The 144,179-nt window shown below is 46.8% G+C and overlaps 2 protein-coding genes across 2 annotated transcripts; one reads left to right on the plus strand and one right to left on the minus strand.

The window, feature by feature from the left end:
• Positions 1-19,051: 19,051 nt before the first annotated feature.
• On the minus strand, positions 19,052-96,429 carry LOC146194023 (neprilysin-1-like). Its single transcript, XM_084600674.1, has 11 exons — positions 96,408-96,429; positions 94,898-95,065; positions 93,425-93,656; positions 81,327-81,468; positions 67,822-67,971; positions 57,388-57,648; positions 49,335-49,466; positions 47,072-47,353; positions 36,702-36,989; positions 33,218-33,526; positions 19,052-19,264 (listed from the first exon to the last, which is right to left on the minus strand). Exons 1-11 carry the CDS (start codon positions 96,427-96,429, stop codon positions 19,052-19,054), a joined length of 2,199 nt encoding a protein of 732 aa, XP_084456800.1.
• Positions 96,430-106,885: 10,456 nt separating this feature from the next.
• Positions 106,886-109,818, plus strand: LOC146194024 (uncharacterized). Its single transcript, XM_084600675.1, has 4 exons — positions 106,886-107,878; positions 108,443-108,478; positions 109,226-109,318; positions 109,714-109,818. The coding sequence occupies exons 1-4, from the start codon at positions 106,886-106,888 to the stop codon at positions 109,816-109,818; spliced, it is 1,227 nt and encodes a 408-aa protein (XP_084456801.1).
• The last annotated feature ends 34,361 nt before the right edge of the window (positions 109,819-144,179 follow it).

Consider the following 144,179-nt stretch of genomic DNA (forward strand, 5'->3'; position numbering starts at 1 on the left):
TTGTAGTGAACCTGGCGGTGCCGGAGGCTGTAGCGGTCCGCGTCAGAGGTCTGCTGCCGCCCGATGTGCATACGGGCAAGCTGGCGGGCTTCCTCAGCGCGGATGGCGTACTGCTGGGCATCTGGCGGAAGCTGGTCATCATCTAGGCATGGGAGCATGGAATCGAGCATGCTCTGAACTTCACGCCCGTACACAAGTCGAAATGGTGTGAAGCGCGTTGTTTCCTGTTGGGCTGTATTATACGCAAATGTGACGTACGGCAGCACCTCGTCCCAGGTCTTGTGCTGGACATCGACGTACATTGATAACATGTCCGCAATCGTCTTATTTAACCTTTCGGTAAGACCATTGCTCTGCGGATGGTACGCTGTGGTCTTGCGATGCGTCGTGTAACTCAACTCAAATATGTGGTCGATGAGCTGCGAAGTGAAAGCTGTCCCTCTGTCGGTAATGACATACGAAGGGGCGCCATGCCGCAAGACTATGTTATGCATGAAAAACTCGGCTACTTCGGAAGCTATGGCATGAGGGATTGCCTTTGTCTCAGCGTATCGGGTCAGGTAGTCAGTAGCGACTACTATCCATTTGTTTCCCGCCTGCGACAAAGGGAAAGGACCAAGGAGGTCCATGCCGATTTGGTCGAACGGAATACGTGGTGCTTCAACGGGCTTGAGAAATCCGGCAGGCTTCAGGGGCGGTGTTTTACGGCGCTGGCATTCGCGACAGCTTCTTACATAGCGTTTCACAGTTGCGGAGAGTCCTGGCCAGTAATACATGTTGCGGACTCGAGCAAGCGTCCGTGAGTAACCCAAATGACCAGACGTCGGTTCGTCGTGGCAAGCAAGTAGAATATCCGCACGGAGCTCGCATGGTGCTACCAGGAGGAAAGCTCTTTCTTGGCCTTGGGAGTTTCTTTTATACAAGACGCCTTGCTGCATACAGAATGAACCAATGTGCCGAGATAGGCGTCGAGGGAGCGTCGTATCACGCCCTTCCAGATAATCGATGAATGGAAGGATGTCTGGATCAGCTCTTTGTCGATCCCTGAGCTCAGATGCACTGAGAGCTCCTAGAAAGCCGTTGTCGCCATCGGTTGCAGCATCGTCAGTGTCAACGGGGGCTCGTGACAGCGCGTCAGCGTCTTCGTGTTTGCGGCCTGACTTATAAACAATAGTTATGTCAAATTCCTGAAGTCGTAAACTCCAGCGTGCAAGTCGTCCCGATGGATCTCGCAGATTTGCCAACCAGCATAAACAATGATGGTCCGTGACGACTTTAAATGGTCGGCCGTAAATATAGGGGCGAAACTTCATAGTGGCCCACACGACCGCCAGGCATTCCTTTTTCGAGGTGGAGTAGTTGGTTTCGGCGCGAGAGAGTGTGCGGCTAGCATAGGCTATTACTCGCTCAATCCCGTCTTGATGCTGAACAAGGACCGCGCCAAGACCGATACTACTGGCGTCAGTGTGCACCTCTGTGTCAGCCGCTTCATCGAAGTGCGCCAGAAAAGGGGATGTTTGAAGGCGCTCGCGAAGCAAAGAAAAGGCCATGTACTGCTCAGAGTTCCACACAAAGGCGGTGTCCTTCCTTGTGAGGCGCGTTAGAGGTTCCGCTATTTGAGAGAAGTCCGCAATGAACCGCCGATAATATGCGCACAGGCCGAGAAAGCGCTGAACAGCCCTCTTGTTAGCTGGAACGGGAAACCGTGCGACGGCAGCAGTCTTTTCGGGATCCGGGCGCACCCCATCGGCGCTCACAACATGGCCAAGGAACTTGAGTTGTGTATACCCAAAGTGGCATTTCTCGGGCTTCAGCGTGAGATCAGCAGAACGGAGCGCTTCCAGTACAGCTCGAAGGCGTTCGAGGTGTTGGTCAAATGTTTCGGAAAAAACAACTACGTCGTCCAAGTACACAAGACAGATCTGCCACTTGAGGCCAGTGAGGACGGTGTCCATCATCCTTTGGAATGTAGCTGGGGAAGAGCACAATCCAAATGGGAGTACTTTGAATTCATATAGGCCATCTGGAGTTACAAATGCGGTTTTTTCTCGGTCTCTTTCGTCTACTTCGATTTGCCAATAGCCGCTTTTCAAATCAATAGATGAAAAATACTTCGCACGTCGCAATCTGTCCAGTGAGTCATCGATGCGCGGCAACGGCTATACATCTTTCTTTGTCACATTATTCAATTTCCGATAGTCGACGCAAAATCGAAGAGTGCCGTCTTTCTTCTTGACCAGGACTATTGGTGAGGACCACGGGCTTTGTGAAGGCTGCACAACACCATCATCCAGCATCTCCTGAACCTGCGTCTGGATCACTTCTCGTTCTTTGGCAGACACACGATAAGGCTGCTGTCGTATAGGGCGAGCGTCTTCGTAAGTAATGATGCGATGTTGCGTGATGGGCGTTTGACGAACCTTCGAGGAAGAAGCAAAACAGTGCTTGAAGTCCAGCAACAGTAGCTCTAAGGCCCGCCGTTTCTCCTTCGACAAAAGGCAGTTAATGTCGATGTTGTCAAGAGATGGCTCATTAGTTTCGACTGCCGTGGATGTAAAACAGACCGGATCGTGCGTAACAGGGTCAGCGAAAGCAATAGCAGTTCCCGGAAACAAGTGCCGGGGCTCATTAGAAAAATTTGTGACAAGGAGTGCAGCCCGGCCATTGTGAAGCGACAATAAACTTCGAGCAGCGCAGATGCCTTGAGCAAGCAGGAGTGAATGGTTCGCTTCCGCTACAACATCGCCGGCACGGAAATCGTCACAGGTGACTTCCACAAGAACACTGCTTCGCGGCGGCAGCGAGACGCTCTCGGCGGAAACGCGAAGTGCGGCACTGCAAGGACTGTTACTATCTCGTTCGGCAGATTGTCCCATCGAAAATGTGACACGTCTGTTTCGCAGGTCGATAACTGCTCCGTATTCTCGCAGAAAGTCAATGCCGAGGATAAGGTCACGGGAACAGTCACTCAAAACGACGCAACTAACGATGAACGTATATCTGTTAATCTGAATACGAGCCGTGCACATCCCCATTGGGGTAACTATATGACCGCCGGCGGTTCGAAGGTACACACCTGGCCAAGCAGTGAGCACCTTCCTCAAAACAGTCACCATGCGACCACTCAGAATCGAATAATCCGCACCGGTGTCCACTAATGCATTGACTGGAGTTCGACCGTCTAAAATAACAGTAATGTCCAGAGAAACGCTTTTGGCTTCCCTAGGGGACGGTACCAGCAGCTCGCGGTCGGATCGAAGCGGCGACGACGGGAGGTCTTCAACGCAGCGACTACAAGCGGCCTCGCCCCCGAAGGTCGCTGTTTTGTTTTCCAGACCAGGGCTAGACGAGCGGCCTTGCCCCTCTCGCGAGGAGCCTTGGGTGGACGTCGATGAGCGCCTTGGTGAAGGGGAGCGGGACTGACGCTGCGAACGAGATGAACGCTGTTCCGCCAGGTACTCTTCAATAACGCGGGGTCGTTGACCAAACCGGGGAGGAGGCGAGTCGATGCGGAAGCCTTGAAGACCGAGGCGTCGATAAGGACAATCCCGGTAGAGATAGCCTGGTTCACCGCAGTGGAAGCAGAGTGGACGGCGGTCAGGCGTGCGCCAAATGTCGGCTTTGCGTCGGGGCAGGGGACGTTCGTTGAAGTACTGCACTGGTTGCACCGAGGGCAGCGGAACTGTAGGCGGCGAGGGAATGGGTGGCGGTGAAGGAGGAGCCTGACTCTGCAGAACTTCCGCATATGTGGGACGGTTTTCGGTCCCCGACAGCAATGGCGGGCTCGTAACTAGAGGCGAAAGAGGGCTCTTGAGCGCCTGTCGTACTTCCTCTTGCACTATAGCAGAAACGGAAGCTGGCGATTGCTGCAGGGGGTTCCAGAATTTTCTCAGTTCTTCGCGCACGACACTGCGAATTAGTTCGCGCAAAGCATCAGGATGCCGCTCGGAAGATGCAAATGACTCCGCAGTTGTGCCAGTATGGAGAGGTCGGTTATAAGCCGCGGCACGTTGTTGGAGCACCCTTTCCATTGTGGCGGCCTCCGCAAGAAATTCATTTACAGTCGACGGTGGGTTGCGCACAAGTCCTGCGAACAGTTGCTCTTTCAAACCATGCATTAAGTGCCTGACCTTTTTGTCCTCGGACATGGCGGGATCGGCTCGCCTGAAGAGGCGCGTCATGTCCTCGACGTATGCTTGGACACTCTCATTCGGCATCTGGATGCGGGAGTGAATGGCACGTTCTGCATGTTCGCGACGATCCGCGCTAGTGTAGGCCTCGAGCAGTTGACGACGGAATTCCTGCCACGATGTTAACATTTGCTCTCGGTTCTCGAACCAGATCCGGGCGCCATCCTCAAGGCTGAAGTAGACGTTCCTTAGTTTGGCAGTATCGTCCCACTGGTTCAAAGCAGCGACACGCTCAAACTGAAGGAACCAGTCCTCCACATCCTCAAAGAGGTCACCATGAAAAGGCTTCGGTACTCGAGGGGCCTGCAAGGTGTAGTTACAGGCCGGTGCGACGCCCGTTACCTGCTGAGCAGAAACACTAGATGTCATGGCGGCGGGTGATGGCTGAAACTCCGGAGACAGTCCCTGGAGCCGTCGACTGCAGCGATGCACGGGGGTGTCCAATGGCACAGGGCTGGCGCGACGTCTTTCAGATGGAGACTCTTGCATAGGTGATCTTACCCAGCAGCTCCCCCAGAATGTTACGTGCAAGGTGATTGAGGATATAGAGAATAGCAAAGGGGTTAGCTCCGATACAACAGCGGTGAGCAGCACAGACGCAAAACCCGCAAGCGACACTTCTTCGTTCTTCACTCAGTCATGCGCCACCTGGCAACGCTAGGTGGCAATATATGCGATGACTAGTCTAGATATGACACTTTTGTCTACTCTAGTAATAGCTGTATATCCCTTACTGAAATGCCATATCTGGACTTATAAAAAAAATCCAGATCAGGTATATCAGGAATTGGGCAGATATGGTATATTAAGACAGATCTAGGCCAGATAAGGCATATCTGCCCAATTCCTGATTTCGAGTACCAGATAAGGCATATCTGGTTGTATATGCCTGATCTGCCCAATTCCTGATTTCGAGTACCAGATAAGGCATATCTGGTCAGATATGCCTTATCTACCCAATTCCTGATTTAAAGATCTAGCCCGCATGCAGGTAGGTTTTGAAGTATAGATCTATATATCTGCATATCAACATAACACTTTATTACAACACACACGAAATTTCAGTATTCCAGCTAAACGCACACTCAATCAAGTTTGCCTAGGGAAACCTGAATTTCTGCTTTTATTTCGAACCTTACAGGAAAATAGCTTTGAAACCACAGGTTTTCTTTTTCCCTGCCTATATGGAATCGCTCAAAGACGGTCCTGAATTACGTGTGTATACCGAGGGTCAAAGACATGCTCATCCGTTAGTAAATATTAAGATTCTACTCATTTACGCGCGATACTATAACAAAGTAATGAGATATCTGACAGAATAATGTCTACACGAGAAGCTAAAGTGAAATACATTAACTTATTAGGTTAGATACCACATTTTTATTCTACTCTTTTACACACACAGCTTTAACCAGTAAATGCTTTTAGTTTGAGCTGGTTTACTTGCGAAGCTAAATAAAATAAACGGCTAATAATCGAACTAGACTATTGAAAGGGAATTTAAAGGTTCGTCGATACCCGGAAAGGGTACCGCTAAACCGCAGGGCGATAAAACACACACTGCTGGGACTGCTGATAATACCCAAACCTTAGCTAAGTGCATATAGGCTGTGAGGAAGTACTGGTGTTACCTTAAGCAGAGACTGCAGTGTAAAATAAGTGAACGCGCCTAACTCGTGGTTGCTTTTCAAATTAGGAGAGAAAACAAAAAAAAGCTTGTCCGATGGCATATGACAGCGACAGCTCTGTCCCTAAACCAAATCAAGCATGAAGCTACTTAGGTAGTGCAAATAGTAATATGAATAAATAACGAAGGACCCTATCCGCCCACTGAAATTTATCAAAATTGCTCGAGCGAAAGACAAATAAGCAACTAAATGTACAAAAACTATCACATACTGGCAATTACCATCCAATTTACAATTGGAAAATTAATTTTCCATCAAAATAATAATGTGAACAATATCCTGAGGCTCGCAAGTGCTAGTTCCCGACAAGAAGTCTCACGCTCACGGTTTTGGTGATCGGGCGTGAAGATGAGGCGGCATGATGAGGGTGCGATCCGACACAATGGTGAAGATTTGGCCGGGCCACCCAGGGCAGAAGCCCCGAAAAATTCAATCGTCCATCAGGTTTGCTGCCAAGGCTGGGGAGGCAGCTTCCACCCGCAGTGGGACACAGTAATTTCCTTTGTGCCGACAGTCAGACTGAAGCTCTTGTAGGTTTGCTGTCGCATTTTTGTTACATGCACGCAGCTAATAGCGAAGAGGCGCTGGCACACACACACACCAGCATACACAACATGCAGCACGCCCGCCAGCCGCACCGAACTCCGATGTCGCCACCGAAAAGGAACGAGATACCAAGTGCTTAGGCGCACGGAGTTGAAAGGCGGAGGGCAAAGAAGTAAGCACACACAAAACGGAGAGCTCGCGGCCTACGCGATACAGAGCGTGGCAGCGAGGAGGAGAGATGAAATGCGAGCCAGCGACGCGGGGGCCGCCGCTGTCTGAGAGGGAAGAGGGGAACACAGGAGAGGAGGAGTCACTGCATAGCCACTGCGGCCTTCGACAAAGCAACTGCCAGCTGTCGCTGAGGGTGAGTCACCGTCTGGAAGCGCGGAGGGGGCCGTATACTGAACTGCCATCATTTTCTTGATATTTTGAATCGCTCAACTTAACCGACCATGCTTTTGTACGCCGGACTGCGGCCGCATATTAAATGAAAATACGACTTAGTAGGCGGAAAGAGGAGCATGTAGCTATAACCCAGCACCCTCCTGGATTAAGGAACACATGGTGTAATAATTATAGTGCAGCGAAATCTGCAGAATATTTGAAATATTAGGAGTCGTAGCTATTATCTAAATTGGATACAATTAACGTACACTAAGCATGCAGGCCATGCTGAGTGTAGAAAAATTGAAGCTCTACCACATGATGCCAATATTGGATATTTTCAGAAGGTAGACGAAGGCCATATATTGCTAATATACAATAACTATGGCACCTACAGAATTAAGGCCCCGGTGAGGTTATATAAAGTCCTGTTGACGCCAGGCATATATGGCCCTGGTCTGTCTATATAAGGTCATGACGATGCCATATATGCCCTTTATCAGGCCAAATAAGGTCGCGAGGATACCATATATGCCCCTAATCAAGCCATATAAGGTCCCGCTACCCATTCAGATTTGGATTATATGTTGCATGATATGGCCAAATCTGAGCCATATAAGGGCAACATTTTCCACATATATGACCTTATCTGGCCCAGATAAGGTCTTATTTGCTGCCTCATATATTTGTATCTGGCAGCATATGTTCCATATCTGGAGCAGATATGGGATTTCCGTAAGGGTATACCCGGCTGGCTGCTATTATTTATATAGGGCACTGTATACCGCACTGCGGTGCCCTAAGTATAGCCAAAGCATCGTGCAGAAGAGACTCTTCGTCCCAGTTCTCATGCAATAATAGGACTACGTTCATAATTTGCGTGGAAATAAGGACCAAGAAAATTTACAGTCATGACACCTTCAGCTGAAAAAAAGAGAAAGAATGAAAGAAGAGAAAGGAAGGAGCAAAGAGAATTAAATCAATTGAAGTAATAAGTTGATACCTGGAAAGGGAAATAGAGGATGAAAGAGGGAGAGAAAAAAACGAGTATATGTTAACACTGCTGTTCGCGATAACGGTCATTTACTCTGCGACGGACGCATACCTACTTCCGTGTGTATACGCGCTTCCATACATGACTTAATTGGTCTTCATAGTGCCGCGGCATTGTTCCTTTTAATTTGCTGCCTTAAATTTAAATTCTAATTTCATGCGCTCGTCAACAGAATGTTTTCCCCACTGTTTTTATTTTCCGACTTCTATCTGTAGTATTTCCTTCATACGATTTATATTGCCGCGAAGCATTGAAACCCTGATTCCTGTTTTCAGTCGCCTACCGCACGCGGCCTTAACTATGAGATTGTAAACGCACAGAACGTTCTTGTTCCAAGCTCAGTACCACCGAGACGCTGCTTTTACACTTTCTTTGCAGTGTGAAATGCGCCGAGATTCTCTCCTGATGTTCGAATCAATGCACAACTGTTTCCGAAATAGTGACATACGTTTTTAGTTAATTTGTCCAGTTATCTAGATAGTTCTCCGTACACTTCCAATTGAGCGCTCGAGAATGCAACAGGCATTCGTAACCCAGGTAGCACAAAGTGGGCTATGAAGGGGGGCCCCTGGTGGGTCCGATGTAGGTAATGGAGGACAGCCCCGGTGGGCTCAATGTGGGTACTGCAAGAGGGGCCGACGTAGGCCTGAAGGGAGCTGTCGACAAAGCCCCGATGGGCCCCACTAGGGACCGATGCAGGCAGCCCTGGCGGGGCTGCCCACATTTTTTCCGCATTACCAAAAGGGCACATCCCGCCAACTCCCCACGAAGGTCCTTCGTTGGACAGAATCGGGCAGCCGCTCTGGCCCGATCATTTATTTATTTCGGTTAGCCCATCAGTTAATGACATAGGACCGATGCGGGCTCTATAGCACAAGCAGCACTCGGGCTTGCCCAGATTATTCTCATAGAGGTCCGACGCAGGAAATTGATGGGAAGCCCTTGTCCAAGTTTTCCCAATCATTATTTATGCACGTAATTAAGAAAATATTTGATGCATGTCTGCCCTTTCTAAACAGCCACAATATTAAATTTTACAATAAATCATAACATAATGACTTCGTGTACATGGAGAATTTATTGGGTACATATGTACATACGAAAACACACATTACTCACAAAACAAAGCAGTACACAAAACACTATAGGGTACATATGCATAATGAACTAAACGTGCACCTTGTTCAGGCTATTGAGATGTGTGTTCTGAACAGTAATATTGTGCCGAGTGTTGTAGGCTATCCCGCGCAACCACATTAGGAGCAACAGTTAGCAAGCAATCAGTATGTTTTAATATTTTAGCGCAATTTCCATGAGCGCGAAAACTAAAGGCATGTAATATTTCTAACCGACTAAACATAGCAACAACTGTTATACAAATCATCTATAATAGTAGTATAGGGCAACATCTAATACAAATACATGTTGGAAAGAATCATTACAGAATCGCACGCACGCCTTCTAGCCTCATTGCGGTCGATGTGGGACCTACAACGGTTTTGTGTGGGCAGCCCCAATTGGGTTGGGTGTTGTTTTTGAACTGAAAGCCAACTTGCTGTAGCACATGCCTTCAAATTTTCCACAAGGGACCGATTTTGGTATCATGCGGGCCTGCCCGCCATCTAGCCCCATTACGGTCCATGTGGGCTATAAAGCCGTTTTGTGCGGGCAGCCCCAATTCGGCTTGGTGTTGTTTTTGAACCTAGAGCCCACCTGCGGTTTCACGTGCCTTCAAATTTCCTCCACAGGACCAATTTTGCTACCATGCGAGCACGCCCGCCTTCCAGCCTCATTACAGCCTATGCGAGACCTAAAGCGGTTTAGCTAAGGCTGCCTCATTTGGGCTTCACGAGGGCTTGCCCAAATTGAGCCCTTATTCATATTTCACCTGCCCCCATGTAACTTACAAGGGGCCGATTGGGGCAGCATGTAGGCATGTCCTTTTATTTTTTTTTTGCCCCACTAAGGCTGATATAGGTCACACACAGATTTTATGAGGGCGGCCTCATTTCGGATCTATGAGGGCTTTCTCTTAAAGAGCCCACATTTAGGTTGGATTGCATTAAATTAGCAATTAGAATTAGCAGTGAGGGAAGGGCAGAAGAATTCAGGATCTCGCTACAGAATAGATATTCAGCTCTAACCAAGGATGGCGACATTACCCTAGAAGGAATGAACAATAATTTCAGAGATATCATTACTGAGTGGGCGGTAGAAGTAGGCGGTAGGTTACTTAGAGGATACCGGTACGCTGTCTAAAGAGACGAAAGATTCGATTAAGAAACACCAGAGTATGAAAGCTTCCAATCGAACAGACCAGATCAAATTGGCCGAGATATCAAAGCTAATCAATAAGCGCAAGGTGGCTGATATAAGGAAGTATAACATGGAGAAAATTGAACATGCTGTAAAGAACGGGGGAGGCCTTAAAGCTGTAAAGAAGAAATTAGGCATAGGCAAAAAACAGATGTATGCGATAAGGGACAAGGCGGGCAACGTCATCACGAATATGGACAAGATACTCAAAGTAGCCGAGGATTTCTATACAGATCTCTACAGCAGCCAAAGTAGTCAGGATCGTAACGAGATTGGCGGCAGGAAAAAACAGTCAGACGTTCCACCGAGTGACGAAGGACGAGGTCAAGAAAGCATTAGCAACTATCAAAAGGGGGAAATCAGCTGGAGAGGATCAGATAACTACAGATTTGCTAAAGGACGGGGGGGGGGGTTATCGTGCTAGAGAAATTGGCCACCCTGTATACGCAGTGCCTGGTGTCATCGACGGTACCGGAACCATGGAAGAATGCTAACATTATCCTCATACATAAGAAAGGGGACTCTAAGGACCTTAAACATTACAGACCAATCAGCTTACTGTCTGTTACGTATAAGATATTTACTAAGGTAATCGCTAATAGAATCAGGAAAACCTTAGACTGCAATCAAGCAAAGGATCAAGCAGATTTTCGGAAACGGTACTCTACTATCGATCATATCCATACCATCAATCAGGTGATAGAAAAATGCTCGGAACATAATCAGCCTTTATACATAGCACTCATTGATTACGAAAAAGCATTTGACTCAGTTGAAACATCGGCGGTGATGCAGGAATTGCCAAATCAGGGGGTAGACGAGCCATACATGAAATTGCTTGAAGATGTATATTGGCTGCACAGCAACCATAGTTCTGCATAAAGAAACAAAATTCCCATAAAGATAGGTGTTAGGCAAGGAGACACAATCTCCCCAGTACTATTCACAGCTTGTTTAGAGGAAGTATTCAGAGACTTGGAATGGGAGCAGTTAGGGATAAGGGTAGATGGAGAATACCTCAGTAATCTGCGATTTGCTGATGACATTGCCTTGCTAAGCAACTCGGGGGATGAACTGCAAATAATGATTGATGACCTAGACAGGAAAAGTAGAAAGTAGGCTTGAAAATAAATATGCATAAGACTGAGGTATTGTTCCCCCTTCATGGATCACTGCCTTGTCGTGGCGGAGGGGCTTGCGAAACTCGATGAAGTCGTGAGCTCTGCTGTGTAGGGCCACCCAAGATAGACAGGTCACGGCAGACAGTTCTGACAAAATGTGATTCACTGGAGAAGGTAATGGCAACCCACTCCAGTATTTCCTGCCAAGAAAACCCTATGGCCAGTCACAATACCATTATCGATATGGTGCCGGAAGATGAGCCCCCCAGGTTGGAAGGTGTCCCACATGTTACTGGGGATGAACGAAGGGCGATTCCTAGTAGCTCCAGGACGGATGTAGCGGCTGGACTAAAGCCAAAAGGACGCTCAGTTGTGGATGTGTCTGGAAGCGACCGGAAAGTCCGATGTTGCAAGGACATATATCACATAGCAACATGGAATGTAGGATCTATGTCGCAAGGTAAACTGGATATCGTCAAGCGAGAAATGGACAGATTGAACATTGATATCTTGGTTATCAGCGAGCTCAAGTGGACCGGAATGGGAGAATTTAACTCCGGTGAACATTATGTCTTTTATTGTGGGCACGAATCCAAGGGAAGGAATGGGGTCGCTCTCATAGTAAACAGAAGAATGGGCAAAGCAGTGCTAGGGTACAACCCCAAAAACGACCGAATGATTTCACTTCGGATCCAAGGTCACCCTTTCAACATAACAGTTATCCAAGTCTATGCACCGACCACTGCTGCTCAAGAAGCTGACGTGGAGAGATTTTATGCGGACCTACAATGCCTTTTAGACCGCACCCCATCATCAGACGTCGTTTTTATCATAGGAGACTGGAATGCTAAGGTCGGGAGTGAAGAAATATCCGGAATTACAGGCAAGTTCGGTCTTGGTGAGCCAAATGAAGCTGGGCAGAGACTAGTAGAGTTCTGTCAAGAAAACAACCTAACCATAGCGAATACTCATTTTCAACAGCACAAGAGGCGCCTGTACACATTTATTTCACCGGACGGTCTGTACAGGAGTCAGATCGATTATATTATTTGCCGGCAGAGATGGAGAAGCGCTATACAAGCAGTAAAAACAAGGCCTGGGACCGATTGTGGCACCGATCATCAGCTTCTTGTTGCCAAAATTAAGCTTCAATTGAGGAAAACGCAGAAAACTAGATGGCCTTTCAGGTATGATCTGGATCAGATTCCATTAGAATATGCTGTGGAAGTGAGGAATCGATTTCAAGAATTAGATCTAGAAGACAAAGAGCCCGAAGAGACGTGGACTGATGTTCGTGATATAATACAAGAAGTTGCTACTAAGGTAGTTCCAAAGCAAAAGAAATGTAAAAAAGCAAACTGGTTATCTGAAGAGGCTTTGCAAATAGCTGAGGACAGGAGGATGGCAAAAGGTATGGGGGAAAGAGAAAGATACAAGGTTCTCAATGCGGATTCTCAGAAAATATCAAGGCGAGATAAGAATGCCATCCTGAACACACAGTGTCAAGCAGTTGAGGACAGCATCCAATTAAGGAACACAAGAGCTCTGTATAAGACAATCAAAGGTATCAAAGGAAGCTTCTGTGCTAAGCTGGGCGTGATAAAGGACAGACGAGGCAAGGACCTCACTGAAGCCTCAGAGATAAAGAGGTGGCAGGAATACACAGAAGAACTGTACAAGAAGGACCCGGATGTGCAAACCCAACATAGGACGGTTGTGATTACTGATCTCGAGCCGGGCATCCTGAAGAGTGAAGTTGAATGGGCCTTAGCCAGCCTTGCTAAGAAGAAAGCTAGCGGAATTGATGGTATTCCAGCTGAGTTGCTTCAAAACCTAAACCACGACGCTGTTAACACACTGCATACATTATGTCAAAAGATTTGGACAACCCTGCAGTGGCCACAGGACTGAAGGAGGTCAGTTTACATCCCCATTCCAAAGAAAGGCAGTGCCAAAGATTGTTCCAACTACCGCACGATCGCGCTTATTTCGCATGCTAGCACGGTGACGTTGAAAATCCTGCAAGGTAGGCTGCAGCAGTATGTGGATCGGGAGCTTCCGGACGTGCAAGCTGGGTTTCGCAAGGGCAGAGGAACTAGAGACCAAATTGCCAACCTTCGCTGGATCATGGAAAAAGCAAGAGAGTTCCAGAAACCCATTTACTTCTGCTTTATTGATTATGCGAAAGCGTTTGACTGCGTAGATCACAGCAGATTGTGGCAAGCTCTCCAAGAGATGGGAGTTCCAAATCACCTCATCTGTCTCCTCAGGAACCTTTATGAAGGGCAAGAGGCCACAGTCAGAACTGGGCATGGTCTTACTGTTTGGTTTCCTATTGAGAAAGGGGTGAGGCAAGGCTGCATACTGTCGCCCTGCCTATTTAACCTATAGGCAGAGTGCATCATGAGAAAGGCCGGTCTGGACGAGTCTTCAGCTTGAGTGAAGATTGCTGGAAAACGTATCAACAACCTTAGATATGCCGATGATACCACTTTAATGGCAGAAAGTGAAGTGGAACTCAAGAGACTTCTGTTGCGCGTACAAGAAGAGAGTGAGAAGTTTGGGCTTAAACTGAACATTAAAAAGACGAAGATCATGGCGTCTTGCCCTATCAAGTCCTGGAGCATCAATGGACAAGAAGTGGAAGCTGTGACAGATTTTCTGTTCTTGGGCGCCAAGATTACCGCGGAAGGAGACTGCAGACATGAAATTAGGAGACGCCTGCTTCTGGGAAAGAGAGCAATGGTTAGCCTTGGCCGCCTAGTAAAGAGCAGAGACATTAGTCTGCCAACCAAGGTCCGTATAACCCGTGCTATGGTCTTTCCAGTTGTGATGTATGGATGCGAGAGTTGAACTGTGAAAAAGGCTGACCACCGAAGAATTCACGCGTTTGACTTGTGTTGCTGGCGAAGTCTCTTAAGAGTTCCTTGGACTGCCAGAAGATCAAATCAGTCGATATTGTCGACCATAAACCCTGACTGCTCATTGGAGGGTCAAATTCTAAAGTTAAAGCTCAGCTACTTTGGTCATCTGATGAGAAGAGAGGAGTCGCTGGAGAAAGATTTGATGTTGGGAAAGGTTGAGGGTCGCCTGAGAAGGGGTAGGCAGTGAACGCGATGGTTAGATGGCATTCTCGAGGCATTGCAGATGAAGCTATGTGATGTTAAGAAGATAGTGAGAGACCGGAAAGCGTGGCGTGACATGGTCCATAGGGTCACGAATAGTCGGACACGACTGAACGCCTGAACTGACTAACTGAAGGTATTGTTCAACAGCCTCGAGAAGGAACAGCAGTTTACATTAGGTAGCGTAGTACTGGAAGTAGTAGGCGATTATGTCTACTGAGGACAGGTATTAACCGCAGATCCGGACCATGAAAAGGAAATAACAAGAAGAATAAGATTGGGATGGGGCACTTTTGGCAAGCACTCGCAGATTATGACTAGCAGCTTACCGGTATCACTCAAGAGGAAAGTATACAACAGTTGCATCTTACCTGTACTCACCTATGGGGCTGAGACGTGGAGGCTAACCAAGAGAGTTATACTTAAGTTGAGGCCAACCCAGAGTGCTATGGAACGAAAAATGGTAGGGGTAACATTAATGGACAGGAAGCGTGCGGAGTGGGTCAGAGAAATAACTCAAGTTACCGACATTCTAGTGGAAATTAAGAGGAAATGGGCATGGGCAGGACATGTAGTGCAAAGAGAGAATAACCGATGGTCGCTTAGGGTAACAAACTGGATTCCAAGAGAAGGAAAGCGTAGCAGGGGGCGGCAGAAAGTTAGGTGGGTGGATGAGGTTAAGAAGTTCGCGGGGGTCAAGTGGATGCAGCTAGTACATAACTGGATTAAGTGGAGAAATATGGGAGAGGCCTTCGCCCTGCAGTGGGTATAGTTAGTCTGATGATGATGATGCCCTTAAATATCCGACAAAGGACCCTCGCGGTGTGGATGCAGAAATGGTATCTGCATTATCCCGAGCAACGCCGCTATGCGACCCATGCAGAAGGAACAGGGGAAAGCCTAGATGGGGCTTGCACACATTTGCCCCATCGGGGGCTAATGCAGGTTTTATGATGGTTGCCCCAGCCCCACTTGCCTATATCGGACCTACTGGGGCCCCGCATTCTGTGCTACCTGAGAATTCACGATCGCACGATATCTGCTATCACTACCGCTGCCCGACGCGCCCGATGTGGGTACCGGGAGGCTGTTACGTGCAAGGAAGGTCCTCTAGCCCCTGTATATGAGACTGCAGACAGCAACCTTTAGATGTAAGGCTGCTCAACAGCGAGAAAACGAAGATCCTCAGTCGCCGACGACGAGTAATAGCGCCGCAGTCACTACCCTGCTATTCCACAGGACCACATACACTAGTACCCGACCAAACTTCACACTGTTACCGTACTGGATCGTTGACAGGGAATCACAATGGGGCTTTGCCCATTTTCATTATGGACAGGCTCACGTCCTCGTCACGAACTTTACCGAAGAATACCGGTGTCTCAGTAAGGTCATGGCAATTGCTTTTCTCGACGACCCCGTAGACATCCGAGACATCTTCCCCTCCCCGAAATACCCGACGATGATGTACCTAACCAGTGCTACCAGTCCCCGTCCAACATCAGCACAACGCTATGTAGAGCTAAGGAAAATCAGATAAATCATGCGTGCATCCAAGGGATTCACGCATGAGTCAGACTATGCCTACTAGGTCGAGGAGGCCCAGCGCGGTGGCCGAGATTGCACAATCGGTCGCGTCGCTGTCTCGAAACTGCTCGATTATTCCATCACCGCTTTCTGCGATGCTCTCGTCGAACATTTCAAAACAGGCCACCACGGCCTTACAGATAATGAGCAGTTAATCTCTAATTCTGACCCTCCGCTATTGGTTTGGATAAAAGGGGAAATATAAAAGCTGTATATCAGTTCATACAAGTTTCCTGGAAGGTTATGATAACCGAATCGGTTTATGATTGTGCGGCTGAATTTTCGTTCTAAGCAATGGCTTTGAAATTTACCAGCTCCTTCAAAACATCCGCTAAGGCATAGCAGAAAGGTGAATTCATTAGCAGAAGTGGCGGTTAGAGTCGTTGCTGGTGGGATCCTTAGTCCAGGTCCTGGTTTTGCTCTAATCTTGGCGATGGTGGGCAGCGCCTCCTACGCATCCAGGGAGATGCTGGCTAGCTTGCCCCCCCCCCCCCTTCCCCCGGCCCTATTATGCGGTTAATGCGGTTGGGTTTGTGTAGATATGAGCCCTCTATATGGATGAAAGCACTAGTGTCGCCACATCCTGTGGTTGTATAGCCTCGGATGCAGGTGAAGGAGGCGGAGAAATCAGTATATTTGACGGTCTGCTAATTTTCTGAGGGCTCCAGTACACTTTTACTCAGAGACGATCACTGCGGCAATAGGACCTGTCACCCGGACGGAGCATTGCGGTATTTTCTGCATCCGAAAGCACTTGAAGTGTAATGTGGGATAAAGGCGTGTCACCATCTAGTGACAATGCTACCGATACTGACATGGGGTGGGAATAATGTCAAAAGCAACAAACGAAGAGACCAGGTATGCACTGAAAAGAACTGGTTATAAGGCTGATTTCTGCCCGCAAACAAATTAAACAAATTTGCGGTGCCGCTACCAGCCAGAATGCTCCTCGGTTGTTTAACGGCCAATGCCCATTTCACTCGTCAGCCGAAGTCGCCGAAGAAATATGTAGATTATGACCGCCGAAGGTGACGGGAACAATGGAGCACAATATAGAAGCGGACTGTAGTGGCTGCTTGTTCTAGATAGATCTCGGCGACTCTTCCGCTATAAATACACTGATAAGCTTCTTTAATTATTGGGAACACTTTATGTATTTTCATTCAAATGCATTTTGTAGATACATCAGATTTTCTGCGTAATTATGAATATCAAATTTTCTTATGCAAAGGCGATTAGTAGGTATTATGTAGAATAAAAATTTTCATTCTTCGTTTAATTATAGCTGCATTTCTATATATATATGCCTGTTTTGCTGTTAAGCATGATTTGAGATAGTGTTGTATTTTGTGCTCTGCTTGCAAAAATTCCACCGGGTTTGACAGTAGCTGCAAATAAATGAACAAATAAAGTGGCCTCACAGCGATACTGAACTTGAACCAGCAGTTAGAACAAGATTCTTCTGAGTGTCGCAAGCAAAATGATAAGGGCGCATAAGCGGAAAGACAGAAAGAGGAGCCGTAGTGGAGGGCTACGGAGTAATTTCGACCATCTGGGGATCTTTAACGTGCGCCGACATCGCACAGCACACGGACGCCACTTCATTTCGCCTCCATCGAAACGCAGCCGCCGAGGTCGGGTTCGAACAACGCAATCATGAGCAGTAAATGCACACTGCTCAACGTTGAGGTATCCTTTATTTTATTCTAGTTGCATGACCAGCGCCCCAGTATCATCAGTATCAATCATAAGGAGCAGATAATGCATACAATTCGCCCTCTACCATAGCTGAACGCAGCCCCACCTTTATGCATCGTTAACAAGGTACTAGCGTTACGGCAGATTGAATGGTGCGCAGAAACAACAGCAAAGCAGCTTTCTCCAGAACACCTATTTTTAAAGGGCAGGTATAAATATAAGAGTCTTCTATCCCGGTACACGCGTGGGGCACACCTGGAACAATTCGTGAACATCCGTGAGATTCCTATGACTAGGAGCGAACAGAGCCGGTGGTGGCGCTCCAGCCGAAGGCGACGTTCCCCACGATGCAGAGATGTGAACTTAGAGAAAGCACTAAAAACTAAGGGTCAGGTTGAAGCCCACTTACTGAAACGACGGTAAAGTACGGCTTAGAAGGCTCGTGAATGGTGTTCATGCTTAGCAGCCAAGTCGACCACTTCCATTCCTTGCCTAAAGCATTGACCGGTTTTCGAAGATGTCCCGCTACGGGTTTTCGCATAGTTCGCACAGAAAGAATGTGTAGCGATAGCTGCTCGAATATTTGTCCTCACAGTACGTGACAGTCAATTAAAAGTTCACCTAATAGAGCCTGGTATTATATTTTGATGGCCGGCCCTTTGAAACGCACGAAACAGCATAGCAGTCCTGAGCAAGCGTATACAGTAAACGTTCAGTATGAAAAGAAGACGTCTTTAATTACAAGGCTGCGGCAAGCGTATAGCACAGGTTGCTGTTTATAATATATGGTGAAAATTTTTGGCTGCCTTTAACTAAGCTCTACTTCCAGTAACTATGTAACTGTCGTTGCCGCTATAAACCAAGCAAATGTAAATAAGCTTCTATAAAATTATTCAAAGAGCAAAAAGTACATATTGTGGTACATTGATCCCTCTGTATTGATGCGAATGCAGGCTTAGGTGTTCTGCATGTGATGCCTATCTTCATTTGGGAGAGCAATACGTGGTATGTTGCAATGAAGCGTACCCTTGTCTACTTCTGTGGTTCCTCTAATTACATGTGATGTGGTAAATAGAGCGCTGTAAAGTGATGTGTGCAGCAGCCTCGCATATAGCGATTGCAGTATAGCGTTGTAAGTTATTGTAGTGTAATATGGTGCAGTACAAGCTAATGTATTGGTTGATGCCTGTGGAAGTACACTGCAAACAACCTCATCATGTGGTGTAGTGTTCTGTGTTGAACCGCTGCATAGTGCTCAGTGTAGCCAAGAATATGACGTGATCTATAAAGTAAAGTGTCCACCGGTGCGGTGCCAAACCACTGGAGCCCAGCGATCGCAGGACTAGGTGGGGCAGACGCTACCGCCCGTGGAGTTGACATCGCAGTGGTAGAGCTCGCTGAACTCCTCCATGTTGTAGAGCGGCAGGAGGCACTTTTCGCGCGGGGTGAGAGGGTCGGCCGCTTGGCTGCCGCTGCACCAGAGCAGGCAGAAGCGGGCAAAGAACACGTGCATTGCTTCGGGCCAGTAGTCGTTGAACACCTTCAGCGTGCGGGACTGCGGGTAAGTGTAGAAGAAGCAGTTGGAGGTCACTGTAGAAGCGCAACGCGTTTTGTTGAACTGACAAGCATGATATGATATGAGCCTAGTCATCGGAATGGCGGGGTGACTTTGGCACCATAATTCGGGGAGAGAACTGAATGGTGAAAACAAAGCCGAACTTAAACAGGTTTTCATACAATAGACATATAGAAACGACACATATGCGATACATATGAAGAATGCCAACAGCCACTGCTACCAACGAAAGCAAAGGAATACCGTTTTATTCTCAATAAACTAGGTACTATCCTTCGGCACGGTGCTGACCCGCTAGTAGGCAGTTAGGTGCGGTTAGAGGCTGCAGTCTGTCTACTCAGCATGAGAGTGTGGACGTTGCACTCTGCCACCCCTGCAACGCTACGGACGATACTTGACCCAGATGGTACCTTGTAACGATATTCACTCTATAGATCGTTTTACCGAGAGCAAGCAGGAGAGGAGGAAAATACTTTCTAACCAGATTCCTTGCGTCGGCCCATTGTTGGCAGTACCGAGTGGGTTGTGAATTCGCACGCTTCATGCATAGCAGAGCGGCCTTGCACCTCGGTATATTGTCGTTTGAGAGACTTAAATACATTTATTAGCGCCCGTTTTAGTGGCAGTGTCATCGGGACAGCATTGCGTGATCGTGGACTGCACAAACAATCAAAGAAATTGCAAGATAACTGCAAAGTGCGTATGCGAGAAGCATGCATCTACAGTCCATGTTCGGCTGTGATATGTTTCTGCTTCACCGCTTTCTAGTCTATCCTGATTTATTTCGCCCATAAATGTTTTATGTAAGCCAGGTAGACTTAGTACCCATGACGGACTCACGAATATGATGCCCATTTCACTTCCTCTGCCGTAGTAACCACGCGCGCCGGGTAGGCCGTGCCTCCCGCAAGCCCTCCGCGCCAACGATATACGGTGGATTTCTTCCACCTACGCAAGAAGAGCGTGCTAAAATCTGTTCTTCACTTCAACAATAAGCCGAAGCAAAAAAAAGAAGAAAATCTATCTTGCGGATTTCTGACCCATGCCGTGGTATTGATAACTGCAATGCGAATGAGTTACGCAACACATTGCCGTATGGTGCGGCGCGCGGCACATCGTTTGCACGCTGGATCCGCTGATAATGCGTTACCGAAATTTGCATCTTTCTTTTACTGATACAATGGGATTGGCAGTTAGAGAGACCATTTACTCTAGCGCTGAGCAAATGGCGCCTTCGGATGTGCCTTCGATGCGAAACAATTTAGACTAGGGAGTAGCGCTCGACGAGAGTGCCGTCGTCCGCCGCGCCAGCGGGCGGCGCCGCTTTCGTAAGCGTTGCTGTATGTGCGCGAATTTGTTTCTAACTTTCTGCTGCCCCATTCTACTCTTTCCTTCCATTGAAAACCAAATTGTTCAACTAAGCGACCATCGATTGTCGTCGCAACGTACTACATATATGCGCTGACCGTGCCCATTTCTTATTCTTGATTTCCGCAAGAATGTCATTAACTCGAGTTATTTATCTGACCCACTATGCGCGCTTCCTAACTCTAACGTTGCACCTATCATTTTTCGTTCCATAGCCGTCTGCATTGTCCTCAACGTGAACAGAACCCTTTTCGTTAGCACCCACGTTTTACTCCCCATAGATGAGCACAGGTAAGTTGCAACTGTGGTATTACTTTCCTCTTGAGCGATACCGGTAAGCTGCTAGTGATAATATGCGAATACCGGGCAAATGCGCTTCATCGCAATCTTCATAACATAGTTATTTCCCTTTCATGGTCTAGATCAGCGGTTACTACCTGTCTCAAATAGACATATTCGCCTACCACTTTCAGTGCTTTGCTACCTATTGGGAACTGCTGTTCTTTCCCGAGGCTTTTGAACAATATCTCAGTCATCTTTTTTCAAGCCTACTTTTTTGCTATTCCTGTCTAAGTCATCAGTAATTATTTTCAGTTCATTTCCCGAGCTACTTAGCCAGACAATGTCATCAGCAAATCGCAGATTACTGAGGTATTCTTCAACAACCATTTTCCCTAACTGCCTCATTTGAAGTGTTTGAATACTTCCTCTAAGTCGTCTATAGTTAGCTGTAAACTAAGGAGTTACTCGTGTGTCCTAGCGGCTGAGTTACTAGAACTCGTTCGGCACTGCTGGGAAGAATGTGAGTTATTTCAGACAACACGCAGTGCAAATCGGTAGAAGAGGAGGATAACGATTCCAGGTGCACATGTTGCGTGCTGTGCGAACGCCTTGAAAGAATAGATGAGAAGAAAAGCCGCACTGGTTTCACGTTTGGTTGCTGTAAAAGACAACTGGAGCTGGAAAGAGCGGAAAATGATAGGCTGAGAAGGAGAGAAAAGTTATAGGCCGATATGGACAGAAAAATGGCGGACCTTTTTAGAGCGCAGCTCTTTGGCGTCCGTTCCTGGGTTTCGCGTCGGCGTCGGCGTCGTCGTCGGCCTCGTAACCAGCTCCGCCCCCATTTCATCCCCCCAGCGCTAGCAGCGACCGACTGATACCGCTGGATGCTGCTGACGCCGCTAGAGAGTCAAGATAACGTGACTGCATTGAACATCGTCGCCGCCATGCAGAAAAAGGAGGGTCCCCCCCCCCCCCCCTGTTCCTGTGTGGCGGATAGGGTGCTCTTCAGTTGCCGACGCGCCGGTTATTTCACGTATGCCCCGGCACGTCGAGGAATACGTGACCACCTTCCCACGGTTAGATCTGGTTCTTGGCGCTGCGGAAGCAAGGGTATCATATTGTTTGCGTCGGCATCGGGGGCGTTGTCCCTGAAACCAACTCCGCAGCTGGGGTTGACTCACTATCGGCGTCAGCAGCATCAGTCAGTCGCTGCTATCTCTTCCCTCCTCCTTTATCGCGTTGTCCGCTTGCTGCGCGCGCTTCTGCCCCCATCGTTTGCCGCTGGGTGTACACGCCGCCCCCCTCCCCCCTCTTCCTGCGAGTCTCCGGTTGTCAAAGCGCCGGCTCGAACTTAATTCCTTTCTTCGCTCCTCCTCCAATGCAACCCCTGTGCGGTGGCAATCAGAGAGCCAGATCGGTGGCGGCGGATCTGTATATGTGCACCGCCCCGAGAAGACCCTGCCGTTCGCGCCGCCGAAGCGGAGGCGCATCGCCGCCGTCGAGAGCAACCAGCAGTAAGCGAGGCTGAAGCAGAAGCTCATCGCCGCCGTCGAGAAGACCCTGCCGTTCGCACCGCCGAAGCGGAGGCTCATCGCCACCGTCGAGAGCAACCAGGTGTAAGCGATGCTGAAGCAGAAGCTCATCGCCGCCGCCGAGAAGACCCTGCCGTTCTATTTCTCCGACCACAAAGCTTCCTTCATGACAGTCAAGAACTGTTAGTAGAGTCTTTGTTAAATGAATACGTGTGAAAAATAAAAAAAAAATCTGTGATAGCGCATACATGTGTTGCTCGATTTCTTTGCCACAATCTATCGAAAAGGTGAAACAGCTTATTTGCTGCGCTCAATTTTCGCATTAGGAAGTAACGTAATCGTCGGTAATTTTTTCTTCGAAAACAAAAATCGCGCTCCACTTGGTGAGGAGCGCTTCGCGATGGTTGAGGTCCTAGGGAGGGAGCGGGATAAGGACACAGTGCACAAAGGCATAGAATAGGAGAATTTATCTGTGTGCGACATGCACAATACCAGGGCGCATCCCTGGAAATGTGTCTTGGGGGAGTTAGTGAGGGCCGTGTAAACAGCGCCAGAACGGGGTGCGAGAACAGGTTCTGGAAGAAGAGAGGAAGAGAAAACGTAGCCAGCTGGTCTTAATCGGCGGTGACTTGAACATGAAAAGATGCAGCCCAAATACCAGGGACGTGTGAAAGAAGGTAGCTGAATTGGGATCGTGGTGTTTCCTGGAAAGACGTTAAGCAATATGCTACAGAAAATGATAGACGAACTGTATGACAAATTTGCAAAGCATATATCATAGTAAGGGTAGCCGCATATAAATGATTTGAACACTGATGGGGCAAGAGTTGCAGAGAGGTTGGCACAGGGAGTGAAAGGTTTGTGGGCAGTATACTCCAAGGATGCAGATTTTAGTATTCACAGTTCCAGAGATTCTTGAAAGGAACCCAGAGATTCAAATGGAAGTTGCCCGGAGCAACCAGAAAATTAGAAAATTTAGCCGAGAAAAGCATTTCGAGGTAACATTGTTACGGCCCGCACTCACGGAGACGATGACGAAGTGCTGGGCTAGTGAATACCGACGACGCTGATGCTAAGCTCTGGTTATCCTGCGAGTGTGTCCTTGACGGCGAACTGTTGCGGCTACGATGGAGTGTGCCGCGTAATATCTTTGTGGAGGTGCAGGGTACGACACCAATACCACCATCTGGATCTCCGAAGTGGCCGCCAGCTTGGTGCTAGCACTCTGCAGTCTGACGCAGGCCATTAAAGCGGCACAACCAGCGCCCACTGTCGCCGTGTCGCAGCCTCATGATACGGGCACCTTTTGCGGCACTGATGACGTCGACATGAAGACTGGCTCACTATGTACGAGTGATGCACTAAGCACAACCGATGGGACGCAACACTAATGCTTGTGAACACCATTTTCAACCTGGCTGGTACGGCGCACGTCTGGTTTGAGACGCACGAAGATCTGACATCATAGAAAATATGCGAAGAAAACATCAGGATCTCTTTTGCAAGCCGATCGGGCGCAAGCTCGGCGCTAAAAAGGATCTAGCGTCGCGAGCACAATCGTCGGCCGAATCATATCTGTCGTACATACAAGACGTACTAGCTCTATGCTGCGAAGTGAACAGCGCCGTGCCCGAGTGTGAAACGGTGGACCACATCTTGAAGGGAATTGCTGACAACGCTTTTAACATTCTCTTTTGCAAGGACTGTACAACGGTCGACTCCGTCCTCGAGGTATGTCGGCGGTTTGAGCAAGCTAAACATCGTCGTATTGCTCCCCGCTTCGACCGCTTGCCAAACACAGTTGCTATGTCTTCGTGCCAGGGATTGCCAACAATGCAGCAGCCGTCCCATTAGCCAAGCTTGACCAGGATCGTTCGCAGACAGCTGGAGGCAATCGCCCCGTCGCATTGACACCTCAGCTGGCGAACTCTACTATAGCACTGATCCAAGCTATCGTTCGCCAAGAATTCGCGAATGTGGACCTTAATGCGAACGTAAGCCTCAGCTCAGTCCAGCCGTCCGCACAGCCATCTGTCCAGCCCACCGTACCGGAGATAGCTGCTGCGGCGCCGACGGCGCCCTTCCCGATGCGATACCGCTACCGCAACCCGGAAGAATGACGGACATTGGACACCCGACCCATCTGCCTCAACTGTCACGTTCCGGCCACATTTCTCGTCATTGCCGTAACCGTTGGGTTCCGCCACCACGCCGTCGCTACTATCATGATCGCAGCTCCGCCTACGGACCACACCCAAACTCTCTCCGTGATACGTCCTCTCGTACCTTTAACTCGCCATCCCCGAGCATGTCCAGTCGCTCGCCGTCTCCCCAGACCCGCCGTTCCCGCTCTCCCCAACTTCGCCGTTCATTGTCCCCTCACTTCTCTGGCCCTCTCCCGGAAAACTGATCAATGCAGCTCCCGGAGGTGAATCTGCATTGACAATCCGGAAAGAAAACCTTTTCCTGACCCTCGCTCATCGCCGCAATCTTCAAGATATCTGTGTAGATGGTGTCCCTGTTACCGCCCTCATTGAAACTGGTGCCCAAATTTCCGTCCTCAGGTCTTCGTTTCGCCGCCGGCTGAAATAATTATTTAAATTAAGTTCCCTACACTATGTAATACCAGTGATGTGCGAAGTTTTCAAGGCTCTGCTCCGAATTCCGTCGCTTCATTCAGAATTTTGCTAACCTAACACGTCCCCTTGCCTCCCTTCTGTAGAAAAACGTGAATTTCTCGTGGTGCCGTGAGCAAGCTCAGGGCTTCACAACGCTCATTTTCGCCCTCACCGCTCTTCCTGTCCTGGCGCACTCGACCCCTCTGCACCTTCAGAACTGCGCACCACCGCTAACGGGCATGGTTTTGGCGCGATCCTTGCCCAGTACCAGCACGGCCACTCTCGTATGACTGCCTATGCCAGCCATCCTATCTCAGTCCGAGCGCAATTATTCAATTACGAAGCGCGAATGCCTCAACTTGTTTGGGTGTTGACCAAATTCCGCCCTTATTTGTTTGGGCGATCCTTCAGCGTAGTGACGGACCATCATGCCTTATGTTGGCGGTCCTCACTTAAGGACACTACCAGCCGCTTAGGTCGCTGAGCCTTGCGATTAAGAAGAATACATCTTTACTGCTGTGTACAACTCAGGCCGCCTACATCAAGACTCCGACTGCTTGTCCCGCCACCCTGTTGGCCCTCCTGAACTTCCTGACAATACTGCTGACGACTGCGTTTTGTCCATCTCGGACTTTCTCCACACTGGCGTCGAATAGAGTCGTGACCCTTCCCTACGCTCCATTATTTATCACCTGCGCAACGACAGCTCCGATTCGTCCATCACTATGTTTGTGCTGCTTAATGACACATTATAACGACGCAATGTGCTCCAGATGGTGTAGACCTTTTGCTTGATGTCCCTACTTTTCTACGCTCTGCTGTTCTTGCGCACCTTCACGATGCTCCTACAGCAAGACACCTGAGATTGTCGCGCACATACAACCATGTTCACGGCGATCCTACTGGCCTGGCTTTTGCCGCTCTGTTCGGCGCTACGTCGCCACCTGTGAGCTGTTTTAGCTCAGGAAGACACCGTCCCTTCACCCTAGTGGGCCCCTGCAATCACTCGCAGTTAGGATTGAGCCCTTTTCTCGAGTTTGTCTCGACCTCCTTGGGCCATTTCCCACATCGACTTCATGGAACAAATCGATTGCCATAGCAACCGATTACGCCACCCGGTATGCCATCACCAGAGCTATCCCCACCTGCTGTACGTCCGAAATTGCAGACTGACTTTCTTTTGCATGACGTCATCTTACTTCATGGCGCTCCTCGTCAACTGCTCACCGATCGCAGTCGCTGCTTCCTTTCTAAAGTTGTTCGCGACCTTCTCCAGTCATGCGCTACCCGCCACAACTCACAACGGCCTACCTTCCACAAACGAGCGGTCTTACTGAGCGCCTTAATCGTACACTGACCGACATGATGTCAATGTATATTTCTGACCATCACCGTGACTGGGACGTCTCTTTACCGTTAATAAAATTCGCCTATAACTCCTCACGGCGTGATACCGCCGGACACTCTTCCATTTATCCACTCTTCGGCCGCGGCCCTCTACTTCCTTCGACACCTTACTTCCTCTTGACGATTCATCCTGCAGTTACGCTTCTGATGCCATCTCCCGCGCTGATGCCGCCCGTCATATTGCTCGAGACCGGCTTCGTGCGTCTCAGCGTTCTCAAAAGCAATGTTACGATCTCCAGCACCGTGGCTCCTACTACCCTTCTGGCTCCTTGTACTCCTTTGGCTGCCAGCCCAACGTGTAGGCATGTGCGAGAAACTTCTGCTATGCTACGTGGGCCCTTACCGCGTGTTGCGGCAACTTACCGATGTTACGTACGAGATTGTGCCTGTAAACCGTAAGTCTCCTACAAAACCGTCATCCAGAAGTCGTGCATGTCGCCCGTCTCAAAGCTTATATTTCGCGCTCACCTATGTAGTCTACGCACAGGGGCTGTACTTCTTCCGCGAGGGGGTATTGTTACGGTACGCAGTCGCGGAGATGATGACGAAGTGCTGATCTAGTGAACAATGACGACGCTGAAGCTACATAGGCTCTGGTTGTACTGCGAGTGTGTCCCTGATGGCTGTGAAGAACATATGATAATTTGAGAAAAGACGAAGAAAGAAAATCACGTTTGGAGAAAGAAGAAGAGAAAAACGTGGAGGTTGGCTCGAGGAGCGCGAGGCACGAGCACGAGAGAACAGGCGAGCAACGGAGCAGAACGGCTGTCCAAGGAGCTCGAAACGGTGGTCGGGCCCGGGAGTGCCACAGCGCCAGCTCTTCACTGGCACGAGCGTTCGGCGCCGTGCTGAGCCCAGGCACGTCGGGGAGGCCTGACGCATCGGCCGTGGAAAGGCAACTCGAGGCCTCTTGCCTCTACTGGGCGCCGTTCGGTGGGCTAGCCTTCTGCTGGGCTTACCGAGACCCTACTGCACCGACCCTGCAAAACTCTGACTACCCGGAGCGTCTGCACCGGCTTCTCCATCCAACAACTTGGTGACGTTTTGACAATTTGTGTTTTGTCATCGTCCCACTGGCTCGTCCTACTCTCGTCCCGTCCATATGTGTACATAAATTACTCGTTGCTGACTTGGTCAGTCTGGTCGACTATTTAGATTGCTGTCTCTGAATAAGCCACAGAATAAGGTGGCCAGAAGACTTAAAGAAAAGAACCTCACAATGGCCAACTGTTGCGGCTACGACGGAGAGTGCCTCGTAACAATATATCAAAATGGAAGTACATAGAGCAGGTTCGGGTAAGGGATTTCAGCGAGACGAAATCTATTTCAGGGAAAAAGTGGGCGCTAAGTTCGGCTGGCGCCTTGTAGGTCGCGCGGTAGCTTTTTAAGGGGTCCGCGAGAGTTCAGAGCAGGGTTTCGCAGTGAAGCAGAAAATGTCATGCTGGAGAACAACTCGAACGAACCGACGAGAAGACGTCGGAAGTTACTCCACTATCCATTACATAAACTTGAAAAGCGGCAGTTGAGGAACAAAGCGGTTAGAAATAGAACAGCTGTTAAGAAAGCATGAAGTCGTGCATGGTATGTGAGAGACACACATCAAGAACCTGAAAGAAACACAGGTTATCGAAGGCTATGTTTGGGAAGGGTGCAACCGAACAACAACGAAGAACAATGGTGGTGGCGTTGGAACGATGATACACCAAAGGACGAATCAGAAAAGGGTGAAACCAGCTTGCAAAAAAACATGTTTTGGCTTCAGGAAACAGGCTTTGGAACAAAATACCACAAAAAAACAAGTGCATATGATTTAAGAAAAAACTTCATAGTAAAGCCCCGAGCCCGGACCAACTACGGATATCAAAGATTGAGCTACCAAATACCGGATTTATTGAACTGCTATCCAATCATTCTGATCTATTGACAGACTCCCGTTCATTAAAAAATTTTAAGAAAAAGGTGAAATCATTATTTTTAAAGGAATAATACCGTTTTATAAGTGACAAATCTGCTCTCAATGTGACGTAATTTTTTTTCCTACTTTATATAATGTATGTTTTTTCTTTAGTGTGTTTTCATATGCATGTAGGTTGGCTGTAAACTTGTTTACTCAACATTTTTTGTATGTAGAAACTTCTGTCCTGTAAAAGAACAAATTTTATCTGTCTTTGACCTGTGCTTGAGTGTCGACCGCTGCTTGCCTCAGGGTGGCGTGACCTTGTCAGGCAGTTTTTTCCCTGCCTTTAGTCACGTCCCCCTAAGACAATAGTTCTGCATTATTGTCTTGAATAAAAAATAAAAAAGCAGGTAAAAAGGTATGGCTAGGGGTAGCCTATTTATTTTTCTACTGGGGAGAAATGCAAACAGGAAATGCTCGGAGTAGCCTATTTATGTACAGGGGACAAATGCAAGCAGGAAAACGAGGATCTAGTAAATGTCTCGGTGGATATATCACACAGTTAGAGGCGGGGCCGAGAAAATGTTATTGCCTGATATGAATGGACATATTGCGGATCTGGATGGAATCACTGACGGCAACTGTAATTTAATTAATGCTGGAAATATGTAAGCAGTTGTGAATAGACGAAGGAAATGTGAAGGCTAGATTACGTGAGAATTCCAGAATAGGCAAACGACCATTGGTTACTGCTTGATGTCTCCAGAAATCTGCAATAAGCTCTCGAGGATGGAAATAGATGAGGAAGGCGAGTACAGCCTGGGGAGTGACCATAAACGTTTTAGCGTACAGATGGGACATCTGGTCAAAAGGAAAATTGAGGAAGCACCAAGAACAGACGCATATTTAACCGACAAACTAAACGTAATAGCATCGGGCACTGAGGAAACGATAGAAGAGCCCCGCCCCCCTCCACCCTGAAGGAGTGGAATTATAAGTTAGCACAAATTACGCGTACGGTTATTCGGCGAGTAAAAAGAGTCAAATTGGTGGAAAGATAGGAGGACTCTTCGAGGCTGATGGAATAGCGAAATTAAACAGGAAATCGAACAAAAACGGATGGCTTCCAAACCACATAGAGAAGCTAAGAAACACCGCTATCTCAAGAGGAAATAGATAGAAAATGGGACTCCTATCGACAAATAAAAAGTGGAAGTGCAGATAATGGTGCGCAGGAAAAATAAAACAGTTCAAAAATGGCTGACTGACCGAAGTGCGTGACTGAACTTAAGAACGGCAAAGAAATTACGGAGCCATATGCTTGGGTAAGAGAAATCGTAGGGAGCAAGAACATATTCAGGACGCCGAGGGAAAATATCCAGAGGGGTATGACGCCATGGGATATAATACACTAGTTATTGCGTAAGTTGCGATGACGGGGTAATCTTATCGAATGAAGAAACAGTATTACACAGCATGAAGGAAAGGAGCTTACAATTAGGAAATCGCAACAGGAGGAAGATGTAAAGAAATATTCCTGTTTGCAAAGCCAAAGGGATGGACGACATTCCAATCAAGCTGATTAATATCCTTAGTCCAAGAAGCAAGGACACGTCGTTAAAGGCATTGAAAATAGTCATAACAAGAAAAAAGACATTCCTGACAGCTGGCTACTAGGAGGAAGGATTTAACCTATAAAGGAAGAGGGGACAGGAAGAACATTAAACACATTTAGACCGATAGCGATAACCTTACGTACAGGCGGGCAATGGAAGCAGTGAAACTAAAATGCCGGCATTGAGTGAAAGTAATAATGTACTGGGCGAACTGCAGGGCAGGTTCAGAAGTGGTAAGTGCCTAGATGTTAGCCTTTTCGTAATAACCAAATGCACAGAAACAGCCAGGGCAGAAAACAAGCTGCTGTTAGCATTTCTGGACTCAAGCCATGCATACGTCAGTGTAAACAGGGAACTTCGGTGGAATATACTCGAATCTGAAGGCATCGGTAAAGAAGTAATTGAATTTTTAAAGCAAATATACAGAGATAACAAAGTTGAGACGGCATGGTAGGGGTTAAGAATACGTCCACTGTCGAGGTATGCAAATGCTTAAGGCAAGGATGTCCGCTATCGCCGCTGACGTTCGTGATTTACATGAAGAATATGGAAAAGAGTCTGCTAGAAAGCAACCTTGGTTTTGATCTTTCGTATAAGCTAGATGGAATGGACGTACAACAAAAGCTTCCGGGACTAATGTACGCGGAGTACATTGTTCTATTGGCCAATAGCGAGGAAGATTTACAAAACGTGAATGCGACGTAGCCGCTTTTACATTCAACGCAATTAAGCCGGGTCTGATGGGATTAAAACATTTCAGTGATAAAAATCTTATAATACACGAGAGTGAGATACGAAGACCGGCAGATATAAGTACCTCGGGGTATCGATAAGCGAAGGTCCGGTATACATGAAAAAACTGGCCTCCAGGGCCAAGGGACGAAGAGATGCCGCGATATTGATAGCACGGGGCATTGGGGGGTACAACAGATATGAAGGCCTTAGGTGTAATTGAAAAGGAATAATGGTACCATGTACGCGGTTTCGTACTTAAAGACTGAAGTACAGTCAAGGTTAGAAATAAATCAGAAATCCGAGGGAAGGTTAGAACTTAGAGCCCAGGGCAAAACTACCAACGAAGCAGTAGAGGGAGACACGAGCTGAGGGTCTTTCGATGCATGAGAGGCTCCGAGCAAAATAATGTACGAAGAACGCCTTACGAAAATGGACGAAAATAGGTGGGTAGCTAAAGTATTCAAATACCTATACTGGAAGGCATTGACTGGCTGTGGCTAAAGAGGAGCAGAAAACTATCCAGTAAGTATCTTGGAAGGTAGGACAGAGAAATAACGAACATTAAACGACAGGTAAAGAACACAAAGGCTAAAAACCGGAATTCTTCAATGTAAAAGAAGCTGACCCTAGACAAATGTAAAATATGGAAAACTCGGATTAAGAAGGAAACCTTCTATGGCAACTCAAGGGGCAGCGACCTTCTATTTGAAGTGAGATCAAGATGTCTTAGAAACCCAAGCTACACAAGGAAGTTCTATCTGCAGTAAAGTGCCATAAACAATGGAAGATATCTGCAGTAAAGCGCCAAAAACAATGGAACATAATATACTGGAGTGTGGCGGTATCCATCCAGTTGCAGATGCAGACATAGTCACTCTAGCTGAGGACCTGGGGTTTAAAAGTAACAAAGTAAGCGTGAATGAATCAGCGGTAGAGGTTAGCAAGAGAAGTTAGGAAGATTGTGGGATAAAAGGTAGGGAGGGGGAGCATGGAAGTAAAATCGAAATGAAACAAGGATATTTAAAGATAACACGTATCCAATAGTAAAGTCGTTAATGTTGAAGAGCTATTCCTATAAAAAGAATAAAATGAAAGGTTGAGCATGGTGGTGAGTGACCACGCGATTTCAAAGGGGACGCTCTTGACATCTATTCACTACCCACCCACACACTTATTCTTCTGTCCGTCCGTCCGCCCATCCGTCTATCGATATATCCATCAATGTGCGGCTGATCGAACAGCTGGCTGACCCCGCTAGTAGAGCAGATGCACTTCCCCAGTCAACTGCTCCACTAGCTGATTCCCAAAGAGACGCGACTTGATTTACAGCGGATGTCTTGTCTGTCTGTCGCACCGCACCAAGATAAGCACGCAAAGAAACCTAGCCTTTGTAGCACAGTTATTCTCTCCCCCTTCCGCCGAGACGTGCGTTGTCATTGATCAGGTGCGGCGGAAACTTCAGGAGGGTTCCAGGGGCGTCTCTGCAGGGCGGTCGCCGCCACTGATGAGGGAAGTTGATAGAGTGAGGCAGAGCACGTGCAAAGCCAGGCGCTCTTCACGCGTGAATTGTAGAGCCATTTACAAGCTGCTCGAAACGCCTACGCGACGTCGAGTGCGAGCTACCCTCACTCCCCATCGGCTCAACAAATGCGCGTGCCAATAATAGATACGCAGCTCAACGCATTTAATAGGTGCTCTTCTAACATGTCTGGTACCAACGACCATTCGGAGCCTTGTATACGTAAGTTGGCCGTGTGGCATGCAGGCGACTTGGGTTCAAGCGACCGAAGCAGCAAAATGATTGTATTGAAACACTTCTATTATCTGGAATACTCCCATTGAAGAAACGACCACGCCAATTTAAGCTTCATTTGAACCGTGCCAAAATTATTTAGCTTTATAAAAACGTTGGGCTTCGTGGGCTCATTTCTTTGTGACATCATAGCTCTTTAAACCAATTAGAAATGTTTTTCGCACGTCTGGCGGCTGCTTGTCAGGTAAAAATATCACATTCATAGAGAGAAATACGAACCCTACAAGCATGTACCAGCACAGCAAATAACACGTGCAGGTAAAGTTTAAATAAGTTTTCTGTTTGTTCGCAAAATTAATTCACCTAATAGAATCAATGCGCACTGTGACACTTTCTCAGAAAAATGTTAAAACAGATTTAAGCTGTCTTCTATTTGCAACGGCATATTTATGGCTCACTACAGCAAATCGCGTGCTGAATCAGTCAATAAACAATCAATCAATCCGCGTACCAGTCATATGATAAAAAACAGAATCAAAACAATTGATGAATGTTTTCAATACAAAGTTTAAAGATTACGATATGAAAGACCCTCCTAGCTAAACAGGCAGTAAACTCGGGAGCTATGCCGACAAGGATACATCTGCGCCATACAACCCTGGACAACTATTCGCGGCTTCAAAACCAGCACGAAGGTACACCCAAGGTCAAGCAAAGCACTGACCTTCTTGCGGAAGACCTTTCTCAGGCCAGAGTAGGCGATCCGGGCGCCGATTGAGAGGGTCATCATCTGTGTCTGCTGCTTATCTGCTGTGCTGGGATCGAAATCGGGGAATCCCAGGTGCCTGCGCCGTTCCGTGAGGCAGCGGAGGAGCTCATTGTGCTTGCTGGCCGTTGAAGGATCCCACGCAGTCTGACGCTCGTCCCTGACGCTGACGCCCACGGCCTCGACCAGCTGCATTCCGAGCAAGCCTCCAATGGTGCCGTAGTTGAAGTAGTCAGGCACTCGGTAGTTATAGAGGTACGGCTCGTGCTGGGCAGAAGAATGCCACTTCATGTATGGTTCATAGTGGCATTCTTATAAATGTCCTGGACACTACCTGGTATTTCCGGCAATGCCCTCGCGTGGTTCGTGAGCTTACATTTTAAGGTTTAACTTCGCAGAAATGTATGAATGGGGTTAGAAGTGAAAACATACCACGAATGCTCGTGTTTATTTAAGTCGTGAAATGACAAAACGAAAATTACTTATTCTAATTTCTTACGTTAATTTCTAAACGAGTTGCTCCTCCGTCATGCGCTATTCACGAATAAAGACGGCGGGTGCAAGCAGTGGCGAAACTCTTCTACGCTTCGATTACAGTCACAGAGGCTCCCAGGTAGATATATGACAGTTTGTGTAACACAGTGTGGGGCTGGCAATTTTCATTACAAAACGAGACCGCCTCAGTGGCTCAGAGGTTAGGGCATTTGATAGATATACGCAACGCCGTAAGTTCGATCCCGGTCGCGGCTGCCGCTTTTCAGTGGAGCCGAAAAGCAATGGATCTGTGTATAAAGTACCATATCAGTGCCGCTGAACGAACCTCAAGTGGTCAAAATTTCCGTAGCCCTGTGCTACGGCTTCGCCCCCCGCCTGATTTGCTTTGGACTGTTGAAGGAAACCTCTGGCGCTTTTCCCTTTCCTCAGGTATTACTGATATTCTCGTGATACTTTCCTCTCAGTTGGCTTGTCTTATGTGAAAGATATTGTAGTGGGGTAGTGTTTTGTTTGAGCTGAAATTACGTTTAAAGACTTCACATATTGTGGCCTCTGTCGAAAATATTTCTAAAGGAAATCATGCGTGGGTAACGTAATTGGACGCACCTCAATCGATACTTGTTCTGCTTTTGAAGAAGGGCAAAATTTACAGCTTCATATGATCATGTAATGCAAATAAATAATCAAACAAGCTGTAGCTGTCGCTAACAGTGGCATGTTTTGCTCAACTGGGCGCGGACAGTTCGTTTTCGGACAGTAGCGCTGACGTTATTCGACGGTCAGTCTAGACCCATTGCTTTGTGGAAATTCATTTTCGGTTTCAGGCCCATGGTCCTACTCTCTTAGAACACTTTTGTACGCATTTTCTAGAGACTTCGCGTTAACCTGACAGAGAGGAGCCTAAATAAAGGGATTTGATCATCAACTAAAAAGGAACAACTTTCCTTACTTCGAACCACTATAAACTAAGTTAAATCATTCGCAACGAGGTTACAAAGCATTGAAAAACCCTCTTGCTGCAGCTTTGCCCGCATAGACTGACCAAGGGCTTTTCAAGCCCAGGAAATTAGGACAATATCTAGAAATGAACTTTGCTCACATAGTAATCAACACCATGATATCATCAATATATGTTCAGATCTTCCTGCTGCAGCATTTTGAATCTTTTGTTATCAATTTTAAAACACGCTTCAGTGATTTTCTGTGGCAGTCTATATATATCTTGTTAGCGCAAGGAAAAATTCACGAAGGAACGTTTTGTATGCACCAGAAATTTAGACCCCTTAAATCATTAATTTATTTAACTATATGTTACCCTTTTCTGCAGTTGTGTCAATATTATCTTCAAAGCAGTAGGCTATTCCAAAACCCTAGCACTGGCTAGCTGCAGGAATGAGCATTAAAAGTAAATTTTCTCGACGCATCGGAATCTAAGCTCAGTGCCATAAACATGTGCATAAGAGCATTAAAGCGATAGCGCGTTAAAGTTTCCGTTACCCAGAAGATCCGGCGTCTGCGTTGAGAGCGAGAAATCACGGCCATGGTACTTGCACGAAATAAACATAGCGCGAAGAAACAGGACACAGGAAAAAGACACATACAAGACAGCACTGGCGCCGTCTTGTATGTGTCTTCTTCCTGTGTCCTATTTCTTCGCGCTGTGTTTATTTCGTGATAGTTATGAACCAACTAGCCCAGACCAAAATCCTAATGATACTTGCAGGTGGCTGCTGGCAGCTGAAATTACCGAGCACTGAATCTTCGGTTGTTTGTGCGACTTATCGAGATCGCATATGATGTTAGGAAGTTGGGCGGAGCTGCCAACTCCGGTTGCTCACTTTTGAATTGTGAAGGTGGAGTAAGGAACTAATCGGCTACTGTATTATTTATACGTGCTCTCTGAGTTCGTGGTGATAGTCCAGTCTGCGTCGGTAGCCATAGTAGCCTTCTAAAGCCGTCAGTGCGCAGAAATGGAATGACACATTCAGAAGAATGCTTCTGCTGGCACCACTCTTTATGAGTAAACAATGTAAAATGGCTCTCGTTCTTTTTGAAGGTTGGTTGGTTGGTTGGTTTGTGGGGTTTAACGTCCCAAAGCAACTCAGGCTATGAGAGACGCCGTAGTGGAGGACTCCGGAAATTTCGACCATCTGGGGTTCTTTAACGTGCACTGACATCGCACAGCACACGGACGTCTTACTTTTCGCCTCCACCGAAAAGCTGCTACCGAGGCCAGGATTCGATCACGCGTTCTTGGGAACAGTAGTCGAGCGTCGTAACCACTGCGCCACCCCGGCGGGTTCTTTTTGAAGGGCTTGCAATAAATTTCTTTTGCATTTAATCTCTCACCAAGGGAAGATCTCGCTTTAAAACATAATTGTTGTGGCATTATAGAATATCAGGCGCTAATTGTTTCTCCTTGATATAATAATGATTTTGACTAGGCAGTCGAGCGCAAATACCAGTACCGTTCCCTTTACGAAACTAATAGTTCGGAAAAGTAGTTTTTGTCCAGGAAAAACTTACTCTCAAGAAAATAAGGTTTTGGCAATTCAGTATCCTAGCTCTGAAGAGTTCATCATCATTCATTATCAACCTGACTATATCCACTGCAGGGCGAAGGCCTCTCCCATAATTCTCCAATTAACGCGGTCCTGTTCTAGCTGCATCCATGTGACCCCTGCAAGCTTCTTAACGTCCTCCGCCCACCCGACTTTCTGCCGCCTTCCGCTATGCTTTTCTTGTCTTTGCATACAATTTGTCACTCTTTCCAACTATCGGTTATCCTATCTTCGCACCACATGCCGCACCCATGCGCACATTTCTCCTTCTTGACTTCCGCTAGAATGTTATTAACTCGAGTTGTTTCTCCTTTGATTAAGAATGCTTCTGCAAAGCACTTACTCTCGAAAAGACTGCCCTCCCAGACTGTTGCACCACAACGCACCTGGTAGATCGTGGGCACCACAATGAAGCCCAAACTAGGGACGAGTGCGATCATGCCTCTGAACTCAAGCTCCGAGATGCGCATCTCAACGCGCGTGGGTGGTGTGACAGCCAAGACGCTGTGGTGGAGCTTAAGCGCCGCCAACAGCACCTTCAGGAACCTGTCTCCCTCGTCCAGGATAATGTCCGGCTTGTTGTAGTCGACGTTGCTCGTGTTAAATGCCCTGCCCGCGATGACATGGAGAGACAGCTTCGACAGCGCTTGCACCATGCTGTTCCTATCGGACTCCTGCACACGAAACATAGTTCCCTTTTAAAGCATCCCGCATCTAGTGATTTTGTTTTCAAAATGTTTTCTTAAAACATTTTCTTCATGCGAGGAAAGTTTAAAAGGCTGTTCAAGAGAGGCACTTAAAGGTAACAAAAACCAAACCCTGCAAAGCATTCAAATTATCCTAAATATCAATGTAAATTTGACAGTCGTAACTATTGTCTGTAGCATGGTAATTGTAATTGCCTTATTAGTAACCTCGGAAAACAAAACAAAACACTCGCAATATAAAGGTATATCAGGTGTTCCTAAATATCATATAATTTATTGAAAATAAAAAGTGCAGCATAATATATTCTAATATAATATTTTTAAAAGTAAAATAATTCGCATGAAAAAAACAAAAAGGGGTGGCGGATACACTTATACCCCTGCCACACAAGAAATTTATTTTCATTTCCATCGAATGACATTCGTTCAAAATGACAATTGTTTACTACCACAAGGTAAATATAACGACATTCGATGAAAACGACATCAGGTATTGAATGAGTTTGTGGAACTCATTTAAATGCGATCAACGAAGAAATGTGTTATGTCGACACCAGAGACTCGGGAGAATACACATCCGAAATAAACTACAAACTGCCACAAGCGTAATAATACTACTCTACACATAATTTTGTAGAAGGTCCCGAAGTATATGAAAAATATCTATAAGCATCGTAAAAAGAACTATCAACGTCGCTACCAGCCAACACGTATCCATGAGCGGCCTTCGGTGTCGACATGGCGGGTACCTTTCGTCACCCCCTTAAGAGCAGGCTAAAATCGGTTGATCGTAAATAATACGCACTTGCATAAAATAATCACCGCAAATAATCTGTACTGAGGATTGGTATGTGTAACGAATTTCTGCATGAGCGATAACTGCTACATATTAGAATATTTCGGGTGCACAGCCCCCGTACCAGTCGCCGCCGGCGTGGCGCAGCGCATCCGATATCGTGTCCTAGGTCCGCAGTTAATGTGTCACCTAAATTACACTTTCCGTTGACTGTGAGTCAATTGAGTTGATGGTAATCCTGTTCCACGAATAGGCGCTTTACTGCTTCAAAACGCCGTCAGCTGCTGCTTCGATGCGAAGTCGTTTAGGCCTAGCGATGACTAAGGCGTAGCGAACGGTCCGAGTGCCGTCGTCCGCCGCTCTCTCGAACAGCGCCGTTGCTATAATCTCGTGGCATCCGGTGTAGCAAGCGTTGCGAATTCGCGAAATTGATGACATAAAACGTGACGCGAAGGTCAAACGCCCTGTTTTACAGAATTGCCGACACTGACTCTTCTGAAAGTTGGGAGAGTTCTGGGCGACTTCTGCATGATTGTTGCCGTAATCAACTTGGCACCACTGTGACTTCCATGGCTGGGGCTCATCGCGTTGGCTAATTTTTAACAACGGGGAGAAGAAACGGCCAATTATAGCGAAATTTTTCAACGAGAAAGAGATTGAAGCCACCTTAAGCAAAGGCCGCAGGATAAAAGACACAAATCTTAGTATCGGGCATGAATATTTGCAAGCTGTTTGTGATAAACGCCGCCAGGTCCTTCAGTTCCCTAAATCGATTAAGAAATAAGGTGACATATAAATAATGATACTTATATATTCGATGTCGCGGCCAGCCCAGCTGTACATGGTATTCATTCCACTACTTATTAACCGGTTTCCATAAATAGCTCATCTTCTCCTGTAGCATCATCATTTTTTGCATTATAAGGGGCTTAGTTTTGGTATAAAAATTAAATTTCTGTTCAAAAACGCCGGAGTGTTCTTCCCAAAGCTTGCCCTTTCTTCACTTGTCGACTCAACGTGCACTTCGCTTTTGATACCAACTGAAACTCTATCCCGAATGAAAATATACTTCTCAGTTAATGCGAACGTTTTTCGTTTTGACCGTGAAACATAAAAGAGGGTGGTGTCCTTTTCGCTACAAAGAAACAAACGTGCGTTCTTCCCGTCGATATTACTACTTTTCTTGAATGTGTTTGGTGTAAACTCGGTGTTCCTATTGGTGCTTTCTACAGGCCGCCCGATATATGTGGAGATTTTCTGGTTCATTTTATAGAATACTGGGTTGTGTGTTTTTCGAACTCCATTTTCCTTATTTTCGGTGACTTCAATTTTACATTGACTCCATGTTTTAACTCCGGTGACCGGGAAGCGCACTACTGCAAGTATTCGCTGTGATGCAACAAGATAGCTAGGCGGGCGAGTTGGTGATACTGTTTGAAAAAAATAACAGCGCGAACAAAGGGAACGAAGTGTAGAAAAGCTGTTTTTTCTACCCTTAATCCCCGTTGTTTGCGCTGCCATTTTTGTTTTAGAAAACTAAAGCCATCTGTGTTGATGCGCATGCACCGCAGTGTAATGATGCACTGGAATCGCTGGAATATGCGAGGTCTGCGTGGTCGTAACTTCTTCCTTCATTCCTGCTTAGATGTTTCACTTGTTGAACTCTACTGACCCTACATGGAGCACTGCCTCCACTGAAAACATCCTCGACCTCGTGGTAACAAATAATCCAGAATTTTGTGCTGACATATTACTTTAAAATGATCTAGCCGATCTCGACGTTACCACAGGGTGCATCAATAAGCCACTCAGTGAACACTACCACGGAACGAATTCAGTGAAAAAAAAATCGAGGTAATTTTGGTGAGATTAACTCCGAATTAGACATTCTTTTAAGATTTCCTGGGTCATTATTCATCCCACTTAATGGAGCAGAACTGGCTCTCTCTTAAAAACTCCAACTTCGTTGATAGGTATGTGCCTGTCATCACTATCAAATATCTTAAAAATGTTTATTGATTTACACGTCGTCTTCGTCGTCTTAACAATAAGAACGTTCTTACCGCCAAGCAGCCACGACAGACCTCCTGTCATCCTGGAACGAGCATAATCGTTGCGATAAATAATATCAGTCACGGTTTAAATCTTCTCGCCTTCATTTCTTCAGTCAGGACGTTTCTATCAGGAATAATTCACACCGATTTTGGCGCGTCATCAATCCTAGTTCTCACACTGAAATAGCACTAATTGATACTGATGAAAAATTAGTCACGGAAATATTGTGCGCAGCTTCTCAGTGACGCATTCTCATCACTCAGTTATGAATACATTACTTCCTCTCCCATTTACAGTCACTTTCCACTGCCCATAAGCCAGAAATTCACATTAGTGAACCTGGCGTCCGTGTCCTGTCCCTAAAACTACAACTAGCGCTCACCACCTAGGTATTAATAACAGGATACCTAAAAACACGTCTATTATCATCTAGCACAGTTTCTAATGAATTATAGGCAGCGAAAGTAATCCATATTTTCAAATCTGGCGATCGCACTACATACCTTTTGTCCTATCTAATTGGCCATCAACATCTACTAACTCCTTGAGCACGTCATACATACCCAAGTCATTAATTACCTTGAGAAGCAAGATATCATTTCAAATACTAGCACTTTTCCGCATGGGCTATTCATCTGACACATTCTCCGCAGTAGATGCAGTATTACAGATTGATGCTTCTTCCTCGACTTTTCTAAAGCTTTTGATCGCGTTCCTCATCACAGGCTTCTAATGAAGTTAAAATGATTAGATATTCACCTGCCTGGATAAACGAGTTTCTCTACAGAAGAGAACAATTCACATGTGCCAAGGACATTAGGCCTACTGTCCTTGTAGCACCTGGAGTCCCCCAGGACAGCGTACTTGGTCTCCTGCTCTTCTGAATAGTGATTAACGATCTTCCCAAGTCTGTCTCCTCTAGGGATTAGGTACTTGGCAGATGACTGTGTTATACATTGTAATGTTACTAATGGCGTTGACCGACTTTCCCTGCAAAGTAATCTTGATGCAGCCATTGCTTGGTGTTCCTCCTGGCTAATGTCTCTAAACATATCTTAAACACAACTAATGTCGTTTGCCAAGCGTTCCATGCGAATTCCTACAGCCTAATTCCTTAATAATGCTAGCGTAGAACTTATCACAGCTTACAAGTATCATGTAGCTCATTTTAAATGTGACTTGGCATGGCATTACCTTACAACCAACTTCTTAGAATCAGCTAACCACGTACTCGGTCTTTTTAAACGTAACCTCAAGCACCCACCCTAACTGTTAAAGATACTTGCTTATATTGCACATATCTGTCCCAAAGGTGAAACGCGTCTGCCGCATGTTTCCTGAAGAAGCATGCCTCATAAAGAACATTGCATCCCTGCAAAACCGCTCTTCACCTTTTCCGATTATCCACGCTTTAGGACTGTCCAACAACGTGCCGGGTCGACGTCATTTTTCTAGCCTAAAACATCATCATTCCACACTCCACGACGACTTTGTTTTGCAGCTCCTTTCACTTTTACCACGCCACACTCCAAATAATAAAACACAACGCACGACTTGCCACTCATTCATGTCGCACACAATAATAGACTGGAATAACCTGCCATCCCACATTGCTACTGAAGGAAACTTATCATTTCAACGTCTTTTAGAACGAAACGCTGTATAATAGCTTAATAATATAACTATTGCAAAGGTTTGTGATTTTTCGCTATATTTAGGTATCAAGCGTGTCGTGTGCATTTCAGTTATCAAATTTCATTGCTGGATTTCTGTTGTATGTGCTCGCATACATACAAGTGTTAGCCATCCCTCCCCTACGTAATGCCTTTGCAAGAGGGCCTTACGGGTACCGGATATGAATAAATAAACAAGTAACAGAAACCAAACCTCGCCAAGCATTCAAATGATTCCAGTTATCGCTGTAACTTTGACAGTCGTAACTAGTATCTGTTTCATGCTAATAGTAATTCACTTAATAGTAACCTAGGAATGAGCAACCTATGAAATTAAATAAGACTAGCGTTGCTCTGTGCCTGAAGTGAGTTATAAATGAAATTGTGCTATTTCAAGTGGGCGTATTTGTGTTGAACACTCATAATACAAAAGGTATACCATTTGTTGCTACTGCCTATTTTAGTGCTTTCGTTGACACTTGGTTTAGTCTGCATGGCCAACTCGTGTGCTTTTCTCGTCCGGGTGCCGACGCGCGCATCTTTTATAACCTTGCGCAGACAAATACTGCCCACACAGCCGATTACTTCGTAATGGATAGTCGTAATCAACATGTCGATTGCGAGGCATAAGAGACAAGAATATGAATTTAAAGCCTGCTTTCGTTCACAGCGCAGTCACGTTCGCAACATAGTAAAAGCGCATCAGCAGTTGTGTATTAATCACGTTGCGAATGGCATTAGTTTTGTCATATAGCAGCGCGTAGAAAAGATGACGTTACATAAAACAAATGTCATTTGATGGGATTGACATAAACTTTCGCGCGGCAGGGGTATCACAGGCTCTGCCATTAAGGGTATGACGCGATGGCAAGCCCTTATCGACGACGCATAATCAGTTTTAGGTTCTTTATTATTATATTTTTCGCTTTTGGCCACCCGGACGGGGATGTCCCCGGTAAGCTCGGACGCGGCCCCTTATTGAACCTTGATGCCTCTCAACGTGCATACTGGAGAAATCCACACAAAACAAATTCGACAATTAAGACGAACAGGCTTTAAGGCGAGCACTACACTGCTCGCTTTGCAGCTCGTACGTCTTATTGGTCGAATTTGTTTTTTATTACCAGTCTTGTAATGGTCCACCTGCACACGTTGACGGTTTCAGCTGACACCAGCCACTGTTGTGGTAGCCAGGTTCAACTCTCACTTGCCTTAAGGTGTCTACTGTGCACATTTTCGTCAACAAAGCCCCGTACTTCCTCAAATAATGCGAACAAGATAGCGAACAAGCTCTAATGGACATCATGAGTCCGCTCCACGAAAATTCCATTAAAACCTTTGTTGGCATTCTAGGAACTCCACTACAGGCTTCTGCTTAAAGCTGTCGTCACAATACAGTGGCTTCACTTTCTTGAGGATGCCGATTGGAAGGCTTCATCTGTTTATGCAGTGTCATCCACCTATTTTCACTCATATGAACGCATACCTACTTTCAGAACCAAGCGGACAAAGGTAGCGTCTAAAACAGGTTTCACCGGTTTCTGCAGCGAAGGAGGTTGAAGTAATACAATACGTTTTTCTTTTATCTGAACACCAGAAGATCGATATTTTACCCCGACAGCATAAAGGCTCTGCTCGCCGAAAATCCGGTGTCAGTGGCTGGCGGCTGCCGTCGGCGGCCATCCGCCGGCGTTGTGAACGAGAAAGCACGAGAATGCGGTAGCTGGCAGCTGACATGGTCGAGCAGTTAACTGGGCGTAGATTTGCCTAACATCACGTCTGGCAGCAACGCCCCTCTACTTTCATATGCAAGGGTGATATCACAATCAGCCTGCCAGTATGCTTGCATTCCGATTACCCCTACGCCCCGCAGGACACGTTCATACGGCTTGGTTAGAGCAGGGCTTTATATATAGACTGGTACACCACGCTATCGCATCATATCCTTAAAGGTGGCCCTTAAGTATCTTCCATAATTTTATTTTCCTGCAGCTTATTACTGAAGGCCATTAGATCGCTAAGGAACCAAAAAGAAAATAAAATAATCGTCACCACTTACCTAAACGCGATACTGTTTCAATACAATTTCGGTTGGGGTTAGTTGGTGCATTATTCCTAAGGTAAATTGAAGCACAAACGAGAGACGATCCATAAAGAAGAGGCAAACACAAGACGCCTGCAAAGGACATAGAGAACAAAAGAGGTCGATTTTTATCTATTTCTTACGACTAAGACGCACAAGCCGAACATTCCCTTTAGAACCATTGTAAGTAAGACTGGATGCTGACAGCACAATGGAAGCCAATTCCTGCAGAAGAGGTTGAAACTGTTACAGGTAAGCGACCCGTTCAGACCCAAGAACTCGGAAGAAGTAGTACAGTTTTTGAAATGCAATGAGCATATCGCTTATGTTTTTTCTATTGACATTGAAGATTTATTCTATTCAGTGCAGCAGGATGCACTTTTGAATTCTGTAAATTCATGCATTGAAGAAAACGGAGTGATTGTTTTCCAGAATGATGCCGGTCTTTCTGTGCGGAATTTTTTAAGTCTTTAATAGCATTACCTAAAGGTCACTTTTATCGTTTTTAAAGGCCAGCCGTATTTACAGCGGAATGACATTTTTTTTATTTGGTTACTAATTGTATTGAGCCTTGTGTCGCTCCAGTTCTGTGTGATATATTTTTAGCCATTGTTGACCGTTATTTAGACCTTGGTTTTAACGTCCGTCTTGTTAGAAAAGTTTTCAGGTACGTTGATGACTTTTTAGTGCTTTTAAACTCTGACTCGTCCTACCAGAATACCATTAATGAAGTTTTAAATGATTTCAAGCAACATGGACAAGGCCTTGTTTTTACACACGCGCTTCTCCACAAGGGTGTTTTGCAGCATTTGGACTTTAGCCTCGAGCTCCAAGAAAGTCATGCATGCTGGGAATACAAGCCTCCCCCCCCCCCCCCCCCTCTCGCTCTCCATTTTTGTTGTCCGCTCACCTAATAATTGTTTGCTGAAATGTATTTTCCTCCGTGCATGTAGATTTTTTGTTTGTTTCATCTTTTTTGTGTTGTGTGGGTGCTCATTACGGCTGCCTGATCAAGTTTATTCTATAGTGGTCCGTCTACTAGCCCCGCGGCGATTGGTACAAATATTCTTTATGTATTTTGTTGCATATAAATACTGATGGCATTGATTGATTGATAAAGAAGGAACTTCTATCTTTGAAGTCTGCACACTCTAAAATCGTTTAAAGAGGCATTGCGTCTTCATGCATGGATCGTCCCTCAGAAAGTCATGTGTGCATAAGATGCAATTAAGTTTTGATGATCAGGTGCGCCGGCTTTTGGCAGCAGATTTTCCTTTGGCGCTCTTGACAGCCGTTGCCGAGGCATTGATCCAGAAGCAAAAAACCAGAACTTCAAGGCAGTGGGCGGCTGGACGGAAACGTTCAGGCCAGTGGTAATGCCGTATCTTGATAAGGTGTCTCACCACCTCAAGAAAGTTGCCACCGGGCATTGTGTCCCTCTGGCCCGAACAAGCTGTCCAAGCTGTGCTCCCGCACGTGCGGTGATGGGAGGCATGGTTGCCAAATCAGGCACGAGACCAAACGCATCACATTCACTATAGGAGTGGTCTATGCCATCCCTCTTACATGTGGAAAGACCTACATCGGGCAGACAGGCCGCTGCATTAATGAGCGACTCAGGGAACATGCGCCAAATGTAAAAAAAACAAAGATGACGAAGGTTTGCATCTCGTGTCACACTTTCTTGATTGCAGGTGAGCACCGCGATTTTCTGATACGTCGATTCTGGGAAGAAGCAGAAATGATCGCGCTAGGTTGGAACTGGAAGCCTTTCACATAAAGAAAAAAGCAAAAGACTGCATTAGCGATACTTCACTTTACACAGCCGAATATGGTCAAATGGTGGCGGCAATATAAGTTCATGTGCTCGTAGCGCTGTTGATTTGCACTGAATGACTTGGCGTTGTGCATTGAGTGAAATATCATTTTTTGTTTATTTTGCTCTGCTCGTGCTATGGTGGCTGAGGGTACATATATATGCGTTATCATGAAGAATAAAACAGTTGTTAGTTAGCGCCTGTTCTTGTGTTTGCCTCTTTGTGGATAGTCTTTCGTTTGCGCTCCAATTTATCTTAGGAGCGATATTGTTGGACCTTTTTTCGGTTAAAGCGCTGGTGCCGGCGTTGCAGACATTGGCGCTGTGGGCACAAATTGAGGACATACAAATGCAAAGGGGTAGCTTGCACTAACATAGTTCAGCATTGACTGGTCGGACATCGAAAGCAGCTTCGAATGGCCATATTGTCTTGTCAGGATCTGCCAATCTTGCTAATTTGGCTAGGGAATCGAAACCGTGACCATTGGGTCCCGATTCAGATACGCTATTCCTAGGCCACGTAGGCTTCATTCTATTTATTTATATTTTTATTATGGTTACGCAGGCTCGTATGTATACGGATTGTTCAAAGCGGAGCTTAGTTTCCCTTTCACATAATGTGGGATCTTCGAATGCTATAGAAGCGTTAGTATTTGCGCACGTGAGAGCGTGCTCGCGTGCGTGTGTGTGTGTGTTATTGTGTGCGTGCGTGTGTTTGTGTGTCCCGTGTGGACGTGTGTAAAGTTATCAAAACATTGAAAACATTGTTTATTCAACCTGGAACCTTGTTGAATATTATATTGGTAATGTATATTAAATCATCTAAAAACATATGTCGCACCTAAACTTTCCGCAGTGTGGACTGGCTTTTTCTTTTAGTGTAGCTATGCGTTCTTAGAGAACTTACAGTGACGGGGCGTCACCAAAATTAATAAATACTTGATGCAGCCATGGGAGAACACAAAAACGAGATTAGGCACCTCCTCACAATTTTTCATATGTTTTTCCTGAGATAAAGTTTGTTTCAAGGGACGGGGTGGTGTGTCTGCAAGTATATTTTTCTGATTAAGCATACATTTACTGCCGTCAACTGCAGTGGGAGAGAAGCCTTTGAAGGCAATGAATACGTTAGTCTCTGCTACTGCAAAATATCTATCTGCTCTGCTCCGACCACGCTACTCTACTGCAATATTCACCAACGCAGCTGCATAGCAAAGTCTATGACAGTCGGTGATCGCAAGTCATTTAAGATTAGGTTGTCTAAGGCTGTGCTTACAACTGCGCCCTAACCAAATGAAACCCCACGCTTTTGGGAACTGCTATCCCGTCTGCGAGTCAGGGCATCAAATAATTCCCCGTCCATTGGGACTAACTTTTCCTAATTAACCAGCGACCATCAGAACAACAAAGTATGACCACTGTGTGCATTCGGGAATTCCACTTGTCGGTATTATACTAGGCACTTCAATGCAAGGCCCCGCACATGACGGGGTCATCACAAACTACGATTTCTCTCTTTCTAGGAGAAAAATACCTCCAGATATTATTTGACGTTAAAGAAATGTATTGTTTTCTATCTTTTTTCTCGTCCATAAAGCGATTACTGGCGGATACATGCAGACGCACCGTCATCCAGGCAAACGCGTCGCGGTACTCGCTGATTGCTTCCTGCATGGATCCAAGGATGTCATGGAGTACGCCGATACTCCGTGCCTCGGCGAGGTGCCGTGCGGCGAGAAAGGCCCACGTGAGCGTCAGGGACTTGTACGTGAAACCGAGGCAGTAGAGAGCCTTTGCCGGTTCGCTCTGAGCAATCGTGCTTCGCATGGAGAGGATGTACACAACGTCAGCCTCCAGGTTCGTGGCCATGTAGAAGGCAGCCTTCCGCAATCCGTACTTCATCACCAGCTGCGTGGGTAACCAGAGAGCAAGATATACCATGCACAGCGTGCAATCTTCATTTTGTGGGCAGTATAAGATAATCCGCACAAACGATGAAATGCGATAAGTATGGTGCATGAAAACAAGGCAGAAAGCTGGGCTAGTTGATGTCTCGTCATTAATAACAAGACTAGAGCATATACCACAGTCTCTTATGTCTGTGTCTGTGTTATATGCGCTAGTTTTATTTAATGAGTACATGGAAAGTATGTAAGTGGCAAAGTAGACTGCAAGTGCTAATGCATAAACTAACCTGTGGGTAAAACCCAAGATAAAAGTCGCTGCAGGCAGTCGAGGGCGTCATGGATCCTTGGAACAGGGTTCACGTCCTTCTTTGTTATGTTGTTTAGGTGTTGATAATCTACGCAAAACCTCCAGCTGTTGTCTTTATTTTTGACGATTACTACAGAAGACGCCCAGGGGCGGCTCGACAGCTCAATAATGTTGCTGGCCAACATTTTCGCCACTTCTTCCTGAATGATCGGGCGTTCGGTAAGAGCAACTCTGCAAGGCCATCTGTGAATAGGGTAGGTATCTCCAGTATCGATGCGATGTGTGACGACGGACGTTTAGCCCAGGGATCCGTGACCGAAATAAAAAGTGTCGCTGTATGACCGCAAGGCCGGCAAGGGCGCTGGCATATTCGGGACGCAGGTCAGAGGCAACCATGGCTGAGATGTGGTCCTCCGGACTATGTGACGGGAGGTTGTGCAGGTACCTCGGCGTGAAGGTCGAACAGCACTGCAGAAATAGTAAAGGGGACAAAGGGGACAGCTCGACAAGGAAAATGCCCTCTGGGAAAACTTGCGAAGACATGCTGAAGCTGAGTACGGGAATGTAGGTGAGGTTATTCTCTACGTGTACAATGTTATGAGGTAGGACGATGTTGCGCTGTAGAATGACGTCGGTGATGGGGCTGACAACGCAGTCGCCGTCAGGAAGGGAGGGAAAAGGTGACATGGGCACATATACTGCCGCCTCGGAAGGTAGGCGAGTAAATGTACTGGAGCGGAGGCGAGGCTAGGAATGGTCAGTACTGGGGCTGTGAACACAATTGTGTTGTGAACACAAGGCTAGCCGCAGATGGCCGTTGGAACAGCCAATGAGAGAGGAATGGGCTGTTGAAAAGTCTAGGCCTAAATCACGTCTTGAGGACAAGCAGTAAGGACGGCGAAGAGCACAAGGACGTGGCGGCCGGCAATTCTGACACGCTCAGTGCACATTTCGATGATAGCAGCAGTGTCTTCATCAGGAGCACAAACTTTAGAGGTGTTAGCTGGAGTAAGATTTTTTTTGAGGCGCTTGCGGAACGACGAACTATGGACTGAAATACGGGCTCCAGTGTCAATAAGGGCAGAAACGGAGACTCCGTCCATAAGAATGTCTATGAGGTTCCGTCTGGATGTGGGGGTCAGGTCCGAGTTGACACTCCGGGTCGGTAATGCAGCGTCACTGCCGGGCGCTGCACTCGCTAGTTTCCCGAGTAGGTGCCGGCTTATAATTGGGGGGGGGGGGGGGGGGTGCTACAACGAGGCACCGTTTAACGTGATCGACGAGCCAGTGGGGATGAAGATCAGCTGGAACAATGGGCAGTTGGGACGGTTCCGTTACGAGGCTGATCTGTTTGAGGAAGTTAATATCCAGGTTCATCAAAGGCGGGGCGGGGCTCCTCTGGTTGAGCAGGGAAGCGTCGAGGTATATTGTAGTATCGACGGCCGGCGTTGTAGTAAGAGCGAGGGGCGAAGAAGGTACTGCTACGGCAATAACGAGATGTGCGGCCGGCGCGACAGCAAATGAAGCAAATTGGCCTGCCCACTGAGGTGCGCCACTCTGTAGGATTTCGGCTAGGGTAGCGACGTGGGGAAGCCTGGCTGGCGGTAGCAGCAGCCACTACAGGAACAGGGTGCGTTGGTGACGGTGTCGGCACAGGGCTGGAGAAAATGCCGACGTTGGCAAGTTCCTCGCGAACAACGGCGTGTATCATGGCCATGGTGTCGGGCGGCGGAGACGTGAGTGGTGTAGGAGCCAATGCCTCGAGTTCTCTGCGGATGATCTGAGTGATGTTAGCTGGATAAGAAGGCTGTTGCAAAGGCGGCAGGTCAGCGCAGGATGATTTAGCTGCCGTGTTCAGAAGGCGGTCAAAGCGATGTACGAGACGGCGTTGTTTAGCCTGCTCGAATTTTCGACAGACTTGAAGCACAGAGCCGACGGTAGCGCAATCCGTAAAGAAGAGGATGTTGAACGCATCATCCGCTATGCTCTTGTGAATATGCTCTATCTCGTCACTTTCTGGCTTAGAGCTGTTCACTTTGCGACACAACGAAAGGACGCCTTGAATATAGGCAAGGTAGGACTCCGTGGGGGATTGGGTGCGAGTGGAAAGTTCTGTTTTTGCTGCGAGAACCCGCCAGATTGGCTTTCAGAACAAGCCCTGAAGCTTTTGTTTACATATTTCTCAGGTCACTAACTCTTGCTCGTAATTTTGGAACCACGTCCGAGCTGTTCCCGCCAAATAGAAGATAATGTTCGCTAGCATAATGGCCGCGTCCCAGTTGTTGTTTCTGCTGCAACGCTCGTACTCATCTAGCCAGTCGTCGCGGATCCTCGTGAGTACCTCTGGCAGAGACGATGTTGCTGCGATGGTAGGGGCTGCCTCGGAGGTCATAGTGGTTATTGCTGGCGTCGTTGTGAGCCCCGGTAGGTGGCGGCCACTGCGTAAATCCAGCTTTTTCTGTGATATTTTGCTCTGACATTCTATTCTGTGCGCACAGGGACCTTTAGTCACCTCCACCAAGATGATACGTGGCAAGGTAAGGCCAAGAGATTAGTCCAAGATGACACCGCACAAAGCACGCAGAAACACAGCAGCGTCAACCGGGCACCAACCGACACTGCTCGAACGTCGTCTTCAATAAAACTGGCTAGATTCTTCTTCTTCCGTGCTTGTGCAGATATCAGTGCATGCACCGCCTAATGTAACAATATGTACACACTAAATACGAAATACACCAAATGGCAGCACTAAAGAAGTTTCTGTCATGGGAACAAACTCCGAATAAAACGGAACACAGAACCTTGCAAGCCCCAGAGCCACTCCGTCTGGCCTTCCGTGGAGCTCCGGCGGAGGTTTGACGGCGCTCTGGCAGCCATTTAGCAACAATCTCGCCTGATCGCCGAACTGGGTGCACACATTGCTAGAACGTTTTGTTTTCAACTGATTGCTTTTTTTAAAGCTGCAGTTCCCGGGGAAAACGTGGTTCTTCTATGTGCTTACCCGAACTTCTTGTCTCGCCAGATGTCTCTGAAGCGTGTTTTTTGGTTTTCAAGTAAAACTTCCATGCACACGGATGGTCAGAAATTCAATTAGATTTTAACTCACCATGGCTCGAAATTGACGGTTTCCTGTGGAAAATTGCTTTTGTGAATTACACGTCACCGTTATGAATGAAATTTATCAATGTCTAGGTTTTCTGTCAAACAAAATTGCATTTTTGACCCTGCCCCTTCTTCACGCTCGTCCCTTTTCCGTGTTGAATGTGTTAGGGCGTTAGGCGTTGATAATTCGTTTTTCTGGAAAGCGTGTCCAAAGTACGGAGCTTAGCTAGCAGACAAGTGCCACCCCTTAAAGAAAAAAAAATTAGGAAGCACTTAAAAAATTTCTTACCTCAAGCTGCTGGTACATTTGCGCGTGAAGTTAAAGAACGTTCGTATTTTCTGTGCAGAATGCGTGAGAAAGTTTCGAACTTTTCGTGTCAGCGTGTGCTTTCAGAATCTTTTTTTTTTACTTCCTATATGCTCATTATTTTATTCTTCTGTTATGAGTGCTGTTTGGAATGGAAGGCAAATGTTTCTTTCTGGGCCCAAAAACTTTAAGCTGAGCCCGGATATATACTCATTCTATGAGGTTGTTTTTGTTTTACATTTCTTGTGATGGCATGCTCAAATAAAAGCACTTTTGCATGGTTTCTAATGTTACTTCCTCTCTTCCTTGTATGGTTCGTGTAATATTTTACAGCTCGGCAGCCAGCACGACAGAGAGGGATAGATGGTTAATATGGGATGTTTAGACGGCACCTATTGCCAGTGCTGTTAGGTTCAAGTGAATTTAATATTTACAAATCGTAAACTGCCGCCACGGTCTTCGTTTTGTTATCGCGGAATACTGTGACAGGCTGTGCGTGGCTGCGACATCGCGGGTATGTACGGCATCAGAATGTAGCAAAGCCATCATTCAGACGGATGTAAAGGCAGCGATCCGATGCGCGTTTCTTCTCACGTCTTCGCTATTTTCTTACCGCACTGCTTCTTTATAATGTTGATATATTTTTATCAAGTTGATATACCGCACCTTCTAGATCCTTTTGCGCTTACAGAGTCTGATAAATAGCAGAGTTCCACCTAATTTACGAACAGGGTAAGAATGCCAAAGGTTAACGCACCGGATTGCTGCCTATACCTCTTAAGGACGTCGGTGGGGTGACTGTGGCACTGTTCACATACACAAAGCCATCATGCAGAGCGTATTCCTTACTCGACAGAAACGAGCTATGACGCGTGACGGTGATGAGCGTTTTGCAACTGTGAAATTGAATCGAACTTGATAGCATCAGTAAAGGGCGCGATAAAAAGTCTTAATTAGGCACAAATGAACGAATTTGTGCAATGAGCATCTGCTCCCTTTACCAACCGTATGTGCTCCGCATATTTGGGAGTGAAAATCTACCATAGCACCTGCCGCTGCATACCTAACTGCTCGATAGTCGCGCCCTCTATTGTAGCCAGCGGGCATTTTAGAATGTGCTGACACAGCCTGGGTATAGCAAATAGCATGAGTGCGGCGCTACCCACTTCGTCTGAAGATAGCAGTAGGCACGCTTCCGTCAAAAACGGACCGCCTGTTTTGAACTTTCGTTGCCTCTGGAACTCAGTTGTCTCTAGCTAGCGACCAAACGTGTTCGAAATAGTGACCGTGCCATCGCGGTTTCTGGCTTCTTTAATGTTGTAACTATTTTCTAGTTGCTGCAATGGAGCACAATGACTGCATTCTGCCTTTCTCTTCTGCATCTGCACTGAAGCCTTCTCTTGTCACTCAGCTTAAAATGAGAGTAAACCGCCTCTATGGGGGTTTTGGCTTTGTATATTGCGAAATCAGTACTTCAGTACAAACTTGAAATAAATTGAAGCGTCGACCTTTGACCACTCTTTGAGGACGTTTACAACTGTCATTCATGATCGCAGCGGCGTTTGGGGGAAATTAGTCTGACCAAGCCCTAATATTGGGCGACTTTCCATCCAAATATGGGCTTGGCCCTCTTCCAAAATTTACGATGCCAAAATCGAGAACGGAGTCAGCCTACGGCCCAAACAGATCAGCCCCACTTCCACACCCAAAATGGTCTTAGTCATTGAGTCGCGAGACGCGCAACGTCATTGCAGAAAATATTCACGACGCAGCAGAACGACTGCTCACTTGTCGAGCTACTACAAGCCCTAGTGTGCGAGAAATAAGGTTGCGTCGGGCGCGAGTGACTGAGCTGCTAGCTGCACAACGCTACGGCTGAAAATGTTTCCGACGCAACAGAATGAAGGCGCAAGTTTCAAATGCCGAGTCGTCTTGCGGCGAAAAGAAGGTAGCTCGTAGAAGCAAGGTGAAGATAAAGGGTATCTATATTTAAAACATTTCAGTGGCGTCATGGCTCATATTTTATGTTACATGTCGAAACTATGCTCATAAAGCGCTACGGACGATCGACTTAAAGCATTCTTTGACCAAGAAGCACCAAAGTAATTATATGGACAAAAGGAAATAAGTTACCAGCAAAACGAGGCAACGCGTTAAAAAGCGTGGTAAGGTGGGCGTACCCGGCGGCACATAACCGGCGCAGCATCAACGTTTATATGGAAACTGTAAAGAAAGGGTAAGCTTACATGCTATCCGGTGTATGTATGATAAGCAGTCTGCCTTTGAGGTGAAGTGGAAGCCAACATCGCTACGCCGTCTCGCGAGTGGTCAGACCCTTACTTGCTCGGCCGCGAAACGGCTCGAGTGTCCGCTTTTTACGTATTTTTCTCTATGGGGCCCTATGGAATTGTCCGCTCTTTACGCAAGTATGTTTCTCTATGTCTTAACCCAGAAAGTCAGCAAGCAAGTTATTAAAATCCTCTCTGGGCACGCGTCGCATTCTGTACAGCCTTTCGCGTGTTAGCTTTGCTACTCATTTCGGTTACTACGTCGCATTAACTATCATTACCTGCATAAATTCGTTCGAGGAGTTGTTACTGGCGGGTAGGGGCATGGATCATAGTCTTACGTGATTTACGTGGTTGCATTTAGGAAAATATATTCAAAATAAGTGTGGTTGATAACTGACGCTGCCGAGACGACGGTGACGTCTCTCGCCTCTGCGAGCTCAACATCATGCTGTGCATTCCTCGTTGGCGTTCCACAGTTCTCGTTTTTGTTACGTTCCATATATAGACTTACTCCTACGGTACTTTATAGCACGTCTTATCAGAGTGCTCGAATAGAACTTTAAGTACAGCACACGAGTTCTAAGTGAATGTCAACATCGAACAGTATTAGAAGTGTTCACCAGTGTTTCGTAAAATAAATAATAAGTGGTTCGCAGGAAAGGAAAGGTGCAGCATCTGTCACATTTGTTCTCTGTACACCTGAATCGCGCTGGAAGGGGAGGGAGGAAGGTGGGAGTGATAGTGGGAAGAGAGAAAGGTGTGCCATAGTGGTGGACTCAGGAGTAATTTGAACCACTTGGGGATCTTTAATGAGCACTGGCATCGCACAGCACATGGACGCCACTTCGTTTAGCCACCATCGAAACGTCGACTTTCCTTTTATGGCGCTTATTCATGAGCTTACAGAGGTAATTAAAACAAATTGATAATGTGTACTATACACGAGATATACTGGTAGCGGCAAGGCTCGGTCAATGTGTGTATTCAGTTTTTATCTGAGATGTAATGCAGTGTGGCACGCATTCCTTTCAATTGTTTCTCATGCATCTTGCAGCTTGCTTTACTAGCCGCCGTTCAGCCACCACTAACACCTCCAGACTCAAAAGAATTGTGCCAGCTTCTTTAAGGGCGCATCCTGAAACTTAGCACTCCACACTTTGACGTCGCCGGAAAAGCTTTGTCGAAATAGTAAATGATATAAGCACATATGTATCGTTATCAGTTGCTGCGCTTGTTGAAGCTCAGCATGCGCTTAACGTACTGGTTGCCTTTGCAGCAGATGCAACAAAGCATTTGCCCTGGAGCTTCACTTTCATTCCAAAAGGGCTCTAGATAACAACATAAATCAGGACACTGCAGCTCTGGTTGAGGGTATGTTCCTTTGAAGATTGGTTTTCCTTGAATATCTGAACTAGTAAGAAGCAACGATCTTCGTTTTCGGCACCCGTGCATTCAAGCACTATAATGTGTGATGAGAGGTACATTAAAAAAAAAACCTGCAACACACCTTTCAATAAGATTGAAGGACTTCTGGAATACTGTGGCATGCAGGGGTGTAAGCTTTGCGATGAGTCACTGTTGCTCATGGTTAGAGGCATTGGAACGTTATGGGAAAAGGTTCTTGCTTATTTTTGGTGCGTGTGAATGCCTTTTTAAGACTATAATTGAGAAACTTGTGTCTTCAAACAATATTAGCCAAGCCCTTTATTTTCACCATCCTTGATAAAGAGAGAACATTCTTGGCATTATGCAGTGGTGCTGTATATGATGAAATGTTTTCTTTCTTCACAAGAGTTAGGCTTTATTGTTTTGCGAGGCAATGAAAGGCCGAATTATGTTACATGGGTGCTCGTGCGAACGCAGCACACAGGCAAAGTACTTGTGTCTATTCATACGTCCGACGTTTAATTGTTGTTGTTTGTGAAGGGTTGCTTTATCAAATGCATATATTTTAGTTGCATAGTATTTTGGCAGGTGAGAATCTTACTGCATTGGCAAGATGTATGTAAGCTGACTGCTATTTGTGGACACATCATTCCGCCAAGTGCAATACGCTTTCATGTAATACTCTATTTGTACAGAGTGCTGCCATTAAATGTTGTGAAGACTTCCACGCGTTCGTTTTCATGCGGGCTCTCCTTTATTTGTATCCCCTGTTTCTCTGGTAACATAGCCACGTACAATTTATTATATAAATACCTATGCACTTGAACAAAGATGTGTTAACAGTCCACGCTTTGTTATATTATTTTTTCATCTTCAAGCTTGGCCGCACTGTTGATGCAACATACTACTTTGTGTTATTATTGGATGCCACTCTATTTTAAGGCCTGATGCTCCACTTACTGCACCATGTTGCTGCTTGACCATGTCCGAAAGCTGATATTAAACTGGTGTTGCTTCTCCGATATTCGAATTCTGCATTTGTGGTTTTCGTGGCGTGCGAGCTCTACGGCGCATTTGTCACTCATCAGGCCAGTGCATGCTGAAGAATGAAGGTGGATGTAACTAACAGTGTAACGCTGCATGCTTTTACATGACTCGCACAGAAAGGCAAGGCCTAAGACGACGGAGACTGAAAGATGCTTGGACAATGCGTCTTAGAATAGAATAGGTTCAACACCAAAAGTTGCCTTAAATTGGCTGTGAAATTGTTTGTCGAACTAAATTTCCACAACACTTAAGGTATAATTGTTTTGCCGACTTGACCGAGTATCGTCGTGTCTTCGTCGTCATTGGCACTATCTTTCGTGTCGGCGAGGAAAAAAAGATTCGAAATACGCGCCAAGCATAGGTCACTCTGACGTCATACTTTTTTGCTTGTTGTTTTATTAGCGATTGTGCTTAGAACTGTTCTCAGGGTGGCGTGGTGGTGCAAAGAAACTCGTGCCTCACTCAGTTGGTCCCCACGGGGTCCATGCAAGTTTCGCTACCATGGGATCTACCTTGGACGCGCACACATCATCCACCCCGATAGCAATGCTCGGAACTGATTATCTGTCTTCATTGCCTTGCTATGTTATTTCCCATGACTAAACCACCGATTGAAAATGCGCCAGACTAAACGCTAGAAGTAACCAGAAACTGCCGGGGAGCCAGGGCCAGACAGGCTGGTAAAGCAGCCAATGCTGCACTGTAATCAGTGTCATGACACAAGCTTAGATGCAGACTATGTAAAATCAGGCGTTATCACTAGATGTCGCGTGCGCAGCCAGAAATTGCTTTAAGGTCCTTAACATGTCCGTCTACAAGACGGACATGTTAACGACCGTACAAAACAGACAAAAACATTTGGGAAAGAAGAAAGTAATTAGAGATGAATCGCAGGATTGGCAGAGCCAGTTGATCAAAGCGCAAGGAAGGCACGCACTTCGGCTGGTCTAACGCCAATCATGTACCGACCAAGACGCGCTTCTACAGATACTGTCGGAGCAATGCTTAGACCATCTCGATGTTGGTTCCCGCTCTCGAAGCTTCAACGCGCGACCACATGTTTTGCGACATTGCTAGATATAGCTTAAGCCAATGAACAGAGTTCATCTAAACTCATCAGACCATATGGTTTGCCTCGTAACCAAATAGGAGTGTAGTCCCGTCGAAAGTAATGAACGTATTAGAATGCCTGGTAAAGAGTGTGCATCTCGGAGAGGTTTAGACTTAGACATGCGTCATGAGGGTACAGGTGCACGGCTAAAAAAAAACAATTTTTGATCAGACATGCGTAGACGAAAACGTATTTAACACTACCGCAAAAGTTGCGATCACATATTCATACAGCGCTCCTGAAAGAACTGTTTTGTGATTAAGCAGGCTTTTCATGAAAAGTGCATGTACTTTATGGTCGCCCAAATATTCTCGTTTTTTTCCCTAATCTGCTTCTTCGTGGACCACTGCATAGTTTTTTTTCGATTATTCGCAGTATTGTTAAAACAGGCCGAACGCGAATGGTGCTCTTTCAGTGAGAAATAGCAGTATTACGTTGAGGTCTGCAGTGACTGAATAGTCGTACATTGTTTTATGCACTTCACCTGCATAGCTTTCTTGAAGGCGTCGAATCCGACAGTGATGATCTCGTCCGTGAGCTGAAGATCGATGATTGAGCGCTGCGAGTTCTTGAAGGCAAGCAGCCACTCTTCGGGCGACACGCCGGGCACCATGCCAGAGACGACATTCATCAGGGAATAACGCAACTCTTTCGCCGGAAAGCTGCGGAAGATGTCGCCCACCTTGGCGTCTATTTGCACTAGCAGGTCCAAGTCTCCCTTCACGTTGTTGCGTCCAAGCCACAACTTGCACGATGCAGGAGGTAAAGCTTAGAGTGAGAACCCATAGCGTCTGGGCACTTCGCAAGTGTTGGTGATAGTGTTCGTTAACATGAGAGAATAAAGCTATACATTCACGACAAATTTCGATCGTGATGAAAACAGTGGGGGAAAATATCTTGAAGCTTCGGTTATTTGATTTGGTGCGGCTTATATTCTTTTATTCCTCTAGGATTATCAACACTACTGGGCGAATTCCAGCCTAAGTAAGTGATACTGCGATGGTATAGCATGTTTCCTGTAAAGAATATTACTTTCGTCATTTTTACATGTCGAAAATACTTTGACGTTATGCCTTCGGATACACCCCGCAGGGGTGGCGCAGTAATAAAGAAAAAAAAAGCAGGGGTGGCGCAGTGGTTACGGCGCTCGACTACAGTTCCCAAGGACGCGGTATCGAATCCCGGCCTCAGCGGCCGCTTTTCGGTGCAGGCAAAAAGCAAGGCGCCCGTGTGCTGTGCGTTGTCAGTGCATGCTAAAAAATCCAGGTGGTAGAAATTTCTAGAGTCCTCTACTACAGTGTCTCTCAAAGCCTGAGTCGCTTTGGGACGTTAAACCCCACAAACAAACAAACAATGCCTTCGGATGCAACGACATGAGAAATACTCTTTTTGTGATTGCCACCTTTATTAATTAGTCGACGTTGGTGAGAAAGTTTAAAGGCTCCATAAGGCAGTCATATAATTGGAATGTCGCGCAAACGCACATCGAGATTTAGGCGCCAAGCGTTATTTTATACCCGAGGCTTAAAAAAAGCCATTGCGAAAGTGAAGGTGCAGTGACGAAGCCCTCACCTTGAAAGAGCTTTTCAACCATCTTCGATTAAAGAATGGGGTCTTTATAAGCACTCAACGTAGTGTGGTTGGGATCTCCAAATAGTTTTGAGCGGGTCTCATTATTTCGGAGAGGTTCACAACTCTAGTTTCCTTTACCGGCCACAAGCTCATCACGGAAACAGAAATATAGGAGGCACTATCCGTCTATCTCGTAGTTCATTAAAAGATATCTCAAGGCAGAAAAGCGCAAGTTAGACTAGGACGAGAAAGAAAGAAGAGGAACATACAGTGCTAACTTACAACTGATCATTTATTTTTCAGACACTTCACTAAACATACAGCAGACTCGAGAAAACAAGAAGAGCAACAAATCTCGATAAATAATCATTGGCATCGGCCAGAAATCACACATGATATGAAAACTCATCGATCTTCCGATATTAAGTGGAATTATTTTTGTATTCGGGCTATGAAAGGGGAGTTGACACAAAGCACTTAAAGGTTCACGATGTTTACGGCTTCAACGATTTATCGCGTGGTTTTGTCATCGCATCCTAGTGACGTTGATCGCACCTGCGCAGCACGTTCGTGCTGCTCAACTGAGGAGTGCATTTACAATCACGACAGGGAATGCCCAGATAGGCTCATATTCGCTGTGCCTTATTGTAGTTGTACTCAGGTCGACAGTCTATTATTACGGCATCTTCTGGTTTGAACTGCGTGTGCAGGGCCGCAAGGAAATACACGTCGCCCTCAGCACAGGAAACGAACCTGTGGCGATGGTTTATGTTGAATCCTGTTGCGATGGCTTATTTCAACTACTTATTGAAAGGTTTGCATCATACAAAGAGCAGCAGAACATATTGCTAAATGCTTAGAAATTCAAAAATACACAGTATAGCGCAGATCAGGACTACTCAGCGGAGCTTGATATGGTGCGAAAACAACTATGGGAATATGGCAAAGAAAAAGTGTCTGATAAAGACAAGGTATGCTCAACTATGACAAGCTTACCATTAACAATCGGGTCTTCGTGTGGGACGCAGATGAACAAAAGGTTGCGCCTGTCAGAAAGGCATGACACCGTAACGAAAAACGCAAATATATACGCCGTGGTCTTTTTGCTTTGATTTTTAATTGCCAAAGTGTAGTGGACAAAGCTGACGAATTGGCTGGACTTATAGAATCAGCAAATGCTGGCATTATTTTTCCACAGAGTCTTGGCTCAAGCCAAAAATTGCTGACAAAGAAGCGTTCCCGAAGAATTAGGCCATTTAACGCAGAGATAGACCACGATTAAAAGGGTGCGTTTTTCGGATTTTACATAAGGCTTTGTTATCATCCGCATAAATTTTGACCACGACGATATTCAATCTGTGTGGTGCAGAGGAGTCTTACCTGATTCGACCACACTAACTGTGCGGTCGGTTTATCGCCCACAAAGTTCAGACTTTGGGCATTGAAGTCCTTGCGCGACATAGTTTCCTAAGCATCTGTTCAGGCGTTGCTGGTTGTTGGTGATTCTAATCTTCCCGATCTGATCTCGCACGATAGCTCACGCGTGGGTGAATCTCATAGTCGTCCTAACTCTGAGATGAAAAATATAGCTGGTACGTTTTAACTGCTGCAGTACGTAGATGAACCAATTCGTGATAGCCATATCTTAGAACTCTTGTTCTATTCACCTAACCTTGTCACTTCTGTGAACGTGATTCCGGGTATAAGTGACCACCTTGCTGTCGTCGCGAATATCAATTCTGATGTGCCCCACCGGAAAGCGTGTGCAGAAAGAACCGTATTTTTTGGAAGAGGTGATTAACCCAGTATGTCATTACAGCTCGTTCTTCAATTGCCTGTATCTGAATGCTTGTCTAAAGAAGGTGATGTGCATGAGGTGTTGCTTATCCTTACAAAAAACGTTACTCGAACTGACAGATATGTTTGTGTCGAACATAAAATTTTGAAGGTTAAAGAAAACTATGGGTAACCGTACGAATTATAAAGCTTATTCAAAAGAGAAGGCTTGCGCTCCATGCATTAAAGATAACAAAATCAGTTATTCATGATTCGAGACTTTATCATATTACCAATGAATACAGACTGAGCATAAAAATGGCAAATACCAAATACTTTTCTATTTTTACGATAACATGGAAGACAGTCCCAAATTATTTTGGAAGTATAGTAGAGGGTGTAGACCTGAATCATTAGGAATCAGTGAATTAGTTCACAAAGGTCAAGTCCTGAGCCGTGATGAGAGTAGAGCAACCAGTCTCAATAACTACTTTCACTCTATTTGCATAAACACTCTTGAGCTCCGTACCAACTGCGAGCCATGTCTAAGCGATTCAACCAGTAGAAATTGATGTAGACGGTATATTCAGTGACTGCTGGAAAACGTCGATGAAAGTAAAGCTATTGGGCACGATGATATGTCTCCTCGTATATTGAAAATATGCTGAGTACCAATTTCTAGTTACCTATATTTGATTTACAGCAAATCTTTAGCAGCTGGCACTCTACCGGATGACTGGAAAATAGCACATGTCGTTTCTGTTCACAAGGGTGGTCCCAAAAATATGCCACTAATTATACCCTCATATCATTACCATCAATAGCATGTAAAATCCTTGAACATTGTTTGTATGCAGCGATAATGAGGCACATAACTGAGAGCAAATTGTTAACTGCAGGACGGCACGGATTCCACAAGGGGCTCTTGCGCTACCCAAATGGTCGAATTTATCACGACTTGGTATCAAGTGTCGATAAAAGAGGACAGCTTGACTGGATTTTTTTATTTTCCAAAAGCCTTTGACACAGTTTCACACCAATTATTCTTAAGAAGAATTAGTGTGAATTAATAAACAATAATAACTGTGTACTAAAATGGATAGAAAATTACTTGTCTCAGAGCAGCGACAGTTCGTTGTATTAAATGGAAAAAGCTCAGGGTACGTCAGTGTTACATCAGGCGTTCCGCAAGGCTCGGTTTTGGGACCACTCTTGTTCTTGGTAATTGTAAACAATATCTCTGAAGGCGTTGCATCCGCTTTGCGGTGTTGTGACTGGGGCTCCGACCGATAATTGGAGCAGATTATCCAGCAGCTGAAGACGGAGACGGGTCTAGCGGACGCCGGAGTGTAACCGCTGCCAAATGCGTTGAAGCGGTGGCGACGGCGGGGAATTGTCCCTTTGTCTACTGCTGCGGCGGCCAGCCTTCCGCGCCTCCCCCCTTCGGAACGGAGAAGGGTTGTCTTTAGGGCTTTAATCCTCCTTTGCGCCCATGGCGGCCACAGCAGGGAACCTGTCCTTGTGTTGAATGGATCAGAGGCACGTCACCGAGCAGCCTTAACCCCGCTTACTGAATTCTCGAAGCAGGCGGGTGACCGTCTTGGATTACGCGGAGGAAATGACCGCCGCCAGCGGGCGCCTTCGCGGGCTGTTTCGCCTTGGTGCATTATCTCCAACACAAGCACAAGATCATCATCGACATCGGAGAAATTTGCCCTCGCCACCGAAAGATATGAGATGATATTCGAGCACCACCCTCGGCAGTGGGCGGCACACCGAGTGATCTCTTGTGCTCCAGTGATTGGACTGCACCAATTGAAATTTGTTTCCCCAGCTAGGGCAGTGGGAACAACCTACCGTATTTAAACGGTGGAAATTGTCTCCACAGAGAGCTCCGTTTTCTTCCTCCTACCTGGAAATATTCCTTTATGTAAAAAGCTTCAGAAAACGCTTTTCTTTTCCTCTCCTCCCTGGCTGCTTCTGCTCCGTCGTCTCGACTCCCAATGGTTTCACTGCGGTGAAGCTTAGGCCCCCGAACCCCACCCACATCAGCGGTTATTTGCCGATGATTGTATCGTGTATCGTACAATTCTCACTGATCATGATTTTTTATATTTGCAAACAGATTCATCACAAATTCAGCCCTGGTGGTCCGCTTGGAAGATGAATTTAGATATTAAAAATTGCGTTCGTCTTTTTTACCAAACGAAAAAGCTTATTGGCTCCCGGTATAGGATTAATAACGATGTAATGCATAAGGAAGCTGCAAATAAGTATTTAGGAGTATTTCTGTCATCAGATTGCTCATAGAATGCGCATGTTGACGATTTGGTGTCTATGGCTAGTAGAGCCCTAAATTTTATTCAAAGGAATTTGAGACGTTCTCAAACCAATCTAAAATATACCGCCTACATATGCTGCGTAGGACCTATTTTTGAATATGAAGGCGTAGTTTGGGACCCTTCGAACACGACACTCATCGAGCACATTGAAAAAAATACAAAACCGCGCAGCGAGATTCTTCTTGGGACGATTCGGCAGAAAGGACAGCGTAAGTGCCATGAAGGATGAATTCAACTGTTGTTTATGATTTACCACAATAAAACCGGTATTAACAAAGACGCCCATTTTAAAGAGCCACACTATGTCTCTAGGTGCATAGGCCACACTTTTCAAATTCGAGAATATCATGCCCGGACTGATGCTTACGCAAATTCCTTTTTGTTACATATATTAGAGAGTGGAATCGCTTAAACTGAAATGCAGCAAGTGTGGCGTGTGAATGAAGATGTCTTTTCTTCTAAGCTGTAATCCCCTGCTCTAGCTTTTGTGCGCTGCTGGGTAAACTCTGAATAAAGAATAAAGGAGAAATTCCGCCGTGCCTAAGACCAATTTCATTAATGCTCTCGCACAGACTTGAGCAATGGAGCAGCAAATACAACGTGTATTCCGACTCGTGGTTTTTTCGTCAGTTTATGTGAAATCGAGTGCGCGTAGGGAATTACCGCAATCTTTTATCCTTATCATCTAATTTCTTTTTTGTTGTCAACAAGGCCTCAGCCACTCAGGATAAGAGCGTCAATGGGTACGCGTACTGCAGATTGCACTAGACAGCATTTCTAATTTACCAATATTGAACTAGCCAAAGACAAAAATACAAGAAAAGAAGTACACAGGAGAGCGCTGGACAAGAAATTGAGGTTTACTCGAAGAAACCTCAGCTGTTAGTCCAGCTCTGTAGCGTGCACTTCTTTTCTTGTGCTTCTCTGTCTTTTAATAGGTCAATATGTTGGATTCACACCAACTAGCTCAAATGGCCACCATGTTAAAGTTGATTTAACAATCTCTCTCCCAGCTTGAGGTTGCAGAATTTTTTTGGTGCACTGTTCATGCATGAATTGGGGCTGCTGCTCTTAGAGTGCGCTGAATCAAAAACTAGGAGACGCTTGTTGGTCCAAGTCTCAAAAGCGCAACATGCATGAAAGTGGTTAAAATATATTCTTTATTTTATTCTTTATTCAATGATTACCCAGCTTATCCCGAGGGCGCTAGAGCAGGTGGGTTACACAGTGGAAAAGAACAAATCTTCATTTATGAAGCAAACTTGATGAACAGAAAGTCGATTCCATTCACTGATGTATCGGACAAAAAAAGAGCTGGCATACATGTTAATTCTGTCACGGTATTCCAAAATTTTAAAACCATGATCTGTGCGAGCAGAGACATAATGTGGCCTATGTAAGTATATTTCCTTTCGGATGCCTGTTTTGCTGTGGTATATTTGGTAAAAGAGTTTAAGTCTTAATTTCCTTCTTCGAGAGGAAATTACGTCTCAAAGGGCTCAGAATGCTCGAAAACGTAGAAATTCGGAAACCTTGAGAGGAGCGTGCCTGCTCGCTTTCTAATGTAACAAAATAATCATCGAGAAATCTAAAGGTCCGCTTTACTTTGCTGCACTCAAGGGATCTGTGTATCGCCCTGTCTTGTACGGCAGTAAAGAACGAGGAGAGCAGGTGCGTTTCTTATCGGCAGATGGAGGATCTTGGTTGTCCAACGTGATTTCTGATGCCGCCATTTTATCTGGCTTTGTTGATCTTCCTACTTTTTTGTTTATTTTCGCTCGTGTATATATATTAAAGTGTCTCAAAAATAAATCATCAGTTGTAAATCAGCGCTGTACTTTTCTCGTTTTTCCTTTAACGTCCTTGTCTACCTTTCGCTGCTCTGCCTTGTATGGTCTGATTTTGTTTGGTCAGTAGGTTTAACGTTAAAAAGCGACTGATGCTATGAAAGACGCCGTAGAAATGTCGATCTACTGGGGTTCTTTAGCGCGCATTGACATCGCACAGCACAAGCAGGCTGCTCCATTTCGCCCCCATCGAAACTGAGGCTCCGGCAGACGGGGTAGAACCCGGGTACTCCGGCACAGTAGTCGGACATCATAACCACTGCACCACCGCGGCGGAGCTTTTCTGCCTTGTGATGATTCAACTAGCCTCAGATGTGCCCTTAAAGGTATCTGTTACAATAAATATTGACTAAATTAGTCGGACGGAGATTAACGTATGTTCGCCCAAAAAGAATCAAATCATACATACGCAGATTGCTTATGCCGTTCATCGCAATACACACTTTATTTGATACTACTCACAGCAACTGAACTCAGGTGTCACTAGGCATCAACAGAGAATCGAATCTAACTGTGCTGCAAGAGCGTCCAGTCATATATAACTAGCCTATAATCTTAGCTTAAAATGTAGATTTTAACGCTCAGTTTGCTTTGTTCTTTCTCATATTTTTTATTATTGTGTCAAATATATAACGTTTATCTATTGTATGCTTTAAAGTATATTTTTTGAACGGCTCCTTACCGATGTAGATCTAACTATGTAGGAGTGATTTTGTTGCAGGCAATCAATTGGTGCCCATGCAGTACCAAAACATTGCAACCATGTCACTGTTTTGTTTTGGTCGAGCTTTAGTGCATAATTTTAATTCCCTGCTTCAGTACCATTTCTGAAAAGTTACAAAAAAGTCAATGAAGCTTCATCTGAACTGAATTAAGAATTCGTATAGCTTAACTACAACTTTATTTAGAATGGCGAACCGACTCCTCAGAATGCGCACATGACCAAATGCATCCGAATGACGTCGGATGGCCACAGCAAGTGAGACATAAGATGTCTTCCATGATCATAAGATGCTCCCGACCAGATGATCACGTGGCCACTGTCTAAGCGGGAACGGCACCAAAATTATTTAAGCAATTGCTAACATATTTAAATCATCTGCAGAGAGAAAATGGCGGCGGTGGCCGCCGATCAGTTTGTACCTGTGATGATGGCGCAGCAAGAATACAATGTAGCGGTTAGCCGATATCTAGACTCCCACTTCTAAGCTCAATCGGCTCGATCCCAGATAAAAAATTAAATCTATCGGCACTGCGCTAAATTCTTTCTCTGGCGGGAAACATTTTCATTGCCATCCCCCGAACAATCCACGTTCAAGATTTCTTGAATTTTGCAGGTGCGTTTCAGCAGTGGTGTACAGAACGTAAACACAGAAACTTATAAGCCGAAAAAATGAATAAAGTTTTACCCTCCTAAACCTAAGTAAGCAATACAAAAGTGGAGGCACGTTTCACTTGATGCGCCTTTCCACGTCTCTGGGCAGCAGTCCCTCGGCGAGCTACGTCTACTGGATGCTCGGATTGAGACGCTTTCGCAACCTCCTAGACGGAAGATTTCACGAGACGCCTTGCATGGATCATCCATGAGGACTGCTTCCATTAAATTGTCGAAAGTTTTTGCGATAGGTTGAAATCAGCTAGAAGCATTTAACCGACATTTCAACCAGCATTTAACTATCCCTGATTCTTTCCCGGTTTTGGTACGAACAGATATGGTGGAAATAAAGAACGCAATTAGCCGTCTGTCCTATGCCACTTATGAAAACACGAGCCTGTGTGCAAGCGCGCTAGCGCGTGCCATGGCAGATATTTCTCTTTATTTTCGACAGCAGCAGAGGCTACGCAAAGCGAGCGTTACGGTTCCAGCACAGCTGTGGTCGAATGGCGTCATAGTTGACACCTGTCTATAGGCAAAGACCAGCCCGTTGTTACCTAGGTTTCGATGGCGGCGCCGCTGCAAACGACGGCGGTTGAGTGACGCTACAGCGGCCGCATGGTTTCACTCGGTTCAATGCCAAACACACACACACACGGCGAACAAGCTACGGGGATGAGTAGAAAGATTAAAGCAACTGATATCCGCTTCATTACAACACCCCAAGAGAGCGAATAGTGCCCCACTCATGGGCGTCCGCAGGTGGGGTGCGAAAGAGCACTTTACCCCGCCATGAGATCCAGCCCTTTGCCCACCTCCTTCCTCGTCCACTCGTGCTTGCTTATTTTTCTGCCGATGCCAAAAATATTTCTGGATTGTTTATTTCGACCACAGTGCCAAAAAGTGTTTGCCGCCATGCCACTGCTCGCCCTCCCCATGATAAAATCCTGCCGATGCCCATCATCGCTATACTGAGCGCCCTAGTTTGGTAAATCCGGGCTCCGCACACGCGGAAATGCAGCCCGCACGACATATGTGCCGAGGTTTTACCATCCATTTAAAAAGGAAGGGTGAGTGTGCGAACTTACGTCAGCTGCTATACCCTATAGAGAGGCGATCGCATGGCGGCGACCGCAAGCTGGAAATTTCAATAACCTAGTATGATCCTTTCACGTCCTACCAGGGGAACATGAAAATTATCTATGTAAAGCATGTGGGGAGAGAGTTATCCTCTACTACGTTATATGGGAATGTGTCTACTTCTCAGGTGTCGAGGAAAATATCAATAGTATAGAGTGCTGGGAAGCCATCGTGCAGAGCGAACATGCGGGAACATGAACGTAACGTAGGGCAAAATAAAGATGGCCCCAAAATTCAGGAGGATATCAGATCCTCTCCTTCAGGAACTTGTGAGCCATGTTTTTCTGAAGTGCGGATTCTGACAAGGAGGGGCAATACGATGGGAATAGAGCTAATTGAAGCGTTTTATATTGGAAATAAAGGCAATTTGTGCGTCTGTGACACGTCGATCAATCTGTATAATGCAGAGAAAGCGTTTATTAAACGTAGCTTATCTTATACTACATGTTGCTGAATGTGTTCCTTGTGCATGCGCCGGTAGTGATGTATATGTACGTTTTTCTGCACAACAAATCAGTTGTGAGTGGCGTTCTGTCCCATACTTCTTGTTTGTGCTCATGTTGTTTTGGCACCTTTAATTTATAATGAGGAGTGCTCCAGAAGCAGATTGGGGACGGAAAGCATGCTCGCCGCCGGATTCAGACGCTCTGTCGGGAAGCGCACGGAACGCTCTGGCTTTGCGGTTGGAATTCACCATAGGACTCCAGATGCATTCGCACGCATGTTTAGAAGCGACGCATCTACCCGTTTCGACATGCGCTCGCTTTCTTTGTACTCCTGCCGACGGACCGTGAACGTGGAATGCAGCGACGGGTGTTCCGACGAAAGCAAATGGTGAAGCTTTCGCTTTAAAAAGTAAGCCCTACCTTGAGGATTTGCTCAAACCGCTGGCGAGCGTCGCCGGTGTCGAACGGGAGGCCAAGCTTCCCCTGAAGTGTGTATCCTTGGCCCATGAAAAGAGCAGTGCGCCCACCCTCGTGAACGAACATGGCCTTGAAGAGAGTGTACACACCAATCTGCAAGACAGTGCGGCCGCATTTGAACAGTGATTAATTGAAGAAACGCTCTAGTCTGCTTACGTGTTCGTTTTAATACATTCAGTTCGGCAGCAGTGCTTCCGAGACGTATGTACTTATTTTCCTGACTTATTGCAGCCAGATCACACCCCTGATCAAGGTATCAGAGGTCGCCCCTTTCCCCCTTCATGACAAGTTCCAACGCATCTTGAAGTAAGCATATCAACAACCTCCTGCGGCTGCGCACTTCTGCGTAGCGCCACCTACATCCTTCAAAAAAACTACGTACAGCCTGCCTGGGTTTCGATGCTTCGGTCGGCAGTGGTGCTTCTGAGACGCATGTTTTCATTTTGCTGTCTTATTGCATGTAAGACTATGTTTTCACTATGATCTTTCTGCACGCTTCTTTCTGCACTGCTGCAGAACCAAGTTGCGTTTTTTTTTTTGACAACGACTGAATATACTGTATGGGTAACCTTCTCGCGACTGCACTGAGCCATGGCAGAACGACAGGGCCGTGGAAAAATGCAGCGATTGCTGTGCTCTCAGGAATGGAAGTTAAAAAATGAGGAAAGAAATGTCTGAAATCCAGGACTGTAGCAAATCATGTGATGGCATATCCGAAACAAAGGTCGATTTAAAAACTAATGAAAGAGGTCAAAGCGTTAAGAGGTGCCCATGACAAAATAAAGAAAACTGCAAGGTAGCTCAGCGAATTGACGAACCTGAACCGTATTCTAGGATTAGCAACTTGGAAATGAGAGGTATTCCTATAGATGGTCACACCACGGAACTGGTCATCAACTTTATAATACTTGTCGGCGAACTTGTTTCGAAAGCTGACATCAATGTTTCCCATATAGTAGCTACCAAAACCAAAGACGAAATGAACGTCATTTTGCGATTTGCCAAGCGGGAAAAGCGCAATTCAGTGTTGGCAAAAGCAAATAAGTCTCGAATCATGACTGCTGACCTCGGCTACAGCTCTGGGGATGCTGTAGCCGTTTACGTTAATGAACACCTAACCCGTCAAAACAAAGTTTTACGTGCCACCGCTGAAAGGAAAAAAAACAGGTTAACTGGAAATTCACTTCGACGAAAGATGGTAAAACTTTTTCACGCCCAGGTGAAAACACAACTGCTCTTGGAATCAGTAGATTCGTCGACAGTTAAAACATTTTCTCAGTTCTTTATCGTCCCCGAAGGGTGATGTGAAAAAGTTTCTGCTCTTCCTTGAAAGTACTGCTAATTTCATATGCCGAACATATGCTTGCTTTTCCTTGGTGGCGACCTAGATATTGATATGATTAAAACTGCCAAAACCAAAAATTATATTCTTCTGTTTTAGAATCGCATGAGTTTTTAAGCATTATAAATTTTCCAACGCGTGTTACGACCGTGTCCGAACTCTTCTCGATTGGTTTATCACTAATGTCGATCAAAGTGTTTTTTTCACGCGGTGCGCTTGAATACATCAGTTATCGCTTGTCTATCGTCGCTTTCATTCATACAAAAGATAATCTACACTCAGAAACGATGCTCCTATACTGTACACAGAAAATATAACCTCGTCTTCCTTGGCTGCGTTTCGAGCCGATGTTCAGTCATGACTGGAACCGCATTCTTTCAACAACTGAGGCTAATGCCGTGTACGAAGCTCTTGTGTCGGATATTACAAATCTTTACCTAAAACACTTTCCTTTTACAGTGCGACGAAGGTGCAAAACATCACCAAAATCCTGGGTAACACGCCAGCTACGTAACCAAATAATTGCCAAAACCTTGTTTTGCTGAAAATTTGTCAATATTAAATATATAATTGCACCACATACCTACAAAACATACAGAAATCAGTTAGATACAAAACTGAAAATTGCAAGGATGAAACCTTCGCTACCTATAGAAACGAGGCAACCAGAAACACTGAACTCCCGTGGAAGCGCCTGAATAACGTCAAGCAAACTAGTTCAGTCATCATTACTAGCACCGAAACGAGTGATGAAGTTATCACTAGCACTGATTGTACTGTATTATGCTTTCAATAGGCATTACATATCCATTGACCATACGATAGCTCTGGTGCAGCTTACTACCCCACTACTTATTACACCCCAAGCATCCTTGATAGCATGGCATTCTTTCGCACCGATGAGATTAAAGTCGTTCCCATATGCAATCACCTGAAAATGTAAAATCCTGGGACGTTGATGACACGCAAATTCTGCCTATTATGTATATTATCGACCCTATAGTCACGCTGCTGACTGGTATATATAATTTAGCCTTTGAACAAAACACTTTTTCAGAACGCAGGTAGCCAAGGTAACTGTGATATACAAAAAAGAGTGACAGGAACGATATGAACAATTTTAGGCCTATTTTATCCTCCCCGTCTCAGCTAAATGATTAGAAAAAAGTATGCATAGTCGCCTTTATTCGCTTTGTGAGAAGCACTCACTCATTTCGCTTTGTCAGTACGTCTTCTGAAACGTAAATCTATATAACTAGCTCTCCTAAATAAAAAATAACTCATAATTGATGGCTTAGAGAATAAACAATTTGTATTGGGCATTACATATATATTTTTCAAGCGCCTTTGACTACGCAAATTACAAACCATTCATAATGAAACTTCGGCAATACAGCATACGCGGAACTTTCAATACTCTCTTAGCATCATACCTCCAACATCGTTCACAGTATGTTAGGTACAATAATGTAATCTCTACCTGCCTGGAAGTAAATTCCGGAGTGCCTCAAGGGAGTATTCTGGATCACCTGTTATTTGTAAGTTCTAAAATGATATCTTTTTGACTTTTAAGAATATTCAATGGATCGGGTATGCAGATGACACCGCATTGTACATTAAGGTTGAAAGCCGAAATAAAACGGCATCCGTGGCAATCCTAGCATTGCAGTTGATTAAGGGTTGGTTTGAAAATAACGTTTTCGAAATTAGTAGAAAAACGACACAAACAATATATTATCGCACAAAAAGTACCAATGTCAGTAAAACAGAAAGACTGTTCTAGGTAAACGACGAAATTGAACTGCAGACGCACGTTAAATCTCATGGGGTCTTTCTTTTTCGAACATTTAGCATAGAATAAGCATGTTGAACATGTTTGCTGCAAGCTAAAAAGAATTGGAAGAATATTAAATAGATACCGTCATAGCTTATCAAATAAAGCAAAAAGAATGGTATACAACTCCTTATTTCTATGAACACTTAATTATTGCTATCTTGTTTGGGCTACCACGTCCCAAGCAAACCTTCATAAACTGGTTGGTTGGTTTGTGGGGTTTAAGGTCCTAAAGGGACTCAGGCTATAAGAGACGCCGTAGTGGAGGACTCCAGAAATTTGGACCACCTGGGGTTCTTTAACGTGCATTGACATCGCACAGCACACGGGCACTTTGCTTTTCGCCTTCATAAACTAACATTTTGCCGGTACGCGCCGTTAGAGCCATTGCGAATATTTCGTACCGGGATCATACTTCCTACCATTTCTCATCAGATGGCAGGCGTTCGATTGGATCTATGTATTAATTCCGCCTCAATGGATAATGAACGGTTGCTATTCGCACCCGGAACACCTATTTTCTTATATTATTCAACCTACCAGCTAGCAGTCGCGTCCATAATAATAGGCAAAATAATTCTTGGATCGAGCATTTATGCCGCACAACATACGGCAATCAATACTTATCATTTCGCATCGCCGCCTTCCTGAATGTCCTTGATTGTGTTGGTTCGGATACCAACACACAATCTGCACGATCACTTTTTTCTGAATTCTATAGCCATGCATACATTTCCCAGTAGGTTCCTAAGCAATGCCTCCTTTTTAGTTCATTATTATATTTCGCTGTGCTGGATGCAGCCCCCAGACCAGGACGGGACGATGATATCGACCGCAGCTCAGCAGGGCGGCAGCAGGAGACCACCAGCGCGACGGCGGGGATACCCAGAACAGCGAAAGAATCGCCCGTATCAGCGTCTTCTTTCTTCAGCAAACGGTCGCACTTCCTCTTCTTCGGCTACACTGCCTACCTTCGAAAAGAAGCATCGTCCCGATGCTAAACACAAAATGAATTGATCGCCGCGCCGAAGCACACACTAGAATGAAGGGTTCTCGGTGATCACTGGTAATACGGCTTAAGCCGCACTACGTGCACAATGTCAGGACGCGAGGAACGGCGTGGCGACGGTTGCATTACACAGGGCAGCACCTCATAATTAAGTTCACCGACTCAACGAACAACTGTGTACGGCCCAAAATACCGCTTCACGAGTTTTTCTGAAAACCCTCGGCGGTGAACCGGTGTCCACACCCACACCTTGTCACCTGGGCGGAAATTGACGTCACGTCTCCGGAGGTTGTAGTGACGAGCATCGGTACGCTGTTTGTGTCACATGTGAAGTCTGGCCAGTTGTCGATCCTCCTCCGCGCGTTCGCATACTAGCCGGGTATCATCAGTTACGTCGTCTGGCGGTGCGTGAGGCAGCATAGCGTCAAGCATGGTGGTTACTTGCCTTCCATGCACCAGCTGGAAGTGGGACATACGGGTGGTCTCCTGGACTGCGGTATTATAGGCGAACGTGACATAGCGCAGTACTTTGTCCCAGTTCCGATGGTCGATGTTCACTTACATCACGATCATATAGGCAGTCGTTTTGTTGAGCATCTCCGTCAGTCCATTAGTTTTCGGATGATAAGCTGTTGTTCAGCGGTGGATGGTGCAGCACTGCTGGGGCACCATGCCGGAGGACAATGCTCTCGATTAAAAATTTCACTCCTCAGCAGCCACTCCCGACAGCAGTGCGCGGTACTCCACGGAGCACGTTAGATAGTTCGTCGCTGTGATAATGTAGTTGTTGCCTGATTGCGACATCGGAAATGGGCCCAAAAATCTATTCCAGTCGTATGAAACGGAACACTCGGTGGCTCGATTAACTGGTGAAGACCCGCTGGTCGCGTCGCAGGTTTTTTTCGCCTTTGGCACTCGCGACAGGTTCTTGTTTATTGGCGCACGTACTTTGCGAGTTTCGGCCCATAATATTTTTCTCGAACACGCGAAAGCGTTCTGGTGTATCCTAGATCACCAGCGGTAGGATCGTCGTGGCACGCTTCAGTGACCTCACTGCGCAGCTCTTCCGGCAAAACAAGAAGCCACGATCTCAGGCTGCTGCCCAAATTCATCTTGTGCAAGACACCATTCCGGATAATAAATGCAGGGAGAATACGTACCGCATCATCGTCTCCTGCGAGATGCGCCATCAGTTGACGAAGCTGTGGATCATCTCATTGCCGATCTGCCATACCGTTAGGATTCAAGGCTCCAAGCAAGCTGTCTTCCTCATCATCTGCGCCGCCTGGCGATGGTCCCACGGTGGCTCGAGACAAGCACGCAGCATCATGATGTTTTCTTCCGGATTTATGCACGATCGTGACTTCGTACTCCTGTAGCCGAATGCTCCACCTTGCAAGCCGGCCCGCGGGATCCCTAAGATTGGCCAGTCAGCGGAGCGAATGGTGGTCGGTGACCACACGAAACGGGCGGCCCTGCAGATGTTATGGCCCAGATGACGGTGAGGCACTCTTTTTTTTTTTGTTGAGTAATTGCCTTCCACCTTGGAAAGAGCTCGGCTTGCGTACGCAGTAACACGCTCAGCGCCATCCTGGAGTTGTACAAGCACTGTCCCTAGTCCTTTGTTAATGGCGTCCGTGTGGAGTTTAGTGTCGGCATCTTGGTGGAGGTGGCCTATTAGAGGTGGTGACAAAAGGGCTTGCTTTAGTTGCCTGAATGCTAACTCTTGCTCTTCATTCCACACAAAGTCGACGCTGTTTTTCGTAAGGTGTATTAGCGGCGCTGCGATCTGGGCGAAGTTGCGAACGAAAAGTCTGAAGTAAGCGCTGAGACCAAGGAAGCTTCTGGCCGTTTTTTTGTCTGACGGTGGTGGGAAGGACGCCACGGCCGCTGTTTTCTCGGGATCTGGTTTCACGCCTCTGTGGCTGACTATACGCCTAAGAAACTTGAGCGTACCATATGCAAACCGGTATTTCGAAGGCTTGAATGTGAGTCCGGCATTCTGTATAGATAGCACGAAGAACCGCTTCGGGGCGCGCAAGATGTTCAGCGAAGGTGCTTGAAAAGATAACAACGTCATGCAAATAAACTAGACACGTCTGCTACTTCAGTCCGGTGAGCACAGTGCCCATGATGCGTTGAAATACACAAGCCAAACGCATCACCTTGAACTCATACAGGCCATCCGGTGTTGTAAACGCGGTCTTCTTTCGGTCTCGCTCATCCGCTTCGACCTGCCATTATCCACTTTTCAAATCAATAGAAGAAAAATAGCGGGCATGACGGAGCCGATCGAGTGTATCGTCGATTTGGGGCAGTGGATACACATCCTTTTTTGTCACCTTGTTGAGTCGCCTGTAGTCCACACAAAACTGAAGCGTACCAGCACAACAGGTGCCGCCCACGGACTGTTCGAAAGCTGGGTGACATCGTCATGTAGCATTTCCCGCGCTTGGTCCTGGATTGCTTCTCTTTTATTAATGGAACCTCGGTACAGCGGTTGGCGAGTCGGGTGGGCCGCGCCATCGAAAATAATTTTGTTTCGCGACGGGCGTCTGGCGTACCCTGGATGTCGTTGAAAAACAATCGCGGTAACGAAGCCAAAGTTCGAGTAATTCACGTGTCTGGGACGACTCAAGTTTTTCCTCGATGTTTAGTTGCAAGGGTTTTGCCTCCTCGGGCGGTTCTAGCGGAATTTCTCTCTCAGGCAACAGACCAGCCTCACAAGCGTCACTTATCTCTTTTATATCGGCTATAACAGCCCATTTTGTCACATGCTGCGGCTCCTTCCTAAAGTTCGTCACCGAGATGCTCGCACACCCTCAATGAACATGGGCTATTTCTCTCGCAAAACCAATTCCCTTCGAAAGAAACAGTTGTACACTTCCTTCCGGAAGGCCTTCGCCACATGCGGGGATCTCGGATCGAACAGGCAGAAATACTGTCGAGAGCGGTGGCAAGTTAACATGCTCGGCATCAACTTTAAGTGCAACTGGGTGGCTCTGCGAAACCTCGGCGATGAAGAACGTGCTCGGAGAGTCAACGTGTTCTGCTCTACATCGATGACTGCGCCATATTCATGAAGAAAGTTCATTCCGAGAATAACATCCATGGAACAATTCTCTAAGATCACCAATTTGGCGGGACATGTCTCATCGTGAATTTCGACGCGAGCGGTGTATTTTACAACTGGAACGACAAGGTGACCTCCTGCGGTTCGTATCGGAGGCCCATCCCACTGGGTTGTCACCTCTCCAAGTCGGCGACATAACTTTCCGCTGAATACCGAGTAATTGGCGCCAGTGCGAACGAGTGCAGTGGCCACGTGACCGTCGATAATAACGCCTACATTAATAGAGGCCACCAAACCATTTTCAATTCCGCGTCTGCCGTCGTTCGTGATCTCAAGCGTACGCGGAGGCTCTTTCTTTCGGCCGAATTCGGCAACGCCACCTCAGTTTTCCCGACGAGGAAGAGGAGACAAGCTCTCACTGCGAGACCCGTGAGGAGGCATGGTAGGGCGGCGTGGTCAGTGCGAGCGAGAAACACGGTCATTGGTTTGCATCGGCGATGAAGAGGGTCGAAGATAATCATGGTCATCGGTTCGCATCGCAGATGAAGTGCGTCGAAGGTACTCCTGGATATCTCGGGGTTGTAAACCGTAACGAAGTAGTCGGTCGCTCCGGCTGAATCCTCGCAGGCCGAGATCTCGGTATGGGCAGCGGCGGTACATGTGGTCAGGTTCATCAAAGTGGAAACACAACGGTCGGCTGCCGCAGGTCTTCAGATGTCGGCTTTTCTTCGTCTCCGCAGCTCCGAGTATGTGTCCTGCTGCGCCGGGAATTCCCGGCGTCGAGGCCCAGAATCCGTAACCCGTTGGTACTGGTGAGGCACGGGCGGAGGCCGACAGAGAACGGCAGCCTAACTTTCAGCCGGCGGTTGTTCTGCACCAGCAACCACTGGCCCAGTAGAGATGGCTTCCGGCGTGAATGCCTGACGCACCTCCTCACGAACAGCCGTAGCGATGGATACTCGGGAAGGCTGCTCCGGAGCTGGCAAAAACCTCCTGAGCTCTTCGCGCATCACTTCGCGAATGATTTCGCGGTAGTCAGTGAGGCCAGCACCACTAGGTCCAGACGAGGCAAGGCTGGAGAAGTTGGGGTAGGTTCCCAGTCGCTGATATTGCTTTGTTCGCGAGGCCAATGCGCGCTCAATGTTAATTGCTTCAGCCACAAAACTGGCTACAGTAATCGGCGGATCGCGTACAAGTCCGCCAAAGATCTCGTTTCGGACGCCCCGCATTAAGGCGCGCACTTTTGTTTTCTCCGTAGCCTGTGGGTCCGTGCGAGCACTTAGGCGCAACACGTCCTCTACAAAGCTCCTCACACTTTTCGCAGGGCCCTGAATTCGAGCTTGAAGGAGATCTTTGGCGTGCTGTTGCCGGTGCCGGTTCGCAAACGTGCGCACCAATTCGTTCTTGCAGAGCTCCCAAGAGGTCAACGAGGCCTCGTGGTTCTCGGCCAGTACCGTGCCGTTGCATCCAGAGAGAAGTAGATAATCTGAAGGCACTGATCGGGGGTCCACCCGTTGTGGGGCGCAACCCGTACGTAATGTACGTTAAACCCAGTCTTCAGCCTTGTCCAGGCCATCACCACGAAATGGGGAGATAGTCCTTAGTGTCACCGGCTTGTAGATTATCCGCGCAGCAGCCGCACTGTCGGATTGCTGTGGTTGGGAGGCCATGGTTACGTGAGCCCTGGCGGTCTTCCCCACGGGCAAGAGTCCGAATTCCGAGTGTTGGCCTTGTTGACGTCGACTGGAGCGGCTTTCAGTTGCTGTATCACATTAGAAGAAAATTCGGCGGCCTGAACCTAAGACCGGGATCGAATTACGTGTAGAGCGACGCTGCATGGGATTCGTACCCGGCGACTCCACCAAATGTCACGTCATAGCCTAAAGACGCGACGATGATATTGACCGCAGGTCAGCAGGGCGGCAGCAGGAACCAGCGCGATGGCGGGTATACCCAGAACACCGAAAGAGTCGCCCACATCAGTGTATTCTTTCTTCACCGAACGTTCCCACTTCCTCTTCTTCGGCTACAATATCACTCTCCATCTTTATGCTTCTCATGTATCTTTGTTTCTTTTGTATGTACATTGATGTGATTACGTGTTGCCACGTGTACACCGTATATTTTCGCCCAGCAATTTTGTCCCTTGTATAAACTTTGAAAATGTCTGTTCAGTTCAGTCGTGTCCGACTTTTCGTGACCCTATGGACCCTATCACGCCATGCTCTCGCATCCATATATCACAACTGGAAAGACCATAGCACGAGTTATACGGATCTTGGTTGGCAGTTTAATGTCTCTGCTTTTTACAAGGTGGTCAAGGCTAGCGATGGCTCTCTTTTGCAGATGCAGGCGTCTCCTAAATTCATGGCTGCAGTCTCCTTCCTGGGTAATCTTGGAGCCCAAGAAGAGAAAACATGTCACAGCTTCCACTTCTTGCCCCTTGATGCTCCAGGACTTGATAGGACAAGACGCCATAACCTTTGTCTTTTAATGTTCAATGTAAGCTCAAACGTCTCCCTCTCTTCTTGTATGCGCATAAAAAGTCTTTTGAGTTTCACTTCACTTACTGCCATTAAAGTGGTATCATCCGCATATCTAATGGTGTTCATACGTTTTCCAGCAATCTTCACTCCAGCTGAAGACTCGTCCAGACCGGCCATCCTCATGATGCACTCAGCATATAGGTTAAATAGGCAGGGCGACAGTATGCAGCCTTGTCACACTCCTTTCTCAATCGGAAACCAATCAGTAAGACCATGCCCAGTTCTGACTGTGGCCTCTCGCCCTTCATAAAGGTTCCTGAGGAGACAGATGAGATGAATTGGACCTCCCATGTCTTGGAGAGCTTGCCACAATCTGTGCGATCTACACAGTCAAACGCTTTCGCATAATCAATAAAGCAGAAGTAGATGGGTTTCTGGAACTCTCTTGCTTTTTCCATGATCCAGCGAAAATTGGCAATCTGGTCTCTATTTCCTCTGCCCTTGCGAAACCCAGCTTGCACGTCCGAAAGCTCCCAATCCACTACTGCTGCAGCCTACCTTGGAGGATTTTTAACATCACCTTGCTAGCATGCGAAATAAGCGCGATCGTGCGGTAGCTGGAACAATCTTTGGCGCTGCCTTTCTTTGTAATGGAGATGCAAACCCACCTCCTCCAATTCTGTGAGCACTGAAGTGTTTCCAAATTCGCTGACATAACGTATACAGAACGTTAACAGCGTCAAGGTTGAGATTTTGAAGCAACTCAGCTGGAATGCCATCAATTATGCTAGCTTTGTTCTTAGCAAGGCTTGCTAAAGCCAATTCAACTTCACTCTTCAGGATGCCCGGATCGAGATCAGTAATTACAACCGTCTTATGTTGGATTTGCACATCCGTGTCCTTGTACAGTTCTTCTGTGTATTCGCTATGGTCAGGTTGCTTTTTAGGCAAAACTCTACTAGCCTCTGCCCACCTTCATTTGGTTCACCAAGACCGAACTTGCCTGTAATTCCGGATATTCCTTCGCTCCCTACCTTAGCATTTCAGTCTTCTATGAGAAAAGGGACGTCTGATAAGGGAGTGTGGTCTAAAAGGCATTGCAGGTCAGCATACAATCTCTCAACGTCAGCTTCTTCAGCAGTAGTGGTTGGTGCATAGACTTGGATAACTGTCATGTTGAAAGGGTGACTTTGGATCCAAAGTGAAATCACTCGGTCCTTTTTGGGGTTGTACCCTAGCATTGCATTGCCCATTCTTCTGTTTACTATGAAACCCTATTCCTTCTCCTGGATTCGTGCCCACAATAAAAGACATAATGGTCGCCGGAATTAAATTCTCCCACCCCGGTCCCCTTGAGCTCGCTGATACTCAAGATATCAATGTTCAATCTGTCCATTTCTCGCTTGACGACATCCAGTTTACCTTGCGTCATAGATCATTCATTACATGTTGCTATGTGATTTACTGTGTTCTAAAATTTTGATTTTGTAAAACCTCGATTTTAGTGGTTTTATATTTTTAATGCTGCTCAACTGCACCCAAGGGGGCCGGGCGTTGCGGGCGTTGTCGAGCTGATTTCTTGTAGCTATTTTTCGTTCCCCTTTTTCTTCATTTTTGGAAAGTAATAAAATTTGATCTCATCTTATCAATTGTAGCTTCCATCATAACGGAAAACACTGTGACATGATGTAGCGCACTTTCTTTCAGACAACTCTTGCGCTGGGAAGGGTAAGATTGTGCTGTTGCTAGAACAGAATACTTATTCCGGAATATTCAGGTTTACCGCAAAAAACAACAAGAAATGTTAAGATAAATCAAAGCATTTAAATAAAAGTAAAATATAAGATGCTATTCTCGCTGTAAACCTGGTGGGCAAGAACATTTGCACATGTTATATTAGCTTTATGAAGAAACTTGATTATTGGCCCGTGGTGGAGAGAGTCCAGAGATAACTGACAAGGAGACTGGGATTGCCCTGGCATAAACTCCTTATTGAGCTAACTTTCACCTGTGAAATAATTAACCAGCTCTGGCGCCTGCAATAGCAGCAGGCGTGCTCGCTGGTCTTCGAACTACGAATGTCTGTTGCACTTGTCAATTTAAAGTCGGCCAAGAAGCACCTAAATAAAGCAGCCAAATCATTAGTATTTCAAAAGGCGAACCATATTGGACAAACACAGTTAAGAAGAATTTGAATATGAAGAATTGAATGTAACTAAATCGCATAGGAACACGTTCTCTTAAATCAGCCAAAGGTGGTTTCTACAACGTGAGTAAACGCGGAAGCCCCGCACACGGCTGAAGTAATTCCAGATCAGCGCACATTGCACGATAAAGAAAATGATGATGACGTGTCTCGAAGACCCTCAGAGTATACAAACAAAGTGATAAAAGTAATAAGGGGTCGTGCTGGCGGCTTACGAAAGCAATAAATAAAGATTCAAATGGTTTGCTGTGGTTCGCGGCATTTCACGCTTCACTCTGCTCAAGACATCGATTGTCGGGGCAACCTCTGAAATTTCTAACAGCTATATATATTGGCGGGGTATAACAAAGTACAGCATGCGGCTTTATAGCTTTGTGGGGTGTAGATGATCAAAGTGGAGTTCTGGGACAGTTGGTAGGTCACGATTTTGCTGAAGGGCTTAGCGCTATACAGACGAGGACACCAGAGGCACATAGGACAAGTGCTACGAGGTGTACATGACACACAGAGTGAACAAAAAAGGCAGAGAGGTGAATTACTTAATTCTTGAATGCATCGCTTCTTATAAGGAATCATGCGGTTTTTTAGTGAACTTACTGCTTGCGCTCGATGCCGGCGCTAGGCAGCAAAGAAGAAAAAAAATCTCGAAGCATTCACTTGTGGATGTAGTGGACGTGCTGACGGCGATGTAAGTTTACCATTGAAATATGTGAGACAATTAAGTGATAGTGCAGTGACGTCGGGCAAACAATTGCTATCGAACTCGACGAAACATGCTTCTACCGTGTGTACACGCCTGACGTCACGCCGACAGTCTGCGCCTAGTCTTCATATTCACCAATCTTGTGCCGGACGCCCGGACCGCAGCCGCATCAATAAACGAAGTCAAAGCTCACCGGTCGAGCGGTAGTCAAGAACAACTTTACTTATCACAGGCACCTGTATTCATCGCATTTTGTCAGATGCGACCAATTATAAAATTAGTAAGCTTACTTATTTGATTGCCCCACGACGAAAGTGATATACATACACGCTAGAGATGGCGCAACACAATCGTAGAAACAAATAGAAATCAAATCATACGATGCTACACAAGAAGTTGCTCATTAGAATTGAGTCGAACACTAGATATAAATGTTGCTCAGGTCTCGCATAAACAGAACAGTTGAGGAAAGAAATCATTTTGGAACTGGACGAATTTTCCTTAGAAAGCAATAGTTTTGTCAAAGTAATACCGGCTTCTTTCGTAGCAGTAGGGCTACACCTTTGTGGATAAAATGTGCTATAATTACAGTATTGAACCCGGTTCATGCAGCCTTGGTAATATATAGGCATGGCCAATTTTTTTCACGCCAAGAGCTGCACAGCTACTCGAAACGAGGTTTTATAAGCGAGAACATTTTTTTGCTAGCGAATACCAAGAAGAGTGCAAGTTCACGTTCCTTTTAGTCTAGAAACTTGCAACCGCATACGCGCACGACATGAGTGAGGAACCTACCTGCATTACTTGTCGCACCAGGTAGCGTACCATGCCGTAGACGGTGGCGGCCCTCAAGAGCAGATTGATTTCAAGCAAATCGTGCGCCTCTTTCAACGCGTCCTTCAGTTGAATCGACTCGGACATGTACCGGTAGCACGACCTGCGACACCCAAACGAATTCCGGTCTGCATGTCTTGTTCTGATTCGGTTCTTGAAGTTGATGAAAGAAGAGGGAATAAATCTTTGACAACAATAAACGTCCGCACTAGCGTGTCAACGTCACATACGTCCGGCAGCAATCTGCGGCGCATTCGGGATGTCCTACTCGTATGTCGGTGTAGTTAAGGCGAAGTTTTGAGATGCATAAAAACTCAGGCGTAGTATTGACCCGATTTCGTGAAATTCCTCGCCCTGAAGGAGGTGCGGCGTCAGCGTACATTGTAAAATAATCAAATAATCTTGGGGTCCTATTCGCGATACGCATGGCCACGTTCGTTGCCATATTGTTTCTCTGATTGGTTCTAAAATAGTGACGTGTTTCAAATTTGTGGCTCTCAAATTTGAGCTGTCGAAATTCATTTTTGAGGTTCCGTCACAATTAGGTGACCTTGAAAACGAATTTGTAGCAGAGTTATTCATGCTGCGTGGATATCAATATATTGTGACGTGCTTTGGGGCGTCGTGGAAAGGAAAAAGAAGAAGCTGGAATGTTACGAAGAGGAAGAAGAAGCTGGCGTGCCGAGAGGACTTTCAGAGCCTAGTCTAAAAATAAACACCCCCTTTACATACTCTATACGTAACAGTCGCGATGGAGCTTACTGGGTAGATCAAGACTGATTCAAGACGGTGACGCTGGCCGAGCAACGCCTGCGGTGGGGAACTAGCAGCATTATCGCGGGCCGCGCAACTTCGGTGCAAAATTTGACGGCTATGTCGACGAGTGGTTGACCAACTACGAACGAGTGAGCCTGTATACTCGTTGGGATTTAACCGTAAAACTTGCGAACGTAGTCTTAGAAGGCACGGCCCTAGTTTGGTTTGACAATCATGAGTAGTCATCTACCAGCTGGAATCATTTCACATAAAAAATCAAGAACTGCACTGGCGACTCATCAGCGAAAAAAACGCGCAGAGCAAACATTGATGCAGCGAGCCCAGGTACTGGGTGAGAGGTGCACCACATATATCGAGGACATTGTGAAGTTGTGCAAGATCGTAAACCCACTGATATCTAAGGAAGATAAAGTGAGGCACTTACTCAATAGGATCGCTGAATACTTATAGAGTTTCTTATTAGGAAAGATAGTTTAAACTCTACGGCACTCTAAAGTGCCGAAGTGTCATCAGACACTTCGGCACTTTCGAAAGCTAGAAGTTGCGTCTCATGACACCTAAATTTCGGTGACTGGAAAAGGTCACTTCTGCCGCGAGCGTTGATGTAAGTGCCCCGGAGTCGATGGCTGATCTAATACACCGAATCTTTCAAGAACTGCTATGCAAGAAAGATTCTGCGTTCCGGGAGGAACACCAATATGATGGTTGCATGCTTCAGGCAGAACCTGCGACCCCCATCAAATTCCTGGACTCCGGCTTGAAATGCGCCATGCTTTGACTACCACAGACAATATGCTAACTTATTCTCTTCACAGCAGCGAATGGCTCAAAGAACCACCTACTCAGGCGGTTCGTCAGAAACGCAGCCCCGACTACAATTGCCCGCCAGAACAAGTTTGAATCCACTTTTACTCTTATAATTTGATCGGCTGGTGGCGCCCGCAACCTGTGTGTTACATCATCATCATCATCATCAGCAGCATGATTATACCCACTGCAGGGCGAAGGCCTCTCCCATATTTCTCCACTTAACCCGGTTCTGTGCTAGCTGTATCCACTTTACCCCTGCGAACTTCTTAATCTCATCCGCCCACCTAACTTTCTGCCGCCCCCTGCTACGCTTTCCTTCCCTTGGAATCCAGTTTGTTACCCTCAGCGACCATCGGTTATCCTCTCTTCGCACTACATGTCCTGCCCATGTCCATTTCTTCTTCTTATAGAATGTCGGTAACTTGAGTTATTTCTCTGACCCACTCTGCGCTCTATCTCTTAATGTTACCCCTACCATTTTTTGTTCCATAGCCCTCTGGGTTGTCCTCAACTTAAGTAGACCTCTCTTGGTTAGCCTCTACGTTCCAGCCCCATAGGTGCGTACAGGCAAGATGCAACTGTTGTATACTTTCCTCTTGAGCGATACCGGTAAGCTGCTAGTCACAATCTGCGAGTGCTTGCCAAATGCGCTCCATCCCAATCTTATTCTTCTTGTTATTTCCTTTTCATGGTCCGGATCGGCGGTTACTACTTGTCCTAAGTAGACATATTCGCCTACTACTTCCAGTATTTCGCTACCTAATGTAAACTTCTGTTCCTTCCCTAGGCTGTTGAACATTATCTTAGTCTTCTGCGTATTGATTTTCAAGCCTACCTTTCTACTTTTTCTGTCTAGGTCATCAATGATTATTTGCAGTTCATCCCCCGAGTTGCTCAGCAAGGCAATGTCATGAGCAAATCGCAGATTACTGAGGTATTCTCCATCTACCCTTATCACTAACTGCTCCCATTCCAAGTCTCTGAATACTTCCTCTAAACAAACTGGGAATAGTACTGGGGAGATTGTGTCTCCTTGCCTAACACCTTTCTTTATGGGAATTTTGTTACTTTCTTTATGCAGAACTATGGTTGCTGCACAGCCACTATATATATCTTCCAGCACTTTCACGTACGGCTCGTCTACCTCCTGATTTCGCAATGCCTGCATCACCGCCGAGGTTTCAACTGAGTCAAATGCTTTTTCGTAATCAATGAATGCTATGTATAAGGGCTGGTTATATTCCGAGCATTTTTCTATCACCTGATTGATGGATGGATATGATCGATAGTAGAGTACCGTTTCTGAAACCCTGCTTGATCCTTTGCTTGATTGCAGTCTAAGGTTGTCCTGATTCTATTAGCGATTAGCGATTACCTTAGTAAATACCGTATACGTAACAGACAGTAAGCTGATTGGTCTGTAATTTTTAAGGTCCTTAGAGTCCCCTTTCTTGTGAATGAGGATAATGTTTTCATTCTTCCATGGTTCCGGTACCGTCGATGACACCAGGCACTCCGTATACAGGGTGGCCAGTTTTTCTAGCACGATATCCCCCCCTCCCCCCGTCCTTCAGCAAATTTGTAGTTATTTGATCCTCTCCAGCTGATTTCCCACTTTTCATAGTTTCTAGTGCTTTCTTGACCTCGTCCTTCGTCACTGGTGGAACGTCTGACTGTTTTTCCCTACCGCCAATCTCATTACTGTCCTGACTACTTTGGCTACTGTAGAGATCTGTTTAGAACTCCTCGGGTACTTTGACTATCTTGTCCATATTAGTGATGACGTTGCCCGCCTTGTCCCTTATCGCATACATCTGGTTTTTGCCTATGCCCAATTTCTTCTTTACCGCTTTAAGGGTTCCCCCGTTCTTTACATCATGCTCAATTTTCTCCATGTTATACTTCCTTATATCGGCCACCTTGCGCTCATTGATTAGCTTTGATATCTCGGCCAATTCGATCTGGTCTCTTGGATTGGAAGCTTTCATACTCTAGCGTTTCTTAGTCAAATCTTTCGTCTCCTTAGACAGCTTACCGGTATCCTCTCTAACTATCCTACCGCCTACTTCTACCGCGCACTCAGTAATGATATCTCTAAAATTATTGTTCCTTGCCTCTAGGGTAATGTCGCCATCCTCAGTTAGAGCTGAATATTTATTCTGCAGCGAGATCCTGAGCTCTTCGCCCTCCCCCTCACCGCTAATTCGTTGATGGGTTTCTTTCTTACTAATCTGTTGGGTTGCTTCTTCAGATTTAGGCTAATTCGGGACCTCACCATCCTGTGGTCACTGCATCGCACTATCCCGATTATCTCTACATCCTGCACAATGGCGGGGGTTGAACACATTATGAAGTCGATTTCATTTTTAGTCTCTCCGTTAGGACTTTTCCATGTCCATTTGCGCTTCTTCCGTTTGCTGAAGAAGGTATTCATGATTCGTAAGTTATTGCGCTCTGCAAACTCAACTAGTAACTCCCCCCTGCTATTCCAGAACCAATGCCATAGTCACCTACTGCCTTGTCTCCTGCCTGTTTTTTCCCTACCTTGGCATTGAAGTCGCCCATTAGTGCCGTATACTGCGTCTTTACTTTTCGCATTGCCGTTTCTACATCTTCATAGAAGCCTTAGACTGCCTGGTCATCATAAATACATGTAGGTGCATAGGCCTGTACAACCTTCAGTATATACCGCTTATTAAGCCTAATTACGATGCCTGCAACCCTCTCATTAATACTATAGAATTCATCTATATTACCCGCTATTTACTTATTGACAAGGAAACCTACTCCTAGTTGTCGCCTCTCTGGTAAACCTCGATAGCACAGTACATGCCCATCTTTCAGTACAGTATATGCCTCGTTCGGCCTCCTAACCTCACTAAGCCCTATGACATCCCATTTCTTGCCCTCTAGTTACTCTAACAGCACTGCTAAACTAGCTTCACTAGCTAGGGTTCTAGCATTAAACGCTGCCAGGGTCAGTTTCCAATGGCGGCCTGTCCAGCGGAGCCATGCTTTCTTAGCACCCCCTGCTGCGTCACAGGTCTGACCGCCGGCGTGGTCAGTTGTTCCGCAGCCGCTGGTGACTGCGGGCCGGGGTTTTATGGAGCTTATCATAGGAGGTTGTGGCCAATTACTGCACCAGGGCGGCCAACTCCGGTTCTGGTGAGGGAGTGCGTTGCCGGAGGTGTTCACCGGCATCAGGTCGCACCCCAAACCTGTTTATGCAATTCCATCGACGCGCGGATTTTTTTTCATCCGGTGGAGAATTGTGCGGCACCGGGATTTGAGCCCCGGTCCTCTTACATGCGAGGCGGATGTTCTACCGCTACGCCACCGCTGCTGTTGCTGTTATGGCACAGCTGTGCCATAACAGCAAACATCTCCCGGTACTTGTCGATGAGGCCTGCTGCCACAATACCGTCGTATGTTGCCCAACGCTTCTGATCGCTTAATACGGAACTTCAGGCCCCGAAGCCTACATGCGTTTATGATACCTACCTCCCTGCACAGATGCGCAATTCCTCGCCTGCTTCCGACCGCTACCTGACGCCGCCAGCCCAAAGACAGCGACGCTCACCGTCTCCTCGGCATCGTTCATCGCCTTCGGGAAACTAGAAGACGCGTTCGATGGAGGTGAAGTCGCCGGAGAATCAACGTTGCCAATACCTCTGCCTGTATTTATGGTAAAGAGCAAACTCGAAGTATTCATTCACCGAATCCGCACCATGGCATTAACTGACAGTGGAGCAACAGTCTCTGTTGTGAGTTTAAGGTTCAAGAATCGTTTGGGAGGTAATGGTATGTTCAGCGTCATATAAATTGTGGCGTTCCGTGGTGTCGGCGTCAATCATTAGTGCATCTGGGTAGTGCTACGCGAACATTTTGATTAGTGGCCAAGCGTTTCGAACTCAACTTACAGTTCGGCCTCGTTCCAAATGTGAAGTAATATTAAGTATAGAGTTTTTGAAACAGTGTGATGCAACGTTAGACTGCCAGAGCGGTCTCGCTGAATACTACGTTGATGTCACCTCATGTAAAACCCTCTTCACGCGATTTGGAAGCGTTTTTTGTGTCTGAAGATACAGTTGTAGCTGTGGTGTCTGGAGAATTTGTGCAAGTTATTTCATCTACAAATTTGTGCGAGAAGTTTGACGCCGTAGTAAAACCTACAACACTTTCCTGTACGACGAAGAGTGCCTTGGTGTCTCGTTCTATAGTTTTAGTGACCAGAGGCCACACTTTGCTGTGGACTGTGAACTATACCGACGAGCCAGCCGTGTTACCTCCTAGAAATAAACTCGCTTATTTCGAGAAAGGTGTGCCGAATTTCGTGGCAGCCCTAAGTTACTGTCCTACTGCAGAGAAACCATACACTTTTGCAGTCTCGAATAGAGGCAATGATAAACACATCTTTGGGAACAAAAGAGCGCCGAATTTTTACTGACCTGCTTTCCAAGCATGTTTCATTTTCGACTTCGCCACGACAAATATCGTCGGCCACCGATTCCAGAGTCTCGCATTCATTATTCCATTGAACTGGAGCCTCTCACCCGATCAAGAAGCCCTACCGTGTGTCGCCAAGACAACGTCAGCTCATTGACGAACAAGTTCACGTCATGACAGTGACAGTGATACCTTTGATGACTACCTATTTCAGCAATGTTTCCTCATCCTCAACTGGTCCAGACATAACACAATTATCAGACTCCGGCGCCCGTCTTCGCAACCGCCCATGCTTCAAGAGATCGTTCCTGCGTTCGTGCCGCCTACTTTACAAGAAGAATTTCAACTCCGGGGGTGCGCGGTTTCTTCTCGTCGTGCCGAAAATTATCCGCATTCCTTTTCTCGCAAAGATGTGTGACGATGCCACGTCTGGTTACTTGTACATCGCCAGGACCCTTAACTGCACACAGTAACAATTTTACTGACGGAAATAGCGTCAGACCATTCAGTGCTATGTAGTCAGTTATGTCAAGTGCAGCAGTACAAGCTCCCTACTTTCCGTTCTCAGGATCAATACACCCTATTGCATTTCCGACGGCACCCTTCGAGCAGGTGGGCATCAACCTCTTGGATATTTTTCCGCGGTCTTCGAGCGATAACCGGTGTATAGTGACACACTCACACACTCACTCGATATTCAGAAACAGCCGCCATACCCTCAACCACTGGTTCCGAAATATCCCTATTTCTTCTAAGATTTTTTGTCCTGTGACATGGCCCTCCTCGAGTTCTGATCAGTGACCGTGGGCGACGATTTACAGCTGAAGTAATTCAAGAACTCATTCGGCTCTGTGCCAGCGACTACCCTCATTCAACGCCGTACCACCCTCAAACAAATGGGCTTGTACAAGGCACCAACTGCACTCTGATTACTATGTTGGCGATGCATGTCAATTCTAATCACAAGAATTGGAATGGCATTCTCATTTTCATTATGTACGCGTATAAGACTGCGCAACATGATACGACTGGCTACAGTCAGTTTTGCCTCTTGTATGCTCGAGTTCCCCGCAGCTATCTCGATACCATCCTTGTCTTCTCCCTCCACAAAGAGCCTTCTATCGCCGCAGCTCTATTTCGAGCCGAAGAAGCTTGCCGCATTGCCCGCTTACGCATACTGGACTCATAGGAGCGTTCGGAGGAGCGTTATGACAACCGACGCCCACATATTTGCTATGTATCTGGTGATTTAGTGCTACCGTGGACGCCGCTGCGCAAGCGTGGTTTATCTCAGAAGCTGCTGTTTCACTATAGCGGCGCTTTTCTCGTTCTGGGGCGTCTGAATAACGCGAACTATGTGATATCACGGGGTACTGAAAGTGGCCGATGCTCAAGTAGTACCCTGATGGTGCACATCGCTGGGCTAAAAGGTTTCATCCTTGGCATCTTACATGAACTGCTTCCCCTGGGGTTTCGTCTTCAAAGGGGAAGTGTCACGTGCTTTGGGGTGCCATAGAAAGGGAGAGGATGCTGGAGTGCGAAGAAGAAGTAGAAGCTGGCGTGCCTTGGGGATCCTCAGTGCCTAGTCTAATACGTAACAATATGCAGTTGTGGAGGGGAAAAGAAGATATATAGTTGTATAGAAAAAGCAATTATGCTTGTATTACGAATACGGTGAAATTTACTGCTTGCTGTCAAGGGGCGCTTCCTGAAATTTGATTTGCTGACGTTGTGCAGCGGAAAATATGTCATGCATACACATCATACGGTTATGCCAAAATGACGTTTCATGACGTAAAGAATGCGCTGCCATTGCCGGAAATGACAGACGTTCTGCGCCATATTTGGGACCACATTGAGGCCAGTGCATAAAATCCTGGCGAATTTGAGGTACGGTGTAGGGAGCTGTTAGCTTACCGCAGTTTGGTAGACAATTACTCTGGGTGGCGAAATAAGCTGAGACATCTTGTTGTGAGGCAGAATGCACTGACGGCGAGGTCATAAGGGTACTTTTCAGCGGCGCACTCTTTGAGAGGATTAATAATGGAGGCGCAAATTTACAGCCGCACGAGAGCACTAGCTCTCTTCCCGTTGCAAACGCTTTGCCCTCATAGAGAAACCATCGATCCACGCGGTTTTTGCCAAGCGCAGCAATGGTGGTCTGTTAATTCAAGCGGCTGATCTGCGCGAGACAAAGTATTTCAGAGAGCACCGTAATGCTTTCGAATTATCTGTCTATACGGCTCGAGAGTGCGACAACCTGAGAACTCGTATGGTGCGGTGGCTGTGGAAGGAACTTCGCGGTGACAGGCAGCGAGAGGACACAAAGGACTGCCTTAAACATCGGCCCTAAACACTGCCTTTACTGTGTAGGACTATGCATTCACTTCAATGTTAACGAAATCCTACCCATGATGCAAGAAGAAAGAAACAGTACAGACAGCATTTGTTAACCAATAGATGTGCCATATACTGCCACATGTGATGTGCTTCGAGGAAAGTTTTGCTCAGTTATTAACTCAGGCTCACCATTCGGTTCTTTTTCAGAAAGCAAAATTAAATACTCCTGAGCAAGTTATGACAATACGCTCTAATCCAATTATGTTTCTTATTGATTTGTGATGTTGTCTGCTTTTTTTTTAATGTAGCCAAAAATAATCTTCCTTTATCGCTTTGCATTTTACCGTTTTAACACTAAGGAATACGCGTACTCGGCGTCGCCCAAGCTTCATGCCACGATTTCCTCAGTCTTTTGATTTCTTTACTTTTTCTCGCTTTCTCTTAGTCTGCAGATGTACGGTATGCCCTACTGGGTGTCGCCTAATTTCTCTCCCTGCTACTCGGTTCTTGTTGCTCTGTCCCCCTTCCTCACGTATCTTCTCAGCTATCTTTCGCGCATCAGCATATGAAAATTTAACCAACTAAGCGTAAGGTTCAGCGTGTACACACACACACACACACACACACACACACACACACACACACACACACACACACACACACACACACACACACACACACACACACACACACACACACACACACACACACACACACACACACACACACACACACACACACACACACACACACACACACACACACACACACACACACACACACACACACACACACTACGCTGCTTTCCACGCTTCACACAGCTTTATCCGACACAAGCTGTGGGCAACTTAAGCAGACTTACGGACCAAACGGTAGCTGGTCATAACGCGACTGAGCCATTGTTTCTACAAGTGGTCTTCCACTTGTCTAAACGTTGGCTTGGCTTGCCAAAAGGTGGGCAGCAGAGTCAGTAGATAACACTAATTGATACTTTGATACTGCGAGCGTTGTCCTCGGACACGGACCATTCAACTTCAACTTCAGTTCCAGCTGCATAAGCACCTCTTCTTCATTTCTGGAGCTAGTTCGGAAATCTGTCGATTCCTTCTGTTTACGACGAGGTCCTTAAATGTTTTAATATTTGCATTCAAATGCTCCTAATAAGGAAATGTGACAAGTCATCGGCGCTTATGAGGTGCAATGCCTATTTACGCTCAAATTCAACGCCAAGCCACTGCGAATATTCTGTTTCCGTTCTTGTTCCTGAGCTGTAACGGTCTTCCCGTCTCGTAAATTCATTCAGCCTCTCCGTGACTCGCCGCCACCGAATATCCGGCCCCGAGTATGTCATGAAACACTGAGACCGCAACACCGCAATATATTTCACTCGCCTTCACTGCTCCTCAAGGAGTCCGCATCGCGGAATGCGCCGCAGCTGCTCGTATCCTGGAGCATCGTCATTTTTTATACTTGGGGCCAATATATATTAGGAAGCGACAGCGCTTTTTCTATCATTTCTTTCTCTTTTTATTCAAACTGCGTAACGCGATTGTGCGCTTAAGTAACCTGGCACCGTCCTGCTCCACTCGTTACGCGTACTTCACATTTCGAATAAAGTGGAGAATTTGTCTAGAATAGGGCCCCTGCAGGCGTACCTCTGAAATTGACATTATCGGATACTGATTGATCGCTGGGTTGGGTGACGTCATGACAGCACATGGCATGTCAAGTTTTGGCACGGAGTGTTGTTTACCTTTGACGTGGGCGCGTGAGACAAGGGTCTAATCCTCCAGGGATTGTAGCCCCTAGGCAACGCTGGCACGCTGATATGGTAGCTAAGCTAAAACGTGGTTATATATATATGTCGGGTGGTCTTTACATTATACTTGCTGTGATAGAAAAGAGGAGCAATCCGCATTTTTGTAAATAGTCCATTTTTGGAGCAGCAATGGCCAATGTTTTTAAACGTAGCATTCTAAATGTAGAAGACGTGTGCCCCTATAACATGTTACGCGCCTACAAGAGCGCGAAACAAGGGAAATCTGATCGTTTCTGATTTTGGCACGCCTACAAACGGCAAAGAATGCATGCACGTTTCGCTATCAACTGTCATGGCGGCTAAAACCATACATCACGAATGCACTCTGACTTTGAAGAAAAATATTGGACATCGTCACAATGCCGCACAAGAATGTTTTTAAAATGTTCCTTAACTTTCAGTGTGGACGTTGTTTGATTGATGGTTTCAGTGTCCGCTTTATTGACTGCTTGCGTGGTTAATTATACCACTATAATTTGGCTGTTCTACAGAACTGTTTACTAATTTCTATAAAACTGTCTGTGCTGTGCAAGTGGTTACAGTAGAGGGTAGCTGGAGTTTCGTCCAGCTGCAAAGCAAAGCAGCTGTTTTTTCCGGTCAGCTATGCTGTTGAAGCAGAATGAATAAGCTTCTTGACTGATTAATATATTTATTGACTTTTTGATAACATGGTAGCTTACGGTTGTATGCTGAAGTGAATTTGTGATATAGTAGAGGCACAAATTAAGAGAGTATATTTCTCAAGCGTATATCAAAATCGCGTATAGCTGCGAAGGAAAACTATTAGCACAAGTGACGTGACCGGGGCAGGAAAATTGCGATACGCGGCGCTACTGTTCCCGTGCTCGCCGGTAGCGAGCGTTCCAAGCGCATATATCGTATACAGCGACCAGCCATCTGGCGCACCAGAGGAAATTTTTATTTTGTAATTAACTAAGTAGTATTTCAGATAATATTTATAGGTTATTTTTAATTTATTTATTGTTTCGCTTAGACAATAAATGTGAATTGCAAAGTTGAATGGCGCCTTCTGAAATCCCTCTTCCATTTATTTCAGATAAATAACGCCTCACGTGTGCCGTTTTTCATGCTTCAGAGAAAACCCGCGAAATACAAACAATTCACGTGACTAACGCAATCGTGCGCAGTGATTGCGGTGCTATCAATTGTAGTTTGAGCGAACAAAATTAGCAGCGGCCTTGAGTCGACGGTCCAGTCCCAGAGGTAGGCTGATATGTTAGCGATGGTTGCAGACAGCGCGGTGAGCTGGCTGCAACCAGGTGCGCCGATAGTCTGAAGCGGACGACGAAACCACCGCAGACATATCGGCTTGCCGCTGCAACAGCAACCCAGGCTGAGAGCAACACAACCGAGGTGCACGAATGCGCAAGTCACGTGGTACTTTTTGTACTTCGCGATGGAACAATGCACGTGAGGTCTTCGTTATTGGTATTAAATCAAATAGGGGTTAAGATTGTGCTCTTGAACTTTGCTAGTCCATTTATTGTCTAAAGGGAATAATTAGTCAATAAGAAAAATGAACTTAATTACTGAATAGTTAATTGGAAGATAAAAAATGTCGGTGGTGCGCCAGATGGCTGGCAGCCGTATACAAGTGGTTTTTCTAGCCTACCTGAATTTTTACATTTTTAACCTTTGGCTAAAGTTAGCTTGGATACACTGCATGTGTTCCGCTAACGAAATATACATTAGAAGCGCCAGGATGACTGTTTCGCAGATGAAAATACCAGAGACTTAACAAATGGGTTGAATGATAGGAGTAATTTTAAATCATTCTTAGCTTCATAAATCAATGTCTAGTTATCCGAGAGGGCATTCCAACAAAACTAATATGAAAGGAGCCCACCTGTAGACGGGTCCCAGGACGTGGATACCGTAGCGCTTGCCTTCATCTCGATTGATCTTCATTATTCGAAAGAGCGACGCATTCAGCACTTCCAACTGCCTACCAGCCACGTCGTCCTGGAAACTGGAGCTGCTGTTGCGCCACGAGTTGCAAACATGGCCGTAGAAGTCTGTGCAAGGCTTCTTGGCGTCGTTCAGGAGTTTGTTCAAACTTTCCTTGGCCTTCAGGCACTCTGCAGGTATGGAACCGCGCAAACAGTTGTGGACGGCAGATTTTATCTCGTGTTTTACTCGCATTTATTGAAAGCTGGATTTAAACCTCACTAAGTCTTCCGTTTTAAACAGTCACCGTGGTTTGAAGCACACCTGCTGCCAAACTGCCCTCAGAGAGCCCATAGTCTTGTTCTCTTCGTTATGGTAGGGGCACTCCGTTCAGGGCCCGTTGTCCACGCGCAATTAGCCTTGGTGCTGATACAATTGCAACAGAAACCTAACCACGCCCCTTACATTGCGAAGCTGTTACCGAGTTCGTTGACTCGCACACGTACGCTCCCTCAAAAAGTTTGCAGCTTTGTATCAGCAATACTGTCTATCGTGACTTAAGGTATGTAAGGACGTGTCTCTACGTGCATGCATATACTGCTGCTAAAACGTTCGGTCTAGTACTTAAAGCAAAACTACCGCTATTCTCAAGAGTGCGTGGGTTGCCTTCTTCCTCAAGAGAATGCCACCTTCAAGCCCAAGCAAACTCATGCCCAAGCGCTGTGGTATTTATATTCGAGACAAGGGCATGAATACGGGCGTAATATTTCAGCATAGCACCGCCATAACTGGTGTCATTTCAACAGGTTACAGTACGAGATTGGTTCAATAACTTAGTGGAAGTCAGCGTCTGTTTCGTCTATTTATGGGGAGTACGGTTGTCTGCCAAAATTGCCCAATCGGCGTTCGACCTGACAGTTTCTCCCCTTCTGTCCCCTCAATAAAGAGCGCTCTTTGTTGCGTTTTTATCCGGTGGACTGTTTAATGCATGTGAAATGAATAGGGACTACGTGAGAGCACAATACTTTTTGTAGCTCCACGCGGAAGCCAAAGAAGTAAGCAGTATCCCCATCTATAGGATGGAAACCTTTGCTATGCCACTAAAAGCGTTGTGTGGATGTCGCCGTAGTGCTCCCTGGAGCGATGTGTGCCAGCGACGCGAGATGATGAAAGCGGTAGGCCAGATGTCTGCGCCGTCTTCTTGAACAGAAATATATTAAGACGCAATTACGACACAAACAACCGCGCGTTCTCCGCATGACCTGACAGGCAAAAGGCCCCAAGGTTGGTAAAAATGTACACAACAATGAAGAGCTCTCTCAGCGCTGCCATACTGCTTGTTCCACGCGTGGAAGCATGGCGGGAGAATGGTGGCAGGTGAGCTTTTTTCAGCGATTCCCAACAGTCCAAAGTAGCCGATACTACCGCGTACCGTCGGAGATGCAGGCGATGTCGATGGGAAGGTTTTCTCCTGAGAGGTAGTAGAAGAGGAGGCCCACCAGGAAGCAGAAGAAGAAGACGCCCAACATACAGAACATAATGACTGACAGCTCTCCCCTGCTGCTTAATGTGCCCTCCGACTCGTCGCCAGCACCACGGCCTGGGAAGACAAAGCACAGTTTCATTTTAGCAGCGAAGCTCTTATCCTCTGTGCCGCAACTTTGAGATCACGAAAAATGGCGTCTGACCTATAATCCAGGCCTGTGGCTTGACGCCATAATACGTGCCTAGCTACTGCTTCGCCGTTGTACGCCGCCGTGCCGGGCTCCGACGCTCGCCTTCTGACGCTGCTGTATATAGAGCAGTTTTTTAATTGAACTTGGGCACTATACAACCTTAGACTTCAGGGGTGAAACAAAAGTACAGAAATCACCAGCAGACCACAGTGAGAATGATAACAAAGAACGCTGGCTGTATACAAACACGATTACGCAGCTCGTCTTTGGACGTAGTCACTTTTCGCACTGCTCACTCTCTATCGGTTAGGCATTCCTGTTGAGATCTCGCACTCCACATGTGGGCACAGCTTCCCTCGACGCAGGACCGGGTCACCCCGTTTCTCTGTCGACCAGTGCGCCGCGTCCGTCGCCTGCTGTTCATGCATGGGCGACCACGCTCTCCTCGGGACGCAACTCCAAACCAACGAACCCTGCATCTGTTCTCTGCTGCCAGTAATGAGTTGTGCGCCTTTCTTTGTGTCAAAAGTTGAGCTCATGGTTGCCTGTCGTCTATTTTTTACGTCGCTAGTCACATGACGTGCCGAAACTTCACCTTCATCGCGCCGCCACCAATGCAGTATAGAGATTTGCACTGAGTGCTCCCCAGGCGCTGCCATGTTATGTGGTTCCCTGAACTGTCGTGTACACTTCACGCGAGCACTGGGGAATCTGCAGCGAACCCGGTTTCCGAGTGCCAAAGAAGGAAGAATATCGACAACTCCCTCGCATAATGCGAAGGTCGTGGCGCGGTATAAGCGCGGCTGCTACGCTCGCTCGAAACGCGCTTGGCCGATCAAGAGGCGGGGCCAGGTGAGAAAACGTTCAGCCACAGAAAAGTGGCAAAAAAGTGCAACCTTGCTTAAACCGAGCATCCGCTCATCTCATTAGGTATAACAGAATGAAACCACTGTCAATGTTTCTGCAACCGCCAAAATTCACTACACACTTCTAGAAGAGCACCACAGACGCTTCGGCTTACTTACCTGTTTAAGATTATTAAAATGGTCAGAAAAAAAGCAAAGAAAAAAATTACGGCGAGGATTAATTCATCATAAATGTAGAAGGCGATCGGATTACAAGCAGCAGTAACAATAAAAATAGCGTTGTTGCGTGCTCCTTGTGGCTCTTGTTTGTTTTCCTTTCTTTAACATTTGAGCCCCTATAAATGGTTACAGATTCTACGCCGCGACTTCCTGTCATTTGATTCTTTTACAGTATACTCACAGAGGGACGATTCAGGCTCCATCCTTCCAACCTGATACGTAGAGCTGCCTAGGTGGTGATAGAAACTTTAATTTTCAAAATGCAAGTGGTAGGGGTGGAGCCCCCTGCATGGCGCTTGGGTGCTTCCTCACGTTGAAGAGACACGCTTAAAACGCAAAAGCAATCCCTTGCATCGCATCCTTCTCATATAACTGGGGATGAGCTAGCGCTGGTCTTGACTGAAGGCGCTGGTTATTAGTCTCCAAGTAGATTATGCGATGTTCGCCTATGGGGGTGAGGGAAGGTAGGGCGGAGGAAGAAGGTGTTTAAGGAGTCTCGTGGTTTGCCGCAAACTCTGCATGAGGAGGGTAACTCGTCTTGATGCCGCACTTGTAGAAGTATGGGGTATGGAGCCGTAAGAGTTTGTAGTCGTCGTGAGTGTGCGGCCTACGCTGTTGTGAGAGAGACGGCTGCGGGTGTATATTCCCTTCGATTGTCCCGGTAGTGCGAAATAATATCTCGGAGCTAGAGGAGGCGCTCCCCGGCCTGCAAGGGTTCGACTCATCTAGGCTGGAATAAAAGAACTAGGGCAAGAGAATTATCCCCCTCGTTTCCAGGAAAGCCGGCATAGGCTGGTTTCCAAGTAAGGCTTACGGGGTGCCTGGGCTGCGAGAAGCATAGTACGTGGTAGCGGTGCGGGATGTATATCCATTCGCGCAGTTGAAAATCGCAGATTTGGAGCTGGAGAAAATATTTACTTTAGATGTAGAGATGCGCGAAAGCGCGATGGCTGCCTCTTCTGCTTCTGCGGTGGAACTGATGATTAATGAGCTGGAAGTTGATTTGCTTGATTGTCGACTATCGCGAGTCTCACACGGGAGCCTTACCTATATTCCGCTGTGTCCCCTTATACCACGTCATGGTCATAGCTATGCTGTTTGTGAAGGGCGTGAGCCTTAGCTATTATACATCTTGATGCAGGGTCTTTAAGGGCAAACAAAAACAAGGTCAAGAAAATAGACACACACACACACACACACGCTAAGATGAACTACCAACTCGCCCAACTGGAAGTTTTAATGAAGTCTCTTCTACGGCACCGGTATAGCTCAACTCGACCTTGTCAAGTGGTCTCATGACACCACACAACGCGGCGACACATTTGTGTATGCCCTAGTGGAAAACCTCACATAGCATCAAACCGGTTTTTTCCAGTCCTGCATTACGCGGTATAAAAATAATACTGGTGGGACCAGTCTTTACAGAGGTTTATAACGTACCGGTAAAACGCTGACATGGCGCTTATACCAGACAGGCCATGTCAAGTAGAACCGAACAGAGCCTGTCTGGTATGTATCTCAATCCGGACGGACCGGTCAAGGTATGGAGCTAATACCGAACAGCGCATTTCTGGCATGCATCTCAAATCGGATATCCCGATCCAGTATTGATCTGAAACCGACCAGGTCGATCCGGTATGGAGCTTATATGCAGGAGAGATCATGCTCAGTTTAACTCAAACCGGATGAACCCGTCATGTATGCTTCTGATACCAGACAGAGTATTTCCACTTTTCAACTCAAGTCGGACCGATCGTTGAAGGTAAATCAAAATGACCATGGCGGAGCATGCGAACGCTCTAAAGAGCATGAAAACATACACAAGGTATGTTAAATCGGTTCTGTATATGTAGAGTTCGCATTGTTTCACAAATATTTCGAAGATAAAACCCCTCAAAATGCGGGCTAGCAAGTGTTTGCGCGCACCGCATAAATTTTGCGCGTGCAACAGTCGCTGCAGCTCGTCCGATATTGCTGTGTAACTTCATATATCCAGAAAATCTAGAGCCTTCAACATGAAAGTACAAAGAAAAAAAAAACGTTTTTCTAGCGACCATAACAATATGCTCGAATATATATCAAACACATCCCTGAATTATTATCGAAATATGAACATATAGCGGCATAACAGGCGACGCTTCTTCAAGTGTTCTACATATGCAAAACGCTTAGTCGGAAGTGTATTCATTGACGTCGCTGCTCCGCTGACAGCACATGAAACTAAATCTTGCAATTTCACAAGCATTATTGCGCAGGATATCTGAGGGTAGCAAACATTGCATACGTTTGAAGACGATGAAAAACCTTAGCACTAGTAAATTGGGATATTTGGAGATTTGCCTGAAAGAAATAGATGCACTTTGTGAAATTATGAAATGAATATATGTTACTTTGATTTGTTTATCTATGCGTTATTTCCGTATGTATTGTATTATCTTCGTGCAGATGACTGTAGGGTTCTCTTATTTATTTGATTTCCTTTAATATAGTTATCTTGAATTTTCTCTTATTTACCTTACAGCTCTGTTACTTATGAATGAATTTTTGTTTACACGTGAGTCTTTACGTTGTTTCTTTTCTGTTGCATATTGCGAGTTTTTTTATGTTTGTATTAAATAATTGTTACATTTTTTACACGCTTGTGTGTATGCTAGGCCTTGCAATGGTTTCCTAGACTTAGTCAAGCTGCTCTAGCAGCTTTTATCCAGAAAATCTTCCAGCAAAACTGGAAAATAAACTGAAACTAACTGAAACTCAAACTATAAATATGCGGAACATTTTTTACTCCTCGGGATAACCAGGAAAAAATTCGGCGAGTTTTAAGAAAACATAATGCCGCGAAGCATTCAAACGTTTTTGTTCTTTTTTGGCAGCTGCCAGCAAACGGCCTTATCACTCTCAATCTAGCATACGAATCAATTCTGTATTGTTTACATGTTGTTTGCGTGTTCTTTGTCGCGAGACGCGGTTTTATTGTTTCCTTTGTTGCGGCAAATGATTTGAGATTTATCTCCAAGGATTGCAGCCATGCGCTTGTGTTTCTACAATGTTTCAGGATACGCTAGTCACAGTTCGCGGTTTTATCTAGGTGTTTCTGCGCCGCTTTTAAATTGAGCGCTGACGAGTGAAACGGGCATTCTTAGTTCTACAACTGACGAACAAGTTTGTTGTTATCGCGCCACCTCTTTTCTCAGTTCGTTTGCGTGCGCAAGTCAGTCCAATAAAGAGTTTCATTCAAGTGAAACGCTAGTGTCTTCATTTATGAGTACTGGGCTTGTCAACACTACGTGTCATTTCATGGAGGGGCTGTCCTTTGATATCCGGCCTGCCCCTTCAAGCGAAGGCCTCAGCCTCGTTCCCGGCGCCCTGGGGGACCAGTCTGCAGACCACCGAGCCAGCCGTCCAATTCGAGGCCTCCAAACCGAACATGCTTCACTGCCGGACCCCATTCTATTCCGAAAGAAGGCCCCAGCGTCGACAATGGCGCAGTCTATGCTACCGAGCGTGGTCCAGCAGCCACGACAACCTCCTGTTTTCACTGGCATCGCGGGTCAAGATCCTGACGATTGGCTGGACCAGTACGAGAGAGTTACCGCATTTAAAAATTGGGATGACACCTTCAAGCTTCAAAACGTATTCTTTGCGCTGGATGGAACCGCGAGGACTTGGTATGAAAACACCGAGCCCTCGCTAACGACATGGGAGAGCTTCATAAAGAACTGTTGAAACAGTGCACGAACGGGGTAAGGAGAGAGAGAGAGCAAACTGCTTCTTCAGACCAAACCCCAGGTCCCTGATGAGTCTGTCCTCACTTATGTCAAAGAAATGAAGCGCCTCTTCGGCCGCGCTAACCCAAACATGACCGGGGAGGAGAAAGTTAAGCTGCTAATGCGAGGCGTTAAAGAGACGCTTCTTGCAGGACTTGTCCGAAGCCCGCCCAAAACTGTAAACAAATTTGAAAATGAAGCGTCCGCCATGAAGAAGATGATAGACACCCGGATGCTCCACTATGATCGACCACTCCAACCGGTCTGCGCAAGCCCCTACAGCAGCGCATCTACAAGCGGAGAGAGCCTAGAGTACCTCATCCAAAAGATCGTCCGAGAGGAATTTCGCCGGTTGCTGCCATTACTCCAACAACCCCAGGTAGCCACGGTCGCGGACGTTGTCCGCGAAGCCCAGCAGAAGCTGGGTGTTCCTCAAGCGACGGCTCCGACGGCTCCAGCACAAGAAACAACAGCGATGAACTACGCTACTTTATTGCGTCGTCCTGCGCGCCCAACGTTACTTGCGAAGCTCTCGCCGCTACCGTCCTCTTTCCGAAAGCCGCCCCTTGACAACCGTCCTCTGAGCCTACGAACGACCCTCAAGCCTCAGAAAAAGCGAAGCCCGGAGGATATCGAGCAACCGCCCAATCTGTCTCTATTAGGGTGAGGCGGGCCAGATGCTTCACCACTGCCCGTACCGACGAATCGGCCTCCAAGGTTTCACAATCGACGCCCAACGGTCACGCCCCGGTGAACAATTACCAGAAGTTGAGGACTATCTGCGTAGCGGTGAGTTTGCGCCACCAAGCCATCAGTTCAGGTTCCGCGTCGCTGTACAGGGCAGGCGTCGCTGTACAGGACAGCGCGGCCGGTAGCCACGGTGTGCGCCGCAGATGGAGCTGCGCCAACGCAGAGTGGGGGCGCTGCCGTCACCATGAGAGGCGCAGAAGAAGAAAAATAAGAAGAAAAAGAAAAAGAAGGTAAAGAGAAAGAAGGTAGAAGTAGAAGAGAAAAAAAAAAGAAGGAAAAAAAAGAAGAAGAAGAACAAAAAGGGAAAGAAAGAGAAAGAAGAAAAATAAGATGAAAGAAAAGAAAGAGAATCTACGTCGGCTTTGCGTACGCAACCTACCGGGTTTAACTAAAGTTAAACCCCAGAAATTTTACTGCCCCTTTGTGACTCTAACTGGTTTAAAAGGAGGTATACAGAGAATCAGTGGCTGGAACCACCTTCTCTGCGGTACTCTGACCTCCCATGTGGCCCGAAAGGAGTCACGGCCTAAGACGGCATGGAAAACTTGATGCGGCAGCTAAAACATAATTGTCAAGCAAAGCCTTTAAAAGAAGTTTATAAAACGTCAGAGGAAAAAAATCTTTCTTCATAGATATTACACTTCTAACAAAACAACGTGCTTATCTGATTATTACTCACTTTTCACATGAAAATGACTCATCAAACTTTTATTACGCCTGCTACGGTTCAGTGGAATCCAACATTACGTAAAAACGGCTGCTCGTCAGATTTGGGGCGCGCTGAAATCAACTATCGAAGCTAATCACTGTGCGGTTTAGCATATCAGTTATAGCCGTAGCAGCATAATGAAGGTTTTAAGTATTTGGAACCGAAGCCAATACTGAACGCAAGAAAGTTATAGTACTCAATAATTTTCCGCTTTTTCACGCGATCCACGTCAATGCTGGTGTTCTGTAACAAATCCTGCGGCTGATTACAAAAACAGAAACGAACAAAAATTTTTTTAATCCTAATTCAACGTACGTATGTTAAAAATGCAACACATGGAATTTTTTGCATTCAACTTGGCTGAATACATAATCGCTGCAGCCGTGGCCGAACCCGTGGCCTTGGCACAGTCGCCGAATAATGTAGGAATAATGTAGTGTTTAAAAATACATTTCTGCGTGCGTTGCATTCTCATGCACTCGGGTGTTTTTCTAACGGCATAAACTGTTTTATACGCGCTTCAGAACCGTAGCATTATTCTTTCATATCTATATATTAGATGGCTTCTATTCGTTCCTTATTGCATACAATTACTCAATTACTCGTGTCGTGCTAGTTATGAAGCAGCAGAAGCAGCGTACACAATTCCACAAGGAAGAAGCATGCATAATAGTCTAAACAATTTAAACAAGCTTTCGAGAATATAAATCGAGCATTTTAATCTTTGCACCATTGCATGGAAAATAAAGGATAAACGTGCCATAAGAGGGTAAAGAAGACAATAATCAAGCAAAGCAATTTCAGAAGTCCTAACCTCGCCACGAAGCCAGAACGAAGGGAAAAAAGACAGCTCATGCGCCTGCCCACAGCACATGCACATGACTGCAGAAAGCGCGGGAAAGGCAGTCAGCATCGGTGTGCTTTCGACCGGAAATAACATCGAAATCGAACTCCTGCTGGCATAATGCCCAACGCGCTAAGCGGCCGCAAGAGTCCTTTAAGTTTTTCAACCAGCACAATAAATGATGGTCTGTGATGACATGATACGGTCGGCCATAAAGGTATGGGTAGAATTTGGCAGCGGTCAATACTACCGCCAAACATTCTTATTCAGTGGTGGAATGGGTGGACTCCACACGGAAAATGCACAACTGGCGTAGGCAATTACTTTGTCGACCCCGTCGTAATGCTGAACTAGAACGCCACCAAGGCTGAAGTTGCTCGCATCCGTGTGTAGCTCTGTATCGGCCCTTCGTCGAAATGTGCTAGGATCGCGAGTGATTGGAGCCGGCCTCGAAACTCTTCGAAAGCTATCTGCTGCTCGGCGCCCCAGGAAAATGATGCGTCATGCCGAGTCAGGAGTGTCAGAGGGCTGGCCATCTGAGAAGCGTTTTCGGAGCACAGCCCCGAAAACCATCGAACAGCTTTTTTGTAGGCGGGGATGTGAAAGGCAGCAAAGGCAGCACGTTTCTGAGGGTCAGATCGGATTCCATCAGCACTCACATTGTACCCGAGAAACTTCGATTCGGTGAGCCCGAAGTGGTACTTTTGAGGCTTGAGAGAAAGGATGGCAGACCGTGTAGCTTCGAGAATTGTTCTCAGGCGGCGCAGATGTACGTGAACGTCGGCGAAAAGATTATCACGTCGTCGTCCTAAACAAGGCATTGCCTGCCACTTCAAACCTGTGAACAGTGTCCATCATCCACTAGAAGGTGGTAGGAGCGCTGCAGAACCCGAATGGGAGAATGCGGAATTCATAGAAACCATCTGGCGTCACGAAGGCGGTTTTCTCACGGTCTCTCTGGTCAACTACGATTTGCCAATAACCACTCCTGAGGTGAATCTAGGAGAAGCACTTGGCTCGACTAATAGGTCGAGAGAGGCCTCGATCCGTGACAGCGGATAGACATCCTTTTTTGTCATACTATTAAGCTTCCGGTAGTCAACGCAGAAGCACACTGTTTCTTCTTTCTTTTTGACGAGGACGACAGGAGACGACCATGGGCTGCTTGACGGTTGAATAACGCCATCGGTAAGCATTTCCTTGACTTACTGTTACCTTCATGCGTGATAATCCGGTGTTTAATAACCGACGTTTGCCATGCTTTAGACAAAGACGTGAAGCACGCACCAAACTCCAGCAATTGTCTCTTTTCAACGTAGGAAAGGCTGGGATTGATGTCAACAGCATGTACGGCATCTGGTTCGGTGCTAGGCGTAACTTCCTCGGAAGCAAAATATTCGACGACTTCCTGCAGATGGTTGACGTAAGCAATAACAGTGGTACAAAACAGATGGCGTTGTTCATTGGATAAATTGGGGACAAGCACCTCTGTCTCACTTTCACAAAAGAAACAAAGGCCTTGCAAAAAAAAACATCAGGGTGAATGAGAGGGAGATATTGTTACAGTTTTTACACGGAAGTGTTACTATGGCCGCTGAGAGAGGGCACCGAGACAGTTGAATCAGCGAACGAGGGTACCAGGAACGGGGCCCACACTTCAACGTCGCCTACTTGCTTCGATTGCGCTCCTTCTTTTTCTACCTCTAATGCAGGTGTCACTGCCCCCACCTCTAGAGCATCGCCCCGATGCGGTGCTACCGTCAGACAGAAGAGCGGGGAGAACAAGTGTTCAAGAGTTACACAACGAGTCTGGCATCACGGAATAGACTACATGCAGCCTGAAAGTCAGTCGGGGGTTCGCTCGTAGTATGGCTTTATTCGCACCAGATGCACAACGTCACTGCGCTTGTCATTGTGCGATGAATGAGCCGGCGAGGCTGGTGCAACTTCATACGTTATGTCGCTGAGGCGGCGGACAACAAGGTAAGAACCGAAGTAGCGGCGCAGTAACTTTTCAGACAGCCCACGGCGACGAACGGGCGTCCAGATCCCCACATAGTCGCCCGGGTTGTAGGTAACGTAGCGGCGTCCAAGGTTGTAGCGGTCTGCATCGGCCTGCTGATGGTGGTTAAAACGGTCATATTCAGTCTCACTCTCAGGGAGGTCTACGGGTAGCATAACATCCAGGGGGTGGTGACCTGGCGACCGAAGATTAATTCAAACAGAGTGAACCGCGTCATTTCTTGTTGCGCGGTATTGTACGCGAATGTTGCGCATGAAAGAATTTGGTCCCATGTTTTGTTCTCGACATCAACATACCTGGAAAGCATCTCGGTCAAGGTCCTATTGAGGCATTCCACCAAGCTACTTGTCGGTGGGTGGTAGGCTGTTGTACGTCTATGGCTGGTGTGCGCGAGCTTCAGTACAGCCTGAGTGAAGTGAGCCGTAAATGCAGCTCCACGGTCGGTAACGATAGCTGCAGGAGCCCCATGACGCAGGACTATGTCGTGGAGAAAGAATTCGGCGACCTCAGCAGCGTTAGCGCTTGCAAGTGACGCAGTTTCAGCGTACCGCGTCAAGTAACCCGTCGCGACCACAATCCACCATTTTCCAGTGAACTACTTCGGAAACGGGCCTCGGAAGTCTGTGCAAATTTGCTGAAAAGGGGTCTTTGTGGGTGCTATAGGCTGCAGAAAGCCAGCTGGTCTCAGAGGAGGAGATTTGCGCCGTTGGCAATCACGGCAAGTTGCTACGTATTTACGCACTGATGGTAGTAAATTGGGCGAGTAGTATTTCAGCGGAATCTTTGCCAGTGTGCGACTGATCTCCAAGTGGCCGGCGGATGGTTCATCATGACAAGCGCTCAAGATTTCGGACTACATGCCGTAGAGTGAAGGACCGCAGCCCACGACGAAACAAACGGGGTACACTAGCATTAACACCCTCCAGGTACTCAATGAGTGGCGACTACTCAGAGTCGGTCCGTTGAAGTTGCGCCATACGAGAGATGCTGACGGCACAAAGGATAGGACAATCTTCGGTGATGTCTTGCGTAGCCGGTTCCACGGGTGCTCTTGATAAACAGTCTGTGTCTTGGTGCTGCCGGCCCGATTTATAGACGACTGTCATGTCGTACACCTGTAACCGGAAGCTCCACCTGCCCAACCGCCCAGAAGGATCTTTAATGCTGGCTAGCCAGCATAGCGAGTGATGATCACTGACAACAGGAAACGGCCGCCCGTAAATGTACGGTCGGAACTTACTCAGAGCCCAGATGACGGCAAGACAGACATTTTTCTGTCGTCGAATAGTCTCTTTCCGGACGAGAAAGTGTACGGCTCGCGTAGGCGACGACTCGTTCTGCACCATCCTGCCACTGTGTGAGGATCGCTCCGAGGCCGACATTGCTGGCGTCAGTGTGGATATCTGCGTCTGCATTCTCGTCAAAATGAGCTAGTATCGGTGGACTTTGCAGGCAGCGACAGAGTTCCTTGAAAGCTTGGTCTTGGGCACTCCCCCTTAAAAAGGGCGTCACCTCGATTCAAGGCTGTCAATCGCTCAGTTAGGCGAGAAAAAGCTTTAACAAAGCGGCGGTAATAGGAGCAGAGGCCCAGAAAACGTCGGAGGGCTTTCTTGTCGGTTGGGCGTGGGAAACTGGAGACGGAGGAAGTCTCGTCGGGATCTGGGAGAACACCTTGTGCGCTGACCACATGTCCCAAGAAACGGAGCTCCTCGAAGGCGAAATGACATTTCTCTGGCTTGATATTTAACTGCGCAGATTGGAGAGCTTGAAGGACAATGCGCAATCGCTGCAAGTGTTGTTCGAAACTAGACGAAAAGATGACCACGTCGTCCAGGTACACAAGGCATGACTGCCACTTCAGACCAGCTAAAACAGTGTCCATCATGCATTGAAACGTGCCCGCCGCACAGCACAGCTCAAACGGGAGCACCTTAAATTCGTACAGACCGTCGGGCATCAAGAAAGCCGTTTTCTCGCGGTCTCGCTCATCCACCTCGATCTGCCAATATCCGCTTTTCAGATCGAAGGAAGAGAAGAACCTGGCGTCTCGAAGTCGTTCAAGCGCCCCATCAATCTTGGGGAGTGGGTACATGTTCTTTCAATAATATTATTTTAGTGTAATCAAAGCAGAATCGTAACGTGTTGTCTTTCTTTTTTATCAGGACGACCGGCGACGCCCACGGACTTGATTATTGCTGTGTAACATCGTCTACCAGCATTTCATCGACTTGCGTTATAACAGCCTCCCGCTCTTTAGGCCAAATACGCTGACCAATTGGCGGAGTGGTCGATTCGGTGGCTATGCGATGCTTGGCTACCGGCGTACGTCCCACCTTGGAGCTCGTAGCGAAGAAATCTGTAAAATCAAGTGGCAGGGACGACAGAAGGTTCTTTTAAAGAGGTGACAAACTCGGGTTGATTTTAACCTTCTGAAGGGCGTTACATGGTGTGGCATCGTCATGAAGGTTCACCTCAACGGGGCAGAGATTCGGCAATCCATCCACATCGTGGAGGAAGGTGACAGCCGTTCCTTTGGCCAGACAGCCAGGCATCAAGCAGGAGCACCATGATCATCCAACACCCGATAGGAATTTCTACTGACTGCTTTCTCGAGCTACTGTCCACTTATTTGAGATCGACCTACGCGGAATGGAACGGTTCGGTATTCATTCAAAAAAATGGTATATGTATAGGCTCGTCCATTGCACCGGTCCTCAGTGATCTATACTTAGCCATGCAAGACCGGGCGTTACGCAGGTTCTTTGATTGCAGCACTGTGAAGCAGATATTTCGATTTGTCGACGATTATCTTGTGTTCCTAGAGTGCGAACAGGACGCCCTCCCGTCCGAAGCTGCCAATGTTGTTCGTAGTTTTTCAAGCATTCTGAGCCCTTTAATTGTCACGCACGAACTGCCTACTAATGGATTCATACGGTTTTTAGAACTAGGACTATATTTCAACCCCAATCATGTGTGCTGGGCCTTTGAGCCTCGCGCCAACAAACTCCTTCTGCCATTTACTTCAGCGCACTCGAAGTTGGTTAAGCGCAGCATCATCAATTCTTGCTTCTACAATTCAGTCATGAAATCGTGCAACCACAAGCTGGAAGATAGCTTTTTAAACCAGACGCGCCGACTAGTTCAGGCTGGTTATCCACCGGCGCTATTATCCTCAGTAGCGGAGGCTATGTTAAAAACTAAAGAAACAGTCAGTAGAGACAGGGATAAGAAGATCGCAGTCATTCCCTACGCGCACGGGATTTCACACAACTTGAGAAAGATAAGAAGAAGGGTTGGAGTAGATGTTTTTTCGGCTCCGGACCGCTTGTCAAGTCTTTGCAAGCGAGTGAATGGGATGGGTCGAAAACACATCGGCTGCACCACAAACCATCGCGACCGATTCGTCGCGTGTGCGGAAGGCGTCGTTTATTCGATCCCTTTGTCTTGTGGCCATGCGTACATAGGCCAAACCGGCAGGTGTCTTAATAAAAGATTATTGGAGCACAACTACAATGTGACAGAGCGGATCTCGGCCATCTGGGTGTGCACTGCCGAGATTGTAAATGCACACCTGATTTGCGTAACACGAGCGTGCTGCGCAGGTGCGGTGACAAGACCACGCGAGAAATAATCGAGGCCGAAAAAATTGCAAACCTAAAAGACAGCTGTGTAAGCATTCCCTCCATAGCCCTTCTTGATAAGGAGTTGCTTTTCCTATCGGGTGTTGGATGATCATGGTGCTCCTGCTTGATGTCTGGCTGAGATGAGTGTCTATCGGGCCTTGTTGTTGTTCTTGTTTTTGATGCTTGCTGTATATATACCGAGGTGTCAGAACAATAAACCTTCAGTTGTTAGTCAGCGCCTGTGTCTCGTCTGCCCTTCTCTGTCCATTGTGAAGTTTGCGCTGTTTTTGCTCTGGTCTGTAGTTGTTACACAGAAAGGCTAATGTGGCCGCTCAGTGAGTGTACCGATACAGTTGAACTAGCGAACGGGGGTACCAGAAACGGGGCCCACACTTCAACGTCGTCTACTTCGTCCGATTGCTCTCCTTCTTCTTCTACGTCTAAAGCACGTGTCAGTATTAGGCTCAACATCCCATAGGCTGTGATGTGGCTCGTCGCAGGTAACTCAGGTGAAGATGCTGGCGCGTGATGGCACTGTGAGGTTATCTTGGGCAACTCGCAGCGCGGAGTGCGACAAACGGTACTCATGCTTTTTGATGGTCAGTTTGGAGGAACTCACCAAGTGATTCGGGAGATACGTAGTGGCACCATTCTCTCAAAATAACTCGATGTCAAGAACAACATCGCGAGAGCATTCGCCTAGAACAAGAAAGGTTTCGACAAATGTGCAGCCTCTCCCCGCAACCCGGGCCGTAAACGTACCCAGTAGTGCAACGTTTCCACCGGCCGTACGTATGGTCTGTCCCATGGCGTCATCACTTTTCTCAGTGTTCTCGTAAGCCGCCCGCTCAGGATAGATTAATCGGCTCTGGTACAAAATAACGCTTTGACCTTCGTGTTGATGATAACAGGGATGTCCAGGGAGACCCGCGTCCGAACAGGGCCTGGCGACGTCGGTTCGGAGTGAAGGCAGTGGTGCAGCGGCGGAAGTTGGGCGGCATTTGGGTGGTCAGCGCCGGGGTGGTTCGATGTCGACGGTGGTTCGGAATAAGCGATCGGTGCGGATGTGGACACTGGGCGGCAATTGGGTGGTCGGCTTCGGGGAAGTTCAATACAGTCGGTGGTGGCCACTGGCTATGTCGGTGATGCGGACGACGTCAAGACGATTTGATCTGTGCGGCGAATACAGAACGGGAGTTCGGCGTTCGATGTCGGGGCAAATCGAGCGGTGCGCCGGTGGAAACTTTGCGGCAAATCTGTGTGCGGCGGCCTCGCCCCCAAAGGTCGCCACAGCTAGTTCTCCCGATGAGAGCTCAAGGAACCACAATGTGCGGCGGTATAACGTGGCCCAGAGGACGAAGGGCGGCATGGCGAAGGTGAGAGCGACTCATGGCGAGGAAAATGCGGGTGACTATGCTTTCGAGAGACGTACTCGGCGTTGTTCTGAGGCCGCTGACCAGGCCGTGGACAAGGGCTGTCGGGAGAAAATCCTCTCAAGCCTATGTGATAATAAGGGCACCGCCGGTAGATGTGACCTGCTTCGCCAAAAAGGTAGTAGAGAGGGCGATCTGGAGCGTGCCAGGCCTTCGAGATGCATGGCACCAATCTGCCCAGACGTGCAGTGGTTCCGCAGCGAGCACAGCGACCTCAGGTGGAGTGTTAGACAAAACATTAGTAAGCAGCGCTGAAGGCCCGGGGGCTCTGATTGAACGACTGCACTTATCGGCGGCGAGAGTGCGTTCTGGACCTCCACACGGTTGACGCTGGCCAGGGAAGCCGTGACAGGGGCAAGTCATCCGTTGAGTTGCTGCAGCTTTTCCCAGACCACAGTGCGGATGTGGTCCCGAAAGAGCTGAGATCTGCCCCTGGATTGTAGTTGGTACGGTCAGTCGGCGGTAGTGCGGATGGGTAATTCAGTGGCCGAGCATACTGGCTGCATAGCTGCTGTAGTAGCTTCTCCCTGAGCACAGTGTCAGCCAGAAACGCCGCGATGGTGGTGGGCGGGTTCAGCACAAGGCCGAAGGAAAGATGGTCGTGACGCCGCGCATCAGGTGCCGCACTTTATTATTTTCACTTATGGACGGGTCGGCGCCATGGCAAAAACGCATCACGTCTTCAACGTATAGAGCCTATTCACGTGACGTCATTGTTGCTTCACTGGCAGCCATGGCAGGCACAACGCAACGTCGGAGAGGGGGAAAAGAGAGACAGAGAGAGCCTACAGCGAATCATGAGACGGTGTCGGTGAAATCCGAGCTATGGTCGTATGGCGTTGCAAACGGCGTCTGAAGTGTCCGATTTCCGACAAATGAACGGCGCGCAGCAGGGAGGACGCCGGTCGACCGGTGCTGACGCATCGGAAACATTTTTTGTGTGCTTTTGGTTTCGAACCGCCCGATGTTATTGCGTCTCCACAATGCACGGTTGCCACAACTGCCGCCTGCTAAACCTGATAGTGAGTAGGGTCTATACATTTCCACTCCCTCGTTCGAACGCTGGATTCCAGAGGCCGGGGCACGCTGTGCGCTCTTTCGGCGGCGGTCACTGTTGGCGTACGTACCGAGGGCCTGGCTTCGGAAGACCAACGACATAGACAAGGTGGCCTCACGGTTCTCAAACCACGTCCGAGCAGCATCTTCAAGGCTGGAGTAGACATCCGCATTTTTGCAGCGTAGCCCCAGCAACGTCGCGACCCTTTCGTAGTGAACTGCCAGTCTTTGCCATCTTCGAACTGTTCACTGTGAAATTGCCTATTAGTACGTAGGGTCTGAATGATGATATAGGAGGAAGGGGTGGAAGAGACAGTCGCGGTAGGGTCGGGCGGTCTTGTTGCCACAGCTAGGCCAGAAGCCAAAGCCACTACGTCAAGACAGAAGGCCTCAGAAGCAAGCCTCGGAGCCGCTGGCTTGTGCGATGAACAAGAGTGGTCACGAGAAGCGGCACAGAAGGCCTCAGAGGCAAGCCTCGGAGCCGACGGCTCGTTCGATGAACGAGTGGTCACGAGAAGCGGCCACGTCTGGTCGGCCGCAGGAGAAGGGATAATCAATGGCACCTCCACCAGTGTCACGACTCAAGCCCTAAGGAGCAGTGAAAGTGCGCGTAGGCGAAAACCAGAGAATCAGGTTGGCTTCCAGCACTGATATCAGAGTCGAGAGCGCCTCTCAAGCCAACAGCCGCTTCGTCGTAGTCATGCCTCAATGCGGCAGTACTAGGCAGATGGCAATATAATGTTTGAGTAAGTTATGCCGCAGCAAAAGTGGATTGGTACATCTAGCTGGTGGGATAGAATTTGGAAGTAGTGGATCAACCTGTTACGGCATCTGCTGGTGGCATGTGACTGTGTACTGCAAATGTAGGATTGACAAATTGTCTGTTGGCATCTTAGAAACCAGACAAAGCAAAAGATTTTTTTATAATATCAAAAAAATTTTGACACCCAACAGCTTACCTTTCTAGATTTTAATTCTTTATCTGCAAGGGACAAATCAAGCGAAGCAAAGCGAAGCATCCTTTGAGATGCAAGTAGTACTACATTTAATGCAGTAAATGCCTTCGGACATGGTGATGTATGTGAGTGTGTAACTGGGTCCAAAACTGTTTGCGGCACTCATCTTCAAGGGAGTTTGACCATGCCCATTTTAACCGATTTTATGTTTCACTGGAACTTTTGCGTCTTTGGATTGATTACGATGTGACTCCGGTGACCTATATTGATGGTGGCTTAGTTTCCTTCGCGCAAGGGAAGAAAAGCAGAATAATAATATGATTAATATTAATTTGCATTAGATCTATAGAAATAATAATAATCATTATTATAACAATAACATTAATTATTACTATTATTATTGTTAACAATAATTGTTTATCAGGTAAAAAAGGGCGCAGTATCTGTAACGTTTGTCCTCTAAACACCTGAACCGCGCCAGAAGGGATGGTGGGAAAGCAGAAGTCAAAGCTGAAAGAGAGAGAAAAGCAGAAAAAAATTTGATTTTAGTTGAGTCCATTGGCAATTAAAGGATGAGCTGTTGAGCAAAGACGTTTTTAGACTGTTAATGGTGCTTTGGAAGAGATTGAATCACATACCGAATAAGATTTCGGAGCCAGATGGGAAATGTTTATCGACGTTATAAATATGAAGCTATTGAAAGAGCTGATGAAATTGCCTACAGCAAAAGAGTACGCCAGAGACGCCTAGAAAATAATCTCCAAGCGCTAACGCAAGACGGCCACAGGTCATACAGCGAAGACATATGCCGTGAAGTCCCAGTTTGAAACGTTGGATATGGATTGTTTTCAGTGTGCACGATGGTGCAGGATGTGCTATCGAAAACGAGGAAGCTCTTGCTGTGAAGCACCTACAAAAATGGCGCTTATCACAGACAACAGGTATGCTTTGGAAAATAATATTACGTGATAGGAGGCATTGAAATCCCGTAGAGTATTCATACGCTCACACCGAGCGAAACGCAAGCACAGAGCTCCCCGGACGTCGACACAAACCGCTGCCAAGGATTTGGGCCCCAAGCACACGTCATGCGCACACTCACTTGGTCTGCTTCTCTTCGATGAGTCGAAGCGTAACATGGCCCCCGGGCGCAGAAGCCCCATCGCGGTGCTGCTTAGCGGGTGTCAGAATAAAGTAGATTGAACGACTTAATGTATGAGACGTTGACAATATCGGAGTGTACGGTACGGGAAGGGGACTTGGAGAAGGCAGGTTCAATCTTGTTGGTGACGGCTGTGGCTTCGAGCAGCGCGCACGATACGAGCCTTGCGCTAAATAAGCTTTTCCGAGAGCCCAATACGGCGAGAAAGCGCCCACAACAATACAAGAGACCCACGTAAGAAGGGGATCTCAAGGTGGCGGCTGTTGTAGTGCTCTTGTCGAGAAACTTGGGAGGATTGCAATCCAGAACGGGCAACTTGGCTCACGGCAACTGAGGCTCACGGCCGTACTAGAGGTAAAGAGTAGCCGACAGTATCGTGACGAGATATGGAAAGTTAAGATTCGGAGGGCGGTATCCCAGTCACGGTGATCAGGAGGGGACGCACATGGCGAGTTTGTCAGTAAGACCTCGATTGAGCCGCTCAATGATATCGTTAGTTGGTGGTTGGGAAGTTGTGGTCAACTTATGTTTTGTTGAGCACGCACGAAGAATGTCGTCCGCAACTCCTGAAAGGAAGGCGCGGCTACGATGAGTGAGCAGTTGGCAGGGACCTTTGTGATGAAGAATGAGGTCGTGAAGAAAAACGTCGGTGGCATCAGTGGCAGCACTCGTGAGCAGAGCACGCGTTATCGCGTACCAGGCGGCATAATCTGTGGCCACTGCAACATATCTAGAGCGAGAAGTGGACTCTGCAAAAGGTCCAAGAAGGTCAGAGCCGACATGGTAGAACGGCTCAGGAGGGATGTCAATGGGCTGAATAAAGTCAGCGAAGCAGATGCAGGCCGCTCGCGACGCTGACACTCATCGCAAGCAGCAAGCTAACGGCGCACTGAGCGGTAGAGGTCAGGCCAGAAGAAGCGACTCATTCAGTCGTATGTACGAGTAACGCATAGATGGTCAGCAGTCAAGAAATTATAGAGTTCCGGAAGAACGACTGTTTGTAAATGGTTGGGGACAGCCAGGACTAGGCAGGCCAGGACCAGTAGGCCAAATATTCCGGCGCTATAAAATATCGTCAATAAAGGGTCGGGTTCGGCGAACATGGTTACCAGTGATGGTGAAAATCTCCGCATCCCCACGCAGCTCTTCGCCGAGAGTTGCAAAGGTGTTAGAGAGAGCAGATCAAAAGCGCATGCGCTCGTGGGAGTGTCAGTCTGAGACAGAGTGTAACGAGAGAGGCAGTTGGTATCTGTGCAACCAGCCGGACTTGTAAATCACAGCCTAGTCATATTATTGGAGTCATAGCGGCCCACGCCCGAGGCGTTTATTATAACCCTTCACAGACGAACTCCAGCACAGTGCGTGATGATCTTGGACAACTGTGAATTGCCTGCCTTATAGTTCAGGTCGAAAGCTTCCACCAGCCCAAACGATGGCCAAGCACTCATTCAGTAGTAAACAGTTCTTCTCTGAACGGTACCGGAGGCAGCTGCAGGCATAGGCAATTAAACGATCATGTCGGATACTGGCGCTGATAAAGGATGGCCGCGATGTCATGGCTATTGACATCAGTGCAGACTTCTGTAGAAGCTACACATCAAAGTGCGCCAAGACAACTGCGGTGTTAAGCTTTCTTATCAGCTGGGAAAAAGCTATGTTTTGGGAGGACCCCCATAAAAAACTTACATCCTTTATAAGGTCGTCTCTGAGCCGCTCAGCAATGTCGACTAAATCTTGAAGGAACCTACGAAACAAAAACCCGAAATCTTCTGACGTCATTGCTTAAATAGGGCACCAGGAAGCTCTTTACTGCTCGGAACTTGTCTGTATCGGGACGAACTTCCGTAGCATCGATGACGTGACTTAGTATATTGAGCTGACGACGACGAAACGGCATTTTGAAGAGTTGAGCTGTAGCCCAGCATTGAAGAGCCTCTGCGATGAAACATGATGCGATGAAACCATGAGTTAAAAATTACATCCTCTAAATAGCACAAGCAGGTGGGCCATTTAATCTTTGCAGTCAATCATGCGTTCAAATGTGGCTCGGGCGTTGCATAAGCCGAAACGCATAACCTTAAACTGGTATAGCCTATCCGGAGCGACAAACGCAGTCTTCTCCCGGTCCTGTTCATCCACTGCAACATACTAATAACCAGATCGTAGGTCAATAAATATTTCGGCTCTATAGAGGCAATCCAAGGCCTCGTCTATTCAAGGAAGCGGATAGACATCTGTTTAGTTACCTTATTCGGGTGGCGGTAATCCACACAGAAGCACCACAAACCATCTTTCTTCTTGACCAGGACCGCGGACGAAGCCCAAAGACTCTGGGAGGGCTCAATAATGTTCTCATCCAGCATGTTTGCCACTTCCGCCTGGATTACCTGCCGTTCTGCATGGGAGACTAGGTATGGTCGGCGCGCATAGGAGGAGCTTCGTCGGTGTCAATGCAGTGGGGGACAGAATGACCTTAGCCGAGGAGGTGGAAGATGTCGGAATAGGACGCGAGAAGCGCACGCAGCTGAGAAGATTGCGGAGCGAGCAAATCGAAGGGAAACATTGCCATGGTCGCGTCAGTCAGAGTAGGATAAATTAAAGTTAAATTGGTTCACAGGAAGGGAAAGGCGCAGTAACTGTCACACTTGCACTGTGGACACCCGAACCGCGCCGTAAGGGAAGGGAGGAAGGTGGGAATGAAAGTGGAAAGAGAGAAAGAGGAGCCGTAGTGGAGGGCTACGGAGTAATTGCGACCACCTGGGGATCTTTACCGTGCGCTGACATCGCACAGCACACGACGCCACTTCGTTTCGCCTCCAACGAAACGCAGCCGCCGCGGTCGGGTTCGAACCCGGGAACTCCGGCACAGTAGTCGGGCGTCTTACCACTGCACCACCCCGGCGGGGCGTCAGAGTAGGATGATGGGCAGGGTCTGCAGAAGCTCGGGTATGATCAGTCTCCAATGGGGCGACTTGAGAGGAGCAGAGATATAAGAATGTCGCCGCGCATATGCCAAGTGAAGCACTTGGGTTGAATAGCTGAAGTTGTTCAACGGCAGTGTTCTCCTTGACTGTAGCGATGGTAAGGCGCATTTTAACGTTGCGGCGCAGCAGGAGATCCGAAATAGGCGCAAATAAGCAGTCACCATGAGAGACAGATGAGTTAGAACGCAAAGTAATGAATGCGGCTGATAGTTAGGGCAGATAAACTTGGTCAGGCCAATACAATCTGGGAGAAGAATGCAAGAGCTCAGGATAAACGGTTGGGCGATCTATGTGTAGGAATTCTTGCGAGCAGTCGATCAGGGCGGCTTAAAATCGTGAACTGTACTGGGAGATCATGGCCAGCAATATCAACGCGATCGGTGCAGAGTCCTGCAACGACAGCCGCTCTGCCGTCCGCGACACGCATCGGAGACCGAGCCGTCGTGGGAAAGAGAGAGAGAGAACTAATATTTATTGCAAGGCGAGGATCCGAGGCCCATCTCTGTCCCAGCGATTTCCTCCCCCTCAGCCGTCGAACTGGATCTCTTGGATCTGAGTAGCGGCCAGGGTGGGACGGATGACTTTACGTTGCCCTTTTTCATCCTGTCTGAGAAGTAGTGCCTCCCAGGACTCATCTGTTCTGTCAGGTTCTCCAAATCTAAAAAGATTCCATATCATGTGGATCATATCTGCTATTTCATCGCAACGTTTGCACCTTGGGCTAAAAAGTTCCGATTGCCACTTGCTGTAAAGCTGGGGGTAACCTTCTCGCTTTTGGAAATATTGATCTGCCTAATTTGTAATGATTTATGATATCTTGGTAGGTATTATTGTCATCATTGAACTGTAGGGGCTCCTCATCGCACAAGGAGTACGGCAGTTGCGTATAAGACGTCCCTGGGATCTCGGAAGGTAGCTAACCCTCGGGCCAGTACGTGCGCTTTCTCGTTCCCCCTTCACCCTTGGTGCGCCGGCGTCCAAATGAGCACGACCTGATCTGCCCGTGGTGGACCACTGGCCAACACTCTTGCTGCTATGGCCGAAATGCGGCCTTCGTCAAAGGTGCTAATCGCTGATTTTGAGTCTCCAACTATAATTTTGACCTGTTGTTGGGTCAGAGCTAGCGCAATGGCCACCTCCTCCGCCTCCGGAGCAGTCGAGTGTCGGATGCTGCTGCAAACTACCGAGCCTCCGTTTTCTCTAGTTGTTACTGAAACGCGTCCCATTCCGTCCGCGCATTGTGCGACCTCTGTATATAAGACGTCTTGTCTGGGGAGTGGAGGTACATTTAATTTATCCCTAACCTGTTGAAGAACCTTGTCTACGTCTGGAAAATGCTTGAGGCTCATAGCCCAGTTTCTCCAAAATGTTCCGACCAGCACGACTGCGCAACAGTCTCTGGTATTTTGAGGTTGTTGCCGCCTGAATGAGCTCTTCGAGGGTATTGGAAGCTCCTAGTCTCAAAATCTTGTTTGTCTTGTATTGGGTGGTAAACCTAGTGCCGTTTTGATCCGTCTACGAATGATAACGTCAAGTTTCCCTTTTTCCGCCTTGTGAAGCCGTAAATACGGTGCCACATAGACTATTTTACTGATTATAAAAGATTGGACTAGCCTGAGGGGGTTAACTTCTTTAATGCCCGCATGTTTGTTTGCGATCTGCTTCAGGCATCTACAAGTTTGGCTGGTGCTAGCGTCTAGTCTGTATTCTTTCCGAATTCCTGCTGTTAGCCTGAATTCGTAATCTCAGAACCGTAATGCGTGCCACCATTGGTATAACGTTGCCGGTTACCCTGAGTGTTATTTCCGGGTTATCCTGCTTTATACGCCGACAATGGGGCGATCGCATTGGCGTGAGAACGAGTGCTTCCGATTTCGCGGCCGAACATCTGAGCCTGATTGGCTCTAAGCATCTTTCTATAACATCAAGGTCTCGCAGGAGTGTGTTAAATTTCACCGTCACTACCCTTGCGCATCCACAGAGTCAGGTCACCTGCGTATAATGTATGGTTTAGCCCCGGACTTCCCTATAATTTTGCGGGCAGGCCAAGCACAGCGATAATAAAAAGGGTCGGGGACAACACCGGTCCCTGCGGTGTGGTTTTTTTCCGAGTCGAATACCTTCGACTGTGTGTTCCACCATTCTGATATTTGCCATTCTATCGCTGAGGAGTATGTAGTATGTACAAGCTCCTACCGGTAATGCATTGAGATTCTGCAGAATAGCCGATTGCTTCACGTTATCAGACGCTTTTGACACGTCTAGACCAACGATCACGTTTGTGTCTACTGTTGAATTGTATATGATCTGTTCTTTTAGCTGCACCATGACATCGCATGCGGTATAAATCCGATTATTGTGTTCGGATAGATATTATTGTCCTCCAAACACCGGTTCAACCGAGCCTGAATAACATGCTCTATTAGTTTCCCCAAGCATGACGGGAGCGCGATAGACGTAAGTGTTCGAAACCTGCCGTTTCCCCGCCTTCGGGAGGAACACCGGCTTCGGGAGGAACACTGCTCAGCTGCCGGCATGTCGCCGCAGTCGAATGGCCTCCGAACACTCTTGGATAAATGCTGCAATGTTTCGGATCGACGCGTCTTCCAAGTTTCGTAGCATTCGAATGCTGACCCTGTGCGGACCTGCAGTAGTCTTTGTTATCAGTCTATTCTGCCCAGACTTCGGCAACCGTTATCGGGCTATCTAGCTCCGGGTTTTCGTGGCCCTTATAATCAGGCATTCGTTGACCTGTACCATTTGCGCAGTTAAAATACTGGTCTCGGACTTGGGATATGAGAGTAGCCGCGGTCCCGTCAAAACTATGATTAGCCTGTGATGTTGCTGCCTGGCCTCCAGTTTAGATTTGGCGGGATCTAGAAGATGCCGAAGTAAGTGCCTCGTTCTTGCCTTCCCGATGTTCCTGTCTAGTTTGTCACAAATGTTTCCCCAATTTTGCCCCGTTGAAACGAGCGCATATTCTTCAATTTCCTTGTGCAGCCCTGCCAATTGTGTGCGCAAGTTTTTATTGCCTCTTTTCTGTGTGAGTCCCGTTTCTAGATCCTCCTTCTTAGCCAGAGAACGACCATGTGACGATCTGCTCCTTCAACGTCATCATCAACCTCCACCTCCTCTGTTGCTTCGTTGACCGACTAAGGAAACGTTTTATTCCAATCGTCTATATTACTTATGCATTCCTTGGCACCTGTGCGTCATTTTCAGAAAGCCTCCCAGTTCCCCAACGTTGCCCTCTTGGTGCGGACGGCCGGTGGGCCGTTGTCTACTACAATTTCTAAAATGTTATGGTGGCTGCCTAAATTTTTACCCGTGTTGCACTACGTGGCGGAAACGCAGCATCCGGTTAGTGTTAAGTCCGGAGATGTGCCTGTCGAAACACTGTTACCCTGACGGGTCGGTTTCGGGGGATAAGTCAGAAGCAATAAGCCATTCTGCTGAATGCTGCTCCACAGTTCGCGCCCTTTTACTTATTTGTATATATACCCCAGGCCGTGTGATGCGTTTTAAAGTCCCCTAATATCAATAGGGGTCCTCCTTTCGCGATCGTTCGAGCTTTGGCAAAGACCTCATCGAAGCCGCATTGACATTTTTGTCAAAGCGGGCTATATACATTGAAAATGAATAGACTTTTGAATTTTTTTCTGGGATTCTCTCATCAATATATGGTCAACATTTGTTGTCCCGGTATTATGCTGCAACACCGCTATATTCCTTTTGACAAGGGTGACCACTCGCGTGTTATGTCATCCCGCGTATGATTTGTAACTCGCTACGTTATTGTGATCATCGCACTCCTGCAACACGATTACTTCGGGTTTCTCAATGTTGGTCCAAAACGTTTGAAAAACCACACGTTTTTGACCGAAGCCCCTACAGTTCCACTGATAAATGGTATTGGTACTGTGATACAGAGCAATTTTTAAGGTTATCAATTTCATGATAAACCAACTGAATTCTCTCGTCTATCCTTGTCATTTCAACGCGCATCTCTGCCATAGCACTGTTCAGGTGTTCTAATGCGGTCATAACTTGTTGGTGGGGAATTTTGTCATCCTTTTCCTTTTTAGCGAATCGTCTTTCCAATCCTTGGACTCGTGTTTTGAGATCCGCCTCAGGCCCTCTATTCTTTTTCGCTGCGGGAGAATTGTCCCTAGGGATTTTTTCCTGTTCTCTCTGCGGCACCTCCGCCGTCGGTATTTTGGTCTCCATTGGCTGCTAAACTTTCCCTATCGCCCTGATCTGTTCCTGCAGCGCCTTCACTTCCGCTTGTAACAACTGATTCTGTTTTTTTAGAGCTTGAACTTCATCTGAGTCCTCAGAGTTACTACACACCACTTTTGATGGTGCCTGCTGCGCTTGTTGCTGCTGCTTGGATCGAGAACCCTCCATCATCGTTTTTGAAGGCGGCAGCTGAGTTACGGGGACGAAAGGGAACAGGTTCTTGTGTGGCTCTGGTACCGATTTTGGGACTGACTGCGCCCATCGCGGCGACTAAAGCGGGCCTGTTGCTGCTTCTTGACCTTCTCCTCGGTGGCTAGCTTCATTTTGGCTGCTTCCTCGGCGGCTAATTTTGCTTCCCATTTTCTCTTCATGATCACGCATGGTGTACGGAAGAGTTCTTTGCAGCGTTTGTCTCCCATTAGATGGCCCGTTCCACATAGGCGACATTTGGTGATGCATTGGTGATCTTCGGGCGGCGATACCACCCCACTGCAACGGAACTTCGGTGTTTTACTATCGCACACATCATAGCGATGACCAAGCTGCCCACATCTGAAGCAAACTTCATATCTCTTTTTGAACAACCGAGATGGCGTAAGCATGCCTTCAATCCTGATAAATCTTGAGACTTCGGGTTTCAGAAGGGTGATAATAGTAGAAATCTTCCCCATCCGCCGCACTTCAGTGACCGTTGGATTCTGCAGATCGTTTCTCAATACTTTGAACAATTGTTCTTCCATGAATGTATCACAGATCCCATGGACGACTCCTCGGCCGCAGTCACCCGGTGCGATCATGCTTCTTGTCATCGAATTTAAAGCAACGGATTGCTACCTTCACGCCTCGACCAAAGTCCAAGGAATGACAGAGAACGCTACCTTACTTTCCGTTTACACACCATCAGTCCAGCTCCGACCAGCTGATTCCGGCAGCCTTGACGAGGGCCTGAGCAGTAGGCCCGATGTGCCTTTAATGACGGTTAGGCCATCACCAGGCCTAATAATAACCTTGATACCTTCCTCCAGGAACCTCGGAAGATTCATAGCGATAGATCGTTCAGCCATTTCTCTTCTAGCCGCTTTTGTAGCGCCATAAGCGGCCCCAACTCCCGTTTTGTCTCCGGTTTCCGAGTTCGGAACGCGGCGTTGCACCACCTTGTCCTCCTTGCAACCACTGAGAAGCATCCGCTTGCTTTCCGATTCAACCTTTTTCCTGAGCGTTTGTAAACAGGCGCTGTCATAGCCTTCTGGATCGTGGTCGGTGCCTTCGAAGGTCACGTGCATCGTCATGGTAGATACACAAACGTGGCGGTAGACCGGCGGTGAAGCGACCCCCGGGCCGGTCTCATCGCCCGAAGCCGAGCTGGGCCTAACGGGGGCTAGCGTTCCGCAGATGGTCCGCACAAGACCGACAGTAAAAACTAAACTTTTGCACGCACAGTCACAAATTTGGTATCCATAATTTTACGTCGTGTTTTGACGTATATTGGTACCACTGAAACCAAATTCCGGTGAAAAGTTTCTGTACAACGAGACAAAATGTGCGAAGCCGACGCGAAATGCATCCGCACTCAACACCAGGTTGCCCCCATCAGCTGGCGCGAGGCCTTCACGTAAACGACGACGAAATTTTGAACTCATGAGAGATATACGAACCTGTGTCTACAAGCGCACTCACTGGAACACCATCAACACAAATATCCAGTTGATTCAAGCGACAGGTCTGTAGAGGATTTGTGGGCTTAGTCGTTGGTGCAGCGTCACCTCCGGAAGCTGCATCAGTTAGGTTTTCAAGTCAGGCCGTATGAGGCTGCAGCCGAGGATCGAAGGGGCTGCGGGGATCGAAAACGATGGGCTCGTGAAGATGGAAAGTGGGATCAGCGACGTGGTCGGGAGCTGGTGAAATAATTGGTACAATCTGACTCGTCAGGCTGTGGTCGAGGCGAATACTGTTGGGCCAAATCTAGTTCGCTAGTTATAGGTATACTCGTTGCGAGGAGTCGGAGACCATCTCTTGCGGCAATGCCGGGAAATGTGCCTCAAACAAGAACAATTGAAACATATGGGGCGATCACTCGGCGTCCGCCACTCTGCTACATTTCGGTAGCGGAAAAAGTACGGGGGCCCGGGACGGAAAACATTCGTGCTTGTTGGCCGGACGCTCGGTCGCTTTTGGAGCAGACAGCAGGCGAAAGGTCTGTTTGCAAATTCTTCACGCACGACGGCCTGAATAAGAGAGGCATCGGGCAAGGGATGACTGGAGACGGTGGGTTGGGGTGGTGCAGGTGCGCAGTCCTCCATTTCGCGGTGAAGGGTCCGAGTGATGGTATCAGTGATGTTAAGGGGCGAAGCGGAAGGTGAGCTAGTTGGTGGCTGCTGCGTAACACACGAAGGTGTAGCCCCCCATGGGGAAGTAGTTGAAACGGGAGAAATGCGAGCTGGCTCTTTACTTGCTTGAAACGTCGGTACTCCTTGATGAGGGCAACCACGAAGAGTCTTTGCAGAGAAGCAAATCGAAAGCGTCATACACAATCCCGTTTCGGATGTGGCCACCATTTCGGATTCCGTCACAGCGGTGTCAACCTCGTGACGTAGGGCTAGCACGTCTAGAACGTAGGTGACATAGATTTCAGTGAAGAACTGCGTGCGCGACTGAAGGTGCGTTTTAGCTGTGAGCTTGAAAGCATCTGGTGGTCCATAGAGAGCATGAAGCTTTCTTTTGAAGATGTCCGGACTCGTTGTTCGTGCTCGTGGGTGTCGTACCATTGCCTCGCTGTGCCAGACAAGTAGAAAATGTCGTTTGCCAGCATTTCGGTTGGGTTCCACCTTTAATGGATGCTGACACGTTCGTACATAGAGATCCATTGTTCGAAGATATCCCCTGAGGCACCAGAAAAGGTGTCAGGGTACCGGAGATAAGCCATGGCCATGAATGTACGGGCAGTGGGTCTTCGCGAGTTGTCGAGTTGAGTCATGGTGACAGTGCCAGTTTAGCGACCGCTGCGAAGCTCCGTGGTGCAATAGGCCAGAACGCGGAAGATGGCTAAGTCCGCACTCCCCCTGTGATGTTGCATGACAGGAGGCGTTAACACCACGTAAAGCCCTGATACACTCACACCGAGCGAAGCACATGGCGCACCGGACGTCCAAATACAGACCACTGCCAAGGATTTGGTTCAGAAGCATACTCCATACGCACACCCACGTCGTCTGCCGACCCGTAGTAATATAGTTGAGGTCGAATAATTATAATGGGAAAATACTTGCGATCATGCAGAAATAATAACAGCTTGTACTGCTTTCTACAGAAACCTATTTTCACCCATGTGGCTGACTTGAAGTTAAGGAAAAATTCATGTCACAGTTACCACAAGTAAATGAAGAGCCTATGTTGCGCCTTGAGCTCTCTATTACTGTAAGCGAAGTCGCCTAGGCTATTGATGAGTTATGGAAAGTAGCCAAGCCCTGACAGCGTTAGTGAATTGTTTTACAAAATGTTTTAAGCATGAAATAAGACAGTAATATGTAAGGTTTTTATTGAAGCTTATCATTGCAACTTACGGCCCCCGTCATTCTCATGTTCACACACACACTGACACCGCAGACTAGGGCTAGTGTAGACGTGAAACAGATTTCGGGTTATCATCGAATTAGTTTGAAAAATGTAGACTATGAAATATTAATTAAATCCTTACTGCGAAGTTGCAAACCGTAATTAAAGATATTGTGGGCCCCCAACAAACACCTGCCATAGAAATTTGATCAGTTGTTACTAATATCAAAGTAGCCACGAGTATAGAGGAGTGCTGTGATCGTATGAAGGATGTCGTAGCCTGCTTCATATATTTCTAGAATAAGCATTTGACCAGTTCTCATATGAAATATGTGCGATACTGGAGCACATAAATGTGAGATAGGTGCTTGTGGAGGGCGTACGCATGGCGTACAGAATGTGGAGTGCTAGCATAATCATGAACAAAGTACTTAAAAAGAGGATACCAGTTCAATGCTCAGTGCGGCTATTGCTCTTCGGGATATATATAGAATTTTTTGCAGGTGTGTTCTTGCAAGTAATTTAATTTCTGGCTTTGTACTTCTATCATTTAAGTACGCCTTCTAGCATACGCTGGCAACATAGCCATATCCTGTGTAAACCAGGAAAGTGTTAGCAGTAAGTACGAACAAGGGTTTTTGGAAGCAATTTTTAGGAGCCCTGTCGATTTGCATAAATGCTTGAGGTTTCGGCATGGGGAGTGGGAAACAAAGCCTACACCCATTTGGGTATATTACTTTGCTGTCGACTCCAACAAAGCGTCCCGGTGTCCCATTTGAGAAACACGTCCATAGCGACCCATACTGGCGACAGCAGAGAAATGAATTGCGGAACAAGGCTAAAATAGAGAGGCAGAGCAAACTTTAGCACTCGCGTTTTATCGCGTTTATGTTTTATCAGCAAAGTAAGGCATGCAAATGCAGGTTTGCACTGTTCATAAATAAATACAATACAAAAGATGCACAGGTTCTTTGCAGTTTTAGTCTGCGCTTCAACCTATCAGTAAACAAGTCGAACCAACCTTTTACACCGCGTAGGTGATGGTAGATTGTCTTTGTCGCACTTTTTTTAGTCAAGTTTTTAACCGTTTCTTATTCATATCAGGTGTAAAGAATCTTTTCTTAAGTACAGTTTGTCAGCTATTCTTGGCAAGGGCTTTGCCAATAATTTTTTTTCTGAGCAACTTAGCTGGGATCAGCATGTCACCAACCTTTGCAACAAACTATAATCTTTAACTGGAGCTCTCACTCGATGCCGCGATTTGTTGCCAACAAAACGTAAGTTACAAATTTAAAATGCGCTCTTCCTCTCTCACAAGTTACTGTAGCCTAGTGGGGGAACCTACCACGAAAGGTAACATCACCAAACTACAGAACCTGCAGAAAAGGATTGTAAGAAACGTGGCAAGTATAGAATATTTCTGTTCACCACAGACTGTATTAAAAAATACAGCATTATTAAACTTGAGTATTGGTATTATTTTCAAATCTTACGCTCATTTTATTTCTCTTCTGACGACTTTAAGAAATTTATAATAGCTACTGCATGTTTAGTATCAAACCAGGACGGCACACATACCCGAAGTACCAGATTATGCTTTATTCCAAGGTTTCGTAATAACTATAATTTCCAGAGGTTGCAGTACAATTTGCCAAATATCTTAAATAAATACCGTTAGGCGCCAAATCCCACTCTAAGGGATAAGTTAAATTGGTTCACAGGAAGGGAAAGGCGCAGTAATTGTCACACTTGCTCTGTGGACACCGAACCGCGCCGTAAGGGAAGGGAGGAAGGTGGGAATGAAAGTGGAAAGAGAGAAAGAGGAGCCGTAGTGGAGGGCTACGGAGTAATTTCGACCCCCTGGGGATCTTTAACGTGCGCTGACATCGCACAGCACACTCTAAGGGATGTTCGATCACTTTTTCTTAGTATGGAATATGCTTTTGTATTCACTTGGTTTCGTAGCTACTTTCTATATATTCATGAAAATTGTGTTCCAGATAATTCACACTATTTTATATTTATCTCATACATTGTAAATACCTTCATCTGCCGAACGGTTCGTTGTTGTGACTTTTTCTTTTTTTTTCTTTTTTCTATACGCACTGGTATGCCATTTCATTTTTGTTTTGCACTGTTGTTTGTACTCCTTAACTCTATTATTGCTCTCAAATGCCATATTTGTCCTTCTGCTTTGCTGTTGTCTATTAGTTGGTGAATCGCCGCATGCCAAGCGATAGGGTTCCATGGCATCGTCAAGCTATTATAACAGCTTTTAGTCGCAAGACCGGTCCAGGATGTTTTCTGGGCAAATAAAGAAATGAAATGAAAATTCGTTGTGTCAACTGCTTGTCATGTCGCTGCTGGAACTTAATTTCGTGAAATTGTTCAAGGAACATGGTTTTATGTACTCGTTTATCAATGCAATATTTAGCAAATGTCACCCAAAAAAAGGCTGTACAAAGATCTTATTGAAATAGCCTTGCCTGTTCCTGTATACCGGTCGTTATACAGTTCTGGCTCGGGGAAAAATGCGCTGAAACGTGCAAAAAGAATGCCGATTCAGCCTGCTGTGAAAACATTCTTTCTTATATTTTACGTAGTAATTCTGCCTCTGGAGACATGCATGGCTGAGAAAGAAATATTTGTGCCATGGGTGTGACTATTTGGTACTGAAAGCCGGACACTGTTTTACATGTGTTTATAGATTGCTGGGATGGGGTTTGCTTTTCGAATTTCCTACAACAAACTTTGCACAAATATTTCCTTTTAAACCCCAATGGAATTCGCTTCTTAGCTACAGGAAACAATGACGATATTCCGAATGACATGATAGTGCTATCAGGTTTGTATAGCGTGTTGAAACGCCGAATGGCTGTTCGCCGTGCTGAACTTGATCTTACACCTATTCGAGAGTATTTTCGGAATTCTATCCGCCAGACAATTTATGTTTTGAAAACTCTGCCGTGTATACCTGAGTCTATGAATGTATACACCATTTTATCATGGGCGCTGCCATTATGTGCAGGTGGCGCGATCTAGCGGCTAAGTTCAGAACAACCTCCAGTCTGGTATGTGCGGTCGCATCCGCGGCACAGGAGACATGCAGAACACATCGGCCTTTCGAAGCTTTCACATTCAAAGTTTGGCGTATTGAAAGTGCGTAACTCAATGGAAAAAAAAACTTTTCAGCAGCAATTAAGCCATTCGGTCATAAATGGTACAAATATATACGCCTGATTGATTCGGACGGCGTCTGCAATCCTGATTACGACTTTTATGCAACCTTTTGTGTGGTATACAGAGGGGCGCCGGCGTACAACTGGACGCGAGGATGTGACGCAAGCAATGTAGGGCAGCTTTCGATCTTTTTATCCTTCACTGATTCCTTGAAACGAGCTGCCGCAGTAACTTGACCAGGGAATTAAGCCGTTTCATAACATTTTTACAAATATGCTAATCGCGCTATATTCTTTAGGCCCGTCGATCATACATATGCTCGGCACACTGCTTGAGCGACTGTTGTGTGGAGTTCTCGCAACTTTATTACGGTTCTATTATATAAGAATTCATTATCCATTTCGGACCCATTTATTCTACTCTAGGTGACTGTCGTTAGGGTATACTAGCTTAGGTTATTCTAGTATTCTTTCGTTGTTGACGGTAGTACCTGCTAAATACATAGTGGCTGGCTTGTTTAATCATTCTGAGGACTACAGCGCAGTAGCAACGCGGACAGAACAAGAGAAACGATCGCGAACACGGCAGCTGCTATCCTAGAATTTGTGACTAGCCGCTGTAGCTGCCTTTTCGTGATGCTGACATCATACTGGCATCCGGTCATATGAACAAAATGTGGGCAACTGATCCTTATGAAGTAACGTTTTCCGATAAACCAATTTGAAACGACGGTGATACCTGATGTATTATATCTGCTTCTATACGCTGTGGGCGCAGCGTTCGAGGAAGGACCAAATGAAAGGCGCAGCACAGACGCCTGGATCGAACACCCGGCTGGGTCAGCTTCGTATTTGCGTGAATTGTCTGATACCGTCATCACCAACCAGTTCGGATGTCATGACCGGATGTGACGTCATAACGTTCAGTCATGGCTTCACGGCCGATGACATCACCATGTGATGGAGTCATAGAATTATCTGTCATTGACTTGTGACTGGTTAGTGATGACTAATGCCTAATTATTCTATTTATTGACTAGTTATTCGTTCATATTGGTCAGTGACTAGTTAGCCATAAGTACTGATTAGTGACTAGTTGCCAGTTACCCATTTGTCAGTAGTACTAGTTAAGATTTGACATGATCGTCGCCCACGGACAGAAACACATCATCATTTATTTCAAGGTACGGCATACTAAACTAGTGATGACGTCATCATTAACTTCATACTACAGCACTGATGTCGTCATCAATAATTTAAAGTACGACATGCACCACTGATAACGTCATAATTTATTTCAAGGTACGACATCATCAGTCTAAAGCGTTGCGGACGGAAGGACCCAATCGTGACCACGAGCAGGAGCCATTAAAGGCTTTCGCCTTAAAACTCTTCGAGTTCATATTTGGCGGTCTCAGATAAAGCTCTAGCACAATGCTGTAGGGCCACTGGTGCTCCGTGAACGAAAGCCGTTTATTCAAGGATGGGAACGTTACAAGTGAGCTTTGAAGCAGTTGACGTTGACGTCACATGTTAGCGGTCCAGACGTTAGCAGGATGGCCACATCTCGTGTTCGAAGTGATCTTGGGCTGCTGCGCAAATGCTGTTGCCCGGCCCAGAGGTGGACCTCCCCTGAAGGCCGCTGAAGGTTGATTTCAGCTTTGGGTGAAATACTACCTCCCGCAGGGGCTTTTTTTCTGCGACGAATATCATGGCGGTCTTCGGTCTTCACAATCGTAGGTCTTCGAGTATACACCGCATCTTAGAACAATAGCTGGAGACCAGGTTCTCTAGAGAGAGTCAGCGTCAGCAGGGGCAGTTCCTGGCGCCGCGATTGTACTGGTTCTTTTGCCGACGCCGGATCGCCTGAAGGCGATTGTGAACAGCCTTGCTGGGTATTCCCTCCGATTACAAGTACGTTGCTGGTACCGGCAAGAAGAAGCGTGCCTGCCGCCCTATGAGCCTCTGCACAGGAGATTTCAAAACAGGGTCCCTGGTGGTATTACGTCACTCAAGCAGATCAATTTCAAAATCTGATGTGCGAAGAGAACACTTCATAGCAGCGTCTCGACCTTCTGCACAGCTGTTTCACTCATTACATTACGACGCAGCTGATATGGACTTGACGTGGAATGCACATTGTGTATAGATGTTTGAAAGCTACTGAAGGGAGGTCCATTGTCACTGTGCACCCTCTATGACAGCCCAATCACAGAAACAAAACTTGTACGCACCAAGTCTTGAACGCATTAGCCGTCGTGCAACGGAGCTGTCGGAGTTTGAAGAAAAGGGAATGGAAGTAAACCATGACGGCAGAACCGGGTTAAGTGGAGAAATATGAGAGAGGCCTTCACCCTGCAGTGGTTATAATCAGGCTTATGATGATGATTATGACGGCGACTGTAGTGTAACAGATCCATGCCTATGAACTCCCATTCCGAACGTCACAGGTCAAAAGGGGCATTTTTTTGTTCCTGGGCAGGTGCATTTGACTCAGATTGCAGGTGTTGCTAAAATCCCTAATATCTAGACTGAATTGGCCAGAACATTACATTTCTGGCCCTCGCCTTCACCGTATTTGATCCAGCATGCGCCTTGTGGAGGAGCTACATAATTTCTGCCCGTTTCAATTGGGGTAGTATATGTGTTGCTGAGGAAGACTAGCCCGTCATGTACGTGAAAGTCTTCTCTCTAGGTCCATACCGCCCGTGTGGCATACTGCCAGTGCAGATCTTCGAACTTTCTTCCGTTAGCTTAATTTGCCAAAATTACGATAAAGCATTCGCTAGAAAAGCTCTTTCGCTGATGTTATTGCGTAACGCTACTAGCTAAGGCGCCTAAGCTGCAAACAAATCGAACACTGATATAGGGGCTAGGTTAATATTGACATCAAGGGCCGGTAATCTGTTTCGACGCTCAAATCTGCCTCACCGAAAATATAAACATAGAACTTCGTGCTCCCATGTATTATCGGAAGTGTTTCTTTTTCAATCGGCGCATAACGTTACTTCATTTATGTTATATATCTGGACGAGAAGGCTATGAGATGGCCACTTTGCACCAAAACCGCCCCTACGCCCGACTGGCTAGCATCGATAAAAAGCTTGACTACCTTCTTCGGGTGGAAGTAGGTAAGAATGACACTATTATCAGTGCGTGTTTCAGCGCTTGAAAATGGGCTTGCTTTTTTTTTCTAACCAGACCTAAGCTTTCGCAATAGTCTTAGCGGTTAGGTCAGAACAGCGATGTATGTTAAAAATGAAATGGTGTACATAGTTCATTGTGTCGAAAAACCTCCGCAGTTGCTAACTTGTTTTAGGCTTGCACATTTCCAGAATATCCTGGGCACGTTGTAAGTCAATGCTCAGACGTTGTGTAGTAATGATGTGTCCCAAGTAGCGAACCTCAGTCTGCAGAAGGGTACATTTTATTTCAGGTTAGGTCTCAGGTTGTGCTCACGGCAAAGCGTCAGCAAAAGTCAGGTTTTAAGTAGGCTCATCTTTTGTCTTCCCCAGACTAGTATATTACCTCCTACTACTGCGACACCAGGCCGACCGTCTAAAAATGGGTGCATCGCATCTTCAAAACTTTCTGGGTCCTACGATATTCCAAACGGCATTCGGTGGAAGCGACAGCGCCCGTAGGGCATACTTCCAGTGGAGACCTTCGAAATTCCTTGCGATAGCTTAATTTACCAAAATTCAAATGCCACATGAACCATATAAAAGTATGTTGTATGTTGCCGAAGATAGCTGCGAAACTATCTCTTCTAAATTTTTCATGGGGTAGTTTTCTCGATATAACTGTTTGTTCAGGGCCGTTAGATCGAGGCAAATACGCACTTCGTCTTTTTTCATCACGCATTTGGTTGTTTCATTTACTCCTGTAATTACACCTTGCGGCTCCGTGCGCTGCAGTTATATCAGCACTTGGCCTTACAGTGCCACGGAAACTCTCCTAGTAGGCGCGATTGTTCATACGCTGCCGGGTTTCAGCTTCTTTAAGCATTGCACGCCTTTGACTTGTCCAAGCCCACTGAAAACATCTGCGACAGGTTGGGCTGGGGGACATATTTCCCGACTTGAAACATTCAGTAAGTGGTATATCAACCCCGATACTTCTGCAACTCTCCCGCTAAGTGTAATTTGGAACGTCCTAGTCAACGACGAAAAATGTTTTTCGCAATTTTGGCTGTTAGCATGATTTTGCTTGTCCCGTAGCCCTGTTACCTAAAAATGCGGTTCGAGTCACGTTGCATGATTGCTTCGGCTTATCAGGCAGGATTTCCAGTTTGCTCCACACCTAGTTTGTACGTTAACGATTGGATTTCGATATATAGTGTTGCTTCCCATCTACCAACGCCGAGTGTGTGTCGCATAAGAAAGACGTCGTCTGCCAAGGCTCCTACCTCCCGCAACTCTCTTCCGTGACGGCTAACGTATTGCGTAGCACACAATGATTTGCAAACCTGGGCAAACTGGTTGTATGCGCCACACTTAGTGCAATTCTTTCCTGCCGCTTCACAATTCCCACCAGGGTGAATCTGGTAGCCGCACCTACTGCGAAGTTTCTTTTCATTTGTAACCGAAGTCACTACCAAAGTTTGTGCTCCACCATTTGCTGGGATTACCTCCTAGAAGTGCTGGTTTCCTTGGTCTTCACTGCAGCCTATTTTCATCGTCTTTTGATAATAAGGGTTTTAAACTAACCGTTTCTGCTGCGTACGCTTGTCTCAAACTCCAAAAACGATGTGGCTGCGTAGTATGCGATCTTCTAGAAGTCTAAATTTACAGTTCTGGGTAAGCATTTCACCTCTATTAGCCATGCCAGTCATTAAATGATTCCCCTTCTTCCTGGCCTCTTCAACCAAAGCAGAATGCTAGAAGGGTTAAGTTGTTTGCTGGTCTGTATTATTCTTCTAATCTTCTTACAGAACTTCGACCTCTGTTTGGTCCTCTTGGGCCCCAGACTTGCACGTGCTGTATCTTGGCAGTGATCCCTTCATGGATCACTGCCTTATCGTGGCGGAGGGGCGTGCGAAACTCGATAAAGTCGTGAGCTCTGCTGTGTAGGGCCATTCAAGATAGACAGGTCATGGCAGAGAGTCATGTGATTGACTGGAGAGGGTAATGGCAACCCACTACAGTATTTCCTGCCAAGAAAATCCTATGGCCAATCACAATAGCAATAATGATATGGAGCTGGAAGATGAGCCCCCCAGGTTGGAAGACGTCCCACATGTTACAGGGATGAACAAAGGGCGGTTCCTAGAAGCTCCAGGACGAATGAAGCGGCTGGGCTAAAGCAAAAAGGACGATCAGTTGTGGATGTGTCGGGAAGCGACCGCAAAGTCCGATGTTGCAAGGAGATATATCACAGCTACATGGAATGTAAGATCTGCGACGCAAGGTGAACTGGATGTCATAGAGCGAGAAATGAACACATTTAACATTGATATCTTGGGTATCAGCGAGCTCAAGGGGACCACAATGGCAGAATTTAATTCCGGCGACCATTATGTCTTTTATTGTGGGCACGAATCCAGGAAAAGGAATGGAGTCGCTCACATAGTAAACAGAAGAATGGGCAAAGCAGTGCTAGGGTACAACCCCAAAAACGACCGAATGATTTACCTTCGGATCCAAGGTCACCCTTTAACATAGCAGCTATCCAAGTCTATGCACCAATCACTACTGCTGAAGAAGCTGACGTTGAGAGATTTTATGCTGACATGCAATGTTTTTTAGACCGCACTCCATCATCAGACATCCTTTTTCTCATAGGAGACTGAAATGCTAATCTGGATAGTGAAGAAATATCCGGAATTACAGGCAAGTTCGGTCTTGGCGAACCAAATGAAGCTGGGCAAAGGCTAGTAGAGGTTTGTCAAGAAAACAACCTGACCATAGCGAATACTCATTCTCAACAGCACAAGAGGCGCCTGTACACATGGATTTCACCGGACGGTTTGTACAGGAATCAGATTGATTATATTATTTGCCGGCAGAGATGGAGAAGCGCTATACAAGCAGTAAAAACAAGGCCTGGGGCCGATTGTGGCACCGATCATCAACTTCTTGTTGCCAAACTTTTAGCTTCGACTGAGGAAAACGCAGAAACCTAAAAGGATTTAAAGGTATGATCTGGATCAAATCCCATCAGAATATGCTGTGGAAGTGAGGAATCGATTTCAAGAATTAGATCTAGAAGACAGAGAGCCTGAAGAGATGTGGACTGATATTCGTGATATTATACAAGAAGTTGCTACTAAGCTAGTTCCAAAGCAAAAGAAATGCAAGAAAGCAAACTGGTTATCTGAAGAGGAAAGGACAATGGCAAAAGTTATGGAGGAAAGAGAAATGTACGAGGTTCTCAACGCGAAATTTCAGACAATAGCAAGGAGAGATAAGAATGCCTTTTTGAACATACAGTGCCAAGCAGTTGAGGAAACAGCCAATTTAGGAACACAAGAGCTCTGTATAAGACAGTCAAAGATATCAAAGGAAGCTTCTGTGCTAAACTTGGCGTGATAAAGGACAAACGAGGCAGGCACATCACTGCAGCATCAGAGATAAAGAAGCGGTGGCAGGAATACACAGAAGAGCTGTACATGAAGGACCCGGATATGAAAACCCAACATAACACGGTTCTAATTACTGACCTCGAGCCTGCCATCCTGAAGAATGAAGTTGAATGGGCCTTAGCCAGCCTTGCTAAGAACAAAGCTAGCGGAATTGATTGCATTCCAGCTGGGTTGCTTCAAACCCTCAACCATGACGCTGATAACGTTCTGTATACATTAGGTCGGCAAATTTCGACAACACTGAAGTGGCCACAGGATCGGAGGAGGTCAGTTTATAAATCCATTCCAAAGAAAGGCAGTGCCAAAGATTGTTCCAACTACCGTACGATCGGGCTTATTTCCCATGCTAGCAAGGTGATGTTTAAAATCCTCCGAGCTAGGCTGCAGATGAATGTGGATCGGGAGCTTCCGGATGTGCAAGCTGGGTTTCGCAAATGCAGAGGAATTGAGACCAGATTTCCAACCTTCGCTGGAGCATGAAAAAAGCAAGAGAGTTTCAGAAAGCCATCTACTTCTGCTTTATTGATTATGCGAAAACGTTTCACTGCGTAGATCACAGCAGATTGTGGCAAGCTCTCCAAGAGATGGGAGTTCCAATTCACCTCATCTGTTCCTCAGGAGCCTATATGAAGGTCAAGAGGCCACAGTCAGAACTGGGCATAGTCTTACTGAGTGGTTTCCGATTGAGACAGGAGTGAGTCAAGGCTGCATACTGTCGCCCTGCCTATTTAACCTATATGCTGAGTGCATCGTGAGGAAGGCCGGTCTGGATGAGTTCTCCTGGAGTGGATTGCTGGAAAACGTATCAACAACCTTAGATATGCGGATGATACCACTTTAATGGCAGAAAGTGAAGTGGAACGCAAGAGACTTCTGATGCGCGTTCAAGAAAAGAGTCAGAAGTTTGGGCTTAAACTGAACATTAAAAAGACAAAGATCGTGGCATCTTGTGCTATCAAATCCTGGAGCATCAAGGGACAAGAAGTGGAAGCTGTGACAGATTTTCTCTTCTTGGGCTCCAAGATTACCCCAGAGGGAGACTGCAGCCATGAAATTAGGAAACGCGTGCTTCTGGGAAAGAAAGCCAGGGCTAGCCTTGACCACCTAGTAAAGAGCAGAGACATTAGACTGCCAACCAACATCCGTATAACTTCTGCTATGGTCTTTCCAGTTGTGATGTATGGGTGCGAGAGTTAGGCTGTGAAGAAGGTTGACCGCCCAAGAATATACGCGTTTGAATTATAGTGGAGACTTGAAAATTCCTCGGACTGCCAGAAGATCAAATCAGTCGATATTGTCGACCATAAACCCTGACTGCTCATTGGAGGGTCAAATTCTAAAGTTAAAGCTCAGCTACTTTGGTCATCTGATGAGAGGAATCGCTAGAGAAAAAATTGATGTTGAGAAAGGATAGGGTGAAAAGGGGTAGGCAGCGAACGCGATGGTTAGATGACATCCTCGAGGCGCTGCAGATCAAGTTATGTGATGTTAGGAAGATAGTGTGAGACCGGAAAGCGTGACGTGATATGGTACATAGGGTCACGAAGAGTCGGACACGACTGAGCGACGGAACTGAACTGATGCTTTCCTACCGTCTTCACCTATACTCCCTAGAAATGCTGCTGCCTGTGCATCGCTTGGCTGCTTGGTCAATTGAGTAGCAGCTGCAAACCGTTCAAACTCGCTCTTCCAAGTTCTGCAGCCAAGCTAGACGTCGTGTGACGTATTCAAGAGCCCTCGCGTCGGCAGTAGAGATGATGGAATCTGTACCATCGTTGACATCTCAATTGGTCACCACTACCACCACCTGGGCATGCCGGCAGTCCGGTAACGAAAGCCGTTTATTCATGGACGGGAGCAACATAAGTACGCTTTTAAGCAGGCAGCGTATACGTCACATATTAGCGGTCCGGCCGTCATCAGGATGGCCACCACTCCTGTAAGTACGTAGGTGTTCCCGTGGACTTCTACCGCGATACAACCATATCGGTAAGCGCAGGTCCAAGAAAAAATAGAAAAAGCTAAGAAATGAAATGCGCTCATCTTGCTGTGTTTGCCAGAACAAGTCTAAATTTTTTTATAAGCAGCCCTGGGACGGGTTGCAAGTGTTACACTGCTCGCGCCAAAATGTACAGAAGCTCCATCGCCTTTGTTGCAGTCTTTATTTCGGCTTCCACATGGGAGTGGTCCACTCGAACAAAATTTGTTCAGGCGCGTTAAAGAGATGGGGCAGAGGGGGGGGGGGGGGGGGGGGGGGGGGGGGGCTTGCGCTTTTCTTCATGCGGGAGATGATAAACAGGTTCATGTTTCACCGTAAAGATGGAAGGCAATGACGCCTGAAATGAGGGCAGAAAAGCCGTTATACGCAAAGGAGCGAGCGCCGATATCGGAATAGAAAGCCGCTCTAGGGTGAGCATGCGAAATCGCATAACTACCGGAATGGGCATTGGCACGCCATAGAGATCGTTTTTTGCGTACCATGTAAAAACTCAGTTTTGAGCGTGCCTTCAACTGTTTTGTTATCGGAACGACGTATATAGCAGGATACATATACTGTTTCTTTATTGGAATGGTTTCGAGTGTAATAAATATAGAAAAATAGTTTTTCAACATCGATGTTTATTTCAGTATCGCATACGAAATGCACCGGGGTTCACCCTTCCTTGGGGGAATGAAGGGTAAAGGATGGAGGATTGACAAAACCTGCACCCTACTCGGACACAATCCCCGGAACCAGGAGTGAGGATCAAGTATTAGGCAATAATGCATAATGTCGAGAAAAATTCAGAAGAAAAACAATACGAGAAAAAACAAGCAATGATAGTTCATACAATTAGCAGTAACAATAAGCAACATTAGGCATTACAACTGACTGGAATGACGGTAAAGTCATACCAGTCCACGAATTAGGTAAACAACGACCCTTAAACTATCGCCTCATCTAAATTACTTGCGTACCTTGCAAAGTAATGGTCGTCTACTCAACAGTTACAAATTTCATTGACTCGAACCACTTTTTTCTCGCTTCATAACACGGGTTTCGCAAGAGCGACTCCTGCGAATCTCAACTATAGTCCTCTTTCTTCATGACTTACGTATGAATCTCGACTGTAACATGTAGACGGATGCCATTTGTCCAGATTTCGTGAAAGCTTATAGCAAGGTTTCTCACTGTCGGCTATTACTAAACCTTGCGCAGCTAAACTTACACCCTAAAATAGATCGAACAATTTCTAACCAATTGTTGTCAGTCAGTGTATGTTACCGGACACCTTTCTAAATCCCTCCCTGCTGCATCAGTCGTTCCGCAAGGATCTCTCCAAAGACTTCTTCTAGTCCTAATACATATTACCGATTTACCCCTGCATGCTTCCTGTAGCATTCGAATGTTAGTGAATGATTGTGTCATCTATTGCAGCATTAGCAATCGTCATGATCAATATACACATCAGACAGATATTAATAGCGTAATAAATTGGTGCAGTAATCAATTAACGTTCCTCAACCCTGCCAAATGCAAACTAATGCCCTTTGCTCGTAGTCCAAATCCCTATCGCTTATATTATTCAGTGTATAATACACAGGTTGAGCTAACACAATCATACACATACCTAGGAGTCACCGCCACTTCCGATCTATTATCATAATTGCAACATCAAACAAAACCTTACGTTTCCTTGCCACCTCCGCCTTCCTCCACCTGAGGTAACATTTGTCGCATATAAAACGCTTGTAAGACCCAGATTAGAATACCTATCTGCCGTCTGGCGCCCACATCGAGCATATCTAATCATTGCGTTGGAATCTGTCACTTTCAGAAAGATACCGGCCGAACTCTGCCTCGATTCTGGTAGTAGTTTAGACACATACCTCTGAGTCGAAGGCACGCGAGACACATAGTCTATCCACAGCGACTCACGGCGCATGGTCTTGTGCAGGACCTTGGCGATGCTCGCACGGGCCAATGACTTTCGTCTGTCGGCATGCTGGATGCGCCGTCTACCCTCGCGACCACTGATGTCCCTCACAACGCCGATTTTTTCGGCGTTTTTCGGGGCCGTCGCTGAAGTAAGAACATCGGCGCCAAGCGGTTGAGGGACAGTGGCGTCCTGGGCTGTGCCGCCACCACCATCCTGGCCCAAAACAGAGGTCATCTTTGAATTTAGGACATTTTGGTAGAAGTTCATCACTTCAATGCTAGAACAATACAAATGGTGGAGAGCCGAGGATTTTTGCCGGAAACACTTTACTCCGATATTATTTTAGAACTTACATATGCATGCTTATTCATTTAATTATTTATTATTATGCCATAAAGCGTTTATATATATATATATATATATATATATATATATATATATATATATATATAGCACGACAGGAGTAAGCACTATCTAGTTTATTCCAGTTCGAGATTACCACAATATTTGAGAAGTCCAGGTTGGTTGGTTAGTTTGTGGGGTTTAACGTCCCAAAGCGACTCAGGCTATGAGAGACGCCGTAGTGGAGGACTCCGGAAATTTCGACCACCTGGGGTTCTTTAACGTGCACTGACATCGCACAGCACACGGGCGCCTTGTTAAACAAATGGGCCTTGCAGTCAGTTTTACCTTAAATCTCTGTTAGATCGAGATGGTTTAAATTGTATGCAGGACTTAACGTCTGCTGACCGCCCGCTGTGACCATTCTCGAATGAAATATGCTGTCCAATATTTTATAACAAAGATCGTCTCACTGCTCTTTAATTTTATCCTTGCCAATAATGCCTTATGCAGTGGTTGCGCAAAAGCCACCTCAAGAATTTAATACAATAAATACAGGTTCCGTGTTTTCCAACTTTTTGTTATTCGTTATTTGTGTTATTCGTGATGTTATTCGTTGCCCAGGGGTCTCACTCTCTTTACTCCATATTTAGGTACACACCTCAGATATTTTATATAGATATAAAATAAATTGCATCGATCGTTCTTCTGGTGCTCAACCAACTTTCACCGATTTGTCTGCGGGAAATTCAATTTTAAGATTCCATGAGAGACTGCTTCTCTCGTAAAAGGGAGAGATACTTTGTTCATTTAGAGAATGAACATTATCAGTATATTGCATACGGAGAAACCAGGCATTTTGTTTGGGCCCAAGAACGAACGTCGCGCAGGACCTCTACGGACTGCCGCTGTGAACTCTTCAGGGGAGCTCTACTCCGCTGGCGCGGCCCTCCAGCATCTCAAGTTATTTGGCCACTCTAATCTTGAGCATTTTATCGCAGAGGGACTGATGACGGGGACCAAGTGAACTATGCCACCGCCGATACGGACTTTTGGGGGCCAGTGTGCGTACGCCGCGCGAGGTGCTTGTAACGTAACGTAAGGTAAATCTGCTCCCTGGTTCTTAAACGACTGTGTCGACTACTGAAAAGGAAGTTTTCAGAAATGGCATTGCAACTATAGCTACTTTTCTCAATGAGTGCATCTAAAGGGCTTCAACCACGAAAAGCCACGATGATGCTGCGTTCGAGGGCAACAAATGGAGAACCAGAGGGCAAAGTCTTCCCTTGATCAGCTCACTTGACGAACAACGACAGCCTACAGAACGACGCCGAGATGCAGCTCAAAGCCAAAATGTAATCCAGGAACGCTGGAACTACAAAGAGCCACGGCATAGACAGCGCATGCAACGCAGTGACCGGTCCCGGTGCTTCTAACATCCAGGCGCTGATGCAGGCAGCAATCCACACGACGGTAATGAGAGGCGTGGCAGGAAGCTGCCAAGATAATGCAATCGGCTCAGTCGCCACAATACCACACGTCGGCAGGTGCATCGGGCGTCGTGAACGCACTACTGTCCACGAAGGTAAGCGCAGAACAGGCTACAATGGTCTTCCCGTCTTCACGCGATCAGCCAACGGTCGAGACGTAGCTCAACACGAATAACAAAATGGCTGCACCCTACAGTTGGAGAGACCAGCAGGCCAATTACTCCCCCTCGCGAAACTCCAGGGCGTTGGAAAAACGCCTTATGATGGCCTCGCAGATATCCAACGAACTTGGGTCGTGTGGAGAAGTGAAATGAAGAGGGCATTTCTATCGGCATCCAGCTTTCAACGCATTTTAAGTGGAATCATGAACCAAAGAGCTCCGCAAAAGTGTCGAGCGTACTTCTATGACAAGCTGGCTAAATAAAGGCATTGCAATATCGCTGAAGCGACAAGCTTCGAGTGCGTCATCACTGGACTCGGTGACAAAGTTCTGGTATGATCCGTTATCGTTCGCTGCCAATGTGAGTTATTCCACTGCATTAACCGCCCCTACGATCGAACGGACGGACGCCATAGAGCGAACCAAACCAAAGACGCTGTTTAATTCACAGGGTGCTCTCCGTTCACACCGCGCCCGAGAAGGCAACGATTTCAAACTGGCAACTACTCAACGCCCACCACACACCGGAGGCGACAACGTATCGGCAAGGACAACACAAGGCAAATACAGCAAATATGTGAGCCACTTTGTTTTAACTGCTCTTCGTACGGACTTTGTTCGGTAGCATGCACAAAATCTCTACGTAAACCGCAATGCACAAATTCTGGAAAATGTGGCTGCGAGACCAAAGATTGCTACTAGAGGAAAAGGCTCGATAAACAAAGGTGGAACGAAAACAGCAGTGCTAGCGCAAGAAAGCAAAGGTACAGTGCTCAGCAAGGTGCCAAATTAGTAATTCATGAGTGCAAAGTGAACGGGAAGCCAATGAAGTAATGCATCAATATGGGAAGCCAATACACAAGGATGCGGGAGAGCGAGGCTGAAAAGTTTCAGTGCTCTTATGAACCTTTATTCGTCTCTTTGGGATCAACGGATAGCATCGGGAAGAGCGACGCCATTGAGCAATTCTGAAGCGAGGTTGACGGTGTACCGAGCTACAGGCGACATCCATATTCATGTTATCCGAGATGATGTAGAAGCTCTCCCCCTGTTTATCGGGCAAACCTTTATCGAACAGCCGCACGTAGTAGTTGTGCGCCGCAAGAATACAGTGCGCAGTTTTGATAAAGATGAGGAGTTGGAGGATGAAGACGGACTAATGGCCAACCTAGCGGTACCGGCCCTACCGCCGTGTCGAGTGAACTTCTATTTCACATCTGCGAATTATGTCGGCTTCATTACAGTGGGCACCGACAACATGTTCGCCAACGGCAGTCTGTACGAGCCACTCGGTCAATACGTACCAAGCTGCGTGCTAAATGAAGACCAAGTCGGCGATCTATGCATACCTATAGCGAAACTCTCAGATTCTCCGCTGATCTCCGCGCGAAACCAGAAGTTTCCAAGGGGAGTTTGTCCATGAAAGAATATCCTGAACCCTTCCTTTTAGTAAGCAATAACGAAATACAGCCGATGAAGGCATTCTCGGGAGATGATGTAACGGTTGGCACATCAATTTCTGACAGGCAAAATTAGGCACTAGTGACAATGAATAAATAGTACCGCAGCTTCTTCGATAACATGGGTTTAGAAAATCCGATGCACACGTGAAAATGAAAGGGGGATTGAGGTTACCCCGGAAACCCTGGTAACGTACCACCCATATCGCCTAGCCCGCTGGGAAAGGCAGGCTGTAATAAAAATGACCGATTAACTTAAAAAGGCCGGTGAAGTGACGGACTAAAACCCTGTCTACGCGATGCCTATCCTACTTCTATGGCGAAAAATAACAGAGAAAAATGGCTTTACGTAGACTTCCGAGCTTCCAAAATGACAGGTATCCGCTGCAGTTAACTGATCGTCAACTTGACAGGCTCGACTACAAACGACTGTTTAAGAGCTAACAATGCATGCAGGTGCCGATCGATGAAGATAGCTTATATGACAGCGGCCCCAACGAATGCACCTGCATGCCATTCGACATCATCCACATGGATCACTTCGACCTATTCATCCGCAGCACTAGCGGCAATTATGATCATTCGGGCCATGAGAGGCACCGCGTCGAGCTACGCAAAAGGTTTTCTCAGTGACCGTGTTACCACCTTCAGGGCTCCACGAAGATTAATCACCGACCAGGGAACCATTTGCACCAGCCGATAGTTCGAGAAGCACTGCAAGTCGCTCAACATTGCTCACGTGAACAACGGAACGTAGCACCTTGGGCCAACGGGCAGGTCGAAAGATACCACAGAATGATAACGTCAGCCATTTGAAGCCTATCGGCACGAAGCGATGGAAAGAATTTTGACGAAACTCTACCGTACTTGCAATGCCGATCCAACAATGATGTAAACCGAGCTACGAAGACGCCGTCCTTCAATCTGCTTCTCAACTTTCGCCAGCGGAACGAGACAGGAAGCAATTTGATGCGCCATCTCGCTGCAGCTTAGCACAAGCGTACTTAAGCGCGGAGGCGGTAATAAAGAATACCCGCTGGGACCAAAAGAAACAGAGCAAACCTTTCAACAAGCGACAAAAGACAGCGCGAAGCTGTCAACTAGGTGACATCGAGCGATCGAGAGGGAGCCTCTTTCAAAGGGAGGGTCGCACATATTGTGCCCAAAGTACAGGGGACCTACAGACAAGTGCAAAACTTATATTACCCTCAGGACCGTTACGGCATTAAAGAGGGGAGTGAGTACTACACATACAAAATCATTTTTACCAACTAAGTTAATGAAGCAGAACAACATAAAAAAATCTCCTTAGTAAACATCGTTGGTTTTTGCGAGCAAGATGAACAAAACAATATAAAGAGAGTCTCAGAAGAAGATGATGTTCTTGAACGATCGGTGGTCAGTGATGATGGCCGTCGAGGAAGGAAAGTGGTTCCATTCATTCCTTGTTCACGGTACAAATTACTGAAAGAAAGCGTTTGCCCTATTGCAAAAACCAGTGCCACTGGGCCCAGCGCGCCAGCGCCATACCTGATTATGGTCCCAGTATGACACTGGAAACTGGGCGCACTGGGACGCGGCATACTGGGCCGCTTCGCACTGGCGGTACTGTTCGCCCGGAGAAAAAAGGCATGGGATAAAAATTAAAAAGTAACGAAACAAGTTAAGTACATAAAAAACCTAAAAAAAGTAAAAAAAAAAGGAAAAAAAAATAAACGCACTAAGCACGCTTCGAACTCAGTCCCTACGTGCATTTCAATTACTAGCTCAGCACGCTAACCACTCGGCCACGCCGAGAACTGAGTTCGTTTGAAATATTGTTGTATTTTATGTCATGACACGTATTTATAAGGTTGGGACTTCATGTTTCGCAGTCTACAGGCCATTGCTACCGCTGCAACATTTACAACTTCTTGATCATTGGAGCTTGCTGTCTGCTCTCACGACTTGCAACTAATGTTCTGGGTGCCTATGCGTGCTATTTTGTGCACTGGAATAATTTTCCCATGTGCAGTTTGACATCACTGGCAAATTTACCAACGCCGGCTCTTGGGTGGTGCTCTGCTACCGTGGGCGTAAGTTTCGCTGAACGCGGAGCTTTAGTACAAACCTTCAAGGAAAAAAGTGCGACCAAGCTTCAATACCGGCAAGCGCCGCAGCGATGACCCTATATTGCGTGTAACTAAACCTTATTTGTATGTAAACATTTCGGGAAGCGTTGCGATGACCGAGGGCTCGGCTGCTTCATACGCAAAGTAAGAAGTTGCGAAAAAGCTTGAGAAACACGCCAAATATTATGCATTACAAGCGCTGTATGTTGTTTTTTCTCTCATGGGCCCATCGCTCGGTAAACTACTCTCTTGCTCGTTTTAGTTTTTCTTTCTGCTGTTTATACTGGGCCGTGGTGCAGGCTACGCTCGACTGCGATTGAGCCCGCATTGAACATTTTGGCAGTAATAATTGTGTTTGAGTGCCCTTAAGATCAGCTGTGAAGTTGGTTATGCATGGTAGCCCACATTATTCAATTCCAGCTTTAGTTGTGCGTTAATCGTCAGTGTGTCATATGAGATAGAGGCACGGCGGTCGTGCACTCTCTCTCGAAACGCTCGAAATGACCTATCGAAACATGGAAGCTCTAGAAAAAAGATACTGCCTTTGTTTTCTTACAAATGCGCATGACTTCGCAGCAGAAAGCGCTTGCTTGAACCATATTTTTCATATGCGCCCCGATGGTCGATTGCGAGTACGCTGTTGCCCTGTTGGCCCCTGAGGGATGCTAATCCGGCTGACGCCGCAGGCCGCACCGGCTGTACTGGGGCACTGGGACCAGTGCGGCCCCAGCGCACATACAGTGCTTCTCCCAGTGCATCGCGGATGCCAGCGACACACCCAGCGTCAAAAGGCTAATCCCAGCGTCTTTCTCCCATCGCACCAGTGCAGCCAGTGTCTTCCCGTTACTGTTCCAGTGAATATCGCAGACCTCCAGCGTGCACAGCAGATCCAGTGCAAAACCAGTGCGAAAATCTTACTGGTTTCGCACTGGAGACGCTGGTTTTTGCAATAGGGTGGTGTGCAGAAAGGGATACCAACCTTTTGAATATGGCCAAGTCTTGGCGATGCATACGTGGTAGGTGAGATAAGTTCGGCACGAAACTGTGGGTGTTGAAATAATTTACGAAAAAGACAGACGAAACATTTTGCGACGTGAGGATAAGGATGATAGGTTAAGACTTGATTTCATGGCACTGACGCATGCTGGTGTGTCGATATAAACGGCTGTAGAGTCTGGTCATGTCAGCGCGACTGCCGGGATCAGGTTGGCTCGGCGCTACCCGCTGGCCGAGGAGCATACATACGGTGACGCCTACGCCAGTGCCTCCTTTCTGACCTCCTTGTTGGTCGGGCAGCAGCAGGGAACGGCACGTGAGGTTTGATTTGGTCTGATTTATTGGATTTAACGGCCCAAAGCTACACAGGCTATGAGACGCTATAGTGACAGGCTCCAGACATTTTGACCAACTAGGTTTTTTTTTATCTTGCCCCACCATCAGAGAGCACACGGGCGTATTGCTTTTCTCCTCCATCAAAAAACGGCCGGTATTCAATCCCGCATCTTTGGGCACAGTAGTCGAGCACTTTAACCACCGCAGCGGGTGACGTCAGCTGTACGTCTGAGCATTCTTCCTTATCCTCCTATCCCGTGTGCGCCTGGTTTCCTTGC

This window comes from Amblyomma maculatum, chromosome 4, assembly GCF_055883805.1.
Source record: "Amblyomma maculatum isolate TAMU_Amacu chromosome 4, ASM5588380v1, whole genome shotgun sequence".
Classification (NCBI taxonomy): Eukaryota; Metazoa; Arthropoda; class Arachnida; order Ixodida; family Ixodidae; genus Amblyomma; species Amblyomma maculatum.

Coding starts and splice junctions, on each gene's coding strand:
- LOC146194024 (XM_084600675.1), top strand. CDS start 106,886: ATGATCATCCAACACCCGATAGGAATTTCTACTGACTGCTTTCTCGAG. Junction 108,479..109,225: donor TGCTGGCGCGTGATGGCACT/GTGAGGTTATCT, acceptor TCGCCCCCAAAG/GTCGCCACAGCTAGTTCTCC. Junction 109,319..109,713: donor CGAAGGGCGGCATGGCGAAG/GTGAGAGCGACT, acceptor GACGCTGGCCAG/GGAAGCCGTGACAGGGGCAA.
- LOC146194023 (XM_084600674.1), bottom strand. CDS start 96,429: ATGGAGCCTGAATCGTCCCTCT. Junction 49,467..57,387: donor CCTTCAAGAAAGCTATGCAG/GTGAAGTGCATA, acceptor CCTTTGCAACAG/CCTTCTTATCCAGCTAACAT. Junction 33,527..36,701: donor TGGTGCCCACGATCTACCAG/GTGCGTTGTGGT, acceptor TCTTCTGCCCAG/CACGAGCCGTACCTCTATAA.